We start from the raw sequence: 105,982 nt of genomic DNA on the forward strand, positions 1-105,982 counted from the left end.
TGTTGTGCTGGTTCAAGTTCAAGTGATGCCACACACGTGAGTCACTCTCTTTTGGACTCTCTACAATGCTGGATTGCAGGAGTTGCTCTATGAGTAGGGAAATTGGAAAGGAGGTGCAGAATGTGATCCTCATTCTGGCAAAGGGAGCAGACAGCTCTGTTGCCAGTGCTATCTGAAAATAAGGCAAAGAGGAAGAGCAGCCCCAGCATCATTTCCATTGGTCTGCCATTGGTTATTCTCATTCAGCTTGTCATTTAGTGATGTATCTTTTAATGAAGCCTGTAATATCCAGCAAATCCAGAAGTAACATTTGGATTTTGTTTAAAGGTGGTCAGTGGGGTGGCCGCTCCCTTAGTGGGCAGCTCAGCCAAGCTCTTAAGGCAGTGCTGGACATACACTGTGGAAAGAGGTGGGTTTCCCTTATGTAGCACACTGGCATGTAGGAAATGGCTTAATGAGAACAGTGCTGAGTGAAGAAATGCACAACAGTATAAAATATTTCAGCAGCTGATAGATAAGTGGCATGCCTGGTTTTGCCTGCCAGTCTGTCCGCAGTGGTGTGCGGGCGTGAGTTAAAGTCTAACTGCATACCTGCCCTGCCCGTGGCACAGAGCTGCTGGGTATGAAAAAGTGAACAAATCCTTCATTGTTGTCACTTTCTATAACTTACAGGCAAGTTTTCATCTCCATGTGTCCCTGGTCCACACTAGCATATTTCAGCAAACTCTTTCATGCAGTTCCAGGTCTCTCCTTTGCTCAGGAGAAGCAGGGGAAAGGAGGGTAGCAAGGTCACCAGCAAATGCACACCTGCCTGCCTTATGAACTGCAGCCAAAATCAAACCAGGTTTCAAGGCTCAGTCTACTAGAATGGAGACGTGTCCTGTAACAACCAGGCAGAGCACGATGTGCCTGAGATACTGCCAGTGAGAAGGAAGGAAGGCTGCTCTGTCCAATAATTTTTTTTCTTTCATTTTTGTTTTGCTGCCTAGTTGGCAGGGTTGCTGGAATGTAATTTAAATAACTGAAACTCCAGCTGTTGCAATGAAATTCTTTGAATTATGTGCCCAAAAAGAGAAAGATGGTATCTTGAGTTCAGATCAAGTGATCTGGTATACTGAAATCACATAAGTGCATGTAAATTAAACTCTTGTGTTTAATACTCCCCATTGTTTTCTTCTCATTCAACCTTTCTTTGAGGTTGTTTCCAGATCAGAGCTGAAACTGTTGTAACAGCAACTGTTTCCTGTGTACTTCCAGCCTGATCTTTGTGAATGTAATTTAGATCTAAAGACTAGGTTTCAAGCTCATTATAAAGCTATTTAGGGAAGTTTGCCCTGTTGTAACATATATGTCAGAACTCAGGTATGCATTTGTCAGGGAGGATGCTCTGATGTGGTAGTAACTGCAGTTGCTGTGCATAGATTGATTTCTCAGGGTATGGATTTTTGCAGATAGTGATGTGATGTTCTTTGTCATCGCTGCAGAAACTGGCAGCGTTGCCTGTAGCTAACATGGGCTGATGTGTTATCTGCTGCAGCAAACCACCTGAATCAGACAGAATCTGCCCTATTGGAGTTTGTATTAAAGTCAGCCAAACCATCTTCTCTAACAGAGCTGGAGGAGAATCGTGTTATAACATGACCCCAGCTGTAGTTAACCAACTCGTGTGTGTGAGTATTTAGTCTCTCTGAATTGTCAGGAGTTAACCCCCAGCCAGATTGGCATCGGCTGTGCTAAATCAGAACAGCTAATGATAGCCATGTCTTCTGGAAACTGCATCATATTCTGGGCTTTCTGGAAGAGCAGGATGAGGGTGGAACTACTGCTAGATGCAGATGCTGAAATCACTGCTATTGATGCAGAAATATTCAATTCAGTGAACATCTATTTCAGTTTCAAACATCAATTTTCTATTCAGTGGACGTATTTGAAAGGCACAGGATGATTTATTCATATCAGATGAGATAGATTATGTATTTTCCAATCCATTAGTAACTATGGTAGATGTTAAATAAATTCTGCAAAACATCTTGAACTCACCAAGCTTGCAAGACTGCACCCAGCAAGAGTGTGAGAGCTCTTCTGTTACTTCTGTGCAAAAAGGGGACAAGTACGATTGCTCCAGTTACTTTACACTGGTTAGTCTGACAGCAGTGGCAAACAAAACAATGGCACTTATATAGGAGTCTGTTAATTCTTAAAAGGTAGGAATGTGCTTCATGCCCAGCAGTGCAGATTGTGGAAACAACAAAAGGTTTGTCACATGCTTTTGCTGGTAACATGTGCTTAGTTGACAAGGTAACATTTGCCCCATTCCCTTTATTTTAAACAGGAGTCCAACACAGTGTCAGCAACTCACAGACTGATGGATTAAGCAGCTGTCCTACTGAAGTAGCCATAGGGGGTGTACTGCCATTCAATGAAAATGTTATTTTTCAACAAAGATCTGTAGCTGGCACAGTTTAGCATTTTCACTGATTATCTCCACCTAGTGTTGGAAAAAGAAGTGAATGGGACACTAAAAAGGTCCCTTAATAACTAATTTCAGCAGTTCAGCACTAATCTTAGTAGACTGTAAAATGTGTTTTCTTGGAGATAAAAATAGCTTGTGGGTGAGCCAAGACATGAAATCAAAAGACAATTAAGTTTCCTGAAGTTGATTCATCATTATTGTACAAAGAGCTTAAGAGACTCTCAAAGGGCATCTCTGGATTGTGGCTTTAGTTATGGACTGGAAATTGGGCAGTAACTTCTTGAAATGAAGGTACAATGGCATTCTTTAAAGGGAACAGTCTGTTGCATTTTCCACCAGTACATATTGTTTAGAAAACTCAGATTCAGAATGTATTTTAATGGCACAAAAAAATGAAAACAGTGTTATAAAATTCTAATACCAAACTTATAGCCAAGTAACAGAGCTTTTTTGTTATGGTTTTATTTATACCAGGCAATGTGTATATGTGTTCATGGTGTTTTAGAAGAATCAAGGATAATTTGTTTGTTGTTCCTAATCCAGTTTAAAGAATCTTTATTTCACTAATTTTCTGCAGATTTCCTGCAGACACTACTGTAGAAATAATATAGGTAATTTCATCAAAATGTCAATAAGTTAATTAAGATTTACTGTAGTTCCTTTATTGAGATTTCTGAAGCTTTAGTTTGTAACATAAAAGTTAATGTGTTTCAGTGTGTAATTTAATTACTAGGGGAATAATTTATACATTAAAAATTATGGTATATAAAGGCACAACACAAAATTTACTCACATTTTTAGTCAACACCCTAGTTGAGAATCTCCATTAACAACCACGTGCTATCAATGTGTGAGATGTTGTCTGAGACCATGTTTTTGATTGATTGTGTTTCAGGGCCAGTTTTGTGACTACTGCAATGCTGCTGATCCCAGCAAAGCTCACCCGATTACCAATGCCATTGATGGCACTGAGAGCTGGTGGCAAAGTCCCCCTCTTTCCATGGGCTTGAACTACAACGAGGTCAATGTCACCTTAGATCTGGGGCAGGTGAGTGCCTGAGCTATGGGGTGAGCTGTGATCATTTCTTGCACTTGTGCATATGCTTTGCAGTTGGGAGAGATGTTTGAGCTGGTGATTTTTGCTTCCTGATGTCACTTCCAGCTTTTTTGTCTGGTTTATGTTCTGTCCAAGGTGACTGTATATTGTATGTAGTGATTGTTTTCCTTTAGGAATTTTGATGATGGAGGTTCTTCCACTGGGATCATACAGATGTAGTGACAGTGTACTTTCTTTCACAGACACTGTAACTCATTCATTTGAAGTGGCATGGGGGAACCTCTCAGTTGAAACTCGAACTCTACCTTCTGTTTAATATTCCCCTTTTCCACGAGCTTAGAGAGAGAGAGGCTTTATGATCTCTGTGCATGCATGCACTTTCAGAATAATGTTTGGAATCTGCTTTTGCCTCAGGGTTCTTTCTGGTTTCTCTGTCATCCAGCAAGATCTTCAAGATAGACAGAAGAATACTGATAAGGTGGTCTAAAAGGGAAGGGACAGCAAAACCAGTGTAATATGAATTAGTAATGAGACAGTAACAAGAACACCCATATTTCCCCTGCAAGCAATAGGCAAGTAGCTAAGAGTGAAGCCTCTGTATCTGTTTTTTAAGCCACAGAGATGGATTCTCAGCTGCCATGACTGAGTGTTGATCCGGTGAACTTAGTTACACTGTGAAGCAAATTCACACGACATGAAAACACGTGTTTATAAATATATGTGTGGGCCTGCAAAATATATGTATCCACATGCATATGTATTTTGGATTGCAGTCATTGTTTATTGACTGATTATACAGGACGGGATTTTTTGAGTAGACTTTCAGTTTAGTTGACAGCAAGGTTGGGGATAACTAAGAAAGTATCTCTCTGTGAGACTTAGCTGCCATTTTGCTGGGGATTCAGGTGCAACTTATTTTACATCTTGTCTTACATGGTGTTCTAATACTCTTGTTCCTCCCACGGGTGGAATGGTTCTCATTTTGAGGATATCCTCAGTCAGTGTTTCTGTATCCAGTGGAGCTGCAGTGCAGAAAGGCCATACTAAGCTTATTTTCCTGCTGTGCACTTTTTACCTTCCTTGGAGGACCTACTGACAGACACCTTACTTTTTTATGTGCTGGTTAAAGTTCTGAGAAACTTCTTCCCTTGAGAGGAGGGATATGAGCTAAGTGTCCTCTTTTCATGGGACTCCTTGGGCACCAGCAGCTATGTGCTAAGATTTCTGTAGTTGTTAAAGGATTTCTTAGAGTGAGATTGCGTGTTTCCCAATACTCTGGTACTACTTGGAAAGATGGCTCTGAATCCCCTTTCTTGGAAATGAAGGTCATCTAAGGCAAAGGTGAAAATCACTCCATGTCCTGTGATCAGGAATGAATCATTTTCGCTGGTGGATACATGAGGGTTTGGTAAGATTCATATGATTTTTTTCCCCCACTTCACAGACTTTCATCATTTAACTTCTTTCATCCAGTTAAACCTTAACCTCAGGATTTGTTTAAGCTTGAGATTCACTTTTGACATTTTGCTTAGTATTTTCACTCCCAAATTTATCCAGTAGCACACAATACTAATAATAATGAAGAACATTAAGTACTGTCACAGAGTAAGTCTACAAAAGTGAACAGGTAAGCACTGAGATCCCAATTCACCTTACCTTATTTCCTGGTCCTAAATATTAAGAGTTTCGTGTGTCTTAAAGATGCAGGCTTTCTTAGTAATTGACAGAGACAATTTTTCAGAGTGCAATTCCCCCTCAACTGAGCTGAGATTAAGGTTTTGGGTTTTAAGGAAAAACAAATCTTAAAGTTAGATGTGTATCTAAATACAGAACAGAAAAGATAACAGGGATTTAGTTTTCCTCACTAATTATTTGCCCTTTTTTGTTTGTTTTTTGTTTTGTTTTGGTGTGGTTTTTTTGTTTTGTTTCGTTTTAATACAAGTTACGTTTTTCTGCACACAAAAAATGGAGAAGTTTTTTGTTTCACAGAACATGACAAACATGTACAAATGCGTGCAGGGAAGCAATGACTGACTGTAAGTTGGTCATCAAGCATCCACAATTAGAGGAAGCAGGACATAGTGTGAAGTCAAAAGCTTTTATTTTCTGCATTCCTGCCATTATATCTTTATGATTGAGAGCAGAGTCCCAGTGGAGCCTCCTACCATGGTCATACGACAATATTTAATTGAATAGCTGCACCATGATGGAAGTTTTAGTGCTCACTACAGTGAAGTTGGAACAGAACACCCACCTGGTGCTGCTTCTGTTTCACAAAGGCTTGGGTGATTTTGAAAGTCAAAATGCCTTCAGGCTGTTAAATCTGTTTGCAAGAAGAATGCTCATTTTACTGTACTTCATAATATGAGAAAAAGCAAAAACCTGAAAGCAAACCCCCTGCTTTACTTCCCTTTCTGACTTTCTGTACTATAGTTACATTTCTAATCAATCACAGTCCTTCCGAATAACAATTATAATGTTGATCCCTGAGGCACTCTCTCCTTTCTGTTAACATACCTGCTTACACTGTGGCTATTCCTGACTTGTTTGAAATATTTGGATCAAATGAAATCTCAGTTATTCCTCTAATTGGTTATGGTTTTCCCAATGTAGTTTTTAACTGCTTTTAAACTTCTGAATCCAGGATGTCTGACTGAATTTCATTACCCTTCCCCTGACTCTTTGGATTGCCTAATTTCAACAGGTGTGTCCTCATCTTTGGCTTGCTTAATGCTCAGCAGATATTACAGTAACACTGCCCCAGGTATTTTTCTGAACTCCCTCTTCAGAAGAAATGAAAGTTCAGGATAGCGTGATAGCGTATGATGAAAAAGAAATGTCCAACTACAAAAAGTAGTTCAAAGAAGTATAGGTCATATATTTTATTGTTGCTTTTTGTTATGTATAATTTTTTTTGCTTTTGCTGCGTGCATTTTGGCAATAATATAGTGCCAAAAGACTCAGACTCAGTGGAATTTTGAGCACTAATATGTTGAATAGTTTTTATGTAGCGATACTATTAGTCACTGTTGTAAATTAAAAGTACACAGTGGAATGCAATGTCCAAATTAGTACTTTTATTAGGGATGGAGGGCAACTTAACCATAAATTTAAGCTAAGTGGTGTGGCCTGTGGAGGACTTTATGCTTTTATGTTTTCTACCAGTTAAGGCATATAAACATTTTGTAAATAGTGTCACAGTTTGGCAGATCTTCTGAGTTGCTTTTACATGGTGGAGGGCTAACTTTTATATTTGGTAGCAAGTCTTTGATTTACAAACAATATTTGTTGCAGTGAATATTATTCAGCTTTGGCTAAATTGTTGAGAACTAAAACTAATTGTTCTTAACTTAAAAAAGACTGACGTAGTAACTTAAAATGTTTCTGAAGTTACAGTTAATTTAAGTGTCATTCTGTAAAATACAGTGTTCTGTGCTCGCTTTTTCTGTAGGGAGAAACTCTCAAGGTGGTGGGAGATTTATAACAAACTGCATTGAACTGTGCTCCCAAAAATAGTCATTGCACTCATTGTGCTTGGCTTTTGAATACTTTGTATTGTTGCTGACCCTGAAATCAGACCCAGCTCTAGCCTGAAGTTGCATAACCTCTATAATAACAGTGGGAAGTCCTACAGATTAGGACATGAGAGCCACTGCACAAGGCTTCTGCAGTGCTGCAGAGCTGTGCCTCAGTGACACAAAGCCCTTCCTCTGGAACCCCTCCACAGCTCTGAATCCACAGCAGCTCCAAGCCCTCCTCTGCTCTCTTGGTTCACACTGGGGAGAAAAGGGACTTGTAAGACTGGGGAAGGTGCAATACTGTCCCACAATACCCAAAAATGGGGATGCTAACAGCACAGAAGTGTTCCTTTGTATTAGAGAACTCTGGTTCTGAGTATTTCAGTTTGTGCAGGAAGCTGATTTGGGATCGTGCTGCAGAACAGTATGCTTTGAACTTAGCTGTGATTTTTGGCTCATATCACAGGAAGGTGCATCTAGTTGTGAACTCTAGGGCAACACAACTTCATTTGATGAAGTAACATCTGTCTGATAGAATCATCCTAAAGTTGGATCACATATTTAATTTAATACATATTTCATTTATTCCTAGGTTACACCCCAACTCATTCAGAATTGAGCTACCAGCCTTAATAAGGGAAATACCTTAAAATATGTTCTTTCTTGATCATATGTTTTCCTTTAAGTTGTAGTCAAGGTGTTGTGTTTTTTAAAACTTTAATTAGGGACCTTTTCAATGGCTCAGCATTTTTTCTTGTGTTTGCAGTAGTTGCACGTCAGTGCTTTTAAAATGCATTTCTGATACTAATTTGATATTATTCTGAAAATATACAGGAGAAAGCCTCACAAGTCTTGTTCTCCTTTCCTTTTCTGACTCTGTCTTCCTTTGGCTTTTCTTCAGCATCCTTTTAGGAAGGTCCTGGTTCCCACTCATTGATCTCACTTCCCTCCCTTCATGTCTGTACTTCTGCTCCCCCCTTCTTCCTTTCTATGCTCATTCCTACATGTTACTTTAATTTTGTGATATGTTGTTCAACTGAACTGTTGCTCAGTTTTAACCAGTGTAGTAAAAGCAGAACCTCTGCTGGTTGCCTCTAATCCTTTGCACTTCCCTGGGTTTCTTCCCAGTGTTGACAGTCCTACTGTGTTCCTTCTACTTTGGACTGCAGCCCTCATAAGGAGACATTTTTCTTCTGGACAACTGAGGGCTGAATCATACAACAAATCGTCTCCCATATCAATAGCTTGAGTGTTCTGTGAAGAAATAGGCCATATGTAAGAAATAATTATGAGCATTGAGTTTGTCTTTGTCCAAATCCTAATGGAAAAGTGGCTGCATGAAAAATTTCAGTAAAACAATCGAGACTCATTGATGTAGCAGTCTGCAGCCTTGGCAAAAAGGCCAAAGACTGGTTGAATGTGGAGGAAGGACTATCATTTTGTCTCTGTATGCAGTTCTTCCTTCTAGAGCCCATGCTATATAGGGAGAGCTTCTTCCTTCTGGTCCTGCCATCAGCTGGGTCAGAGCAAAGATCTCCAGATGTGTCTATGAGACCTTTTTAGAGGCACTGACTCACCTAACTAAAGACATTTTTCAGCATCAGTGGCTGATTAAAAGAAAGCATGATGTGAATGCAGCATGGCCAGGGATAACTGAACAGCATTGGAAATCCTGTGCTTATTCCTGGCTTCTTCACCCCAGACTAGGAGGCTGGAGCACAAGGAATGACTTCAGCATGCTGTACAGTGGGAGCCTCTGCAGGCACTGTCACTGTTTGTGCATTGCAGTCATTGCTGTGTCAATGTGCACTCAGTTAAGCTGAATGGAACACACTCAGGAGGTCTGATGCCTCTCAGGTACTACCCACACACAATTTTCTCTGCACCTCTGCTACAGCTATGTTTCCACACACCCAGAAGAGTAGCTGGAAACTCCAGAAATGCTGGCCCACCTCTCTCTCTAGTTGGGATTTTTTTGTATTGTCATTTGTGTTACAAAATACATGGCTGGGAATTGACAAATACTGACTGTCAGGAGTGCTTTATACAGTACCTGGGTCTGCCAGGGTGCCTCAAGTCCTACTGAGATGTTTGAATGAAAGGACTGCTTCCCTCTTTGCAGCATCAAGAAATCAAAGCTTTTAATTTAAGCCAGAGTTTGCAGGATTTTTATTTCATTTGAGCAGATTGATGCTTTTGTGGCTTGGTCTCTGGGAGGAAACAATGCTCAAGACTTTTTGGCTTCATTACACCAGGAGACCAGTGGGCATGCACACACCAACCCTATGCAGTCAGTGGCACTAAGGTGTGTTCTGGAGCAGGTGCTGAACACAGTTCACACTCCTTGAATCCCTCCCCTGCATCAGCCTCCCTTTGAAAAGTTTAATTTTTGTACTGAGCTATATTGGATTTCTGTCTCTTCTGAGCAATCCGGAACACCAACCACATGATTCAAGGTAATGAAAAAACCTACAATGACAACCAAACCATGCTGAGGGAAGTTTTGGTGGTGCAGCTGTATCTGCCAATAACAGTCTGAGGAAATTTCACCCTGCTGGAAATACATTCAAGTTACATGAAGAAACATTGCTGTGGTATCTTTTTGAAAGGCATGTAAAGATCTACAGAATGCCTCAGATAGATGGTCTACCTGGATTTAGTTGGATTCTTGCTACTGCCACAGGCCAGGACTTTTTATTCTTCATGAGCCAAAAAGGAAGAACAGTATTTTCCTACAGAAGCAACACACACAACATCATGATTGTTTGGAACATGGTGTGGTTTTTTTCTTTTGTGCAAGTTTATGTCCAGCACTCATCTGACAAGTCATTTCAGTGTTTTAGTATCCTGGTTTGAGTTTATGGTGTCAGGAATGGAGTAAAATGTGCTATATCTTTTATATATTCATATCTAACTTTTATCCATTTTTAATCCTTTCTAGGATTTAAAAAAATCTTGGAAATTTCTCTTTGTGAAGAGTTGTTTAAACTTTTAAGGAGAAAATAGAGAAAACATTTTAAACTAATATTATTGAGAATTTCAGCATTCTCTTGAAAATGCAGTGGGTAATAGGAAGTTTTCTTCCTGTTTGTGGTTTAAAATAAGTAGTGAGCATGCTGTTAGAGATCATGAATGTTATATCATTAATGATAATGGTACAATGTAGCTCTCAATCAATTTAAATGATCGCTTTTAATATCATCTTAAGATCACCTGAAAGAGCTTTTATAGAAATCTTTCTCTTTATAGTGTAATACAGTTAATGCATAATACTGAATTTTAATTTTCATTCTCAGAGGAGGAGGGAATTTTGTTCATTCTACTTGATGACTTTTAAAAAATTTTTCTGGGTTTTTGTGATTCTTTAAGGCCATCGACTGCTAGAACATTTTAAATCTGAACAAACCTGAGTGAACAGGAAAAAGATCACATCAATGTGGAATTGATTAAATTCCAGCAGTTGATAATCCATCATGTTTGACCTATGGTGCTGGATTACAGCAGGATATGATGTTTGACTCTACAGTAATACATCCTCATTTAAACAAGCATTTCCAGAGTGGATTGTTTCCATTACTGGAAATAAAATGCCATTTCCACTTTTAAATCCAGGTCTTTATTCAAATAAGAAAATGGTCAGAATTTTGCTTAAGTCATACTTCTGGGATTTTTTGTGAAAATTTTTACTATTATATAATTATACCAAAATGGTGACTTACAGTTTTAACTGTCCTTTTGAGAGATTGTTGTTTTTTTATGAAACAAATTTGGCTTAAAAGCAACCAAATAAACTTTTTTTCCAAAAATTAAGGCACTTTCTTTTTTTTTTCTCAGAACTAAATGGCTGAAGGAAAACATTGCTTTGAGTTTAGTTTGCCTTTTTCTCAGGGTAGGTCTTAGGTCAGGATCAAGATTCAAAGTATTGAAATGCCAGCTTAGAATATGTGATTAAAATTGGCTTTAATGGTTGCTTTTCTAGGTCTTATGTCAGCAAGGTTACTCTTTTATCTTTAGATAGGATTTATTTGCTAACCCAAGGATTATTTTTCTTTTGCTGTTGTCTCATCAGATCTGGAGAGAGACCATCCATCAATTTGGTCAGTATTTAATCTTAGTGGAAGTTTAGATGTTCAAGTGCCCTTCTACATCCTTGATCCAGGCCAAACCAGATCATAGGCACTCATGTGAAGTCAGAAGCAGGACAGATGATAGGCATGGTGACTATGTTTTGGTGACATGTTGTCATTAACTGGCACTAATTTAATTTTTATCTGACCTGTCCCTTTTCCATTTCTGAATGTGCCTGTGCAGACCTGAGCAGTGTTTCAAAATCAGAGGTGGAAGGAGAGCATTATGCAAATGAACACAAGGTTTTCATGTACAACAGAACTGTGAAGTTGCCATACTTCTTTTTTTCCCCTCCGGTTTTATTTGCATGGAAATATGCAAGGAGTGGTGCTGGGTGGCAGTTCTTTAAGCGTTGGCTGACTTGCAGAGCTCCTGATACAATACACGTTTTTGAAGAGTAGGTATTAGGTCCCTATTGTAAATGCTCCACAATGTGACTACAAGCTGTGGAGCCCTGGAAAAGGCAGGACCTTGTCTATATGCTTCCTTTATTTCCTCTTGAGCTTTCTAAACCACTTGTGTTGGTTAAATCTGTATCAGTGAACACACAGAGTGTTATCAGCACTTGCTAACGTGCATGTCAAATGGGACTCCCAAGAATCTTAAGACATAGGGGAAGAAAGACAATGTATTAATGTTGCCTGCCAGTGAAAACCTGGTTTGAACAGACCCCTTGAGAGATTCAGCTGACCAAAAGTGAGAACATGAAGCACATTTTTTTTAGGAGTTTCAGAACTATTATGCTTTCCTAGAATAATACCAATCTTTGCACTGGGTGGCTGTACCAGATGACATGTAATGTCTGTGTGGCTGATACATCTACTCTGAAACTTAACAGTGGAGTGGCTGAAGTTACTCCAAGGGTATCAGAAACTCAGTAAGAGCAAATCTTGCCACCGTCCCCAGAGTATTCACCTATTTCTCACAATGGCTAAAATCAGGCTTTCCATCAGCATTTTGAGGGCATTGCTCCACCTGTGCAGTCATAGGTCTAGGTTTTGCCATGGCTCTGTCAACTGAATGGCTGCCACTTACTCTGCTCAGTGTTGTTGTCTAGTAAGTAATTTCTCCTATGGAGATAATGTCTCTTTGCTAATTTAATATCTCTGGAGGTAAAGCTGGTGCTTTTCAGACTGTGTTAAGTAGCAGGTTAAATTTCAGCACTGACAGAAAAGTTGAGTTATTTTCCTCCTGGTTCTCTCTAAGTTAGCATCATTCAGCAAAGCAAAAGTTTCTGAAGTGGGTTGCAAGGGGCAATACCTGCTGCAGTGATGCCTTGGTGTGTGTGTATAAAAGGGGCTTGCCCTGGAAAGTAGTTGTAAATACTACATAAATGAATGCACAACAAAAAAAAATTCACTTTTTTTCTTCTGAGATGTGAGTTATTATCATGAGAAGATGCTCCATGAAGTGCCTGAATTCCTCCTATTTCTCCTCGAAGTTTTACTTTCTACTGTGAATACAGTATACAGGTATTCAGAAGCTGATGTCTGAAATAGGTGTGTGGGGATGGAGGCTGCATGTAGCCATGGGATTGTCATGTGCAGAGCTGGTTAGGGACAAGTATTTCCAGGTGTCTGTTGCACTGCATTATTTGCCATTTGCCTCTGCCTCTTGGTGGTCCCAGTTGGTGTGACAGCTATTGAATTGTTCCTGCCTGACAGCTGAATGGGCCAGGCATGCCAAAAGATGCTGTTCCTAGTTCATGGTTGAGAGCTTGTATGCACTTGTGGTTTGGAGTCTAATAAACTTTGTAAAGTCTTAGCTTCAGGGTTATGACATTTATGAGGTATGAGCAAAGATAAACTGCTTGGGTGTATTTGATGTGGGGGCTCTGGGAGCAGTTACTTGACAAACTGCTGACTGCAGTCTCCCCCATCAAAGTGAGAATCTCCTGCCAGCAGATGGTTCTCAGTTGAGGTTGTTGAGGGGGAAATCCCAGTGCAGCTTCACTTTAATATTGAGTGTACTTCAGTATTGGTTCACTTTTATTGACAGCTCCATCCATGTCATAGTTTAATTTTTAAATTACCCTTAGAATCAATCTGTGTTTAGCTTTTTCTGTAAAGGTAACTTTTATTGATGTCCTGGTTTTTAGATAGACTGTGGACTATCTCAAGATGCTTACTGTAAGACTTCCTGTCTTGTAAGACCCACTTCTTCTCTAGTGTTTGGGAGCCCTCTGTGTGATACACAATGAGCTCTTAAGGAAGCCAGATGAAACTCTTGGCCTTGGGAACCTTGAGCTGGTGGAGCTCTTTGAACTGTTTCAGACACTGAATGAGCTACCACTTAGAAAATCTCTCCTGTGTTATTTGATCCCCACAAACTCTGGGGTGGCTTGATTCCATGGCTTGGAAGGTCTGTCAAGGAGCAAATTCATCTGGAAATAATCTTAACATGAGGGAGTGGGTGGCTGGGATTATTATCAACCAAAGGAATCCCAATGTAAAGGGTATCTGCATTTTCTCTTCCATGATTTTGATATGCTTTAGCTACAAGCACAATTACGTGCTCGGAATGCATCACAAATATCCCAGGGTGCTGCAAAAGCAGCTTAGTTGAGTGAAACAACTTTTCCAGGTTGAGTACTGTATCCTTAACACACCCAAGCAATCAGTGAGCTGCACAACAGGCCTGTTCTGAAATGTCAGAGATGGCATTTGACACAGTCCTCTTGCACATGTCTTAATGTTCTTGAGCACATTGCCGGGTGAAGTAGCCAGCTGAGAATCTGGCCTCTGATTTTAGTGAGAATGAAACTGCAGAGAATAACCTTCTCCCTGTGCACTACAGAAAAAGTGTTTATTTGCATTAGCTTTATTATTGCTGTACTTTTATAGAGTTAAAAAAAAGCTCCTGACAAGATCTATGTATATTCTGTCACCAGCTCTTCCATGTTGCCTATATCCTTATCAAGTTTGCAAATTCTCCTCGTCCAGATCTCTGGGTCTTGGAAAGATCGGTGGACTTCGGAAAAACTTACACTCCCTGGCAATATTTTGCTTGTAAGTATCAATCCTTGTGTCACTGGTCTTTTGGGGACAGATTTCTTTAATAATTTCCTCAGTAGCAGCAAAATCAAACCATGGGGCTTGCTGAAGATTTCACCTGCAGAGAAGACAGTGAATGTTAAATATGTCTATCTTTTCTTATTTAGCCACAATAAATTAGTGGTAGGAGTGTATGGGTATGGTATTTTGAAAGTGCAACTCAGCACATGAATATTTTTCACTTTTTTAGAAGTTTCTGATTTGTTTTGTTTCTCTTGTTTTTTGGGAATGTCAGAACTTCGGTGTCTTTCATCCCTTGGGACCCTGGAGTTTCTTGCAAAAATCAAAGTGAAATACAAATGCAGTATTTGTTAAGTAGTAGCTATATAGATTTTTTTTTTCTGGTGATGATATGAGAAATACTGTGCCATGTCTTGTCAGGCACCACTGAATTGCTTAGGAAGAGAGATTATTGTTTTGAGGACTGTCTGTTACTCTGCTGTGTGACACAATCACCATTATTACTCTATTATTGGGAGAATTTACCTGAGAGCACAGGGGGTACCTGTCTGCTATTTTAAATTAGAACAATAGGGCCTATTTTATATAAAATTAATTTTATTCTTGCTTGACTAGACTCGAGAGCAGATTGCTTGGAGCGCTTTGGAAAGGAGGCAAATCTTCCTGTGAGGAGGGACAGTGATGTCCTGTGCACCACCGAGTACTCCCGCATTCTGCCTCTTGAAAATGGAGAGGTAGGTGCTTTCAGGAAAGCATGTGTGATGCTGGAAGCAAACATCACTGGTTTCAGAAGTTTGTTGGAAGTAATTTTTTAGTTATGACTGCTTGAATCTCTATCAGGAAGTCCATAACCTAAACCTCAGTGAGATTTTGGGAGCATGACCTGACTCCTCCTAATTTTCACCACTCCCTATGGGGGTAGGAGCTGCTCAGGGAAACCTTGTATTTGATATTTATCATCATTTATGTACCTCACTATAGCCATGTGCATTTGAAGGTGTTGACTGCATTTTCTGAGTTCTTCCAATAAGCATGGCAATACTTGGTACAGAATTGCTCATGTTAGTGAAGGCTGTTGAAACAGATATTTATCATTCAAGAAATAGTAGCTGTAAAAAAATGTTTATATATATATTTATATGATATATGAAAACTACATTTTTATAATAAAAGTATTTGGAAAACATTTCTTTGATTTTAGCCATTTTTCCTTGCTGGCAGAACTGCGACTTGTATTCTTGTATTACTTGGATGAATGTTAAACTCCTGGATGTGCTGATGGCTCCTCCTGGCATTCTGCTCTTATGCCTGATGTTGTTAGACTCCAGATCTGAGCTCCTCAACAGTTATTAAGAGTTTTGAGCAGATGGATCTAGGGTTTCATAGTAAAATAGAATTTATTTGTTTAAGTATCTGTAAAATTTTCCTAATCAGATATTGTAAAAAATAATTTCCACAGAAGAGCACTGCTGGTGCCAATCCCTATTACATGCTCAATGATTTTTCTTGAAGGAATTGTGCTGCAATTGGAACAATCATCATACCCCTGTTACATGCTTCAGAATACAGGAGCCATTCGAAAATAGACATTTGTTATCTGGATGGTTATAAATAAATGCAAGTCTTTTACTGAGCCCTGTACTTACAAACTAGGTTGTTCATTCAATACAGATTCATGATTGCTGAGCTGCTGGCAGCTGTTTCTTTAAAAAATAAAAATTATTGGATCCCTTGTTTTGGAAGTCAGAGAAACCTGCTTTCATGTGAGGGGATTTTCTAAAGCAACACTGTGTACTTTCTTCCAGAAGACCATTAATACGCTCACAGGCACTGGACCTGCTAACAATAATATTTTCCAGGAATGTTTATGCCTTGACCCAAAAATAAATGTGCTTTGGGAAAGAGCCAAAATCTGATGTTTTTAATCAGAGTAAACTTCCATTGACACTGTCAAGTGTTCAAACAACTACTTGCAACTATTCCTATTGTTTTTTCCTATTAAAAATGTACTTTTTGCATGCTATACCTGCTGTTTCCAAAACAGATAGAGGTACTTGTTTTTTTTGTTTTTTTTTTTTTATTATTTGTTATATGGATAATAAGAATACAGGAGGCTCCAATGCCAACAACACTATTTTTCCCAATATCCTGACTTCAGTATGAAATTCCTAATTGTTACTGCAAATATGTTCAGAAACAATAATAAGTTTTTGGACTCTTTTGTTGCTGCTGCTTTATGCTGCTCTTGGCACTTGGAGTTGATGTATTTTAACAAGAGTGTGCTTATTTCTGTTTTAGATTGTAGTATCTTTGGTAAATGGCCGCCCAGGAGCAAAAAACTTCACTTATTCCCCTGGCCTTCAAGAATTCACAAAGGCAACAAACATCCGCCTCCGCTTTCTCAGAACTAATACTCTGCTTGGACACTTGATATCCAAAGCTCAGCGGGACCCCACTGTAACTCGCAGAGTAAGTGCTGTTGTCACTGAGGTGTAAATACCCAACCTTCATACCCAGCGTACTAGAGACCAAAAAATGGTCTGAGTGCTTCAAGTTTTCTGCATCCTGACAATGAGATTTGCATTGACCCACTTTGAAATCCCCATATTTTTCTCCAGGTTTGTTTGAGACAAGAAAGTAACTGGGCCAGCGTGGATTTATGGAGGGGCAGTAATGATTAATGATTTTGTAACAGACCATTTTCATTCCCTTCCTTCTACTATGCAAGGAAGCTGAGTGCATCATGGGAGCTATAAAGAGCCAAAGCAAAATTACGCTAAACTATCTTACGTAGAACAGAAGAACTAAATATCTTCAACTTTATTTGGCACTATTTTCTGATATTTATTCAGAAAAGGTTTTCAGAAAACAGTACATGAGTTCATGAAGGAGCAGAAATCAAAGCCTGTACTTGGAAGTTGCTCTCTTTCCACAAATCTTTTGAGATCCCTAGGTGTTTTCAGTGCATTTTGGGCTATCCAAGAGCTTGAAGGCCAGAGTTCCACTCCCATTCAGTGGGTAAATATAAGGAAATACAGGGAACACCACACAGAAGTTCATATACTCACAGAGATTTCAGACTTCATATTGTATTTCTATTTTTAACCTTTTCATTTAAAATGAAGATTTGGTAACAATTGGAGGAAACCCTGGGGTGAGGCACCACACAAATGTCTGCACTGAAAAAAATAAGGCTATTCCTATTATTTAACAGCACTCCCATTAAATGTCCTTGCTGCCTTAAGTAAATTGTAAGACATTGCTCACAGGCAGGGGTAAATGCAGAATGCAGTTTACTTGGCAAGCAGCACAGCTTTACTGTGAGGAACTTCTGGTGTTACTCAGAAGTCTATGGGTTGTAGGATAGATGAATGAAATCTCAAGTGTTTTATTAAATTCCCAAAGGAGAGTAAAAATTTTTGTTGTAGAGACCTTCCAAATCTAGCAAACCTGATGTTGATATTTCTGACACAATACAAGTGAGGAAAGATCTGTACATACTTCTTGTGCTTGTTCCACAGTATTACTACAGCATAAAGGACATCAGTATTGGTGGTCGGTGTGTTTGCCATGGCCATGCTGAAGTCTGTAATCCAAAGAGTGGTGAAAACCAATACCAGTAAGTAAATGGAGCCTGATATTTATCTGAGAAAAACAATACATGAGTGCTTTTAAATGACCTTTTCTTATTATAGAATTATGTAGTTTTACAGGGATTTTTTTTCTTTACATTTAAAAAAAAATAGAACCTGCTAATGATTGGCAAGAAAACATGTCAAGACTGATTGTATGTGAAAAATAATAATAGAAAATCTTTAGGGTTTTTTTTAGGTCAGGTTTTTAATTTTAATTGAAATACAAGTTTGGCAGATTGAATAATTTCTTAGAAACCTGTAGTTCTTTAAGCTGAACATCACCTTCTGAAGATGATATCATCAGACATGAGTTGATAGCACCTTCTTGCATGAGGAATTAGGAGTCTAACTCAGGAACAAAACTGGGGGAGGATAGAATGTAAGAGAGTAGAAATAATGCAGAAGGTAATCTCACCCCTGAGGAGCTGCAGCTGTACTAATTACCAAAGAGGAGGAACAGGCCTGCCCTTAAAAGGCCACAGCTGTGTCCAGTTAGGATGAGTGCTATAAAAGAGGGGTTTAGCTGGTTGAGAAGGGAGCTGGAGTTTGTTGGCTGGGCTGTAAGGAAGAAGATGTCAGTGCTGTGAGGAGGTGCCCATGAGAAATCACCAAGAAGATATGGAAGTTTTATGATAACAACACAAAATCAGCCAACTTTGTGGAGATATTGAGCACTGTAACTGAGCTTATGCAAGATCTCATGGCTTTAGATCATTGCTATAAAAACAGAATGAATGGAGTATTCCCTTTCCCTGTCAAGTTTGTGACCTGTATGTTGATTTCACAAGGAGTTAGGTCGTGCTTCTTGGCTTGCCTGCTGCAGGGAAGTAACTATGAATAATCAGCCTGTCTCAAACATATTTTTAAAACCTGCTTTAAACCAGCTCTTGCTTTTATCCTTACTGACATTAAAACAAACTTTTATCAGGATGATGTAATATTTTCAGTTATGTTTTAATGAAGAGTAAGGGGAGGGGAGATGTGTGCCTCCATTCCATGTGTCTGTGCTTCAGAAAAATAAGTAAATAAGTTGAGACGTCTATGTGAATAGGATGATTATACTGTAAAGTTCTATTGCCCTTGTGTTATTAGACTTCATACATAAGGAAGAATGTTGTAAAAAGCCTCCTGAGTCCCAAGGCCTTTGTTCCTCCTGGTATTCAGTTACTATGCAGGATGGTAAGACCTAGCTCATAATTAGACCCTGTCCATTAAGTAGGCTATTCAGCTAAATAAATCAAAAACCTTCTTACGTTTTGTTGGTGAATAGTGTGCACTGTCTTAAACATAACCGGATCAAGTTATGATCTTGGTTTATGAAAAACACTGATAATATTATTGTAAACAAAGCATAATGGAAAAATTATGAAGGCATGCATTTAAAGGTGATAAATATTTTGATTACTGTAGGCCAACCAGCTTGAGCCTTGGAACGAAGTTAAAACAAGATACATTCTAAACTACTGTGTATCAGCTTGATTTAATAATCTACAATAGTTTCATAATCTAGTCTATGGAAACCAATTATAAACATTTTCTGTAAGTAATGTGTTCTAATAAATGCATAATCACATGATTGATCAATCTTGAAGGATTTTAGGAAAGTTCCAAAATGTTCTATTCTACTGATTGACTTCTCTACATGTGAGGTTTATGACGTCCTGTCTTTTTCATACTATATGTAAGTCTTAGACTGCAGTAAAATGAAGAAAGAACCAGTTATTTTCTATTTAAAAACTGAAGAGAGAAATTTTAAGCCCAGCTTCATTAAGAGGCTTTTATTTCCGTAGGTTTCAGTGTGAATGTCAGCATAACACTTGTGGGGAAACTTGTGATCGCTGCTGCCCTGGGTATAATCAGAAACAGTGGCAACCTGCAACAGCTGGGAGCACAAACATATGTGAACGTGAGTAGCCAAAAAGATGGTGGGTTAAAAGAGGTAGTGACAAGAGGATGGGAATTAGCTGTAGCACACATGATCATGGAACATAACCCCCTTTTTTTCTGTATAGGGAAAATGCTTCCCATGCAGGAATAAAGAATCAAAACTGCGGTGAATATTATTTATGGTCTTCTTTCTTATTAAACAGTGGGAGTAATAATTTGTGTGAGAATATGACATGAGAAAAGCAGAAGACTTTTTATAGAGCAATGAGTCAACATTTCTACCCAGTCATAACTGCTCTGCTTGGACACCCACAGTCTGTCCTCAGACAGAGACTGTAGGCACCTTGTTCAGCTCCAAAATGTTCCTTTCCATCACCTGGCCTCTTGGTGTTTGGATTGCAGAGAGGTTGCACAAGGCTGACACTGGTTATGAGTGCTTGAGCTGCCCTCCCTTCCCAGGCTGAGAGCTGCCCCTCTCTGGCTGTTTGCCAGTGGCACAAAGGTGTTTGTGGTGGGGAATCCTGGTGATTCCACACTTGTACCTCTTCCCATCCTTGTGTTTGGAGGACGTTACCCCTACAGACTGAATCATCAAGCTGGAGAAACCCATTTATTTGCCTTTCTCCCACTCTCCGTGTTTCATTCTTAAATAAAGTGACAGCACGAACTCTCTTTTGGTGATGGGTTTGTACTGTCACACCTGGGCGTTTGCATCCCCTGGGTAGAAGCCAGATGGGGTGATGCAGAGCATTGCAGTCTCTATGCACAACCATTTCCTCTGTGTCTGGCCTGATCTATTTTTCTCCTCTGCTTTTCCTGAGAGTAGCATAGCCAGTGGGTACAAACTCTTTAACAGGAGAACCTTATTTGAAAGCCAGAGATATACCTATATAATTACTCTGAGGAATAAAGAGATGACTTGTTTAATTAAAACTGCAGTATGAAGACTTGGGAGGGGGGAAGGAGGTTTTGTGTGATTAAAATGTTTGATAGGAGGTAGGCATGTTGGGACACAGTTTTTGAACAATATTTGAAACCTCATTCAAGTCCCCCTCTTTAAAAGGAAAAGTTTTTTTGCCAGAAAAGAGACAAAGAGCATAAATAACGTCATGGTTTTTGAAGAATGAGTGTATAGAAGATCACCTACAAGATTCTGAGCCAAAACCACTTCATTTCTAACTATCTAAAAAAAATCCTTTTTAGTATGGATTGCTCCTAGCAGTTTGAGGTGATTTGTTGAGAGCATTTGCCAGGTGCAGGCCTCTTTAGCTGGCAGCCAGTAGTGAAGGAATTAAAACAACCTTATTCAACTTTCCAGAAACCTGAAGTTCCTTGAGAGAAACTGATTGAAAGAGGTTGGTGGAGCTTGTAGGGATCAGCCCAATATTTTGCTGGGAGTTTTCCAGTATGTATGGATCAGCAAATGGCCCAAAGTGGTGAAAAGGTGCTTGATGAGATAGAAGGGGTTTCTGTTCCCCTACAAGTGAAACTGCTGCTACTATAAATTTCCCATTGCTGTTGGAAGACATAGCTGAGCTGTAGCTCACAGGTGGTTTGACCCTAGAGGCAAGGGTGGTTTTATTTACATTGTAATTATACCTACATATATAATATTCTCCTTTTTTTTTCCTTTTCTGACTTAATATCTTGAGCCAGCATCTCATTTGTGTAATATTTTATTTTCTTGAAGAATTTTATGAGTAAGAAAACCCTAAGATATTCATAGGGTGTTACTTTCTGGCTAGGGAAGCCAGTCTTGAACCCTGTCCAGTTCTTGTCAGCAGACCATAAGGGAGCCTGATGGCACCTCCTCAGCTGTGTGGTTGGTAATTTCTAGGAAAAGTCTTCCTAATCCACAACTCTTCCGATAAAAAGACATAGAGAGAATGCAGAGAATGATCCAGTTTCTCTTCTCTTGTCTGTATGATTATGTAGTAAGACACAGAAAATCTGTTGTCCCTGAGTTATGCTCCCAGTTGTGCCAGGAACTTGGAATAGAGTTTGGAAGGATTGCCTCCCATACGCTTCCCTCATCCTGAAGAAGGGGCAGAGCCTTTAGCTTCTGTAACCCATTGTCTTCCAGGGTATTGTGTCCCCTGGTCCCAATGAAGGGAGGGTTTCCCTGAACATGAAGTAATAGCTTTATCAAGTCATAACTTCAGGAATTTCCTGGGAAAGTAAGTTCCTCTAATTAAAAGATCAGTTAGCACCCAGATGCTTAGGGAAGCCTGTTTTTGCTACCTGCATTCTTTCAAAAATATTCCCATTTGCCTCTCTAGCCAAGAAGGAAGATCAAATCAGAAAATGAGGACATTGAATGAATTTATGGCCCTTTGATTTATTCTGTTTGTTGTTACAGTTGGTTTCTACACAGAATTATAGCCAAGTTTGCAGATACATCTGTAGCTACAGCTGAATATGAGAGTTCTTTGGTGTAGGTATTTTTATTTGAATGTATCTTATCTATAATTGTTAATTTTAAATAAAGGTTTAGTGCACATAGCATCAGTCCAGATGTGTTTTTGAGACATGCCAAAATAAACATTTGAGTATGTTTTTGATAATTTAAAAAAAACTGCTGTGGTCATTCTTCTGGAGCTTCCTAGTTCTGCATTTATGCATAACTATATAGTTTTGAGATGGTACAACTGTTGCCTTCTCTGGTAAGACTAGCTGCACGTTTTCTTCATGTCCACATTATTGTACTATGTTTCTGGTATGAAAATCCAGCATGCCTCAGTGTATTTAAAAAAAATCTAATCTACTTTTACACCTCTACTGGAGGTAAGTGCTGGGGATTGCTAAATTCCAGCATTACAAAGAAAGCTGACTTGGAACATTACTTTTTCAGCCTGCAATTGCCATGGTCATGCCACTGATTGCTACTATGATGCTGACGTTGATCGGCATCGAGCAAGCTTAAACATCCATGGGCGTTATGAAGGTGGAGGAGTCTGCATTAACTGCCAGGTAAAAAAGTCATTTTGATCAGTTTAAAAAAAATGTTCACACCAGTAGTTTTGGGTCTGACCAGTCCAGATAGGCCCATTTGCCTGATGGTGTTTCTACTTGTACTCCAAGTGTGGAAAAAGGTGCATGAAAATAATCTACCTTGTTCAACATTGCTTGGTAATGTGTGAAAGACACATAAAAATTGTATTTATGCTCTATCCTGTGGCATCAAAATAAAACCACACAATCAAAGCAAACAATTTGGTCAGCTATAAAAATTTCCTTTCCTTTTGTTACAAAGTCTACCATTTCCCTCCTTAACAGAAGGAAGTGAAATTAACCAAATAAAATGCCAGCTCAAGCCAGCTGGTTCCTTACTTCAGCAAAACACAGAGGACTCTCTCATCAGCAGAAATAAAGGAGGATCTATACTATACCAAGATGGAAAGTTACAGATATTGGGAAAGCACAGAAGCGTGGAAGAGCCCTCTGGAGTCCTTTTGGATAGTGCTCCACGCAAACCAAGGCTGAATGCAAAATGATATCCAGTTGCACTGGGAAACATGCAGTTGAAGTCTGCAAATTTCTGAGGGTACACTTTACACACACTCCAGCACTTAATCACACTCCTGTTCAGCAGGAATTTCCCCAACTGCAGCTTGTGATAGTTGGCTTTTGAGCTTGTGCTGTGGTAACATGAGAAGAGTTGGTTCTGTCTTTTGTACTGAGGACAGATGCCTTAGGCAGGGGAAAATGGCCATCAGGCACCTTCTGCTTTGACACCAACCAAGTTCATTCCGTCAGTTTCCCCTGCAAACTGAGTGGGTGAGCTCCATAACTGTCTCAGAGGCTCCATTGGATTGAATCAAAAATTGTAAATTTGGAATCGGAGCCTTTACACCGTGTCTGTCATAAATAGATAACACATTCTTGGAAAGAACAAGAATTTCTTTCGTTCTGACTTTGTTCTGCTCTGGTAATGACTATGAGGAAAGATCAAATAAGACTGATAAAGATCTAATCTTGGTCTTATCTCTGTGGGACTGAGTGAACTACTTGACCTCCTGAGGTCCCTTACAACCTGAGTCATTCATTGGTTCAGTGATCTTGGGGGTTAAATAAATCTTGGAAACTTACTTGGAAATCTGTCTTCCTTTTGTTGTCAAGTCATCTGATGTATGACAAGCAGCTGACCAGAATTTTGCATTGCAGGAAAATTATAATCAGTTCTGTTTCCTGTGAAATCTATGCGTTGTGATTCATGTATTACCATGTTGTGCATTTTAAAATATAGCTGTATTCAAGCAACAAAAAAGGCAAATATCCAGTATAGATTATATTTTCCATATTCTTCCCACAATATAATCAGATATTGTCCAAAAGGCAGTCAGAAGAGAGTAGCATTATTTTTACCAGCATGAGTAGAAGAAATGTTCTTTGTCTTCCTATTGACATTTCTGTGCAGAACTTTGTTCATACAGTCTAGTAAGATTTACCATGTTGGTCCTTTCTATCAGCTCTTTGTTCATGAAAGAACATTTCTTTTAATACTACTTCAAATATAGAAAATAGCAAAATTAGTCTAAATCTACAAATCCTAGCTATGTGACTGATATGAATTGTTTGTAATTAATTTTGTAGAAATGAAGTTGGAGTAAATGAGTTTAAATCCAATTATAGCTTTCTTTATTTTTCCTTTAATTTTCATTGACAAAAGGCATGAAATTTAGTTTACTTTTTCTGTTTGTGTCAGGGGAAAGCAAAGTTTTAGGAATGGATGCCTGAATGCAGAAGTGATATAAATGAAGTGTTGCACAAAAAGATAAAATCAGTTTCTTTAGAGTATGATGACAGGAGCTCTGGAAACCACACAATCCTACTCAGAGTAGGTCTGATTAGATCAGGTTGCTCAGGAACTCGTTCTTCCAAGCTTTGAACACTTCCAAAGATTGGAATGCCACAGCTACTCATGGCAGCCTGTTTCAGTGTTTGACTGCCTGCATGACCTATTTTGTCCCTAACATCTAATTGAAATTTTCCTCGTTCCAATCTATGCCTGTTGCCTCTCATCCTTTTTCTGTGCACCTCTGACAGGAGTCTGGGTCCATCTCTGTATTCTCTGATCTGGTAGTTGTAGGTAGCAATAAATTCACCTGTCTCTTCTTAATGCTGAAGAAACCCAACCATCTTCTTGGATGTCATGTGCTTCAGTCCCTCACTATCTGCATGGGTCTGCCCACAGCATCTGTTGTTGTATCACAGAGGTCCATGAGGTTGATTTGGGGATATTTGGCCTGGGTAAATTATGCTGGATATGTCCCATCACCTTCCTGTCCTTTGTGTGTTCTAAATTTGTTAACTGGATCTCCTTTGCCACTGAGCAATGAGCCCCTATCCCCGTTAGCTTTTCTTTTGCTGCTCCTCTACTCTTGGAATCTTTCTTTTTGCACTTCACCTTCCTTGCTAGTTTTAACTCCGCTGAGTTTTGGCTTTCTGAATTCTACTATTATATATTTGGGCAATATCTTTGTGTTGCCACCAAGTAGCCTGCCCTGCTTCTACCTTCCTTGCACTTTCTTTTTGAGTTTGAGATCACTCAGGAACTCTATGTTTATCTGTGCTGGCCTTCTGCCATGCTTGCATGTTGGAAAAAACTCTTCTGGTTCTAAGGTGGCTGTCCATGAGAGTCAACTCATGGGTTCCCTTTCCCATCCAGGACACTTTCACACAGGATCTTGTCAAGCAGCTCTCTGAGCAAGGACAAATCTGCTTTTCAGAAGCCCAGGACTGTAATTCTGCTATTTGTCTTGTTCGCTTGTCTCTCATACATTCAAAACAACTTCTGGATTACTTGCACCCTGCTGCATTGTCCTTCTGGCATCTTCCTGAGCTCTCTGGGCTGGGGCCACTGATTTGCCACTGGAGTGAGCAGAGGTGAAGAACATGCAGAGTCCTGAGTGCCCTGCTCATGAACTGCTCACCAGTCCAGCCAGGAAATGCTGTGTGCCTGCTCAGCCCTGAGTTGCAACACTCCCTAAGGAGGAACTAAACAGGGAGTGGGAGCTGGGAGAAAAACTTTGGTTGCTCCAGGGCAGAGCTTCCTGCTCTGGTTCGCTGGCGCTCGTGTCTGTGAGCTCATCAGGGTGCCTCATGACCCTGATTTACTCAACTTGTACTTGCCATCACTGCTCTAGTTCAAATTGCTTAGGATTTCTTTTTTCTGGTGTGCCTAAACCATGTATTTATAGAGACAAACACATTTCTAGTGGAAAATCTATTTTTCACTGGCTGCACTGTTCAGGTTTTGGTTTCTTCTGGTATTGCTGATCTTCAGGAATATTCAGAAAATTAATATGTAGTATAAGAAAAAGTTAGTGTTGCAGTTTCTTGAACAATATATACATGGCAATAAGAAAGTAACCTAAAAAGAGATATTTTGTGATATAAAGAGATGTTTTCCCAAAGGTTTTCTTTTTAATGGGATGAGGTGCTTAAAGTGCTTTAAAGAAAAAGTACAGCTGCTTTATGTGAGCCTACCATGATTCAGAACCTGTAGAGAACAGGCGGTTTAAGAACACCACATGATTGACTCTTTATTGCAGTCGTGTTCAGTTTTTTCCACTTCTTAGCTGTGTACAGAAACAGTGTAAAGGATGTTATTGTTTCCAGGTTCCTCTCTTTATCTTGTACTATCCTTTGGTTTTATTTTGTGCAGCATAATACGGCTGGGATTAACTGTGAGAAGTGTGCAAAAGGTTACTATCGTCCTTACGGCGTTCCAGTGTGGGCTCCTGATGGTTGCATACGTGAGTCCTTCTCTATGGAGTTGTTTCTCCTGGTGGCTTCAGGGGTTTGGGCTGTAATCAAGGCAAAGGATGTGTCTTTGTGGAAGAAGAAATGAAAGGGTGGGCAAAAGGTATTGGAGAAGAGCTACAAATGAATTTCTGTATTGCTTTAAGCCTTTTAAATTATATTCTTCTCAACTTGTGTGTCATATGAGCATATTGAGAACAGCAGAAAGATAGAAAATAGGCCATAAAAGGGTATGGAAGAGATAGGATCATGGAAAAATGGGATGCTGCTACACACCCCACAGTGAGGAGGATCTCAGGACCCCTGGGAAGCCATTCTCATCTCGTGTTCTCGTGATCTTGTTTCTCTTTGCCCTCCGATGTACATGTGAGCTGTCCTTTGACCCTTGGTCACTTGGAAATGTTATTCTATAGCTCTAAAGGTCATAAGGATCACTACTCTGATCTTGTGCAGTGCTGAGCCCATCAACTAATAAGTGATGCAATTGGGTAATTACTAATACAACATTTGAAAAAGAATTGAGTATAGGTAAAAAGGAAGGTGTTTGATTACACAAAGGCTGAAGGAGCCATATGACAGGCAGGAGGAAACTACAGTTAAGTTGTGCTTGGGGATTGAAAGGAGTGGGAAGTCAGCAGAGCTGTGGTCATAGTGTTGCATGTAGTGTGTAAATGAAAGTGAATAGAGTTGTGCTTAGCCTAGACCATGGAGAGAGATGAGTGGTTGCTGCAGAAAAATTGCTGTGGAGGAGCAACATGCATCTTTTGAAATTAAAAACTCCTAAACGGTCTAAGAAAATAACACGAGCTTTGCTTTTAAGGGATGTATTGGTGGTATGTAAGTACTTGGGAAACGTTAACTCTTTAAATAATGAGTCATTCACATCGGCAGATTTGTTGTTACAATGCCATTGTGCACTACTGTAAGAGGCAAATTGATTATTTTCCGAAGAGTGCCTAATTGCTGGTACTTTTACTTAGCCTGCAGTTGTAACTTGGAGCATGCAGATGGCTGTGAGGAAGGGTCTGGCCGCTGCTTCTGTAAGCAGAATTTCCAGGGAGACCACTGTGAACGCTGTGCTGATGGATTCTATGGTTATCCATTTTGTGTCTGTAAGTATACAAGTAAAATTGCCTCTTTTTCTGTATTTTAAATGTGAATTAAAGAATTAATGGTTTTCATTGCTCTTGACTTGGTTTATAAACATCTGGTATTTCAGCTTCTTATGTTTATGTGTTCTGATAAATCAGTTATTACAATACTGAAAAGAGTTGGGTTATTTAACAAAATGATAGTGACTTGAAAAACAGAGAATGTGCTGTGTTCTCACAATTCTGAAATAATTTGAGACATCAGGTTTACAGCCTGATGAGTGAGCTGTGAATCAGTGAATTGTGAACTCCAGTCCTAAAGCCCTGGACAAATTGTTTAAACATGTGTCAAGATTTTTAGGGATAAAGACCACCTGCACAGAGAAGTAGAACATGACTGTAATGACTGAGAGGGGAGAAAAAGGGTATATGTTCTCCTTGACACCTCCTAGGATTTGGAACTTCCGCCTCTGATGAACAGTGCATTTCCCATAAATACAAAATAAATAAATATTTCCCATAAAAACAAAATAACTGAGCAGAAAACACAGCGTCAGGATTGCTGCATAAAGGCTTCCAACTCCATGAAAGGATTGCAGAAATGCATCAGTGGGGTGTTTTGTGCCTTCAGGAAAAAGACATGTGTTTGATAGCTGATAAAAACAAAAGGTTGAGGTGGGACAAGATCTGAGGTCTCACTAGAAGAGAGGTACCAAATAGAAACACAAGAGTAGGGAAAACAATACAAAACAAGGGAAAAAAGAAACCCTGTGAAAATTGAATGTTGTTTGAATTCAATGGCTATGATAGAATATTGTCTGTACACTGCATTCTAGATTATCACATCTCATAAATGTTCTTGATTGAAATCTGGCATTTTTAAATTAGTTAAGCTCAGGTGGACATTGATCTGAGTCCCACTGATGTGTGTAGCTCACTGAGTTTGGATCCTATCTCAATGCCAGAAAATTTAAGAATGGAAAAGACAATCTGGAGGACTCTCAAATAAAAGCTCATAAGATGTACATGTCATAAATTATGACAGTTCATGTAGCAGGTGGTAATGCCATATAGGAGGAGATGGACCTTCAGCTGGAAGCAGGAAATATGAAATAAATACAAAAAATCCTTAGGTAATTTTCCCGATGCTGTCTTGTGTAAGAAAGCTTTCTGCACAAAAGGATAAGGAGCATGAAAGCAACCTGGTGTCATTTCCAAATGATGTCTGGCCTTTCCTACTACTTTTTTGGGAAGGGAACCTTGTATCTGAATTGGAAATCAAAAGTGCAATGTCTCTTACCTCTTTTCTAAGAAAACTAAAGAAAAGTAAGTTGAAGTTGGTTACTAGAGTCATGTGAATATCATGCTCTCTGTATTGATGGTAGATAACTTCATTGTTTGTCATGATTTTTAATGAATTTAATGTGTTTGTTTCCAATGATCCTTGCTGTTTCTTTTGTTTTAAAGATACTCCTGTATATCCTTCTACTTCTTCAGTTCCAAGTGATGCTGTGGCTGGTGACATAATAGGCAAGTTCTCAGTGGTTTTTCCCTATTTCACTGTTTTTCCCCATGTTGCTGTTTTTTACTGTTTCAGTGGTGCTTGCTCTTTTGTAGAATAATAGAATGATTAAGTTGATTTTTAGGTAATAATTTTGCCTCTGTTTGTATTTATCTTTCAAGAGAACCTTTGTTCTTGCCAGAAGTTCATCATACTGTCATGTTTATACCAAACAGTTAGGTGGGCTGACTCCAGAGGAATTATGGATCCAAATAACTTTGGTGACCCTCTGGCAAACATCTGCAGGAGGAGCTGACCATCTTGTTTGGTGCACTTAAGAACAGATCCATCAAGAGTTTCTGACATGTACAACTTCCTGACATGACAACCACTGCTTTGTGGTGTAAATCTCTTTCTTGAGGCTAGCTGGCCTCTGCCTCTGGACTGTCCTCTGTCACCGGGCAAATGTGACATTGCCCTTAGCAGCGAAGGACTTTGATTTCTAAGAAAGCTTCGTATTTCTTGTTTAGCCCTCTGAAAAGCTGCCTGAAATCCATACAATGATTCCCTTGGTGGGCTTATGTTTTTTAGCCTATATTATCATTTTGTGCAATGTAGACCATCACAACTAGCACTTAATCACTTGCATACATATAATGCACTTCACCTTGGTATGGCATCCAAAATAATTGCCCTGGTTGGCCTCTGGGCATTCTCTGTTGTGTATCCCCTTTTCTCATGAATTTGTAAAAGGAAGAAGAAAAAAAAAATCCAAAGGAAAGTGAATAAATATAACAGGAGAAAACAGATCTTGAGCTCTTTACCATTTCAGCGAGCAGCATCTGAATTTGAAGACATAAGAAAGGCAGCTGCTTCTAAGTGGAAGTTTTAGTAGAAGTTGTAAATTTTTGCTGTCAGACTGAACACAATTACAAATTGTGGTTTTTTGAATGAGGTCTTGCATGTAAGACTGAGACAAATCGGGTATTTTTGTTCAAGAGTAATATTTACTAAGTACTGATCTATTTTTCTCTGCAAAATTACAAGGAATTCTGGAATTATATGCACTCACTTTGGTTTTTTTCTTTTCCTTTCCTGTTTTAACTAGAAGGAGGCTGCAGACCAGGATATTTTGGCCCTCAGTGTCTGCGTAAGTGGCGTAGTTTCTTTGACACTTGGAGCCTGTGCTCCAGGATAAATGCCAACCTTTGCCTTCCAAGGGAAATAAGAACTTTAAGATCATAATACTGTAAATGTTTTCTTTACAAATGTGCTCTTCAGCGTGCCAGTGCCATGGTGCAGGAGTGCTGGGCAGTGACTGCGATGGAAGTACTGGGCAGTGCAGATGTCGAACGGGATTTGGGGGTTTTTCCTGTGATACCTGTGCAGCTGGCTATTTTCAGTACCCCTTCTGCCAGGGTAAGCCAAGCATTCCCTTTTGGCAAGCATATCCAAAACACCAAGTTTTATACTGAAGGATGAAGTTGTTTTGCCATGGAGATGTATTCATAACAGGCTCTCCCACAACTCACAAAAGTCAAAGAAGAGTAATGTGATGAGGGGAGATTTTGATCTAAAAATTTCCCGGTTTCCTTGGTTGCTGTCTGCTGTTTGATGCAGCTGCCAGACTCTAGTTTGTGCTTGGATTTAGTAACATTGATTAAACTTAGAATAAATTTGGAAATATTTCTGTTACATATCCTTGGAGGTTTTTTTTAAAAAAACGTACTTAATATGAGTTTGCAACCTCACTTTGATGCACAAAGCTACCCTATCTAATCAATACTATAAAACTGACTGGTTTTGAACTTTAATAGCTGTCTCTATACTGTCTTTTTAGGCTATTTATTGACCACTCCCACCTGAGACTATAAATCTAAACCATTAATTTTTTGCTTCAGTCCCAGAAGTGATGAAACTACTCTCAATAGTTGGCAAACCACTTGGAATTGATAAATCAGACTCTCAGTGGGGCCAGGCCAAGTGTAGTGCTTTGACACTGATAATTGAACTTTGAGCCAGCTTCCTTGCTCTTTCATTAATGTTTTCCTTGTTCCTGAATTGTTACAGACGTGAGCAATCCATAAAAGCTGTTATGAATCCATATAAATCTGATGGGAAAATTGTCATACTGTTGAGCATCAGGGAGCAGGGAGTTGCTTTTACTGCTGTTTTTCTTCAAATGTATTATTTCAAGAAAGATAAAAGAAGAGAGCCTGTACAGAGGCTGCCTCTGAAATATCTTTTCTCATTGGCAGTGTGTGAATGTAACTTGATGGGTACCCAGCCCGAAGTCTGCGATTTTCTCGGGAGGTGTCTTTGCCGCTCAGGGGTGGCTGGACTTCACTGTGACAGCTGCCAGCCTGGCCACCACTCATTCCCTGCCTGTCAAGGTAAGGCTGCTGATTGCACGTACAGCATCAAACAGGGCCCTGAAAAGAAAGACAGCAGTGCTTTCCAGGACAGCAGCCAGAGTTGCCCATTTACTGTTCACAGCAATAAATCGGAAACTCCCTCTTGTGCTCTACAGTGAAATCCTCATATATTTTAATTCTCCAATTTCAGGCCTTTTTTTACCCTCATAGTCAGACTGTTTGATGTACTCTCAGTCAGCACAACTGTGTTACTAATAACCAAAGCATTTGAGAGCTGTTTTCACATGGAGGCCCACAGCAACAGGGCACGCTTGACTGCTGAGGAACAAGCACAGCAGAACTGTGAAGCACTGGTCTGCTTTTGCAGAGAGTCTTTGGGACCTTGTTTGGTACCAAAGTTTGTTCTGAAAATCTGAAGCTCTTATTTTGCCCTTCATGGTGGTTTCTCACTCGTTTTAAGATCATCTGACAGGAGCTAACCCAACCTATGTCCATGTAGGCGTGAAACATGAAAGATCTCTATGGAGTTTCCCACCAAGGACTAGCCTGCTTTTTTACAAGACAAGGAAATTAATGGAGTATAACTTTTGAGTATCATAAGGGTCTTGTGTGTGTACGAAGACTCCCATCACATCCTACTTGGCCCTAAGTTTTGTCTGCCTTTAAAGTGAATGAGAGAGAGGGCCCTTAATCCTTAGTGATTTTTCCATTGAGAAGGAATATAGAATATTGCAGAGTTCTGGTATGTGCTTTCCTGTGCTGATTAACAAGGTTTATGTATAAAATTATGATTTGCTTTCTTCTCTCTTGTTATTTTTGGCTGTTGACTATGTCAGTCTTCTTCCTTTGGGCTTATACAGTTGTTTATCTCCTATAAAGAGACAGTAGAATTCTTTATGCCCTTGTGCCCTGGTTTCAGCTGGGGTAGAGTTAATTTTATTCCTAGGACTGTGTACAGTGCTATGTTTTACCTTTCTTCCCCATCTTCTCCCTATCCCATGGATGGTGTGTAAGTGGCTGTGTGTACCTATTTGCCAGCTGGAGTTAAACTGTGGCACCTTGCAAAGATGGGCTGTGTTGTGTTACCAAGCACAATGGGTGGAATATGGAAACACCATTTGATTGTGGGTTTTATGGTCTGGAATAGATGAACATTTTTAATGAAAAACATAAAATCAGGATTCTGCATTGGTACACACTGTTCAGTGGTTTTAAAATAACCTTTTTTTTCCTAGAGCAAAATCAACTAGCGACCTTAAAGCAAATCAAACCTGTATTGAATATGTTTGATCTTTGAACACCAAAAGCTGAAAAGAGACATAAAAGCTTAAAAGAGCATGCAAAAACAAATTGTGAAAGACAGATAAAAATAGTTGAAAACACAGTCAGTCAGATTACTCAGAACTGCTGCAGTTCACAGTTTGTTCAGTTAAAGTGAGCTGCCATGGGTTTAAACATAAATTAACACAGCATGCTGCAAGCTGTGGGGGAAAGTGAGCAGCCCAGCCTGCTATTCCTGTAAGGAATTGTCATCTTCAAAAAAAAGAGAGATTTATATTTTTTGGGCTGCTGTGACTAGAACTAATCTCTCTGGTCGTGACTTGTAGAACTCAATAGAAGCTTTATTCAAATAAAGTGATATCAAAACAAAGCCTTTAAACAAAACACTAATACTTAAAATTAGGAGAGAATGCTATATGGTAGTCAAATGGTGAAGCTCTCTAGTGTAGGTATTGTCCTTGGAAGCTTCAGTGTTTATATTTCTCTTACACTGACTTCCTAGCAAGCCCTGTGTCTTTCCAAGCATCTTTAAAGTAAACACAGCAAAGTCGGATGTCTTTGACTGCAGCAGAAAGAGGAACCAAAAGGGGGAACCAGAAACATGAACATGTAGCAGAAGACAATGTTTGCCTTGTATTTCTGTCAGCCAGCCATTTCTGGCAGGCATAACATCCAAGTGGTTAACTGCAGCACTTCATCTTGTACCTGGGACAGCTGGGATGCCCAGATGGGGTCCCATTCCTGTACCTGTGAGGTGTGACCCTGTGGAACATTGCAGCATCGTCTCAAGGAAATAGCAGGTCTTGTCTTTAGTTGTTAGCCCAAAATAGTGATAACTCCATGAGAAGTTCGCTGTTACAGTTGTCAACATGCTCTGAATATATTTTTTAAAGATTTTTTTCCAGTGTTTCTGTCATGTGACATTCCTCCCAAATGTAAGATGGATTTATGTCCCTTACATGTGTTTTGCAAGGCATCAAACCAGATCTCTCAGCTGTGAGTTACAGAACTGCAAGAACCAAGATTATCAGTGGTTGAGGACACAATTGCAGAATAACTGTTCTGGGATATTTATTTTTGCTGGTGAAATTATGGTTTGTCTGGTTTTCTGAACATAAATGAATAAACATTTACATTCAAAGGTAAGTTTTTTGGCAAATTCTAGATTTAGACATGCATCTGGTTTTTTTCCCCTCTGTGCAGCATGCAGTTGTGATGGTATTGGCTCACTGGGGAATACCTGTGGTCCTGGAGGGCAGTGTCCATGCCGTAGTAACTATGCTGGGCTGAGGTGTGACCAGTGTGCTCCGGGATATCACAGCTATCCCAACTGCTTGCGTGAGTAAAAGCCTTCCCTACTTCTGCTGGGGGTTTCCTTCCTATTTCTGCAACACCAAAGAAAATAAATCTTCTCAAATATATTTCCAGTTGAAAGATTTCCATTTTGATGGCACAGGAACTTTAAGAAAATATCTGTCAGTTCCATAGGTTAATGCTCTATTTTTCTAAGTGAATGCTTTGCATACAAACCCAAAATCAGGCTAAATAGACGTTTAAAAATCATTGTTAAAAGCTTCTGCTGTCTTGGAGTTTAAAGTATTTGAGTCTCTCCAAGGTAACTGTATTAAAAAGCCCTTTCAAGCTCACACCGGCTACATTGTGCTTCTGCACTACTACATTCCACAGCCTCTGTTTTCAAAAGATCTTTCAATGTGTTTGTTTTATAAAGGTGTCAACAGCGAGTGTGACCCTGCAGGTAGCATTGGTTCTCACTTTGTAAGTATTCTGCCCCAGCTGCTAACAGTGTATGTTAATCATTCATTGTCTTTGCTGAACACATCCAGCTCATTACTCAAGCCCTGAGGTCTGCTCTTAGGCTCTAAAAGAATTGCAGGAGCTTGTTTGAAGAGTAGGAGTAGAAATAAACTTTGTGTTTTGCTTTTTGATCATACCAGCGCGAAACCTTGTCAAGGATGGGGTTTTTTTATCTTTTATATATAGGATATGCAATCTGTTTATGTCTTTTTGGTATACTCTTAACACTAACATATGCATGAAGATATAAGCCTGTGCATGTCTCAAAGACCTTCTGGGTCTGGGTTGCAACAGGCCTTTCAGCATCAAATTATTCTTGAAAAATCATTGCATCTTTGTTGCCATTCCACTATTGTTGTTATTAATGCGATGGTGGTTATTATTGGTGTCTTAATAGTGTCTTGAGATGGTGTCTTCCACCAATAAAGAAAAGATTAAACATGAAAATGAATTAGTGTTTTTAAGGAAATACTGGGGTTTATTCTTTGTACAAACCAGTTAATATTTTAGAGCACTTCTAATAAGGCTATAAAAGAATTGGAAAGTACGTCCTTTGGGACCCTTAGAATAAATTAGATACATAAAAAATATGCAGGGTGAAACAATCCTTTGCTGATAGTACCAGACAGAAAAATCTAAGATGTCTGAATCAGCCTGAGATCCATGGAGCTGTAAAAGTCAGTAAACTGCATGAGCTCTTAACAATGTTAGTTTTTTCTTAGTACTAAAGATCAGTAAGTTATTTTATGGAGCAGCCAAACCCTTATTAGCTCCTTTCTGTTGTTAGGGATATTGTGAATGTCTCCAGCATGTTGAAGGTCCTACCTGCAGTAAATGCAAACCCTTGTACTGGAACCTGGCCAAAGAAAACCCTGAGGGATGTACAGGTATGGCTTCATGGCATATCTCTTTGGCTTATGAAATGTAGTCATCTTTGTTCTCTGACACTGTCTGTGATGCTCTTTGTGACTTCCACAACTCTTGTTAACAGCATGTTTCTCATACAGCTTAATTGTAAACCCATGATACCAGCAGTTATTTTCAGAAACCAGGCCATAATTTCCTGGGTGTTTTCCTAGTGCTGAAGCAGGGTGTACTCTGAAGTTCCAATGATGTTTACTTCATGGGGCCCTATGGCAGATCTACTGGGGCAAGACAGGATTTTTACCTGTAATCCTGAAACCAGAATTTGGCTCATTGTTTTGAGGGGAAAAAAGTGCTTTTTCACTTTGTTATATCCTAGCTTGGAGTGTAAAGCCTTCTTGTGGCCTCAGGGTGTGACAGATCTGTTATTGTTTTTTATCTGTATAATAAGCTGTGATTGTCCATTTTTCCAACAGGGAGAGTGTGTTTTTAAGGCAGATAATAATAATTAATGAAGATTAAAAAGGGTAAAGATAAAAAAAAATCTTTAAAAATCTTTAAAAATCTTTAAAGTACTCTCCTACTGTTTCCTTTGGAACAGATTCCACCACAATAGCCACTTAGGATGAGTAGCTTTAGACTGATAATAGTATCATTACATTTTTTACTTTAGATCTCTAAATACTTAGCAACTCCTCAAATATTATGAACTGCGTTTTCCATGTAATTCTCTACTTTCAGTCACAGAGTCGATGCTGGGTTTCTCCAAACTTCTGGCTCAGCATAGTTCCTCCCTGCACTATTTTCTCCATTTCTGTTTCATATGGAGAGTTGATTTGGTCCCAGAGTGGCATTGCAGAAAAGAAGGTTGCCAGTCAGACTGGAAGACACTGTTTTGTATTAACTGTCTGAATGTTTCTAAGAAAGAAAACAATTGTAAATTCAAAATCAATACTGTTTTTTGTCAAATACAAGTTAAATCACTTTAAAACGTACCAGTAAACCACACATACTAAGAAGTCTTCATTCTTTCTCCTTCTTTCTTCTCACCTCATACCAGTCTGCTGTTCTGAACCTTTAATTGCAGAATAAAATCAACTTTGTGGCACATTGACTCAAAATTGCAGTTTCTGGGTGGTGGGGTTTTTCCCTGTAAAGTATCATGAAAAGATGAAATGCAGGTGTCTTTTTTTTTTTTCATCTGTGCAGAATGTCAGTGTGATGTCAGTGGAACACTAAGTGGAGTTGCAGAATGTCAGCAGGTAAAGAGAAATTAAAAGAAAGATATTAATTAAATTGATTATTGTTAAGCTATATTATTGTAATATTTGCTGAGGTGGAAATCTTAGCACTCTTTATTGCTTTTGAACATAAAATACCTATCTTTATATATGAAAGGATCAATTTTATGCATCCTAGGGGTGTATAAAGTTTGAAAAAATTTTTTCATCTTGAGTTTATGTATTTTCTAGTCTGTCTCTGAAGATGATAAATGACAGAGATAATGTCCAGATAATGGGGATTTTTTGTGTTTGGTTGAGGTTGGGTTTTTTTGTTGTTTTTTTTTTTTGAGATTAAAAATTTTTTCCTCTTTAGAATTAGAGGGAATTCAAAGTATTGAGAGATTGAAGTTCTGGCAAGGTACTGAAACAATTTTGATGAAATTTATTTTCTTCACAGGAAAATGGACAATGCTACTGCAAACCTAATGTTTGTGGAGATTCCTGTGACACTTGTGAAGCTGGTTATTACGCTCTTGAAAAAAAGAATTATTTTGGCTGCCAAGGTAAAATGAATAAAGAACATCTATAGTGGAACATTTGCACTTAGCACAGAAGTCTTTAGAATTCCTTAGGCAGTACTTTTAGAATGGGGATGTTTGAATTACTCATGTGCACAGCATTTTGCACTGGTGGTGTAACCTTGCTTGTGACTCCTCTTTTGCCTTTCAGCAGGAGAAGGAACAAGGCAGATGTTACCACTGTGCTTCCTAGTCCTTTTGTGCATGTCTTAGAAAACAGGCTGCTTTTAGACTAGGACATAAATCTTATTTAGGAACACTCAGACTTTAAATACAGCTTCAAAGTTTTAGTCTTGACATACTTGTTCCTTAGTACAGCATATTATACCTCATTACAGACCTCATTAGAGATGTCCTTTAATTTGTGCCACAAGTGCTGTCTCCTGTAGAAAGTCATTCAGTGTTGTTGTCCAGGGTCAGTTGAAAATATGTGTATTATATGAACCCATACATTGCAGTTTTGTCAGATTAAATACTGAGGTACCAGGCTTTGAATTAACATCTTTTCAATTTTTGTAATTTAGGTTTTAGATTTTGTTGTTAGTGGGTTTTTTTTTAATATAATTTTTCTTTATGATATTGCTGCAGAAATTCTGACTTGCTGGGAACACATCTGAGTAGCAGTTCTGCAAAACTGCAGCCCTGCATTTAACAATGTAGCAGGGTGTATTATTTGAGGTTGTTTTTTAAAGTGACTTTCGTCACATTCTAAGGAGAAATTATAAAGGAAACAGCCACAAACACGGGAAGCTCAAAATAATTGCAGCTTATGCATGTGTATTAAGTTGTGCTTGAGAGAGTCTAAAGGGCTCTGGGAGGAGGAAGCGAGTCATTAATGGTGTTTAATCAGGTGAAGCCATGGTGTGTTTGCTGATAACTTCCTCCTCTCCTTTTCTGGTTGGCTTCTGCTGCTGGCGTGCCAGGCTGCAGGTGTGATGTTGGAGGATCCCTCAGCCCAGCCTGCTCCCAGCCCTGGGGCAGCTGCCAGTGCAGGGCACACGTCGTGGGCGCCACTTGTCGCGAGTGAGTCCGGCTGGGCTCCTGGCACAGCTTCAGCACAGTCGCTTGTTATGCTTTCATGTGACATTCTGGGTTTGTTGATTATTAACTTGGTAAATTGCACTGGCTATTGATATTAATTTTCCTGGGGGGGAGGGTTTCTTCCTATATTTTAGTAAGATTTTCTGACTTGTTTCCTTAAATAACCAATACCAGTTTTGCAATATGTATCTGTGTATCTATCAAGAGTTGCATAGGAAAATACATGAAAGCTGTAAAAGCTTCTGGAAAGAAAATTCTCATTGCATCCCTCTTACCAGCTGTCTTGAATCTATGAACTGGTGTCAGAATTCCTCAGTCCTCACCTCCCTTCCACTGCTTTTTGCCCTTAGATGTAGATCATAAATGACTGCTAATTCTTTGCTGAATTTGTTGTGGGTTTTTTTTCCTTCTTCAAAGGCCTGAAAAAAACTATTTTTTTCCTGATCTGCACCACATGAAGTTTGAGATTGAAGATGGTACTACTGTCCAAGGAGAGAAAATTCGGTTTGGCTATGATCCTCAGGAATTTCCTGGCTTCAGTTGGAGAGGATATGCACAGATGTCCTCTATACAAGTAAGCTGGTATTTCACTCAAGACTTCAGGGTGAAAATGAAAACAAAAGTGCATTGCACATATGTCTTTATAATACTGCTATGTGTGTGGAAGGTCATGGAAAAAAGAGAAAAGGACGGGATCTGACTAATCCAAGCCCTTTGGCGCTATGTTGCTGTTGGGATTAGTGAGTGTGGGTATTTTTGTCAGGTCATTTGCATGTTGCTTGTGCAAATATGCCTTCTTTAGAAATGTTCCTTGAGGTTGGCTTTTTTGTGAGACAGCTGTAAAGAGGACACTTAAAACTTTAAAGTCTATAATACTAAGTGCAGAAATTCTTATCAAGCCAAGAACAGTGGGAACAGCAGAAGGTTAATGCTTGGCTAAATAGTTTGAATTGCACAGGTCCATGACAGTCTGTATCCACAAAATTTTCAGGTAAATTCCAACTGCTGTCACTGAAGTCATCTTACACTTGGACTTATATTGGGTAGAGAAGAGAGAGGTCCTGGCTTTCATTATGAATGATACCTTCACATTACAGCAAACAGGAAAATGTGTGGTTCAGTAAAAGAGGCTGTGAGCAGGAGCATATTGGCTGCAATTATTTTAGTTTCATGACTGACTATGAATAAACTAAACAATAGCTGAGGGAATAAGTAAATCACAGGTAGAAAGTCACTGTAATTTCTCTGAGAAGGGCTCTTTGGACTTTGGATTTAACTGCTCATCAAATGAAGCAGAATTTTAAAACAGTAGATTTAAGTATTAAATGGGATTTGTTCACTCACCTTGAAAGTAGAGCTTTGGTATAGTTGTCTCCAGCCTCCATTCGTCCAGGGACTAATGAATTACTATAGCTATTATTTGAATTACTATACTATTACTATATGGGACAAAAGAACATAACCATTGCACAATGGTTTTCTTTAGGTTCTTCATTTTTCAGTCTTTCTTTTGTTGTTTTGCTCTTGTTTTTTTTATCCCAGATAAGTTTTGAATTCTCAGTATTATTCCACATTTGTAAATGAAGGCGGCTCTTCGGTATCTGTGATTTCTTAATGCCTGCATTCTAATTCAGCTGCTTTTTGCATTTCTTTTCCATGGGCATTTTGTTCTGTACTGGCTTTTTGTTCTGTTCTCAGATGTGGGAAACAGAGAAAATGTTTGTGTTTGGGGAAGCGGAGTGGAGCACAGTGGTGAGGACGTCACCATGCCATAAATAGCTTGGAAAGGGACAGCAGGTGGATTGTGATGGATGAACTGGTGGGAACTGGATAGCGAGGGGGAGCTTTAGGATTTTGGATGGAAAGAAAGAAACCAAACCCATGAGATTGCACCAATGCTGTCTTTTCCTAATCCACCACTGATCCTTAACATGTCTCTTAGTTTTTCTGAAAACTAAATAATGGGGCTGTGTGAATGCAGATAATTTTGTGGGTCTGGAGGTGTCAGTTCAGCCCCAAGACAAGGACAGCATTCCTGGTATTGCAACTCTAAGCAACTGTAGGATCTGGTAGAGGATCAGCAGCTTCAGTGATAGTCTGAGGTGACTGCATGCTGTGGGATCTCAGACTGGGATCAGTGACTGTGGCCTGTTCCTTGGAAAGGCAGGAATATCAACAGCCATATGCCTCCTTTATGGCATCAGTGGGGAGAATAACAGTAAAATACTGTTGCTGAATCACACTAACACACATGTTAGTTGAGCCATTCTGTCCTTCTGGATCAGCTGGTAATCAGCAAGAGTTTTATTTCACAGGAGATTTTGTTCTACGCTCTTTTGTAAGCTGCCCATGCCTTTTTGTCTTTACCAAGTGGTTTTTCTTTCTCTGGGTGATAGTAACAAGTAATGTACTTTCCATTCCTCCTTTTTCCCTTTCTTTTTTATTTTTCCCAGCCAGAGGTGGTTATGCCTATCACTGTGGCTTCCCCTAAGCTCTTCCACCTAGTCCTCCACTATGTCAGCCTGGGCTCAAAAAGCTCTAAAGGGAAGATCTCAGTTGCTGAGGGAAAACAAATTGGCACTAATTATACTTGTAAGTGAAATAATTTTCTCACTAGGCTTCCCTGTCTTCTTCTGTCATTCACTAGCATTGCCATTCCAGTATATACTCTTGTGCATGTGCCTTTTTCTTGTAGGACTTTAGTCTGGTGCTTGCATGGCTTCTGACTGTTCCTCAATTCAGCACTTTATGGCTGTTTTTGTTTATTAACTTCCATTTTTCAGAATGAAGTGAGGATAACTTTGAATGTGGAAAAATCAAACCTCTACTTATTTCGCATTATCCTGAGGTATATTAACCCTGGAGGGGAAACATTATCTGGTCGTATATCTGCTTGTCAATCTCAGCCTGGAGCAGGTAGGTGTAACTCAGCAGTGCAACAGCTCAGGTGAATGTTAGATCAGAGAAGGCTTTCCAAGGTGCACCTAAGTCAAGTCTTTAATGTTGCTTAAAAGGCATCACTTTTAACAGTGTCAGTGCTTTTGGGCTTCTCCTTGTATATTTTTGCTGTGTGGTTGATGTGGCTGTGTTTGCATGAAACTCTTGCTTGCAGTAGTAATCAGCATTTGTTTCTTTAAATGTTTGCCACACTTAGTACTTTCAGTCCTGTACTTGGAAGCTCTGAACTGTAGGTTTTATGAAGCTTTTAAAGAAGGGGTAGCAACACTTTGTTTTACTTGCCTTTAATATTCAAGTTTTAAATGTGGTTTTTGCCTTCATTCAATGAGTAGGGCTTGTTTAGAATGATGAGCCCAGTCTACCAAGTTCTGATTACAGACCTCAGAGACATATTATGCCTTTCAGACCTTGATAAAAGATAAGTACTCCATATCTTATGAATGGTAGGGGCATACCAGGCCTATGTGTCTTACTATTCCTGCCTTATTGAGAGGAATGAAGTTATAGATCCTTTTAGAAATTCAAGTAAGACAAAACTGAAGACTTCACAGACACCATTCAGCAGTGTGGCAGAAATCTGTGGCCATCACTGGCTTCCAATGTCTGGGACACAGGGAACCAGATTTGGTCTGTGTTCAGGGTCTTCAACGAGGAAACCTTTAATATTCATAACAGTTGATCCTCATGATTTCTATTTGACAAAACATACCACAGCTTTCTTTCTGTAGTACATAGAGTCACAGAATTATCTGGGTAGAAGGGGGCTTAAAAATTATCCGGTTCTACCCCCCTACCATGGGCAGGGATACCTTCCACTAGACCAGGCTGCTCAGAGCCCCATCCAACTTGGCATTGAACACTGCCAGGGATGGGGCATCCACAACTGGCCCATCATCTCTGCCTAGAAGTTATCTGTCTGTAAGTAAGCATTTTAGATGGTGCTGAGAACCTCCAACACCTGAAGTATTTGACTTAAAGTCACACGAGAATGTGTCAGTTGACTATCTTGAGTGTCAGTGCAGTGAGAGGTTGAATGGAAAATTATGGAAGGGGAAAGTGACCTTTTCAGATATTGCAAAATTGGCCATTGCAGGGGCAGAACTCTGCTTTTCTGTACCAGTTTGCTCAAGAGTAATAAGAATGCAAACAACAACCACTGCATAGCTCTGTGTCTGGTTGAGTGCATTGCTAATGCATGTTGACTGAAAATTATTGATCAACTCCTGTCAAACAAAGTTTAATAGACCAAATTATCAGTCCAGCCCACTAAGCAAGTAGAGACATTTTACACAGTCACTTAATTTTTTTTACTTGATTTTTTTTTCTGGCAGGGGCTGCTCAGAGCAAAGACTTTGTCTTCCCACCCAGCAAGGAGCCAGCTTTTATCACAATCCCAGGAAAAAGCTCCACAGAGCCTTTCTCACTGGCTCCAGGCACGTGGACTGTCAGTATAATGGCAGAGGAAGTCCTCTTGGTAAGAAAACAATTGAGGAAAACAACTGCTTGAAGGTTGTCATGAAGTTACTGCTCTGGAGTTATTTGCTGGGAAGAACCCTGCAAGCAAGTGAAATTCAGCGCTAGTGAAAGGAACAGAATACAATTATGAAAATTTACAGTTCTGCCTCTTATTTCTTCTGACTTTCTCCTGCTCTGATTTTTCTTCTCCTTAAAGACTTTAAGTCTTATATGGAATCTGTACCTTCAAATTATAAGATATTACTGTCATACAGCACAAAGCATAAGTGCTCACAAAAATTAGTAATTTTTACGTATCCAATCTTGTGTCTAGAGCTTAGCTCAGCCAAGGCCTTAGTTTGTTGACAAAAAAAATCTTCATAAGAGTATTGTAAAATGGGCTGCATTATGAGCAGGTCAATTTCTGACTGCTTTTATCCTCCTGTTTTTCTCTGCTTTCATTCACTGAAAAACTGAAAAATTTTCAGTTTTTCAGTGAATGAAAAATTTCAGGAAATTGCTAGAGAAAGAGAAATTGTTTGAGATGATAATTTATGAAAAACCTTAAATATGATCACAAAGACAGCATACTGAAACTCTTACATATTTCATACAGGGATAAAAAGCAGTGTCTCCAGTCATTAAGCCTGGGGCTGTGTTAAATTTATGGAATACTACATGAAGTGCTAGTAAAGAGCTTGCAAACATATTTCTTGCTGAAAGTGAGAAATATTATTGTGCTGGATTTTTTCACTAATATCTTTGAAAAGGTATATATTGATAATCTTAGCCCATCATGTTCTCACATTAACAGTTGTTATATTTAAGCTCTAATATATTAATTTAAGTAAGCAAGGCAGAACAAAAACTCACCCAGAGTTGAGATGTGTGCTTGTGACCCAGAGTTGAGATGTGTGCCTGTGGATTGCACTCATGGATGAAAACTGCAGGCATCTGGCTGTGTGTTACAGAGCTGCAGGGAAGCTCCCTTCACTGCACTGTCTTGTACAACACATGATGGGAGAGTGGCTTCAGAGTTTCCCTGACCACAGGGCAGCTGCCTTCAGGCCATCTTTCTGAAATTACAGAGTCAGGGAAACACATTCTGATGTTATTGGCTCAAGTAGTAACAGAAAAAGCCCCACTCGGATTTTGGAGATACCCTCTGCACAAATTATTTCTGTGATTGGTTTTATTCATTGTTACATTGTGAAAGCCTGGAGATGTTTTTTTTGTCATTATTTGAGTGCTTTAGCATTTGTTGTATTCTTTGTTCTTAGGATTATCTGGTGCTGTTACCTAGTGATTACTACGAGGCGTCCCTGTTGCAGATCCCAGTTACGGAGCCTTGCGCCCGTCCCGGGCCTGATTCAGCAGAACAGTCAGTAGATGTGCTACAGCCCAAACCACTGCCTTGGTTTATTTTGTTATCATCCTGCCGCACTTGAAAACAATAATAATCCTGTGTTTTGTTTTTTGTTTTTGTTTGGTGTAAGCTGCTTGCTGTATCAGCATCTGCCCCTGGACAGATTTTCCTGTGTCCTTGGCTCAGAGGCAGTGCATTTCAGACACGGGGGAGAATCCAGAAGAATACCTGTGCGACAGCCAGCTCCCAATCAGCCAGTGATGGCCCACATCACTGGAAGAGAGGTCAGGTTCCTGCCTGCTAATTGCAGTCCCATCTGTGCTGTTGAGCATAAACCTACCAGACTAAAATGCTTGCAGATTTACGGCTCAGGATTTTCAGATCTTAGCACATCCCTAAAACTGACTCGGCACCAAGCTCTGCATTTTACACAAAACTATGTAAAAGTATCAGTGTAGGCAGATTTATAACTGTGACTGGAGTGGACATTCCACTCTGGCAAAAGCATTTCCTTAAATAAAAATCCTTCTCCTTTAGGCATACTGGCTTTTTCAGAAGAAATGACACAATGATTTGTCAGCAGAAATTGTATACATGCATCACTCTAAATTAATCTTTTTTTTTCTTAGATAGCTACACTTAGGTAAAATGTTTGCTTTACTGAAAAACAAGCAGAAGCAATTATGCAACTGCTGTAGGTCCTTTGAAAGCAAAACATGTTCTATGAAATGAGAAGATCTGCTGTGTGTTTGGCAAAAACTAAGGTATTTTACCAAGTATGTGATAGTGATGTAAAATGATTACGGCCTCTATTACTGTGCTTGGATAGTTATTTCAAAAATATCAAGTACAACAAGAATATTCATATGCCACAGGCTCTGGTGCTTCATCACTGATGCATGTGCAAAATTTACTGGTATGAATAATTGCAGTGAAGTCAAGGGGGCTGTTGACAGAATTATTTACCTGTTTAAGTGTTTGTAGCCTAAGGAAATACTGAGAAAAATTTTAAAATAATTATGTAGTCAACTGAAGCAAAACCTTTGTAACCACAGCACTTAACTACTTAGAAGTATTTTGCATCAAATATTGTGTTAACCACTTTGTGCAAGAAACCTAAAAGAAAAGCTTGATGCTTTTCAAGTGTTATTGTTTGCTGGAGAAGATGCTTTCGCTCTTCAGGGAGTAGGGAATCAAAATACAGCATTGCTATAGTAGGAATTTTGTGTTCCTGGAAATATTTTTTCAGTGGAGAAGTGAACTCAGTTTTTGTATGTTGTTAAGGATAGCTTAGAGATGATGGTGACAATTTTTTAGCATCATAACATTTCTTCCCTTTCTGCTGGGGAGAAGAGAAATAATAGTATAGCAATTTCCCGGGGTTATTTTACAGCTTTCCTAGAACAGTTATAATGGCAGCTGTTTCTTGAACTTGTTTGACTCTTGTTAGAGGACAAAGTGATATTTATAAGCATTGTTTGCATTCTGCTGGGTGTCTTTTGTTGAGACACTGCAGGACTGGCTCTGGACTAATGCTGACCAGTTCAAAGAACAGGAAATGGGAGCTTCCTGCAAGAAAAGGGAGTGACAAATTTAACTCCTTTTTTGTTTTTCAATTATTTTGACCCAGGTCAATTTGGAGCTGACCATAAATGTTCCTCAAGTGGGTCGCTATGTTCTGGTTTTTGAGTATGCCAATGAAGAGGATCAGATAAACACTGCAGAGGTAACAGTGCATAGCCCTGGACCTGTCACTGAAGGCAGAGTAAGAATATACAGTTGTAAATACAGGTAAGAATTTCTGAAGTAATCACTAAATTGATAAATAAGCATTTGGAATGTAATTATACTGTTTTTATATATTTGAATCCATTTTACTATGTAGATTGTTCAAATTCTAGGGTGATTTAAAAGCAAGTGCAGGATTCTGTGGATTTTGTAGAGGTTTTTAATTCTCTTTGTGCAGTCAGCTCGTTAAATATTGCTACTGCTTCAATGAATTGTTTTCCTATTCAAAGGGTTAAATTTTTTTTATTTACATTTTTAAATCCTTATAAACTACTAATCTCCAAGTCCAGTGGAAGAGCATCACTGTTGGCTGCAGATTCCTGCACTGGTTTTCTTGAGTTAAAATTATGTCCAAGGGCTTTGGCTATAAAAAATGTAGCAGCTGGTGTTACAAGAGTATTCCCACCGTTTCTAACAAGATTTGCTGAAGCAGAAGTATAAAGGTCTCTGAAATTCTGCCTGTAGTCATCCTCTGGTTCTTAGGCTGTAGGCAAGGTCTTCAGCCAAATGCTTCTTTATCCTTGTTGACTTATGAGGTTACTGCAGATGTTTCTGCACAAGAGATTTTGCCTGTCCTGAGTGAGATTATCTTTGACACTTGAGCACCTCAGCTTATTTTGAGCCCTTGGGAGAGCCTGCCCAGTGCCAGGGGACTACAGACATGCAGCCTTTACTCCCATGAGCCAACTGCTGAATGGAGGCTTAGGGATATTCAGGATGAAATTGCTCAGTAAGAAAAATCATTTTCATCGGCATGTTTGTGATACAGGGCACAGCCATGTGGAGCAGTGACCTTGTCAGGTTATTGCTGGGGAAAGCTCTTATTTTTAGCCTGTTACATAACACTTTGAGCCCCAAACTTCTCGCTATAAATCTTCCATTTTATTGGGGTTTTGGTGGTTTTTTCCCCACATGTTATGGGCTGATTTTGAACATACTTGTTTGTTTATTTGATACATTGGAAATGTGTTCATGGAAATACAAAGGAAGCTCTTGCTGCTTTAATGTAGCAATGCAGCAAATCCCTTCTGCAGACATTCTGCATGAACTGAGTGGTCATGTGGTGAGCGAGGTGCTGTGTCATCTTTCCCAAACAGGAAGGTGCAAGTCTCTTCTGATAAAAAATAAATCAAGCAATGACATAGTGAGGTACATGTAGATAACAGTAACTTGTAGAATTTGTAATATATTGTGCCAGACTTTCTTACAGCTCAGTGAGCTTGAATATTCCAAATAAAACATGGTAAGAGAATAAAACGTCACAGGCTTTGAGCAAATCATGAGTAAGTGACCTATATTTCTCTAGTTGTACATGTCCCTAGCCCTGAGCTGATCTTGTTTAAAACATATATCAGAAAAAAGAGTGAAACTTCCACATTCTCTGATTTGTAGAGGAGGCAAACCTTTTTTTCACTTGCATTGAGGAGTATCTCAGCAGAATAGCTTCCTAAGATCAGGCCTTGCCCAGCTGCCACTATATGTGCAAGAGCTGCTGATTCACATCCTCAGAGGCACATGGCAGTGATGGAAAGGAGCAACTGCTGTGTGCTGACACCCCAAGGAGCATGGCCTAGGCAGGAGAATATTAGTTACACACCATGTTACACAGTGTGAAAACATCTGCTGGTAGCATCTATGTGTGGCTGTCTGTCTGTCTACGTTCTGCTTAAGCCAGGAGCTCAGGTGGGAGTCTGATCTGAGATCTGGAGGCTTCAGCTCTAACCCCCCCAGGATAAGCAGTGTTTTGTACATGGTAGATCCTGTGTCTCACGGGCGAGGACAGTGCATGTGCTGCAGTGGCCACAGGCAGGTTAGTTATGGTCCAGCAGGAGGGCCAGGTGCTGTGGCTGGCCAGCAGCCAGGCAGTGAAGCTAGGTGACAGCCTAAACAACGTGGCAGTGCCAGCAGGCTCATCCTTAATCCTGCCTTCTGTCTCAGTTTCCTTTGTCGCAGCGTTGCAGTTGATGACAGGAACCGCGTTGCAGCCTATGACCTTCTAGCGGACACAAAGATACATCTGAAGGCGTCATCAAGTAATTTTCTTCTGGTAAGTTCACATTTCCTTTTCCCTTTGGTCATACTTGTTCCTTGATGGGGTAAACAAAGATATTTGTCTCCCTGTGTTCACATTCTGTAAGGTAACATGTGAAGTTATGTATGTTAGATGCTTGACTAGACATGCTTTATATACATCCCAGAATGCTGATATATATATATATATATTGGCAAGGTTTTTTCCAGCTTTCTTGTGCTTTATTTCAGTTCTCCTCTCACTTCTCCAAGTAAACTTTAGAGGAAACATATTCTGGTAGCTTTTATACGTAATCTTTATTGTATTTTTTTATTTTTCTTTTTTTCTAAATCTTCAAAACCCATGTAGGAGTTTCCCATGTCTCTCACAAAATTCAGGTAATAAATGCATTTGTTTCAGGTAATAAATGCATTCATTAATCGTATGGCTTTTAGGTATTTTAAATAAAAAGCCTTCACTGACCTCTTTTGGCCACACCAGGAATATACTTTCTGGTGACTAAATTTTCTTACGTGTTGTTTCTGCTTTCTATTTTAGAAACACAAGGTTTGTTAAAATCTTGAGCTCCAACCCAGCTAGTAACAACTAGTAGAACTAACAGCTGATACATGCTTTCTTCACTTCATGAGTCAGTGTAAACTAATACCATTTACAATTTCTGTTAGCTTCCTGCAGCAACTGCTGTGCTAACAGGATTCGACCTTCACAGTCTTTAATTGTAAAGCCTGCACTTAGCAAAAGATGGGAAAAGAGGTGCTTCTGGTATGTAGACACTGACCATGAAGTCATTGGCAGCAGTTTTGGGCTTAAAGACACTCATGTGTTCCCTTCATACAGAGCAGAGAGGCAAATGGGAGCCACCTCCAATGCTTTCCCTCATGTCCTTACCACCATGGGTACAGCAGGACTACCACAGATTCATTTGTTCAGATCCACTTTTAGTTAAAATAAAAAACCCCATATGAGGTCTTGCTTCTTTTGAAATGAGTTCTGAATACTGGGTTGGAAATCCTGGTGTCACTGAAACTCACTCCCATGGACTTTGTACTAGCAAGTGTTTGTGCCTTTATTTGAGAAAGTCTGGGAGTTCCCCCAGGGTCCAAAAGTCTCAAAGAGCTTTTCCCTCCTACTTCTCTACATTCCTTGCCTTGCTTCTCAGCCTTTGAGCTGGTCTTCTGTCTTTGCCTTTACCACACATATATGCTTACCTTTTAGTTTTGTCTCTCCTGAGCAGCCAATATTCCCTTGACAAGGACAGAAAAATGCTATTTAACCCTGAGGCATTGAGGTGCAGGGAGGTAAAGGGATCCAAAATCTTGTGGGAGGTCTATGACAGAACATGGCTTTGGGCTCATATCTCCCTATGCTAAAATTAGGCTTCATCCTTCCTGTTCTGGCCTGGCCCTGTTATTTATGATATTAATTGTTAATTGTGCCTTGTGCTTGTTTTTCAGCACAAGGTTTGCATTATATCAGCTGAAGAATTTACTCCAGAATACGTGGATCCTAAAGTACAGTGCATAGCTGCTTACAGGAGTAACAGTGATGGAAGGTAACTTGCTTGGTTTTATCCTTCCTATTATCTGAGGACAACCTTGAAAGGTAGAATAAATGGTGGTTTAATTTTTTTGAGTGAAGCTTTACTCAGTGACTCACAGGTGGTTTGTAGGCCATTTCTGTAAAGTCAAGAAGCTAAAATGTTAGTGTTAATCTAGACAGTCTTTGCACAGAATTTTGTTGATAAGAGCCTTTTCCTGCCCCATCTGAACTTCCCAGCGCTGATGTGTGAGAAAACACTCATCTTTCACATGCCATCCAGTAGGACAGGTGTCCAAGCTGGAAAATTGTTCCTACTTTAGTGGCCTGAAATGCTTACTGTTCCATCTGAAGTTTTCTTCTGCGTGTTACTGCTTCAGCTGTCCCAAAATGGCTTTAATTTGTCACTATGTGTGGGATGTGACTGCCCTTTTAGGCACAATTTAGCAGCCTCAAATTACTCAACATGAAAACCCCTGCTTCCCAAACAAGCTATTCCCTTTTTCCTGTCATCGTGGGGCCCTAAGGTGGGTGTGCCCTCATTATTCACCTCACACAGTAATGCCAGCTGATCCTTCTTCTCCATCATACTTTATGGGACCAGTAATTAGGGGAGTCATGTACTGCTTGGTTGATCCAGGCTGACAGCTCTTCTCTTGCTGTGAAGATCTGAACCCGAACCTTGCCTTCCCCAGTGGTCAGGTTTGGGTTCTGCAGAGCATCTCCTCTGTCCTATTGAAACTCTTCCCCTCCCCACCTTTTGTTCTTTGGGACAGAGAGGAATTGTCACTGCAGCTTCCAAATTAGGGACCTCCACATTTCAGCGCCTGTTGCAATCCCCAGGATGTGCCTCGTGATGCCTACTCCTAAAGCTTTCTTCCTACTGATCTAGCAGTGGGAAGGGTCTCAAAATAAAAGTAAATGTCATTTGCAGGACTTAAGAGGCAAAAAGAGTTAGTGATTTGGTCTGATAGTTTTCCAAATGGTAGCTTGTAATATAATGGTTGAATTGAAACAGAAAGCAGAAAAACCAGGGTAGTAAATTGGATAAAAACATGTGACTGTGCTTGGTTTCCAAACATGCATAGTGTTGAATCACAGCTTTAATTCTCCTGCTCAGTGTTACCATTGAGAGCAGCTTTGTAAGACTGAATATACTTGTCCTTCACCAAATTTATTTTGCAAATACAGGCATTTATATTTTGAGTAAACAGGGAAAGGTGAGTGAAAAACATGATTCAAAATAAAATTAATATAGAAACTTACATATTTGACTTTGGTTTTGTGTTGGGTATTTTTTTAAACTCTTGTTACATTTGCATTGTTTACTGTCGGTTTTTGTTTTGTTTTTATTGTTATCTGCCAGCATTTTTGCTTACCTGAAAGTGTTTTAAGTCCATCAAGTTGAAAGATGCAGAGGCTTGGCTCAGTTTAACAGTATTGTAAGTGGATGCTGCACATGATTTCCCACAGTTGTGGCCCTGAAACATACTTGCCATTCCAGTTCTGGGTCTGTCTTGAGCAAAGATTAATCATTGTCTGTTGAGTACTTACTAGAAGGGATTAAATACAGCCAGGAAACCCCCCAAAATATTTTTATCCTGAAGTCTTGGAAAATTCTTCCCTCAATCCCAGAATTAAATATGCCAAGGAAGAAATAGTTAAACACAGCAGTGAATGCATAAGGATGCTTTCCAGGAGTACTGTTCTTTATTTTGGCTCCAGTTCTACAAATATTTGAGTATACACTTAACTTCTAAATACCTAAGTAGTCCCATTGACTTCAGTGGGAAAACTTGCATGTTTAAAGGATACACCTATGTAAATATTTGTAGAACTGAGAATTCAATATTAGTACAGATTCTGGTGAATGTAACTAACTAGATTAACTGAAATGTATTTAATTTTTAGTGCTCCTGATTCTTTTAAGTTTCCTCTTCCTCAACAAATTCTTTCCACTGAAACTTTATGTGAATTTTGTGTGAATAAAATCAGTTAATACATTAAAAGCGTACACACTTTCCCGTTCTTATGGAAGTTAGGTCCATACCTCTTGTTTTCATTTACTTTCTGATTATTCATAAAGAATCCAAATAGGTACAAGGGTTATTATTGCATTATCAATTACAATGCAGTCTAATACACTGACTTTTTAAAGTCAGCAGCCTTTCCTGTTATGATTAAAACTTTCTCCTGGCCCTAAGGATGATTACTATGGTTCTGTTTTTAGTGCAGCATGCATTCCCTCAGATTTTGAGACTCCACCAGGAGCTTTGGTTTTGGATGCATTCAAAGATGGGAAGATTTCTGAAGTACAGGAGAATATACTTCATGATCCATTGAGTGCCACTTTTCCTGCTGGTTCAGTTCAAGGAGTCACCTTGACACCATTCCAGGTACCTCATATTTTGAAAACTTTGTTTTGCAAGTCACAAGGTATGTTCTTAGTAAAGTTAAATAGATTGAATTCTGTAAGATGATCAAAACGGATGATGTGATGTGATGAAAATATTGCAAACTGAGTAAGCCACAGAGACAATAAAAAGAATGGGGGAGGAAAACCCCCAAATACCAGTTTCTTTCTGGACTACACAACAAGTCTTACATACTGCAGAGGAATGTCAAATGTTCTTGGCAGGCAAACAGAGCATGCAGTTGTAATGCCATTTTCCTTGAAGAAATTGAACTTGCTGAGAGATGCTAAGCCCCCTCTCTTTCACTGCAGGTAGAGGGCACTGAGCACAGCTGGTAAGCCCAAGAACGTTTCACAAAACAAATCTATTCTGTGATTTAATACCAGAGCTGTTCTTGTTTCTCCAGAACCAGATCACCTTGAGTGGCAGAGTGCCCCACTTGGGCAGATATGTATTTGTGGTACATTTTTATCAGCCAGCACACCCAGTGTTCTCTGTGCAAGTCCATGTGAATGCAGGACATGTGTGGTCAGGTAGGCACCTGAATTTGACCTAACCCCTTTCCTTTCTTAGCATTTTGGGATATGGAGCTGTGTTGGCTTGACCCTGGATAGGCATCAGGTGCCCAAAGTTTCAAACACTTTGCTTCCACCTTTCCCTTTTTCCTGGGCTCAGCTTTACTCCCAGATTTCTCCAACTCCTCCCACCGAGTGGCACATGGGTACAGAGAACGTGGGCTGTACTCAGCTCATGCCAGGTTGCCTGTGTTCCTTCCTCCTCAGTGAGGGACTGCTCACACTCTTCTCATGCTTTAGTGTAGGATCTCTCACATGGGAGATAATCCTCCACCAACTTCTCCAACATGAGTCATTCTCCTGGGCTGCAATTCTTCGCTAACTTCTCCAGTGTGGGTGCCTTCCATGGGGTCACAAGGCCTGCTAGGAGACTGCTCCAGTGTGGAATTTCCAGAGGTTCACAGACCCTATTGGGCATCCACCTGCTCTTGAGGGGGTCTCCTCCACAGCCTGCAGGTGGATCTCTGGTCCAGCACCTGGAGCTCTCATCCTCCACTGGCCTTGGTGACTGCAGAGTTGTTTCTCTTGTATGTTCTCACTCTTCTCTCTGGCTGTACCTGCTGTTGAGCTGGAGTTTTCCCCCTTTCTTAAATATGGTATTCCAGAGGCACAACCATGGTCAGGCGCAGCCTTGGCCAGTGCTGGGTCTGTCTTGGAGCCGACTGGGATTGGCTCTGTGGGACATGGAAGAATATTCTTACAGATTTTCATAGAACCCACCCCTATAGCCCTCTGCAATCAAAACCTTCTCACATAAACCCAATATATTTTTTCTTCTAGGTACTTTTAATGCTTCATTCTGCCCTCATACTTCTGGCTGTCGGGTTCAGGTGGTTGCAGCAAACCAAATTGAGCTTGACATTTCTGAAGCCATGGTCTCTGTTACAGTGATGATACCAGATGGAAGAACACTGGTTCTGGTATGTGTATTACGTAAATGTGCTTGAAAATGTTATTCTCAGTTCCACCATTCATTTACAGATAGATGCAAAGACAGAATCCAAAAAGAATAATTTTTTTAATGTTGTGTTTCAGATTTTTAGGATCTTTTGCACTGATTTTATTTTAAATTTTCAAGATATTCTGCACTGTTTTTGTTGTACACTGCTTGTAGCATCACAACTTTCAGGGCAGTATGCAAAGTTTATTCTCTTATTTTGGTTAAAATCTTAAAGGTTTTGAAAAAATCCAGAATGTATAATGAAGCAACATTTAAATATGTAAATGCCTTAGCTTGTATCTTTTTGTTTTTCTCTGAAATGTACAATTTAGCTTTCTTATTGTTTTAAGGAAAATATCTTAGTTGTTCCAGCAGACACCTACAGTTACACAATTCTTGACAAAAAGACAGTGGACAAGTCATTTGATTTTATCAGCCAATGTGGAGGAAACAGTTTTTATATTGAGTAAGCATCACTTTCTAAAACACAGAACATTGACAGCAAACTAGGAATAATAATACTTTTACTCTGCATTAAAGAGCTGCCTTAAATCCCTATAATTGTGCTACATTAAAATGCTTTTCACAGCTTATGCTAGCCCATTGAATTTCCATGAGTCACTTTTCCATGACTTTCTATTGCAAATGCAATGTAAAGGTAGAGCTTTATTGCTCACAGTACAAAAGAGGAAAATCTATGTCATCTTCCTGTCTTTGGTATTTCCATCTTTGGTATTTGGTATTTTGCTTGGCGTGTCTGAACTGATGCAACTAATCCACACTTGCTCTGATAAAACCTCTTACCTGCATGTTCAAAGCTATTCACCCCAATTTAATTCAGTTATATCCTTGCATGTGTGCTGATGCCATCCTTACGTCAAACTGCTTGAAAGACAGAACCCTAATTTACTGAACCACTGCAAAGCACTCTCATAGCAATCCTGGCAGCACTGACATGGTTTATATTTCAATTTAAACAGCCCAGAACGATCATCGGCCTTCTGCAAGGACTCTGTGAGGTCGCTGGTGGCTTTCTACAACAACGGAGCCCTGCCATGTGACTGCCACAGCGCAGGTGCCACCAGCCCTACGTGCAGCCCCCTGGGAGGGCAGTGTGCTTGCAGACCCAACGTTGTCGGTCGCCAGTGCAGCCAGTGCCAAACCGGCTACTATGGATTCCCCTTTTGCAAGTGTGAGTGTGTGCTTGCACTCCTTCAGCTCCTGGCCCGGCCTGGCCACCTGCTGAATCCTCTGAGTTTGCTGCAGGTGGTACTGCAACCTGACTTTTCTTTGTAGAGCCTGATCCTGTGAGAGGCTGGTCAGGCTGTTTTAGCTTTAACATAGCATAGCTTCCAGTTTAAGGCAGGAGAAATCCCATTCCCCTAAAGCACACCTAGCTTGTGGAGAAATGACTCTTTGCATGTGTTGTCTCATCAGGTGTAGTAGGCTTACAGCTGAACTGGTTAAAATCCATATTGCCACTATTCCAGTGAAATGGGTTTTTTCTGCACTGACTGCTAAATCATTTCCAAGTTGTTAATGTTTAATCTCATTTTACACCTTCAAGCTTTTCCATAGATAACCAGAGACACAGCATTCCTAATTCCTCGAATTCTGATGTTAATAACAACAGATCTATAGAGTACACCAACAGCTCAGCTGCTTTCATAGACACTTGATGTTTATAAACATTGCTTTATAAAAGTGTGCCCTTGACACCAAAACTAATCCTTGGCAGTTTTGGCAAGTGATAAACAATGTCTGTGGTGAAGTTAAGCAACCAATCCATGGAAAAGAGCAAAGCATTAAACTTGCTCTTTGAAACAATTATTGCAGTCACATAGTTGGTGTCTATGACCCTGAACTTTAAACTAGTGAGAGAAAAGAGTCATATTTTCTATACATAAAGGTTCTTCGTATTTGTTACATACTCAGTAAGAAATGATTGTTGTAAGATGAGATGTGATTGATTTGTAGAACAATTTCTTTGATCTAGTATGCAACTGTGGGCAGCGTCTTTGTGATGATGTGACTGGTAAATGCATTTGCCCTCCACGAACTGTGAAGCCAAAATGTGAAGTGTGTGAGAAATATTACTTCAGCTATCATCCCCTTGCTGGCTGCAAGAGCTGCAACTGCTCAGAAAAAGGAATTGTTGATGTGACAAGCCCAGAATGTGATAAAACCAGTGGGCAATGCAGGTAGGTTTGGGTTGTGTGTATTATAAACAATGGTTTGCTCTTTTCAGGTGTTTGGAGAGAGAAGGGGAAATTTAAGATTTTCACACTTCAGTGTGAGCAAAATGGATTCTATCCACTGAGAACAGTTGTAAACTAACCCAAGCTTTGTGGGTGATTGAGGCCCCTGTAATTATTCATATGCTCACAATTCTCCATTTCTCTGTTACCAGATGCATGTCTTGAGTAATGCCCAGGCACATTTTCCAGCTATAAATCTTCTTCCAGCTCTGCTTACCTTTATTCCATGTCCATGTTTTACACCTTGATGTACAGAGAGTAGTTCTGCACTGTGAGCCCTGAATAGCTGCAGAAATCTTAATTCTATTGTGAGCATTTTTATCCTTCAAAGTCAAATCCATTCCAACTCAGTTCTGTGGCCATTAAAAATGTCACGCTATTAAAAATCTGAGAACAGTACTAACCTGCTGCTTTTTCTCTGTGGAAGTCATACAGCTGTCTCCCAGCCATGCAATCCCTTTGAATATCCACCTACCTGTGGTGTTATTTTCCCTTCCCTGCTCCATTCCTGCCTCCCTTATTGACTCACTCCTCTGTGTTTTTTGATAAAGATGCAAACCAGGAATAAAAGGACGTCGGTGTGATCAGTGTGCTCCTGGAACTTATGGTTTCCCTGACTGTGTGCCATGTAGATGTAACAGAGATGGAACAGAGCCAGATGTTTGTGATCCCCAGACAGGAACTTGTCTTTGCAAGGTCAGATAAATCAAATTACTTCTGCATTCACAAGCATCATTTGCTTACCAGTGACTGTTTCTTATATAATGGGGTGGACAAAGTGAGTTTATCAGTAAATTTTCGGTAAAAATTAAATGCAGCTGTACAAAGCCATCGCACTTTGCAGTATGTGCACAGATTATCATGGTCACGTTAAATACCATTTTTAATAGCTTCAATATCTGTCAGTTGTACAGGTGGTCTTAGTTTTTGCAGGATGTTAGAGAACTGCAGAGTGGATGCCCATTGAATCACTGAAGCAGTCTGTACTCTGCACAGATCCACTTTATCCATCTGCATCTTGCCTCCTGGATGTTAACCAAGTCCCATGCTTTTTTTAGCCATATTATGTCAGTTGACATTTTACCACATCATTATAGCTAGGAAATCTTCTTTTGTTCTGATCTGCATAATTAAATGTGAACTTTCACAAGTGACCTTTTATATTGTGGGTTTGCAAAAGCCAGCAGGAGGGTTTTGGCAAGGAAGTTACCAGCTGTCTCTGACTAATAAATATTACTCAGTGGTTCACATTTCAGATTATAAACTGCAAAGAAAGCTTATGAGATAGCCTCCAAGACAGTATTATTGGCATTAGTAATGTGGCCTATCCAGACAGCCACGTATTTTCATTCATTTGTTTCTATACATTTAAATATACATTCTTTCAGAAGATTTGTTTCAGGTGCAGTAAATTTTGGAAACCTCAGCAAAGCAAAAAGAAAAGCACTGAAATTTCTTTGAACTCTGTCCTAACAGGAGAATGTTGAAGGTGCAGCATGTGACACTTGCAGACCAGGATCCTTTTATCTGAACCCTTCTAACCCCAGGGGATGCACACCTTGCTTTTGTTTTGGGGCAACCAGCAGCTGTCGCAGCACGGATCGTCGTAGAACCAAGGTGTACCAAAGATCTTTTTCTTTTCTGTCATGAACTTACACTTGTTCCATTAAGGAAATTCCAGATTTCTTCCAAAGTTGAAAATATATTTTATTAGTTTCTAAGGATGAGAAATCTTCTCCAAACAATTCTCCAAGTGAAGATTTAGTACAGCTTTCTCAAGATTAGGAGTAGTCTGAAAGTGCTGTTCAGCAGAAATGGTGCTTTTCACCTGTTTGTTTACAAGTCATTAGTTGGACTGAAGTTGAGCTGGCCTTTATCTTCAAACTCTATGTCATCGTTGAAGTCAATGATCTCCTTCAAGATGCTTTGATAAGCACATATCATTTTACATGTCTATATTAGAGATGCATTAAGAATTGTGTGACACATTCTACAGAGATTGTGAAAATTGTCTTTCTTACCTCCCTGTAAAAGAGACATGACATCAAGTGTGAGAAACAAAGATTTTAGTAGCATAAATGGCTGTAGACTGAAAAATAATGTGACTGAAAAAAAAAAGGCAACAGCTGCTTGAAAAAAAGGCAAGAGAAAGGAAAAAAGAGGAGAGCTAGAGTGGTGGATGAGGAGTTTAGTTAAGGTTTAGACATAGACTAGATACAATCCAGATTGTGCCCTTTACTGTTTACAAGCAAAAGGTGAAAATGTGGCCTAAGTGAAATCAGTAAAAAACTTCCTCTAGTCATTACTTATCCTCACCAACAACTGTTTATGAAAACATGTCTGTTTTTTTGGGTTTTTGCTCTGGCCAGTCAAGTGCAATCCACCAGAACCCAGAACTGTTCTGGTACATCATACACATTATGCTCTCTTTCCTCCAGCATAATGATAAAAAAGAGGCATGGTCTTTCATGAAACAGCAGCCATAAACATAAAATGTGCATTAAAGAGGCAGGATGTTAGGCTACATTGCCTGCCTCTCTAAATTGTCGTGCAATGTCCCCTCCCTCACAGTTAGCCTGTTCAAACTCTGTCTTTGAGAGACAAAAATTTGATTTTTGAATGGACTTTAGAAAGCATCTCCAGCTTATATCCTCGAGTTTGTGTGCACAATTCCTAGTCACTCCCAGAAGGCTATGTCTTCCTGTTGCTGAAGACAGAATTTAGTTTCCAGGTGACAAACCAAATTCCTGCATATCAAGTAGCTTTGACACTTCTTCATATTTTCACACTCTTTTGAGGTCCATGGAATATCCATTGTTCAAAGACTTTAGGCTGGATCTGAAGGGGTTAGATCTCATGCTGAGGAAATTACAGAGGCTAAACAATTTCTTCTCATTACTTGGTGATGGTAGAGTTTTACCAAAGGATGAGGCGAACTTTTGTTTGCTTTATGTTTTTCATTAGTTTGTGGATATGAGGAACTGGCGCTTGGAGGCAGTAGATGAACATATGGACATTCCAGTCACTTTCAATCCAGTCAGTAACAGTGTGGTGGCTGATGTTCAAGAATTGCCAGCTTCTGTGCAAAATTTGTACTGGAGAGCACCACCAACCTACCTGGGAGAGAAGGTAAATGCCACTTAGCTCTTCTGGTTTAGTAACATGTAATCATTTCTTTACCAGTGTCATTGGTAAAGAGTCTCATTGTTTTTCTTAGATAAGTTTGTCTCTCTTCACTCGTCTCTCTTACCTGTCATGCCAGGAATCACGTTTTACTTCTGAATATGCTTTTGAAATTAACAGGTAACACAGAATTAATCATATTGCTTGGTGCCAGAGAGGTATTAATGTGAATAGCATGACCAAGAACTCAATGGCTCCAATGGCTTAAGCAGGTAGTACCTTGAGCTGCTTTTCTGAAGCCCACAACATGTAGAACTTGGCAATGTGGCTGCTCTGAAACCCACAACACGTAGGGCTTGTCACTTCTTTAGATTCTGTAGAGTATGTCCTGGGCAGATTTCCAAAAGAGTAAAAGCTGATTATGTGCTCAGTGGCACACAAAAGCCCCCAGCCTTTTGCTTTGGATATGCTACTTGGGAAGAGCATCAACTGGTTTTCTACCCTTTGTGTTCCTTGGGCTGGTGGCTGCTCTGTTAGCCCATGCATGGGAGCAGCCTTCTGCTCATGGTTAGTGCCATCAGCATCTCAGCCTGAGGATCGCACCAACCAGGGGTCTCTGCTAATGGTGACTTGCAGGCCCAGAGCCCCCCTCCTTGGAGCTCTGACAGTGCCAATCCTTACCAGCCCATTGCAGGACACACAGGCTTCTCAGATGTGATCCTGCTGACACACAAGAGAAAACAAATGGTGTAGACACCAAGACATGAAAGATGGTTCAATTTTTGAAGTTTCTCCTAGTCCTTATTTTAGAGACTAGAGCAGTATTTTTCTTCCTGCTCTCCTATGCTCAGAGCTGTATATATATATATCTCAGGTGAGCAGCACATTTAGTTTGAGTGCTTTTTCTTGACGTTATAAAGGTTCTTATTTCAGTGCCCACAAATTATTTTTGAAAGGAATTTCATATTGAAGCACACATTATCACCTGCAGTGTTAAACCAAAAGTACTTTTGTTGTTCAGTAACAAGATATAAAGCAGGCAGTAACTCTTTTTAAACACGGCTGATGTGTTGTGAGATCAGTGCTGACTTACGTTGCATGTCCCAGTACCTGCCTAGGTCCTAGGCCTGCCCATTACTTGCTCTTATTTACAATGACAGCACTGCAAATAAAATAGTTATAATTTGGGTTCTGCTTTTGCTGTATGCTGTGTATGAGTGTATATTTTAACGCAGGCAACACTGCAGTAATGAAAGTCCCACTAAAATGCTATCTAGCTGTGAGTTTACTAGTTCATAAATTTACCAGTTATTCATGTTATTGTGTTTTGAAAATATCAGGGTTTGGTCTGCTTCCAGTGATAGCATCTCTTTTGGAAAATATGAATAAGATCATTTCAGCTATTTTTCTTTATGATGAGGGTATAAATACTGTTTTCCATTATCTGAACCTTTAAACTGGTTCCACTGGAACATTTATATTTAGCAGAGTATATTTTCTTTCCTCTCTCTGTCTTTTGTTTACAAAGTTAAAAGGAAATAAAATATAAAATGTGTAGCAGTACAGAAACTAAGAGTAATTGAGAAATTCAGATCACGTTCTTCCCATTTTCTTTTGTGTTTTATCATTCTATATAACAGACCATTTGTGACATTAGAAAATAAATACTACAGAATACAGAGGTTAGTTTGTAACATCAATATTGTCCTATAAAAAAATTGAAAAAGTAATTTAACAGCCTCTCAAATGGTGCAGTTCTGAAACATGTTAAATAGGAAATCAACTCTAATTTGAATTTTCTTATGTTTTTTTTAAAGAATTCATTTATACAGGGTGATTTGATTGTGTTGGCAAACTATAGCCAGTGTTCCAAATGATGCTTTTGAAAATGTAGTTGTGTGAGGAGAATAGCATTAATTATGGACCTATGATCCACAGAACAAATTTAGTGTTGAGATGTCAGTATTTTGTTTGTAATTCATCAGTGATATGCAGAGGAGTGTAGATCAAAGGCTGGTGCTTCCCTGTAGTAGAGCAGGACCTGACAAAGCAATTCTTCCATGGCAAAACCAAGGATAAGATGTAAGGGCAAATGAGAAAGGTAAACCAAAATAGGACATCCATGGCATAATGCCTGGTTTCACATGGTGCCCACAGATCTTCCTTTGAGGCTCTTCTTGGAACAGAAGCTATCTAGGCTGTGCCTGGAGCTTCCTGTGCTCCCAGGGTGTTTTGTACTGAGTCCCTGACACAGCACCAGGGACGTGCTGTGTTTGTTGGGTAATTCAGCCATGCTTGCCTGTGTCTGTTCTGGGCAGCAGCCCCGTGTTCAGTTGGGTCAGAGGCCACCTATGGTCGCCTGTAGCTGGTTTCAACTCAGCCTACAGGCATAGTCTCCTTGCCACAGAACTAATACCAGTAGAAATCCTGTCCTGAAGGTAGGGCAGAGGAATCCTGATTGCATTCATGTTTGCAGTAAGTTTAGAAAATGCTGGCTTTAAACATGCTTAGTCTGCCTTCTTTTCATCCATGGCTGTTCATGAGGTTCACCACCACTTTCACTGTCAGTCTGATGTCTGTTCTTGATGCACCAAATCTGCTCTGTACAGTCAGGGGAAGAGCAATATTTATGTAACCATGGGATTTCTCTATGACACAGGTGGTGTGAACCGAAATATGAAAAAAAAAAACCCCATGACACAGGTAACCTTTCAGAAAACAGTATCTGCTCATATGTCAGATACACACAGTAAACAAAATAGAAAGTAACTTCTTCCAAACAGCAATATTTTCATATTTTTTCTAAAGAACGAGGAGTAAATGTGTTATTTATAGTGCTGGAAGATGAGATAAACTGGAATAAAAATTTACATTAATATCAACCAATAGTGCAGTAAAGTATATCTGGTCTTGTGCATTTTGTTACAGCTTTCTTCATATGGTGGCTTCCTAAGTTACCAAGTGAAATCTTTTGGCTTACCTAGCGAGGGCATGGTTCTTCTGGATAAGAAACCTGATATACGACTAACAGTAAGCTTTAAAATACTATTTTTTTCCTATAAGCAATACGTGATTTTCATCTTACTTAACAACTATGGCAAATAGTGGACTTAACTATTAAAACATTAATTTAACTGTTAAAACCATTAACTATTTCTATGAAAGTGATTTTACTTAATTTTGCTCAAAACTATCAACACATCTGTCTCTGTTGCCAAAGTAACATATTATTAAGCATAACTGATTTGCAGAGCAAGTAAACAGATAAACTGGGATTTTCTCTGTAGAATATGCCTGTGGAAAAAAAATAATCAATGCATTGCACACTTGTCAACAAGTATGGTTCATCTCTGCAAAAGATGCCCTGGATTTCATGTGTAATTAATCTCATGTTCTCTGAGATTTTTTTTTTCAGCATAAAACTAAGCATAATTATAAGAGTTCAAGGGACGGAAACAAATATGCAATTTAGGTTCACAGTTTTTTAATTTAACCACTTTAGAGCCAAAATCTGTTTGTTGAGATTCTCAAGGGGATGTTTTGTTTCCTCACCCCATCAGAAATACAAATTGAATGCTCCAGGATTCTTATTGGGAAATGTACCTCATAAACTGCTACCATAATACCCAAAGTTGCTGGTGCACTGGGATGCAAAAAAGTGTTTCAAAATGCAAAACCATTTATATTCTAAGGTAATAACTAGTTCCTTTGAAAGGTGATCAGCATTAATTTGATTCTCTTGATGTTTTACAAGGTTGTTAATAGGCAAAAGCAGTGAAAACCTTGCTGGCACCAGAACACAGTGCTCACTATTCCACTTTCCTGAAAAAAAGGTGTACAGTTTTCCTAATATTACTCAGTTTTGATCCCCCAAACAACAGGATTAATGTGCTTCACCAAATTTTATTGTATCTGAACACTTTCCCATAACAAGTAGTGAAACAGCAATGTTATATCCTCATTCTCACATAGGGCCAACAAATGGAAGTTGTTTATATAGATCCCAACAACCCACTGCCTGATCGTCAATATTATGGCCGAGTGCAGCTGGTTGAGGTAAGAACTGAAAAAGGAATGGCCTTCTTTTCTTTCCAGAGTCACAGAAAAATGCACACATGCAGAATAGGTGCAGAAATACCAAATACTTGGTAATGGTGAGGAATATAAACTTAAACACTGTAGACCGTAAATATAAAGAACATTTTTTATCTCTCTTTACTGCCACAATGAACCTGGGTCCTGGTTCAGGACACCTAATTTTAACACCTCTGGGCTGGGCATCTTGTCCAATATAGCCCATAGCATTCCCTCCAGGGCCAATGGAGTAATGGTGAATCAGTCCTCAATAGAAGGTGATTCACTGCAGCCACAGACTTTACTTAATAGGGATGGAATGAATTGTTATCTGTTTTCCTTGGTGTCTAGGTACTAGTTTAGAATGGGGTGTCCCAACATTCAGGTAGGTGAATTCAGCAGGGATTATTCCTACCTTAAAACTGTGCTCAGAAGGTTGAACTGGGTAATTTATATCATATGCAGGCAAAGGAGATGTTTCTTCAAGCCAAATTCCATTTTCAGCAATGCTGTGTTTATTAACAGCAAGAAAGCCTTGAAAGATTGGGTTTCTAGGATTTCATTTACTCTTAAAAATAAAAGCATTTTTCTTCACGTTTTTATGGTTTGATGGGTGATATCTCAACGAAATGTGGATGACTGAAGAGCCTACAGGCTTCTTCAGTTTTTAATACCTCAAAGCCATACTTACCTTGCACAGTCAAAGCTACATCCTTTCTTCATGCGCATTATTCTTTTTTCCACCCATTGTGTGTCTGCGCTCCTGGACACTATTACCCCACACCAGCTGGCACTAGACAAGTCTACTCCAGCGTGTTTTCTCCCTTTCTGTGTCCTCTGGTCTTCTCTGAAGCTACTCTTTCAAGCAGCTGCAGCGCTGTGCTCGTTTTGTGCCCCTTGATGTGCAGGGCAGCGCTGTGCTCACTTTGTGCCCCTTGATGTGCAGGGCAGCGCTGTGCTCACTTTGTGCCCCTTGATGTGCAGGGCAGCTTCAGGCACGCCAGCAGCGGCCAGCTGGTGTCCCGGGAAGAGCTGCTGACCCTCCTGTCCCGGCTGGATGGCCTGCACATCCGGGCCCTGTACTTCACGGAGACGCAGCGGCTGGCGCTCGGGGAGGTCGGGCTGGAGGCGGCCAGCAGCGAGGGCAGCGGCAGCGTCGCGCACAGCGTGGAGACGTGTGACTGCCCGCCCGGGTACGCCGGTGACTCCTGCCAGGTAGGAAACACCCTGCGCCTCCACACTGTGCCATTACCTTGTGTGTTTGCCTGCAGCTATGTGTGCTGGGCTGGTTAGAGGAGCAGGATGGTGCTTGTAGTAATTAAGTGTGCTTCCTGTAAGCCTGTGCACTTTCAATGGCTTGAGTGCTTTCACCGTCTGAGAAGCACTGTGGTTCTACTGTGATTGTGGTTCTACTTGTGAGTGTTTTTATGGAGCTGCAAGCATAATTTTGCATATGTAAGGCACTATGGTGAGGGATTCTTTTATGACACCCTCTGAGAGGCTGAATAATCTCTTACTTTACTGGAGAGCAGGTCAGAATTGACTTAATGGAAGTCTGTGAGACCACACATGGTAGAGAAAGTTCCCGGTGTTTCTTATTTTAGCGGGGTCCAAGGGAAGTAGCCCGAATCCAGACAATTCAGGATACTATGTGTGTAGAAAAACATGTGAAAACTGAAGTTAACGTATTTGCAAAAAATATTTGGAGATGTGTTTATGAAAGATAGTGTAGGCTTTGCAAAATAATGCTATTAGCTGAAGACTGGCACTACAGCTGTATATCCTGTCCTTGATGCAGTTCCTGTAGCTGTAATTCTTTTGCTTGTTACTTTGCTTAGCTTAGAGCTTGGCTGTTGCCATGTGTAAGCACCCAATGCAGCAGAATAAAGTACCAGAGAGATAAGCAGTGCACAAAATATGAGGAATTACTCTCTGAAAATGGTTGAGTATTACCATAAAGTGGCAATTGCTGGACTAACCTTGCAAAAGCTTTTTGAATTGAAAATGAATGAATAGTATCTAGGCTGGAGCAGCTGCAGGGAGACTGAACAAAATCATGTATGGCTGGCTTACATTCTGTGTATGCATCCACTGCTCAGGACAGCTAATTCATCATCTACAGAGTAACCATTTGATGAATATTTTTGATTTTTTCACACTTCCGTTGCTCTGTGCCACACACAAATTGATGAGCATTGACTGAAAATTCTACTGCCATCCCATTGTTTTCAACATACTGCCTTGGTTAAATTAAGCTTTTGGTTTTTTTTTAATGTAACCTGGTGAAAATACAAAGCTAAGGGAAGTGATCAAGACATTCACTGGGAAGTTCGTAATCCCTGTATATTTATGCAGCATTACTCAGGCAGTGATTTACTGCTCTAATCACCAGGCTGTGTCTGGCTGCCTTAGGTGGGGAGGAGGTGATGCCTGCCACACCCTGGCTTAGGTATATATTGAGCTACAGGAACTGCAGGGTTACTTGTTAACCTCAGGAGCGGTGCTGTGTGCCGAGCGACTTGACTCACGGATAAAGTTTAAAGGTGGGGCCCATCCTGGCCCAAAACCTCATTAATCTGAGTCAGAAGCTGGAGAAGAAGGGGGAGTAATAAGAGAAAGAACAGTGAGCACCGAAGGGAGAGCAGCGAATGGTCACAGGGGAGCCAAAGTAAAATGATGGCCCGAGCACAGAGGCCAACAAATGCAGGATGGCTGGTTGTCACTTTAGTGTCCCTTGGGCATTGCCTAGCACAAGATATACAGCAGAGGCTCTCCTATCCCCACCTTCAGGAGAGGAGTCAGTGGCAACAAGTTCAAATGGATTTTTATCCAAGAGAGGTAATTTGCTCATTTTTTCTTCCTCGCTTCCTTCCTTCTTTCACTTTGTTTTTAAATGAACTGATTTGGTAACAAGTCCTATATTACTTAATATAGTTTAAACTTCTATATTACTTAATATAGAAGTAATGAGAAGATTAACCTTTTGTCTCAAAGTACTTTGCTAACAAAACTGTGTACAAGAGATTTGTTTTAAATTGCTGTTTACTTGAAAACAATGATCCTAAAAAGCACTTGAAAGTGCCTGGAGCTTTATCTTCATGTGGAATCAGTTTATCATTTGTGTGGAATCACAAATGCTGCTTCAAAAACAATGTGCCCACGTACTCCAAATGTGTCACTTTAAAGACAGCATAAATAGAAAAACAAAAGGCTGTACAGATTTTTTCCCAAATGCAATTAGATGTATTTTTAAAATGTCTGATTTATTTTTCTCTCCAAAAAGAGACTTTAAGTAAATAAAATCTATATGCATTAGAGCATGTATTTAGTCATGCTGTTTAATGTATTTTAGGCCCTGGTTTCTTCTGAAGCTGTGTATACTGGCTCCCTGTTGTTCAGGGAAAATATTCACTCTTTAATAAATGTGTCTGAAAAACTTCAGCTGTCTATTCTAAATTTAGTCCTTGCTCACACTGAAGTCAGTATTCAAAGCTGTTGATGGTATTAGTATTCTGCATACTTCTTTTTTTCCACAATTATCCTGCATGTAGAAAAGGCAAAGATGGCAGTAGTGATTGCTGTTTCAACAGCAGCAATTCAATATTCTTTTTGGGATTGCTTTGTGAGAGATGAGTATTTTTTTTCCCTGTGGTAGTTCTGTCATTGAAAAATTCTCTGGTTAATCCTGCCTCTGCATAAATACTTATGCCTCCAACCACTGGAATATGATTTGTGACACAATCCCACAGACCCTTTGCTCTTCAGATTGTTTCCATCAGTCTTGGTGGTGCACTTACTACGAGGAAAGATTTATGGCTTTAGAGTTCATCTGTCACTTGTTCTCTGCGTGTTGCTGGGGCCAGCCCCTGCCCGTGAGGCAGAGGCAAGGCAGAGGTGCAGCTCACAAGAACGTTGCTGGAGGCAGGAACCTGGGAGGTGCTGCCTTCGTGGGGAGCACGGCTTTCTCCCCGCTTCTGTGAGCTTTTGATCCTCCTTGCACCACGCCAGCTTAGTTCCTGGAGAAAAGAGCTACAGAATAGGAAGTACAGACTGATGTCTGGTAGTTTTTAGTGTGGTTGGTGTGCCCAGAATATCCAGGAGAAGATGGGCATGAATTTTTGATCTATATGCAGCAGGACTTCATGCCCGTGAGGAATTCCTTGTGATTTCCCTGCTCATGCCAAGCAAGAGCCTGGTTTTAACATATTAGTTACTACCTCCCTGCTGTAGGTAAACAAACTCGATGTTTCTTCCTTCATTCAGAACGTCCCTCTGGATTAGCTCCCTGTTTAAATCCAGCTCTGATCTGACAGGCTGTGCTCCTGCTCCTGTGCCCTCAATAGTTGGAACATTCTTGTCATGCTTTCCCTGTCTCCAGGGCAAGCCTGTACTTAGAAACTAGACCACTGTATGTTTTGTTACATCACCTAGCTATGTCTAGGTGTGGCTTTAGCTCTTGGTAGACTAAATTGTGGAAGTCATGATGAATGTATGTAAAAGGTATCCAGAACTGTTTCCAAGGAATACACTGTAGGGAAATTATTATCAAGATATAGCCACTAATTAGTGTGTGAGATTTCCAGGTGCTCTTCTTTAGATTCACACTACAATGTTCTCATACTCAAATACTTTCTGTGGTTTAGAAATCATATTCTATACCTTTGTACGTAGCCACAGGAAATGTATTTTTCTCAGGGGTTAGAGTCAAAATGATTAAACCATCACTGCCATAGTGTCTAAAGCACAGGGTTCAGACTAAACTTCATCTCCATTAATTGTTATTTACTGCATTAAAAAAATTAAGCAACATTATGAGCTTAGGAGAGCTTGAGAGGAAATTCATGCCTTCACTACTCCTTAGAAATAGAAAACACTTTCAAAATGCACTTCCTGTAACATATAAAACTTTCTACCAATGCTCACCATTTTTTTTTTCTTGCTTCTTGATGTCTAGGAGTGTGGCATTGGATTTTATCGTGAGAATAAAGGAATATTTGCTGGACGCTGTGTGCCCTGCAACTGCAATGGAAATTCAAATAGATGTCAAGATGGTAGTGGAAAATGTATTGTAAGTAATTAGTGACAGTCAGTAAATTACTGGGAAGAAAAGGAGTAAACAACATTTCTCTTACCGCAGTATGGACCATAGAGTATTGTTAAATTCCAAGGAACTAAGAGTAATCCTTGTATGTCTTATTCTCTTAATTTTATACTGTTAATGAGCATAAGATGGGTACACTTAAATGTACATTTAATGTAACTGTGATTGATTGGAAGAATTTGTGTCCTTGTCTTAATTTCTTTCTTTCACCTGTAATTTCTGTTAGCTCCTGGTTACAAAAAAGTCACCAAACTTTTACATAAGGAAACATTTGTAATTTATAGTAATCCTGGGTCTTATCCTGAGTTATGCAGTCCTGAACTTTATACAGATATACAGATATATGTCTGTATGACGATGACAAACAGCACATTCATGTATAGCATAGGGCTTTGCAGAACCTCGTTTAATCAGCTTCAGTGCATCTTCACTAATCATAGTCTACAGCTGGATGAGTTAAAAATATTGAATTAAATAAGATGAAACGAAAGTAATAGAAGTTAGATTAACTAGAAGATTTCAGCTCTTACTGAAGGTGTGGTGGGGTAGATTTTGCTCCCTGGCACTCTGTATTAAACCCAAAGCAGCCCCATGGGAGTGGATCAGCCCTCAGCAATGGAAGTGTGACACTTGGCTGACTGTGCTTCTCCAGTGTGTATCCATGATGCTTCTTTGAATAGCTTATCCTGAAAAATTCCTCCTTAAAAAGCTTTTACTAATTTTTCATTTACTGTGCAAACAAGAACCTTGCCAACATCTTTCATGGTCTGTCTTTTCTGTTACTTCTTCCTCATTCGCAGAGCATCCATTCTGCCTGCAGTGCATTCCTGCGTGTTATGTCATTCTCCCTGACTTTGTTTCAACCAACCCTGTTGCTTTAATGGAAACTATAAACCAATTCAGCACATTCTGGGAGATGACTTACAGGCTGCTGCTTTGGAGGGGCAGGGCAGGCTGTGACAAGAAAGTGCTGCGGCACAGCAAGAAAGATCAAGATGTTTCACTTCAGATTAAAATTATGAAGGCAAATTTTACTTTCACCTCATGAAGTATGTGATCTAAGTTTTTCTTTATCTCATCCTTCTCATAGCTGGATTAACTTTCAGATAGGTAGAGCTAAATCAGCCCTTAGTCCTGGGCAGGCAAAGTCATCCAGAATAATGTGGTGAAAAATGAAAGCCCTGAGGGCCTTTATTTCCGTCATGAGCTTCCGCCCAACCAAGAACAAGTTTGTCTCTCAGTAGAGGAGCCATGGGACAAAAACCTGACATGGTGCAGAGAAGACAAGGAGGCTTCCCACTGTGGAGCCATCAAGTTCCACATCCAAAGTGCAAAGCTTGTTCACTTGGCTTCCTGCTCCTCACCTGAAGCCCCAGACCTGAGTACCTACATTTGTCAGTGTCCCTCCAGTGACAGCCTCCAGAGGAGGCTTTGTGAGGGAGGCTAAGCCCAGGCTGGCTCCTTTCCCTGTGCAGGAGCAGCACAGCAGTCGCTCTCCTGCTGCTACATGCTGCTGGAGGGAGAGGAGTGCACTGCCATGCTGCTGGAAGAGGGGAACAATGGAGAGCAGGGGGAGGTGGAGAAGAATGAAGACCTTGGTTCTCATGTGAAGGGAAAAAGCATTTCTCTGCCATTAATCAGGCTTTGTGTCCTCGTGGTCCCTGCCCTTCCTCCTGGAAGGCACATTCCCTCAGCAGCAGCATGGTGCTGAGACTTGCTGATCCCATGGCATGTTGCTTCATGTCACGGAGCCCCGCGTGTTTGACGTAACCTCGGCAGCTCTGCTGTGGCCCTGACACTGCTCTGACTCCCTGGTACCATATGGGGGCATATGCAGTCAGCTGGAAGTTTTCCTTTAGGGTTTGGAGATGCTGTGACTCTAGAGCTGTCTCTGACCCTGTAAAACCTGAAGGAAGACCCATGAGGGAGTTGCTGCTCTGGCTTCATTGCACTGTGCCTAGGGAATTCCAACCTTTATATGCCATGTATCTAGAGGAGCAGCATGGCACATTTAGGGTGGCTTATATGTGAAATAGCTGAAATTTGCTTTGCAATTGCAGAATTGCTTCAGTTTCTATAGACAGAGTGAGCAAAACAAAAAGCCAGGGGATAACATTTTGGGAGGAGGTTGCTCTAAGAAGAAACCAGCACAGATATTTTAAATACATCTCTTTTACTCTTTCTGCAGTTGAGTTTATTATTCAAGATTATGAAAATTGACAGTAATTTTTTAGAAACGTTCTGAATTTTCCGTTAGGCTTTTGCAGGAACATATGCACCAGATTTTATAGAGGCTACGTTTTAAAATGGTTTCTTTCGCAAACATAGTGCCTTTGTGATATTTGATGTTTAACTTCATGTCAAATGGCTCATATGGGAACTGGAGCTTCTCCTGTTCTTTCCCAGAATCAGAACCTTTTATCAGTGAACCACAGATATAGTTCTTTAACCAAAATGGAAACAAATTAGGGGTTACCACCTGAGGGAGGAGCTTGTGGTTGGAGGGAGGAGCTTGTGGTTGGAGGGAGGAGCTTGTGGTTGGAGGGAGGAGCTTGTGGTTGAGGGAATCTGGTGTGGAGAAATGGGAAGGAGAATGGAGTTTTAGAGGAGATGGGAGAGACAGAGCTGTTTCTCATTTGTAGGGAAAAACACCCCTCTTCTGCCAGTCATGGTAGTAGGGTCTTCAAATATAGCCCTGAGCCACTGAGGTCCCTGAAATGGAAGCACAGTTTGCTCAGTGACTGCTTCCAGCTGATTTCCTGCTTCCTTTTTGCCATCTTTTGCTCTGTTAGTAAGCCTTCAGCTCTGTGGTACATTTGATCAGTCTGTTGCACAGAAGACAATCAGTTGCAGAACTTGGGAGTGTGAATGCCTCTGAACTGTTAGTCATTTGATATTTTTCTTATGGCTGCTTATGTATTTTTATGCTGCTTGTGTATTTGAACAACTTCTATTTTAAATTAGCAACGCTTTAGGTAATGCAAAGGCAACTTCCTTATTCTGTAGCCATAAGATATAAATGTATGACAATTAGACAGCACTAGAATGAAGAATATTTCTAAACCAAGATACAATTCCCAACAATTTTATCATGGGAAAAGGGGTCAGCTGCATCAGTTTCAATAGTATTCTTAGCTTTTGCTTTCTATTATTTATTCCAGTTACTACAGAAAAATACAAGTAACACATACACTGGAGAAACTACTTGAAATTCAATTCTGGTCTGAATCTACTACATGAAACAATTTTTGCGTTTATTCAATGAGATTTTTAAAGGAATGTACTTGGGCTCAATTGCATGCTTTTAGATGGTATCTGCCTTCTTAGTAGTGTTAAGATGCAAAATTTAAAGTTTTATATAAATGTAGTGACTTTTAATTGTAATATGAAGACAGCATTAATGAAATGCTCCTTTACTAACTGTGAATCTGGCTGAGTTTCTTTAAAAATATGATTAATTCAACTTATTTATCTGTTGCTTTTCCACAAGAGGAAGGAAATTGTGCTTTGTTAGCACAATTAGAAAATGGACTGAAATTGTTCTATCCTGGCTGTGAAGGCAGTTTGGCAATAAATGCTTGCTTATATGGAAGAAAAAGAACATATTCTCTAAGTAAATAGGCTGTATTTCTTTAAATAATAGTAAAGCCATATTGAGTGTTGAAGTACTGCTAAATGTCTTGCTCATTTCCTTTCCAAGGACTGTCAGTACAATACTGCTGGGGAGAAATGTGAGCACTGTAAACATGGTTATTTTGGAGATGCCACTCAAGGTTCCTGCCGGGAATGCCCTTGCCCATATACAAACAGGTACAGTAAAAGCTTGTAAGAAGAGTCAAGCAGGGGAGGGAAGAAAAAAGAAAAGAGGGAGAGAGGAAAAAAAACTCCCAAAGCCCAAACTCTGCTACCACAGGAATATAATGATCTTCTCTGTTCTCTTATTGAGACCTTGGTGGTCTGTCTTGCAGCATTGCCTTTTTTAGTAAGCTGAGTATGCCAATTCTCATTCAGATCCTGAACTTCAGAGGCACACTGTGCAATACCTTGGGGAGACCCAGACAGTAGAAGTGGGCTTTTTTCCAAAACCACCAGTACTTCTTCTCCTTATAATGAGAAATCTACCATGAGGTCTTTTCCCTTACTGGGCATATCCAGAATCCTTTTTTTTTTTTACTGGAATGGAAGGTGTTTAGCACCATTACTCTGGCTAGGAGATAAGAGAAAACAGTGAAACAGTTAACCTTTTACAGGAATTCAGAAAAAATATTAAGATGCAAAAGTAATATAAAAACATTTAAGGTCTTAAGCACATATCTAGAACTCTTTTAGAGTATGATTGCTTTTCCTGTGAAAGTTCTGTTTGAAAGGGTAAACATACTGAGATGAAAAGTGAAAAAATGAAACGTACTTGTATCTAATAAGGTTGCCAGGCTTTCAAAGCTGAGCAGTTAATGGCATTTTAAATGCATGGTATGTTTAGCCAGATTATCATCATTGGTCACTTCTAAACCATGGTAAATAAAATCAAATTTAAAACAAACCAAACAAACCCTAAGCTATAAATTGCTAAAGGCACCACATGGTATTTGCCAGGTGCATTAGCACACACCATGTAACCTTAAGTAGGAGATTTACACCGCCAGACAATAGACAGGTTTATAATTTATCAGAGAGCTCTCTGATAGATCTGGTTTTGACAGCCTCTTCTGCAGGTGCTTGCCTGAGGCTGACTGAACATGTTTTTAGTCATCATTTGCCTTCAGAGCTCTGAAATATCTAGGGAGACCATAAACCTGTGCAGTTTCATAACTGCAGATAAGGGTGGTAAATATCATTCTGGACATAGGAAATGCACTCCACCTGGCATTACTGGAGTTGACAATTTTCCATCCAGTCAAATTCGAGTAATTCTTAGTGCAGACCTCTCTTTTGATACACAGACTTGCTTTATCTAACTGTTCATAGATTAAAAAATTAAAATAGCAAACACAGCCCTGCTTCACATCCTGCCTTCTCCTTCACAAACATTGAACTTTGAATCTAGATACCTGCTTGAAAGAGCAGAGAAAAAAGTTCATTGTGTTTACCAGATCCTTGGGATTCCAAAAATTGTGCACAACTCTACTTTGCCTTGGTTAAAAAAACCCTAAATAACATTAGCTGCATAAAAATATCCTTTAGTGTTCTCATCCATTGAAAAGGAAAGGTGTATAAACATGAGGAAACGTATGTCTAGCACAGGCTGTTGGTTCTTGCCTACTAAGATAAAATAGCTACCCAGACTTGTTTTATGACATCACTATTAAGGTTTATTTTAGGAATTCCTTTGGGTAGTGAACTATTACACTCAGGCCACAGGGCCAGGAAATTATAATTTTTTGAGTCTAAGGAAGTGATTTGCACAAAAAAAAAAATAAACTTCAAAGAATTAGTCACAATAAATTATCTAGAGGCAATTAAATTAGCTGAGAAGTAATAATTTGGTGGTGTAAAACCTTTTTAATCTGAAAGTCATTAAACTGAACCTCTAGAGTGTCAAACCTATTTGATCATGTGCTCCCAATAATATTTTTGCTTCTTCTCAAAGATTTGCAGTTGGCTGTGTGGCAAATGGTGAAGAAATCCAGTGTCTCTGCAGAGAAGGCTACACTGGGGCTCGCTGTGAGCAGTGAGTAACCTGTTTCTCAAAACAGAGTTTTGAGAGGTGATAAAAGGAGGAATGTCTGTATTGGGACAGACACATGTGGACATATGGACATGCACCTGTGCACAGTATGTATGTCCATAAGGAGCAACTATTTATATGAATAGCTGCTGAAGAGTGGTGCTGTGGTGTAATTCCACTCAAAAACCCAATACTCCCTGGGGAAATGTAAGCAATTCTCCGCAGACTACTGACTGCACCATTTTTACTGAGAAGAGGTGTCTGCCCCTTTGCTGAAATGCCCTATGCCTTGCCTCGTCCTGCACTCTGGTAATAATGACTCCCTCTTATTTCACCCCTTTTCAAGCTAAAAACATTTTCCCCTTTCCTCCAGTGTGTACAATGGTGCTTCCATGGTCTTATCCAACAGCAACCATGGAATATTTAGCACCATGTCCTTCATCCCAAATCATTCTGGCGTGCTCCTCAGTTGGAGCTTACACACACCAGGCTGAAGCCATCTCTTTTGCTGGAACATTGCAGCAGTCTAGCAAAGCAAGAGAGGAACAACAGGGCAGTTTCAAGCAGCCAGAGGACCCAATTTCACTGAGTTTCAAATGCAGAGAGAACTGAACTGTAATGGAGTGATGTTGTCTGGTTTGCAAATTTGAAGCTAATAGGTCATGATGTCATATCTGAAGACAGGACCTGCAGTAGGACCTGGTCTTATCCTCCAAGACTGGTGCCTTTGACCCTGTCTAATCTGCAGTTTGTAGGTATTTTCTGTTCCAGGTGTAGCTGTACCTCAGCTGCTCATCATGGCCCTTTGATCCTGCATTATCCCCCTTACAGATCTTACCACAGAGTGACTTCTAGGAATGGTAGCTATCCGGTGTGAACAATGTATTTTACCTTTAAAATATTTAGAGCTCAGTCACACAGACTGCTTTGCTGGCAGGAGGCAAGAGGGGGTATCACACAGCAGAAGGGTGATGATGTCATTCAGTGCTGTTGCTGTTGGAAATCTCAGCTGTGCTTGCAGCGTGATCCCCCTCAGTACATGTTTTGTGCTGGGATCACAGACCAGAATGGTATGGTTTGCTTGGTTAAGCCTTGTCAAATTCTTGTCAGATTAAGTGAATTATTCCTGCAAGAGCACTGTGGGAGTTTTATTTTTAGAAAAAAATCCTGCAGCATTCACAAAGATATTTTTAGCATAGTGCAGAGGATACTGTAAACCAAAAATATATTATTTCTGTCTAAGTCAAGACATGAAATCAAAAGTTCTTGAAAGTTTCCTCAGGCGAATAACTGGGTTTTTATCTCAAGGGAAAGTATATTCCACAGAATTAGTTTCAACTATGTAATAAATATTACTTGTATCTCTTTATCTAGCTGTGCTCCTGGATATTTTGGAAATCCACAAAAATATGAAGGCTTCTGTCAGAAATGTAACTGTAATAATAATGGACAGCTGGCTAGCTGTGACCACCTGACTGGAGGTATGTGAGGGCCTGTGAATGGAGCATTGTTCTGAATGGAAGGGGGAGCATTGTTTTCTCCTTGGGGAGCAAAGAAGGAAAAGGAGGAAGGTACTTGGATAAGCTGAACTGAAAGAAAGATCTAGGCTTACAAGACATGTAGATAATTTTTTTACAAAATGTAAAATTTCCTAAAACACAACACCACAGTAATAGAAGGGCTGTCCATGAGTCATCAAGTTTACCCTTCTAAATGGTTTTGTCTTGTATTTCCCTCCATAAATACTGCCAAGTTTTTGTTTTTGTTTCATGGCAGTGTTTTTAATATATCATGGTTCCTTTGTTGACAGGGTTAAATCATATCCTGCCAGTCTGTCTTACGGATTTAGGAAACTGAGCATCCTCAAAATGTCTTTTTAAATGTCTTTTTAAAATGTATTTGGCACAGTTTAATGAAATCTCCAGATTCTGCTTCAGGCACTGCCGTCTTAGGTATCCAAGCTTCCTGCATTTGCAATGGAAGTTAGAACCTGACTCAGGAGGCTCTTTTATAAATCCTGCTACGCTGCTCTTCTAGCTAAAACAGTAATGATTTCCCACATGTACTTCACTACTAGTAAGCTCTTACATAATGCCATGAGCATAGGTTTGCTTTATCTATTAGAATTCTGAAATAAAGAGCCTGATCTTACATTCCTCAGAATGTCTTTACCTTGATTCACCTCAGTCCCTTAGGATAATCTTTTATATTCAGAAATACAGAGGCCACTGCTCCTGAAATGTCCTTGATTCTCCTATATTTTCCTTCACCAATAACATTTCACTTTTCCTTCCCTGTAGACAGATTTTCTTCCTCATATGTTAGCAAAGTTTCCAACTAATAACTCCAAATATTTTTGTACTCTTAATTTCTCTGCACTGCTGTTCATCCTGCAGTCTAGTAACTGCAAGGAACCCATTGTCTGTTCTTGGCCACAGAAATCAGAAACAGCAGGTGATGTGAACTGCTGTTGGCAGCTGGTGCAATTTTTCAATAGCTTGTTCTCATTTCATATTTAATCATTGAAGTAATACATCTCTATTATACCTTGTATGGAACAAATCCAAGCAGTGTTTGATGTTTTATCATTCCTTTCTTTTTTGAAGCAGCAGTTTGCCAGGACAACTAATCCATAGGGCAATATTCAACAAGCCAGTTTGTTTTCCTCCAACTACACCTCCTGATCAGCATTAGTCCCTTTCTCTGCATTAGGAATAAGCCCCTCTGTGATCATTGGCACAGCATGTTGTAGCAGGTTCCCTTTGCATGATGTTTGGCGCTTGGCCAGCACTTCACCATTTCTTGGCTGATGTTGTTGGTGCGCAAGCTGTAACGATAGTTTTATTTAATTAATACTTCATGGTGACAGCTAAAATGTGCTTGCTGTTAGCTGAACTACACAACAGCAGAACTGCAGGGATGTCTGAATTTTGGAGGAATTTCCTTCATGCTCTTAAAAACACATCCTTTATGATTTGTCTCCTTCTGGCAGCGGTAATCACTACTAACCTCGTTTAACTTCCCAATGACTTAATGTGCAAGTGCCAAAGGAAATGGCACAGCTAGGCGGTTTGTTCCAGGCTGTTTCATGCTGCTGGTAAAGTTCAGGTCCAATTTTATCACTGTATCCTCTCACAAGCTGCAGGCTGTTGATGACTCTTGACAGTGGCAGCCTATACTGAGTGCATTCTTTCCCCTTAGAGTAAAAGGCATAGAATCATTAAGGTTGGAAAAAGACTTTCAAGATTATCAGGTTCAATCTTTGACCAAGATGCATTGCCCTTTTCATTTTCAAGAGGAGATGACAGCTTAGCAGTGGGACCAAGCCTGTAAAAGGAACTTGGGCATCAAGATGGGGAGATTCCTGTCCTATATGATGACATTTTTAGGAGCCAGTTCCTCTCCTGCATCCTACAAGTTAGTATCCTAGGATGTTACTCCACATGCACCTGGAGACTGTTAAGCTTCTTATAACAAGGTTTGTAAAAACCAAACAAAAGAGTCCATTGGACCGGAAATCACCTGTGCTGGCTTGTTGGAAAGTCTGAAGGCAATGTTTGTTATATGTGACCTGCATCTGTGGTCCAAGCTGCATGCCTTGTCCTACATACAATGCCTCCATCCATGCACACACGCTGTGGATTTTTCTCAAGCTTGATTAATACCTTAATCTTGCAAGCTGTGGCAGGCATGAAGGAAGGCCATAAATATTTCCCAGCTCCTTCTGGGTAAGACATTCTTTGGGGAATCAGAACCTGTGGTGTGAACCTGGATACTGAAGTAGACAAAGGGGTTTGAACCTATGTCCTGGATAAAGTGCTTTAACAATATAATCTTTTCTCAAATCCTGGTGGTGTTATTCTAGGCAAATTCTAGCAATATATTTGAGAGGGTCTCCTGCTCCTATCCAAATAGCATATATTGTGGGGTTACAATAGGTTTCCTTTGAGGGATGGAAAAAGTGTTGCTTTCATCAAGGCATTGGTGGGAGTTGAATGTTCTAGCATGCTCAAGCCTTCTGAGCATTTCAGCTCATTCACAGTGGATATGGATTTATGAAAGGGCAGCATTAAAAGGTGTTTTAATGGCTGCCAAACATGAAAAGTGAGGGGAAAAATACAATAGTATTTCCATAAGGAGACTTGGGTTACTAATGACCTTCTTGTGATTTCAGAATGTTTCAATAATGAACCAAAAGATGTGGATCCCAATGAAGATTGTGACGGTAAGTGATAAAATAGAATTGCAGTTGGATCACTTTCAACTGGCTCTGAATACATACTGCTGACTCTTTTAAGGGTGACATAGTTTTAAAAGGACTGAGATATCCTGTAATGAATGTTTTAAAAGCAAATATTCACCCAGGTACTTGGAAAAATGATTAAAGAGATGCACATCTAGTCAGGTGTAAATGGAATCTCCTCCTTACTTTTGACTTAAGTCACTTTCCTTAATGCTGTAGGCTTTGTTTTGCCTTTGTTCTTCTGACTACACCAGGTGACAAACTTCAGAGCTTTTCCATCATTACTAATGTGTTCTGTGAAATGTTCTCTGTGTAAAATATCAAGGATATGTATTGATTTCCACTGCTCCCTCCAGCCTGTGACAGCTGTGTGATTACACTGCTGAAGGATTTGAGCACAATAGGTGACGAGCTTCAGCTCATCAAGTCTCAGCTGCAAAATGTCCATGCAAGTACCCACACTCTGGAGCAGATGAGAGACCTGGAAACACGCATCAAGGACTTAAAGGTAGGCACACAGAAACACAGAAAAGTAAGTTTCAGATTAAGTGGATAGGCAATGAACCCAGGAACCTTTGCCATAGTTTTGTCATATGCATCAACCCTGGATTCCAGATACCAGATGCTGGCAGCACTGGGCTTCACCTCTTAGAAGGTAGCAGTGGTTTCCATGTCATGCTGTGAAACAGAATCAGTATCTCTGCTTTTTCTGAGTCCTGCTCCCCTTGGAAGTTACGCCTCTGAGGTGTCCCTCTAGTTATGTCTATTTCAAGCACTTCATGTCACTGCATTATCGAAAACCCCCAACATTCCTCTTACTGTTACCAAAATTCATTCTAAAAAAAGATTCTTTGGTTGGAATAGCAGTTGCTATACTCCCAGATAAAACCCTCAGGTTTTGGGAAGGAATTGTTTGGTTTTCATATCAGTAATTCTTTTATTTACCTTGGGTAAAGATTTAATCCAGTGACATTTTTGCTTTTTGTCTAGTGTGCAGTGGGTGACTTATTGGATTAATTTCTTCCTTTCTTTTCAGGTCTTATTGAACAATTACCGTTCTGTTGTTCATAATCAAGGCTCTAAGGTGGATGAGTTGGAGACAGAATTCGTTAAACTAAATCGTGATGTAAATGCTCTCCAGGAAAAGGTGACTTACCAAATCAATTTAAAAGTACATGTCTCCTGACTATGTGTTAGCATGCTGTATCCAGATACTTTAATAGTTTTTTTCCTTGCTAGGCTGAAATGAACTACAAAGAAGCTGAGAGATTATTTGACAATTTTGGCCAAACTCATCAGAAAGGAAAGGATTTGGTTTCACAAATACAAGTAGTGGTCAACAATATACGAGGTAAAAAATAATTTCTAACTCATGTTTTGTTTTATAGCGTCTTTTCAGCTTATTTACAATATTCTTAATTCCGCAGAAGTTTTCTTAGAAAACAACTTTGTAAATCAGAATTTAGTCACAGCTGTAATATTTACTCGTCCTGTTAGAAATCTAATATATAAGGTTAGTTTAGAACCCTACCTTCCCTATGAAGGGAAAAGGGACAGAGAAGCTTCACTACAGAGACATTTCAAGCAACAAATTGGACTATCCTAGGCTTGAAGAGTATTTCAAGTCTAACTTTGGTTTGGGTTGTTATCACGGGCTCTTTAAAGTCAGAAGCTTAAAATTATTGCTGTGAACTTGGTTGGTTGGGACGAATTTCAAGGCCAATGCCATCTTACTCTCTCTGATTGTGAGTCATGGGATACTTTTAATCTTAATAGAATTAATGGAAAATGGATCAGTTTCATTAAGGAAAAAAAAAGACATGCCTATTCCTGAATTCATTAACAAAGCAGATCCATCTCAGAGAAGATGTTGGCCCTGTCATTTGGGAATCTTGAATAGGCTGAAGCACATCCTGTTTTTAACTTTGGCCGTGCTTTTTTTCAGTGCTCCTGGAACAGGTAGCTGGCACAAACGCAGGAGGGAACAGCCTGCCCCTGGGAGATGCCTCTGAGGAGCTGGCCGAAGCCCAGCGCATGATGGCCGAGATGCGGAGCCGCAGCTTCGGCCAGCTTCAGGCTGAGGCAGAGAAGGAGAGGACGGAAGCTCAGCGCTGTGAGTGCTGCTTCTCTCAGCTTCTGACTTTCTGGAAAGATCAGTCTTAAGTCTGAAGAATTATTGATTGGGTTGGAGTAGAGGGAGGGGCCTTTTGCAGCGTATGCCTGAGATTTGAAGCTGTTGTTAGTCAACAGGAAAGTGGTGGTTCTGGAGGGGATTTAAGGGCATTTTTAGTGTGTTATGGAAGAAAATGGGTTGAGCTGGGGAAGAAACCCAGTGGATCCTTCTTTTGTAACTAGATCAATCTCAGTGAAATAAAGAGGTAGCCAATCCTAACACACCTATGCAATACTTCCGTGTATCGTAAGAGATAGGCAGTGGTACACAGAGTTATTTTAGAGGAATTGCATGTGTAATTTAACAACAGATTTTGAGAAGCTGCTAGAGTAGTCTAAGGGCCAGGTCATACAAGGACAAAGAAGTTCAAGAGTTCTAGTTGCACTAGTTGTACTCCCTGTCATGTTCTCTGCAACTGTTTGACTGGGACATTCAGAAACTTGATTCCAGACAGTGAAGACATAAAGAAAAGTTGCAGGCTTATCTCCAAGGAGCATAGTGGAGGAATGTGGAATGTGAATGTTACCCATATGAGTGACAGTTAATTTCCATCAACCTTGAGCATGGATACCTACCTTTGAGTGACTCTTCTGTATCCTGTTTTGTCAGCAGTGTAATGGGTGTGCTAAAGAGTGTGATTAATTTGACATCTTTTGTGTTCCTAAATTCTCTGAAATTAAATGTGCTCATATCTCTCTGTTGATTACAGAGGAGGCTTTGATAACTAGTGCAGTTGTAGATGTGTACATTGTAGATGAAATTGTTGATGAAATGATGTTATTTTTATATAAAAAAGAAAATTAGTATTTTCCTTACTTAAGAGAACATTTATCTGTGTTCTGTGTCTGCAGCAGCAAACTAGTGAGCAGATTTGATCCAGTGAGATACTGAATAGTATTTTTGCTATAGCAGCACTGAAATTAGCATTGCAGAAGATGCTCAGTTCACACAAGTATAGCTTTATAATCCCAAATGCCAAGGCATTTTTAACAAAGTTGGTTCTGTTCCCTTTCTTCTCTGAACAAAACTTTTCTTTCTGGTCCTGGTCCTGATACTGCAGTACTGGCACGTATTAAGAATGAACTACAGAAGCACCAGCAAGAGAATCGTGGGCTTATTAAAGTTGTGAGGGATGCACTGAATGAATATGAGTCCAAAATCACTGACCTTCGTGAAGCTCTGAACGATGCGACAGCTCAAGTCAAGCAGGCTGAAGGCTTAAACAGAGACAACACAGTTCTGTTAGAAGACATTAAGGTAATGTTGGGCATCAGGAGAAAAAAATTAAACCTCAGAAGATAAGAAGTGGTTTTGGTTGCTGCTTTTGACCTCACAAAGCCAAGCAGCACTAATTCTTTATAGACTTTCTTCAGGATCTCTTTCCATGTTCTAATGGGTGTGTGGACAGGTGTAAATGTGTGTACTGCTTCTTATGGTCTCTTTGTGTGACCAAGACATGGCCCTGATGAGAGCAGGGAAGGACAGTCTCTGCCCAGCACTTCTTTCCAGCTGCCACTAGTGCTTTTGTTTCCTTTTCTAGACCAAATTCCTGATGCTGATGTACTTTTCATAGTAAGTTCTTGAAAGTGTTTAGCTTTAACAGCCATGAAAGATGGGAGCAAAAATGGGTGGAATACTGTTAAATTACTTGGGATTAGTGTTCCACATAACAGCTTCTGAGGTCTCATCAGGACAAGGAACAGCTGTTATTACTGAGCAGTATTTGAATTTTAGAGCTGGTAAAATACTACAAGAAATAAGTGCATGCTGCACTTATTTCTTGTACTATTCTCTTAATTGTGGCCTTGTTGAAATATATCACTGGTTTAGCACACTCATCTGATGAAAAGATGAGTGTGCTAAACTCATGAGGGTACATGAATTTAGCACACTCATGTAAACCCTTGGTAAATCGTACTGCCAGCTAGATTAGGTTTGGGTTTGTTGTTTTGGTTTGGTTTTTTTAATTTCGGTTTCAAGATATGGCTTTTCCTGCCCCTTTTCATAACTCCATAACTTCATAACGTGTTGTTCAACTTCTCATTTTTCCTCAGAAACGGATTGAGGAGACAAATGTGCAACAGGATGGTGTCCTGGATATTCTGAGCTCAGCCCGGTCTTCCCTGACACAAGCTAAGAGTGTACTTGGATTATGGCAAAAGAGCAAAGAGGTAAAGTTTAAGAGAAGGTAAAAAAACCCAATATCTTCATGGAGATGAGGCTTATCTGAGCCAGTCAAGAAAGGAAGGATCCCACAGCCCATGCTGGATGCATAAGGAGTCTGCCTGCCTGCACAGGTTTCTGTAAGAGAAGCTTGTTGAGGGCTGTGATTTGTCTGAGGAAGACACTGAGCTGCAGATACCAGAATTTGGGAGAACATCTGTGAGAAGTGCCATAAGCAATTGTGTTATTCTTGTCTTTCTTTCTGGTTAATTGCTTTTAGCCACTGTCAGAGGGGCAAGATAGAAGGCTAGAAGGGTCTTTGCTCTGACTCAGCTTTTATGTAATGGGTCTGGAAGCATAATGTAATGACTCCAGTAACCTGCAGAACAAGTTGGAAGGGAATGTTTTTCCCTTTGGTCTCCTCAGGTGCAAGGTATCTGTAACATTGAAGTATACACAAACAAAATGAAACATGTACAAATAAAATCCTATCTTTTAAAAAACATAGGAATATGAAAGCCTGGCTGCTCAGCTGGATGGAGCAAGGAAGGACATGAATGAAAAAGTGGCAAATATCTCATCAGCAAGCAAAGAACCACTGGTGGTGAGGGCCGAGGAACATGCCAAATCTTTGCAAGATTTGGCAAAACAACTGGAAGAGTATGTTGCCATTCCTGTAAATGAGTAATTCTTGTAGAGAACAAAAAAGTGGTTGTAATAATCTGTAATTTCACTTGCTTTTCTAACTGTTTGCAAAACTAGAGAGAAATTAAGTTGGTCTCTTTCTGCTTCTTCATGATGTACAGAAGTTTTCTTTTTCTCCAAAAACCACATCTTCCTGGTTTTTTCCTGGTTGTATCCCCCTAGAAGTGTGAACTCACATAATACTGTTTTATACTACTGTACTAACACTTCATTAATATCTTACTAGCAAGAGAAAATCCTCAAGTACAGAGTGGGAAGATGTTTAGCATATTTTTTGTTGAGTTATTTCAGGTACTCATACTGAGGGATGCTTATATGGTATCAAAGAATTGAGGCAAATAATTTGAATAAATGGCTGTCTTGGAAGTCTTCAGACATGCCTGCTCAGCACTGTGGAGAAAAAGACCTCCATTGGTTTTCTCATCCTTCAAGGAATCTTCTAGAAAGGCAAAAATATTATAAACTTGATAGGAATCAAATTTGTCTCTCCATTATTTGTACTTTGCACTGGAATTATGAAAGGGCTTTTGGAGGCCTTCTGTGATCCATCAGAGCAAAATGAAAAAAGTTAAATCCTGGTTTACTTTTCTCTGTACAAATTGTTTGCATTTTGTCATTGCACCAACTGCAAAGTCTCAGAAAGTTAAATTCCAAATTACCTAATAGCTGGAAAATTCTTGGGTAAAAAAACACATTTTCATTACTATTTTTGTTAGTTTTCAGTGTGATTTTTTTTCAATTAAGAAGGTACTGTTCTCACAAATACAAGGCAGCTAGTACTAGAGAGTTGTATAGTTCATAGGGAGTGGGTAGAAGAGATTTTTGTCTGTTGTTTCTGATTCCAGAGCTGCTGTGCTAGCTCTTGGGGAAAACACAGAAGGTCTTGCTCGATGATCTGACATCTACAGTTCTCTGAATTCCTCTTAACTGAATGGTATTTGGAGGGCTGGTATTGAGGTGCCTTACTATTGCCCATATGCTTTGGTGAATTCTCTCCATCTTAATCATTTGAAGGCTGCTTTGGAGTCTCACAGCTGTGCTTTTCCATATGCCTGAACTTATCCTGTCTTCTGAAGAGTCTTTCCATGTTGATCTATCTCCAAATTTGACATTTTTTGTAGAATGAAGTCACAGATCTAATTGAAAATAATTTTCTGTGTTGGTGTTACTTAGAAAATACCGAGTTCAGATCTGATTGGAATCCATCTCACAGCCTTGGAAGAAGGCTGCATTTTTCACCCTGTTTCCCACAGGATAAAGAACAGTGCCAGGAGGGACGAGTTGGTAGGCTGTGCTGTGGAAGCTTCTAGTGCTTATGACAATATTGTTGGTGCCATCAAGGCAGCAGAGGAGGCAGCCAACCAAGCTGGGAAAGCAGCTGACTCGGCTTTATCGGTAAGTATCAGTAAGTGGCCAAATCACAGTAAACTTGTTACTACCAGGGGTCTATTTTCTTTAACTATCTCAGAGGCCCCAAAATCAAACGCCTGTGTGTCTTGGCATGCTTTATTTTTCTGTGACCTTTTGTATGAGTTGCAGTTCTGCATGTTGATTAATTAGTCTTAGCTCAGCACTAACCAGGCCAATTACAGCCTTTCTGATGGGACTGCCCATATGAGTACTGGCTGTTGCTTTCAGTGCAAAATAAAGAGATCTTACAAGGCAAGCCTGGTAATCACTGCAGGTGATTTCTGGCATTCTTTTACTCTGTATTACTAATACCCACAAGCTTTTCAGCAGAGATATAACATCCAAAAGCTGTATGCTGGTAATTTCCTCCTAATGCCTTAAAATCTGTCTGAAGATTGCTAAAGACCAAGGTTGTAGTATGCTTGAATTAACCTGGGTAGTTGTTGCTAAAGGTTATGTTCTTCAGATGCGATCTCAGTGGAGTTCTTTAAATTGGATAGGGCTCTCTCTTTTACTCTTTAAATTTTAATGCAATTATCAAGTTATCTTACAGTACCATGGTTCTGTTGTCAGGCTGTGAAGAGAGAAGACCTATCAGGAAAAGCTGCAAGGTTAAAAACTGAGAGCAGTGCACTCATGGATCAAGCACAGGAGACTAAAAGGACATTGCAAGGTACTAAGAAAGAAGGTGTTACTAGAAATATTGGCACAGCGTGACAAACTTTCCTTGAACCACAAATTCACATCTCAGCAAAGCCCTTCAGCACTTGTTCAATGAAAAAATGCGAGTTCCATTACAGTGGGACTTTTTGTCATAGTTATTTCCCATGGCAAAAGGGCAAGAAAGTAGATTTCTGACTTCTGTTATGCTACACACCTTTGCAGTCCTCCTGTCCAGCAAATTCTTTGCCTTGTGCTTGTTTTGCAGTGGACTCAATGCTCAGTGGCAGCATGAGCTGTGTAAGAGTATAGACGAGTGCTGCAACACCATCTGTCCAACAGAAAATTGATATTTTGCTTTGGAATTCTCACAGGGCTTTCACTGTTTTGCAGCTATTGGTCCTAACCTGGAAGACCTAAAACAAAGACTTGATGTTGCTGATGGAAAGACAAATACACTGAAAGTTGATCTTGTCACTGCTCAAAACAATCTCGATGGGATAAACAGAGGTTTGTTACGTATGGATCACTTCTGGCCTGCCCCTTTTATCTGTTACTGTAAGAATTTGCATGTTCATTTCTGTCTGTTTCAGATGACATTGACAGCATCATCACCAGTGCAAGAAGCATGGCAGAAGATGCCAACTCTGTCACCAACAGTGTGTTGGGTGAACTGGTCCCAATTGAAGCAGAAGTAGAAAGAATTAAGAGTAACTATGGAAGCACACAGAGTGCCAGCTTCAATAAAGCACTGATGGAGGCAAACAATTCAGGTATTGCAGGTGCTGTGAGGGACCTGCCAAATCACTGTAAGGGTGAACATGGCCAGTTTGCAGCAGGAGGTGTAATAACTCAAGTGTTAGGCACGTACCCTAAGCTGGTATTCTGAACTTCTTTTATGGCCAGTAGAAAGGGACAGGCACAGCAGGAAGTGACTCAGGCCGTTCTGTGGTATGTGTTGAAAGCTAGTGCCATGACTGGTCTCTAAAGATTTGGAGGCCAGTGACTAATGGGGGACCTCAGGGGTCAATACTGGGTCTGATCCAGTTCAACATCTTTATTAATGATCTGGATGATGAGGCAGAGTGTGCCTCAGCACATTTGCTCCTGACACTGAACTGGAAGGAGTGGCTGATAGACCAGAGGGTCATGCTGCCATCCAGACAAACCTCAACAGGCTGTGGAAATAAACTGCCAGGAACCTCTTGAACCTCCTCCAGCAAGGAGAAGTCCTGGACCTGAGGAGAAATAAACCCATGTACCATTATAGGCTGAGCAGGTGGCCAAGCTGGAAAAAAGCTTTGTAGGAAAAGACCTCAGGGTCTTGGTGGCATGAAGTTGAAGGTGAGCCTGCAATGTGCCCCTGGGGTAAAAGGTTTAAACGCAGGAGATTCCCTCTGAACGAGACAAAACAGTGCTTTTACTGTGAGGGTGACTGAGTGCTGGCACGGGTTGTCCAGAGAGGTTGTGTAGTCTCATCCTCAGGAATATTCAGAAGCCTGCCGAGACAAGTTCTGGGCTACTGGACCTAGGTGGCCCTGCTTGAACACAGAGGTTGGACACTGACCTCCAGAGGTTTCTTCCAACCTCAGCTACTCTGTTATTATGTGATTTTCTGCTGCATTGGCTAGAGAAGGGCCCTAGACTATTACCTTAGGCTACATGTCTGTTAACTGAAATTAATGAAAAGGATTGCACAGTGCGAGTGCTGAATACAAAATAAGGGACAATCACATGCCCAAACAACTTCATTTGACTTCTTTTCAGCAGCTTTATCTGATAAAATCCAGTAAGAGGAAAACATTTTAAATAATATAAATACAAGAGCTAGTCCTGCATGGTATTACAGGATTGTAAGTCATCTCTGCAGTTACAAAACTAGTTTATAAGTCATATTTAGAAAAACAAAAGGTCTGGATTTCATTTTATTTGCCTTCTGCATCATTGGGTTGGAGATGAGAAATTGTTTCCTATTATAATGAAAGTTGAAATACTCATCATATTTTCTTTTCTCTAAAATAAACCTGGCCAGATAGTGTAAGACACTACTAAACTGTGCTGATTAGCAACCTTGACACAAGAATGAAATTCATGCCTACTCAGTCAGGCCAGCAGTCTGCCTACCTCATTATTCACTCTGACAGTAGGAGATGCTGCGAGCCTGAGTCCTATCTGTTCTCCTTTATTCTCATTCTCCCCTAGCATCCACAGCCACTGGGTAATGATGTCAGCAACCACATCATTGTTCTATTCAATACTTTTTTCTGGACCTTTACCTGAAACATTTTTGGAAGTGCTGATTCTGACTGCTTCTGCAAATACCTTTGGCCAAAAATTTCAGGAGTACAATACCTCTGTATAAACTGCTACTTTTAGTGAGAGCTTCCTAATATTGTAGGACCAGTCCACAATTTTCTGATAATTGTGTAGTGATTCCATATTTTTGCATCTTGTTTTCCTCCTCCTTTTTAATATCAACTATTTGCTTTCTTTCATTGCAGTAAAAAATTTGACAAACCAGCTGCCAGATCTGTTCAGCAAGATCAAGAGTATCAACCAACAGCTGATGCCAATCAGCAACATCTCTGAGAACATAAATCGCATAAGAGAGCTGATTCAGCAGGCAAGAGATGCTGCAAATAAGGTCTGTCCTGAGCATTGCAATCGTGCTTGACCTCAGTGGTTTGGGTACACAACACTACTTTCATTCCTCTTTCTAAATAATTTTATTTCAATGTGTGTGAAAGACCAGACATAAGTTTAATTCAACAGCACTACCCAGCAACTGAAGTAACTGTGGTGATGAGAAGCATAATAATTCATACATAAAAATCACAGGATGCAGTAGCATCCTGCTACATCTTTCTCCCATTAGTTTGTTTTTCCCCAGGGCATCTCCATAATACTTAATTGTACAGAGCAGCCTCTTGCCTTGCAAGGTACATTGTGGTGGCTTTGGCAGAGGGACAGAGTTGGCTCTGCTGCTTAGAGACCGGGCTCTCCACCCGTGCATGGTCAACTGAAAGCTGATGCTGCCAAAGAAGTTGTGCAGCCCTGTGCTCTCATTGCCAGCTGCTCCAAAATGTTAGAAACTGGCTACTGGCACTTTATTAGACTGCCCTTTCTCATTTAAGGAACTGCTGTCGTTGCTGAAGTGATAGTGTGGTCTCAGGTATACTAAGAACCATCCCTGAGATCATCACAAATAGCCTAGAGCTACAGTGAATAAGAGGAATCAGTGATCATGGTGTATTTAGCTGGAATAGGATGTGTCTTTATGATAGACAACAGACAGTCAAGTCCAGCTAAGTGAAGCACCAGGATGTGTTTGTAGACATCTGAATAATTCATAGACTTGCTCTTCAGAGCTGCAGGGCACATCCTTCCCTGTCTGTGTATTGAAGGTAACAGTTACTTGACAGAGGCACAGTAAGGGTTGATTAACTGATGCCTGGAACAAAAAAGTGCTGTGTTAAGTATTGATAATACAGACTACTGCATTATCCCCTCTGCTTCCTAATTATTTTGTTTGGTAGGATCAGAGTCCAAATCTGTGGTAATTAATTGTTGAGACATGACTAGGATGTGTAATGGGTTACTTTGCAATTAAACTCACCAGTGAAACAGGAGTGGTAGCAACAGTCAATTGTAACATACTTAACTTTGGTTTTCTTAACAGGTTGCTATTCCCATGAGGTTCAATGGCAGCTCTGGGGTAGAGGTTCGACCTCCAAGCAACCTTGAAGATCTAAAGGGCTATACTTCACTTTCCTTGTTCATCCAAATACCTAAGAAAAGATCAGACACCCAGCAGAGGGCAAATAGGTTTGTCCTGTACCTGGGTAATAAAAATGTAGGTATATTTTGATATTTAATCTGATTTTAAGACCAGATATCATATTTTGAGAGAAGGATGGGAAGTGATCTGTTCTGATTGAAGATTGTAGCTACTCTTGGCATTTAAAATTGCTTTTAAGTTATGGTAGAAGTGTTATTTTCATTCCTTCCCTAGCAAAGTAACTAACAAGTGGCTGAGCCTTGTCCTTTGATGCTTTGCTCTTTTGCTCCTTTGGAAGTTACTTCTCCATCATGGATGCCATCACACATTCTTATCAGAGCTGTCAGTTTCTGCAGCAGTCAGCACAAACTCAGCCCAACTCCTGCCTCAGAGCTTTGCCTCTTTTCACAGTATAAGTCACTGAGTTTCTCTTTTGGATAAAAAAGTGATCATTCCAGTTTTAAAATTCAACCCCTCAGCTCTTAATTTTTTGTCTTCTGAATATGCAGAATAAGGCAGACCTGCTTGTGCATTCAGGTTTGCTCAATCACCATCAAACATTTTAAAAAATTCCTGCATGTGATTTCTAGTCCTGTTATTTGACAGCAGCTGTATCTGTAGTAGGCCTTGTGCTTACACAGAAAGCTGTTTAGAGGTACTTGTTCTGCACTAGATTTCATCTTTTTATCCTCTGAATAACTAGCCAGGATATCTGTTGCAAGCATTTTAATGGTTACTTCTGAAATACAGTCTCTTGAACAAATAAAATGTGACTTTTTGGGGAAAATGCTCCCAGTCACCTCAGCAGGAACCATGGTCCTTCCCTGAGTGTTGTTCTGAATGCCTTTTTTATGTCACAGGTGTTGAGTCTAATTCTTAGTAAAGGTGTCATGTTTTCATAGCTTTAGCTGGGAGATGTTACAAGTGAGAAAAATATTTTAGATACTGTTGTTACAAAAGTAAAAAGTCACACATGACTTTTCAGTTAATTTATGAATGTATTCATTGAATTAGTGCAACATATAGGATTACAGTTTTTTCTTCCCAGAACTGATAAACTTAATTCTCATCGTTAGGTGGGTGGATTTCTTATGACTCATGCTCAGCATGATGATGTCTCTGAGGAAGTGCTGCTGTATTTTACCTTAATTATGATTAATCATTTATTAATTATTATTTACTTGCTATTTTTAGGCTTCCAAGGACTACATTGGTATGGCTGTGAAAGATGGTTACCTTACTTGTGTCTATAACCTGGGAGGTGGTGATGGAGAAGTGAGAGTGCAGTCACTGGTGACTGAAAGCAGCACTGAGGAAGCTGTCATGGATCAAGTTACATTTGAAAGGTATAAGACCCACAGTGTATAACAATCTTCTTGAAAACCTGCTAATGACATCTTTTATCAGTGTGATGTGATATTCTGCCTGTTTTGGTTTTAGGATTTACCAGTATGCAAAGCTGAAGTACATCAAAGCAGCAACATCAATTTCTCCAGATGATGAAAGCCTTAGGAGTGCAAGCAGCGGAGACAGTGACATGCTCCTCAATCTTGATCCCAGAAGTGTTGTCTTTTATGTTGGAGGATACCCACCAGATTTTAGGGTACAGAGTTTCTTAGTGTTTTAAAGAGATTTTGTGTTAATCATTCCATTGTTCCTACAAGTAAACATGGGACCTAGCAGTCATTCAAAAGCATGTGTAAAAGTTTACCTTTGTCAGTAGGAATAGATGAATTGCAAGGAGATGCTACTTCCTACAGAATCTGCCTGGCTTGTACTATACTAGAGCTCAAAGAAGGGAGCGTGATGATATTTCATTGCCAAGGAAAGCATGAAACCTGTCCAGCCCTGCTAAATACTGCTCCCAGTCCATGTGACTCTACTTTAAATTGTGCTGCAGTACACCTAGGGTTGTATCAGATTATTTGGATATTAGTTACAAGCATGTAGTATCTTTTTTTACATATTTAGAATGTCATATTCTGTGTCTTAATATTTGAAATAAGTCTTAGCAGTTAGATAGCAATGTAAAATTTTGTTAGCTGATGTTGATGAAGTGGTTTTAATGGCACTGTTTTGCAGCCTCCAGATAATCTCAACTATCCTCGCTATGAAGGCTGCATTGAGCTAAACAGCCTAAATGAGCGTATTATCAGCCTTTACAACTTCAAGAGGACTTTTAATCTCAACACCACTGAAGTGCAACCCTGCAGAAGGTGTGATATGAACACAGAAGTGTTTCACAGTTCTGTGATTTTATCATTATGAATTCTTGTCTTTCATATCCAGAAGAATAACCACTGTAGCTAAATTGGTGATTTTTTTCCTAACTCTAGGTCATTATTACATTTCTTAGAAAAAATCCTCAGTAATGACATGGTTCACATCTATGGCAGTCTCAATCTGTTTAAATTTAAGTGTTAAAAAATCCAGACCCAATTTGTAGACTAAGGTGTTCATTTGCTTTTTAAAGTAAATATTACATTAAGTTAAAAAAATACAGTCATTAATGATTTCCTCTCTAAAGACCATTTATGAATCTGATAGAATCCGGTGGAAGGTTTTCTCTCTACTTGGGCTAGATCAGAATTTGGCCCTAAACCAAATTCTTTAACTTAAGCTTTTTTAAAATTATAATGGCAGTAAGTCCAAGTGGTAGAAGTTTGTGCTGACATACATTCACTCCTCTGACATTGAATTATTACAGGTATAAAGAGGAGACTGACCAAAGCTATTTTGAGGGCACTGGTTATGCCAGTATCACAATAGGAGAAAGAGTTGCCGAACGAGTACGGTACGAGCAGGCAATTGAGACAACTGCAGATGAAGGCATCGTGTTCTTTGCAGCAAATGGGGTAATGTGTGGAATGCTTCTGTCTGTTCTGTAGTGCAAGAACATCTCAAAAATCATGCTTATTAAAGAACATGTTAGATATAGTAATAACTGTAAGGAAATGCCCTAGAAGTGTTATTTTCGTCTGTGTGGGAAATTAGTAAATATTGCTGTATGTTTAATGTCATATGGTTTAGTCTTAGGTAGCTTTGCAAGAAACAGGGAGTTGGACTTATGGGTCCCTTCCAGCTTGAGGTATTCAATGATTCTACCATGGTTGCCAAATACTCACTTTGTCAAGGCTGAGTAAAAAATCATTCCAAGCTCCTCCAGTAGGTCATGCAGAGAATTCAGAACCGGGGGCAGGAAGGGAGGAATGTAATATGGATCAAACCAACGTTGGAATATTGAAATCCTTCAAAATTGGAAGTGCACTCTTCCCAAATCTAGAGATGTGTGGAAACAGAGTAAGAAGGAATATAGAAGGGACATGATGACTTACACCTGTAAAGATGCTCAAAACCACAGTGCTGCTACTTATCTAATAATCTTGTGGGTGTATTTGCAATCACTGGGACATATTCTGGATAATTTTTCAATGCTGTAAAAAGTCAGTAGACATTTGAAATTACACAAACTCCTTCAGAGATTTGGAGCTGATAGCAGATCTGTTTATAATGGTTTAAAGTAATGATGATAGATTAGTATAAGTTTTAGGCTTTGTTTTATCCTTTCCCCAAAAAGCTTTCTAGAAGCAACTAGATAGCTTCATTAAATTATTCATATGACAGTGAAATATATATCTGAAATTATGGCAGTTTAATTATGTTGATGTTTTTTTATTTATTGCAGGATCAGTTCATCAGTGTGCTTATTAGAAATGGTCATATAGTTTTTAGATACAAGCTTGACTCTGAAACTCCAGGAGAAGTAGAAGCCAGAAAAGCTGTAAATGATGGAACATATCAACAAGTATGTAATTTTAAAGAATCAAGGAATCATTATTTGTAAAAATACACTTTATCTGAAACTGTCCCGTTGTAAAGTTTAGTTGTGGAGTTTTCCTTTTGTGTGAGGAAATCAAGTCACTGGGCACTAGTTTGGATATGTGAAAATGAATCTTTCTCTTGACCTACTTTAATATGAATAGTTAAGTTTTAACAGTGAAACCACCAAAGGAAAATTTTTCAGAGCAGTGCTTTACATAACGATAGTTGTGTTCAATGCAATTGTTTGCATTAGTTTTATACTTAGATTAGTGTTTTCACCACCTAAGGGTTTATTTCTTCAGGATGGGCTGATATTTTTAGAGATTACTGTTTTGCAGTCTTTGTTGTTGCTTGTCTCCTTAGCTTCAGTCCAGCTCTTTTGTAGCACTACCAGAGTGAAATCATAAAGACATCATTAAAAACCTTTGATTTCCTTGTTGATTAGTTCTCCCTTTCCCCTTAATATATTTCCAACTAGATAGTGTAAACTGAAGGGTCTGCTGCAAGAAATCTGTATGCTTTACTGGGTTAAGTTACCTTGGGCCAGCTGGCTGACTTAACTTTTGTTTCAGGCACCAGCTTCTGAATCTTGAGCTATAAAGACAAGACAGGATCTGAATCTTAGGGGAGGTGTGTTTTTAGGGCAGTCTTTCAGACGAAAATAAAACCTCACCTTGTATTGGAGAGTTGAACGTTTTCCTTGCTTTGACTAAATGCCCGAAGCTTGCAAAGTACCTTTGAACTACTGCAGTTATCCTTGATTTAAGTCACTAGTAAAAAAGAGGGGGAAAAAAACATCACTGTGTCCTAATCTGTGGGCATTCTTTTAACCAGGTAAATGATTTTTGTTTCTGCCAAGTGAAGTGGGTCTCATTATTCGTGTATTTCAGATTAATTTGGTGTTTGACCGAAAAAACAAAGTTGTGTATGTCAGTACTGGTATTAGAGCCACCATACAAGTCTTCAATTTCACTGAGTACTACCTAGGTGGAGTTCCATCTCTTCTACGGGAACGGTGAGTAACTATAAAAGAACTGTAATATACAGGCTTTGTAGGGAAACACTATCTAAACTCTTTCCTTACACAATATCTTTCATGCTTTGTATAGACTATCTAATGTGATAGATGAAAAACAAAGTGTATAATACATGATCATAATCTGTGAATTTTGGCTAATTTTTGGTGAGATCTTAGTTGTAGTTCCTCCTAAAATTGGACTTCATTAGCATGAGAATGTATACACAAGAAAGTTTGCTCTTGTTCTCTTTTTGTATTTCTTATATTGTCAGCATTTCTAGGTTACTATAGTGGTGTGTGCTTTGAAATGCCAGGCTACTGAACTCTTTTTCCTTCTCCTCTCTGAAACCAGCTTTAATATATCCACACCTCCATTTCGGGGCTGCATGAAGAATGTGAAAAACCCAAGCACTGCGTCTGTTGTTTTTGATAAGACTTTTGGTGTCAGCAAGAAATGTTCAGATGACTGGAAGGTAACTAATAAATCTCCTCAAAAACTTCTGCTGGAGTTCACAGACTGGTTTGTCTATAAATCCTGGCCCATTATGTTTTGCTAAGATCAAAAATTATATTTGGTTAATATGTGATGGCAGTGAAAAAACCTGGATTGGGTGTGAAGATGCAGAAATAAAAGAGACATCAGCCCTATTGTGATAGCTTCTTACAGCACATAGTCCACCCTCTTATTTAATACTGTTTACAATTAAGTATTCATATTTACCATGTAAGCTTGTTGACTTCCAGTTGCTGTTATTGATTAGGCTGGAATTCTTGTCTTTCACATCTACTCTGCATCTTTCCTCCTGCCATGGTGTTTATGCTTCCTAATTAAATGACCTCTCAGCCTTTTTTTCTTGAAAGATCTTAACAGGCTCTTCCATCAAATTCTCACGTTCTAAGGCTCCACTCATCTGATTGTTTTGTAATTATTTTCTGTGCAGCCTTGAGTTTTGCCATGTTCTTTTTAAAATGGGACAACATGACATTTTGGTGCTGGCTTAACTAGTGCTGCATGGAGAGATTAAAACTATCTTTCTGTTTCTACTTACTGCTGCTTACATGGTGCATGATCTCATTTGCCTGTTTTACTACAGTATTGCACAGAAAGTTTGTGCTTATTTTCTTTTACTTGTGGCATCTAAATCTTTCACAAAGCGATTTCTTCACAGACTATCTTTGCAGAGAATCTAATCTTCATTCTCTGTATCTGCAAAACTTTTCATGTATTAAAAAGTGTCCAGTGACTCACACAGTTTCAATTATGTAGCTCATCTGCACAGCTTCATAGTTGTGAACTATTCCTCCAGCTACTCAGTTTTGTGTCCTCAAACGTGCAAACTTTCAAAGCCACCATAGCTAGAGATGAGCAGCTCATTATTCTCAGCAAGCCTTCTCTCTCTTTTTGGAGAGTTTCTCAGATCATAGTTAATGCTGGTGAAGCCAACTCTGACAGTCTGTTCTGTACTGAAATAATGGTTTTTGAGGTTTGCCTTGTGCTTGGTTTTGACTGGAGCTGATCACAATTATGTTGAGTGGGGCAGCTGTTGTCTCATATTGACATTTCTTCTGATTAAAAGGAAAAATCACTGAAATCATTATTTTCTCTCTTTCAGCTTGTCAGATCTGCAGCTTTCTCCAAGGATGGAACACTGAGCCTGAGTGCAGCAAATTTCCCATTTCCAGAGGATTTCCAAGTTGGCTTTGGCTTTCAGACAACAGCTTCTACTGGAACACTCTTAAATTACAATCTACGGGTATGAAACACATTCAACTTAGCATATGTGATGGGTTTTATCTCTGAATCAGTCATTTCAGTTTGGGTCATAAGTCTCATGTAAATTCCTGTATTTTAAGGTAAGAAATGCCTTTGTTGAGTGTGGCATTGTTCATGTCATAGGTCAGAGAAATGCATTCTGGCAATTTCTTCACATGGCTAGCAAGCAGTTTGATGAGTAACAGAGCTTTGAACTAGAGCCTTCTGCAGAGTTGCTCACACACCTGACACCAACATCCCAGCAAGAAAATTGTTGCTTAATTGGCTGTAAATTTTCTCAAGGAAAAATGGCACTCTGCCCACACAGAAATGTTTCCATGTCCAAATAGGCAGAGGAGAGGGATTGGTTCTGACTATGATCCCTCAGAAAGCAGGGAGGTTTAAGTAGAACTCGTTCTGGCTGGCTGAAGGAGCTAAGAAGTGAGTGTACACCAGGTATTTGAGAAGTGGATAACTGGCTCCTCTGCTTTTTGTAAACATAAAAAAGTATTTTAAATAAATGTTTGCTACTCAGAGTGCAGAGGTATTTTGTAATGGAAGCTATGCTCATCATGCAGAACTTGGTACGCATCTGGTACTAGATGACTGAGAAATGCAGGTCTAGTGTAAGAAAATGTGTTGTCTACTGGCACCCACTGAGAGCTGTATTAATGGCAGTAGCAAGAACTAAAGGCTTTTGCATTTATTTAGCTGATCATTTTGTGGGGTTCTTTTGTAGCCTGATGTTCTTTCTATCTTTCTGAGTCCTGGCTCTGTAACTGCAAAGATACGAGATAAGGAAATTAAACTGGAAAAGAAATATGAAGATGGCTCAATGCATTATGTGACAGTAATGAAAACAGGCAACAGGTGAGTCCAGTTCTTCATCTAGATCTTATGTAGTGGTTGGAGAAAAGAAATTCAAATTTTGGGAGATTAATTCTTTGGATAAACAACTTAAAATGACAGAAACACGTCTGTCAAATGGTTCTTTTATATATATATATATATTTAATTTTGTTTCCTAATTATTTCTTTATATATCATGCTTATTTTCTTTCACTTTTTTCAGAGTACATTTGATGGTTGATGATGAGTCAAAAGCAGTTGACTCTCCCAGGTCATCAAACTCACAGGAATCAAACAGACCTATAAAATTTGGTGGAAATAATTTTGAAGGTTGCATCTCAAACATCTTTATTGAAAGGTATTTGGCCTAGAAAGAATTACTTTTCATGTATTGTGGCCTGTTCTTCTTCTTAAATCATATTAAAATTATATTTTGCTAAAATGCTTTTCTTCTACATGTGTGAAGCCTTCATGAATGCATAACTTTTCTGCCCTCAAATACTCTTTCATTCAGGTATATTATACATGGGATCCAGTTACAATTAAATCTGCTGTTCAGATGTAAAGGAATTTTAGTTTCAGTCATACCTGTTTAGCAGTCTTTTAGCCAAAGAATGAACTCTGCAGAGTGAATTGGATATGTCCCAATAAGGCATCCAAAAAGATTTGCTAAATTGTCTTGTTATAGCTCCCCAGGGAACCAGGTGGTGAAAGGAGCAAAGCTACTGACAGAATCAAAACAGTTACACAAACAAGTGAGACCATATGTGTAGAAATCATCTGCCTTATTTAAGCTGTCTCTTCTTTCATGTGTTTGTCTGATTATTAGAGACACCTTACAGCCAAAATTTAGGAGAAAAAATATCCATTAATGTATTTCTGGAAGACAAGCATTCTATGAGCCATAACTCACATCCCAGTGGTGCTTTGTGTTAGCTAAGTTTTGATGAGTATTTTTACATGTGTAGAGTTTTCACAAATAGTGTATTTTGATTCAATTGTCATACCACCACAGAATGAGAAGGGCTGGAAGGCACCTTTAAAGATCCTCTAGTTTTAGCCCTCTGCAATGGGCAGGGACACCTTCCACAAGATCAGGCTGCTCAAATTATGGCTTCATTTAAAGCACTACGAGGCAATCAAGTGATGTCAAGATGATTTTTCCCCTTTTCTTTTATATACCTTTTATGTATTCTCAGTACTTCTAGCATGCATACTTGTAATTCCTTAATTCTGATAACTCAGCATAGCCCTGGTAGTCTGTTAAGCCAGGAGACCAAACATCCTAAAGGCCTCATAGGAGGCTGGAAAGCCCTACACTGTCTTGAGGAACCAAGGCCCCCTCTAGAACATATCCTGTCAATTAAGATTCTGCCCATCCAGGGGGAATTCCTTGGATGGGGGACTATCACACTATTCACCAAGCCTCCCATTGGGGGTATCCTTGTTAGATATCCCAATTTGTAAGGTCTGTGAATTGTATATGTGATTTTATCATGTGTGTGCATTGTCGTTCCACGTTGGTGAAGTGGTGCACCATAAGGGTCCTTATTAAAATACCGAGGTAAAAAAACCCTTATCCCTTAACCTTGTTTGGCTCTCAATTTTTTTAAGACCAGGAAAAGGCATCAGAAGTAACCTATATATTAAATTTCCCGTCAGAAAACAAAGTGGGAAAGTTTTTGTGCCAAAATAGATGAAGAATAAATACTATAGCTAGTCTGGTGGAGTGAATGGAGAATGACCAGCATTCAAGAAGTTCAGGTTCACTCTTCTATAGAAAGTGGACTCTTCTACCACTCTTCTCGTAGAAAACCACAAACAAGGAGCTTTGTAGCTTCTTTGTAGCTGTAAAGATTTTGTAATTTACTGATTAGAGATGCTTTGTACAACTTAGAAATCATAGTATTGCTTTAATATTATTCCTTATACACAGGGTAAATTAGCTTTGAAAGTCTTCCTGATAATTTGGTTAATACTAGAGTTACATGTGAAATTGTGACCGGCTTTGTCCCTTGACAAAACTCATCAGAACATCTTATTTAAGGAGAGAGTGAAGCAGAACCTGATGATGTTATATTTTCTTGATTTGGAACTGTTTATGTATAATTACCAATCAAAGTTTTATAGTCGTTATAGATTCAGAAATCTTAATCAAGGCTGCTGTCATTTTTTCCTCTGTTTTCAAGGACCCCATATGTTTGTGGTTTTTAAATTGCTTTTAGCAAAGATTATTTTGTTTAGAAAAGATGAGACCAGAAATCAGAGTTTTTCTATAGCCAAAAATAAATGAGCAGAGCCAGGGAAAATATGATTTACAGCATTGAATGTACATTTTTCGTTGAAAAATAAAAATTGGTACTTTGCTATCATGTCACTGGGAAATATATATTGTGCAGAACACATTTTTACAATATGCTTGTTGTTGATTACACTAAAGAAAAGGAATGCTGAGTCACAGTACTTTACTGCTTTCATCATGACAGGGTAGGTCAGCTCCCTGAGGTTCAAAATCTTGTCACTAATACTGGGAAGACTGGTGTGTCCCTTGGAGCTTGCCAGGAATATGAAAACCTTGAACCAATGCTGCTGCAGGAATTTAAAAATCCTCTCAGGCTTAAGATGCTCAAGGTATGCTTATTATTACTGTCTTCTTTGCTCCATTTGATGCCTAGGCTTTCCATCATTTCTGGAACTGAGATTCAGATGTTCTGTCTTTCCTTCCATCTCACATCTGAAGCAAGTTCTCACCATGCTGGAGTTTCATGCTAAACCCACGCCTGTCTAGAATGACAACAGCTTTTCTGTCTTTTAGGGAGGGCTGTTGACTGCCTTGGGAGCTCTTAAATGTGTTGATTAAAATGTTTCTATTTATGTGCACATATAGTAAATGTTTCAATTCTATCTTATGTGCACAGAATGAAAAATACCTTGATTATTTGAAAGCTGCTAACGTGCAACACCACCCTATACCAGCTCCGTTACATGACAGCAGTGAAGCTTATCTCCTTGGAAGCATCCCAAACAGTTTCATATCCTACATGTTTTCTCCATTGTTATCTACAGACAGGTAATAAAAACATTCTCTGTTCTCCTTCTCCTACTTGAACTGTTGGAGCTGCTTGACTCTTAGGGTGCTGATTGTAAGGATTTTCTTCTTGTCTATATCTTGGGCCATAACAAAAGGTGGTTCTAAAAGTTCAGGCTTTTTTTTTCGGTGCAAACATTTACGTAAACTGAGTAGATTGAATGGGATGTGGTGAACAATTACAGTGCATGTTAATGTCAGTTCCTAAGCCTGAATATATCAAGTTTCATTCACATTCAGAAATGTAGTGTATAATGCCATGATTCCACCCAAATGCTATTTCAAAAATGGAGTTTCACAGAAAACAGAAGAGAACAGAAAAGATAAAACAACCAACCAAACAGACCCATACTGGAATGTGCTTACTTTCCACTACAGGTTACATTTCTCTGTAGATGTACGGACTCGATCATCAAGAGGATTAATAGTTTTCATGGAGGAAAGCTCTGAGGACTCTTACATGGCTCTCCACATTTCAAAAGGACGTTTTGTCTTTTCACTTGGCTCTGGAGAAAAACAAGTCAAAGTCAGAACCAGTACTAAATACAATGATGGGCAATGGCACACTGTAAGTAGCATGGAACCACAGTGTTAGCATAACTAGCATTCAGCAGGCACAGCCTAATGCATTTTTAAGAGAATAGAAAGTCAGTTTTGGTCATTGGAAAAATTGGAAATTAATTCCTATGCCTGAAAGTTCATGTGGTTGACAGGTCTCTGAGAGACCTTACTGAGACTGATGGTCCCAGGATGTTACTTTCAGATTAAATATTTCATCAACCTGGTATTTAATTTAAAGACAAAGAAAATCTGCAGTGGCTTTTGTTGGCTTTTGGGTTTTTTATTCTGTTATCCTTGCCTCCTGGAAAGGTGGTCTTCAGCACAGATGGGAAGAACGCCCGCCTTGTTGTTGATGGTCTAAGGGCCCAGCACAGAAAACTGGCAACAAATTCTGCCATCAACATTAAGCCACCAGTCTATGTGGGAGGGCTGCCACCACTGAAGAGACAGGTAAATAATTGACAAATCCACCCACACACACTCCCCATGCTGCACTAATTATATGGGAAAGTCTTTAATACGCAGGATTTCCATGCTGAAAAGCTTTGGTGAGGATTTCCAAGGACCACGTGAGCACCATCTGTGGCTGATGTTTGCGTGGCTCATTACAGATCTTTTTCCTCACCTGTTCACACAGCCTTCACCTGGACCTGTATTTTCAATATGTTGCTGAGTCACTGAGGGCAACCGTATACTCTTTTCATTTTTATTCCTTAAAAATAGAGAAGACCAAAGTCAAATTTTTAATTCCAGAAATACCATCTTTCTGAAGAACATTTACCTCAGTAGACTAAGCAATAATCAGTAGAAAAGCAAAAGAATCATTCTCATTAAGAAATTATGGATGTAGAACTGGATTTGAATCTGAAATACATGTGATTTCTGTTTAGAAAAGAGGCCAGGTAATGAGCCAGGGTATTTTATAAAATCAGAATTAAATAAACAGTCTTAGGAAGGGAAGGGCTGCTTCAGGGATTTCACAATTCCTCTTGCATTGTCTTTTTGACATGTCATTGGGAAGTATCTGTTTTACAAGCAGGAATCATGTTAATTCAAAATCAACTCTTACTGGGTTTCAAGCACGTTTTTAGAACTTTGGAATACCTTTTCACTGCAGCAAAGATGGCTGCTAGGTGCCTTTAGTGCCAGTTGCCTTTCTATAGCTCAACAGTCCAAAAGAACTAATGTTTGGGTTTTTTTAGCAATAATACTAAACATAATGCTTCAGTATTCATGTTTTGAAATATGCTTTCAGAATATGCCAATGAAGAGTTTCAAGGGTTGCCTGAGGAATTTTAAGATGAATGGAAAAGCCATTAATGCACCTCAGCAAAAACATGGCGTACTTCCATGTCTGGATGTTCCCATGGACACAGGGATTTACTTCTTTAATGAAGGAGGATATATCACCATTGGTAAGCTGTGTGAGGATTATGGTATATGGAATTGTGTGAAGCACAGAGGTGTATGGGTTACTTGTTTTTACATGGTTTTCCAATTATCTCCACCTATGATCATCCGTCTCCCCACTGTTTAATTCTCCACAGGTAATTTGCTGATGGGTTTGGATTTCAGGATTGTGTTTACCATTCGACCAAGGAGCTCCACAGGTGTGCTCCTCCATGCTGGAAGCAAGCAAGACAAGTACTTGACTGTTTACATGAAGGGAGGGAAGGTGGGTACAGACTGCGTCCATTCCAGCTGTATTGCCCTCATTCAGCAGGGGGAATTCTGACCTCCCCCTGTTGCTCCTGTTCTTTGTCACAGTAACTTAACAGGTAACTTCTCTACAGGTGATTGCTGCTGGAAATAGTGATGCTGGAGAATTCCAGGCATCGGTCACACCTAAGAAACGTCTGTCTGATGGGCAGTGGCATACCATTGCAGGTACATGGTACATACCATTTCTTCTGAAGCTTTGAAGGGATGGTGGGCACAGAGCACTGCAGCTCCAAATTTTTATTAATCATTTCCCTTCTGTTTAGTCTGAGAATACTCTTGTATTCTGTCTTGTGTTAATTAAAGGCTTTACATAAGGATTTTTTAGTAGGCTCTGTTAAGCCCTGGATGACCTAGGCTTGTCAGTCTGACTCTGAATTAAAATAAAATCTGTTTTTTTCTGTGCCTTAAATTTCAAGAAAGATGCTATTTAAAAATAGTGCCATATCTAGCTGATTCTTTAATAGGTTTGAGAAGGAGTTCTTATTTACCTGCTTCTTTGCAGTCTCTCAGAAGGAGAAGACAGTGCAGCTAGAGGTGGGCACACAGAGTAACTATACCACTGCACTTCAACCCTCTCCTCCTAGACGTGTGTATCAGCCACTCTACTTTGGCAAAATTCCAGGTAATATTATTGCTGCTTATTTTTTTCATGTGGTTTTCCTTTCCAAAACAAAGGTCCCATCCATTCATGTTCTTCTATATCATTTCCCCTCTTTTGAATTCCCTGCCATAATTAACGTTCTTTAAAATAATTCTTATTAACTTGGTCTTTCCACCTTGGTTTTGTAGGAAATTTGGACACCCCATGGCTTCCAGTTGAAGACCCATTTTTTGGCTGTCTTCGGAATATTACCATCAATGACAAGCATGTCTCCACCAGGAGGATTTCAGAGGTTCATGGTGCAGTGAATTTGCAAGGGTGCCCAGAGAAGTAACTCTGCTGTTACAGTCGTTGTGCACACATTGGGCTGCTTGGATTCCCCTTTGGTGACCCGCTTCAGGCTGCTCCTTCTGAACAGCCGGTGAGCAAATGCATCCTCTGGATGTGGACTGTGCCAAAGCAAACAAAAACTATTTGCTTTGACAAACTCCCTTTTAAATGTTATTGATTTCTGAGGTAATCTGTTGTGCCTTTGGAGATATATGCAGAAAATGTAATTGCATATACGCTACTGGGCCAAATTCTGCTCTCATCCACGACAGCAGAGACTTGAGCAACTCCAGTGTCTTAATTTTGGAAATTTTCCTTAATGTTGGCCATCTTGAGAGCAAATTTGATCCATTAATATATATAATTTTATAAAAAATAGAAATCTCTTTGGTTTGTTGCTTATACAGAAATGTACATTGATGTTCAAAGTAATAATAATAATAATAATATAAATGGAGTTTGAAGCACTTTAAGGAGTGAAACTCTGGGGGTTTGTTACAAAGTTAGGAATTGTGGGACCAAATAAATGCAGTATGTTCCTAAAACCCTTTTTTCTTGTTTAGTTGTTTTAACCTGGTGGGATTTTAATGTACTTTTTAGAAGCTGCTAAATCCTGCTTGCTTTGTGCAAATATTTCTGTAGGTTTAAGATGCTGATTTGCCTGAATAAGCAGATATCCATCATCTCTCCATCTCTGCTCATCTCAATTTGATTATCTAAAAATCTCAAAAAGAGGGTCATTTTTTTGCCATCTTCAGAGACAGAGAGTCTCTTCAATAGGCAATTTTTTTTGTTGAAATGAAATGAAATGAAGAAAAGTTTTATCAACAATAGCAGAGCTGCATTTTCTACAATTATGTAGTACAAATTACAGGACTAACCCAGAAAAAATTGTTTTCTTCAACATTCAAATTTTTGTTTTGTACCTGATTGTGACCCACAGTGGAGGGCAGGGAACCCACTTCGCTCTACTCTTCTGAGAAAAGGGCTGGACTGTATAGACTCGACATGGCTTCTTTTTCCACTGTCATTCAGAATCAGCATTTTGGTAATGGTTTTTTTATCCCAAATCCCTGGTGCCAACCCTCTTTTGCAAAATGAAAAAATAAAAAAGAAGAAAGTATTTTCTAAGGCAGATCCTTGATGTAGGAAGGCAGGCAGACAAATTCTCCTTCACTCCTAATGTTCCTGTTTTCCCCTGCCTTCTTCTCAAAGTACAGCAGCATGTCTTCAGTGTGTTTGAAATGAGGTGCAAGCTGGCCTAACAGAAGCAGATGCCAGATCAATAGTCCTTATGGCTTTGGTCATTAATCCCTTTGCAGCTTTGCAGGGTAGCAAAAGTGTCAGAAAGCTGTTCACACCAAATCTTGTGTTGCTTTCTCTTTTATGGCAACTCTTTTACTGGCAAATCTGTGTCCATGCAGAGGTTTCTGAAGTGTAAAGCCAGTTTTGGTGGGAATGGGATGCATGCTGGGGTTGAGGGCTCAGAGGGAGCAAAGGATTGACATGTAATGGCAGAGCCCTCTCCTTATATTATACATATTCTCCTGTACAGCAGCCTGCCATGTGGGATAGCAGCACCCATCAGGCTGGAGGTGATGGGTTCAGAAATAATCTCTTTTGATAGCAACAACTGAATCCTTTCTATTTATAAAAGCTCAAAAACTGCTCAAATACTTAGTTGACCAAAACTGTGAAAATACTCAATTCATTTACTGGCTTAATCGACACTAAAAGTTTCCAGAAGGAGAAAGGAGGAACAATAAAATTTTATCATGCAATTCTCTGGTAACCTTCCCTATCTCATGCTCATCAGACAGCTCTGTGAGGCAGATTTTCCCAAACCACAAAGAAAAGCCTTTTCATTCTTCTCTTACTGCTGTCAGTCAAACAAAGACAAAAAAACATGGCAAATATTTTTGCATCACAACCTGGAGCCAGTCCTGGATTTCATTCCCTTCCATTTGACTTATCATAAGTAGTTTTAATCCTGACAAAAAGAAATGAAAAATGCATAAGGACTTGAGTAAATACAAGATATATTGATCAGGAAGTATTAATTCCAATGCAATACTACTTTTGCACAACAAAAAAAAAAATAGAAAAGTCTCTTTGGTTTTAAGGTTCTTTGTGATTGTTTGGTTTTTTCCCCCTCCCCCCAATTTTTTTCAGTTGTATTGCTTCCACAGAGTCAGGCTGTCATACATTGTTGGGACAATGAATAAAGCCAACTAGAGTTTCGGGTTCTGTACTTTCAGAGGTAAATCTATATCAGGCTCATACCCTCAAGGATCATCAATCCAGTGGATGATCTTAACATGAGGGAAGAAGTTGTTCTGTTTCAATCTATGAAGAATTTTTATTATTGAAGAAATCAGTGTTATGAGTTTTTTAATTTTTAGGAGTAGTAGTTCCAAGACTTTCATCACACTGTTGCCATTTGACAATAACTTGCATGAATTATTTGCCTTTTTTGGCTGTAGCATTTCAGGTGTGCCCCTAAAACTAGCAATTCCCATGTTAGAATAAAATACACAGCAGAGGCTTTCCCTATATTATTTTATTCTGTAGTCATTTTGCTAATCAAATACCATGTTCAGTACACTGAGAGCACATGGCTAAAAGATGCACACTCTTTAACAGTGTGTTAGAATTCTTCTGAATCCCAAATCAATTACAGAAGGAGAGCAGATTTCCACTCTACACTAAACCACATTGGTATTGTTAGCATCAAATCCCTCTCTTGTCCATATAAGTATCAAGGGCAAAGGGTTCTCATCCAGTTAATTTGGATTAGATTTAATAGGATCATGTTATCTGAGGTGGATGACACCAAGGTCTGTGAGTTTCCATTTATTATAACTACAAACCACAGCTAGATTATTGGTAGCTGAAAGACAGAAAGCCTAACACTGGGAACTGAGAGCAAGTAAAATGAAATAGATCACAGGGCACTGTAGAAGGAAATGCACATTCATTGTAGAAAAAAAAGCGGGTATGAATATAAAAAAGGAAAACATACTGCCTTTTCAATGCTTATAAATGACTGTAACTTAAGCTTCTAATGACAAAAACTTCCAACTAAAACTTTTAGCATTCTTTCTGTACCTTAGCCTTTAAAACACAGAACCACTGACCTTTCTTGCTGTCACCAGCAAAATTAATTGTGCAAGCTAACTTTCTGTGGTTTTGTAACCACTTCTTTGAGTCACTTGTGAGCCAGTTCATTTTAGCTTTCCATCCTCTTTGCCTCTTCATAAGTCCTCCATGGATATTTTAATATAAAGTTTTTTTATTATTACTATTTGGGGCATTTTCTCCTTTCTCCTTCCTTTCTGCCCTTCATAAAATAGCCTTGAAAATGCAGACATAGTGAAAACAGTATAAATGTGTTATGGTTTTGTAATGGACTCTTCCCATGCTCTTTGCCTATTACCATTCTCTTTGTGGTTTCCTCATTTAAAAAAAACCAAAAACCTCCTGCATCTTTCTCTAATGATGTAAGGAGGTTTAGGACACAACCTTCTGTAAATCTGTCTGCATTTTCTAAAAATACATTAAATGGACATCCCTGG

General features: G+C 39.5%; 1 protein-coding gene across 1 annotated transcript; it reads left to right on the forward strand.

The window, feature by feature from the left end:
- Positions 1 to 3,447: 3,447 nt before the first annotated feature.
- Positions 3,448 to 103,038, forward strand: LAMA3 (laminin subunit alpha 3). The gene is made up of 76 exons (XM_058029938.1): positions 3,448 to 3,521; positions 14,067 to 14,184; positions 14,806 to 14,924; positions 16,489 to 16,659; positions 17,712 to 17,809; positions 19,616 to 19,731; positions 22,564 to 22,682; positions 26,380 to 26,470; positions 27,458 to 27,589; positions 29,036 to 29,098; positions 30,178 to 30,219; positions 30,351 to 30,488; positions 31,328 to 31,462; positions 33,929 to 34,063; positions 34,455 to 34,501; positions 35,328 to 35,427; positions 36,614 to 36,666; positions 37,085 to 37,190; positions 38,129 to 38,228; positions 38,664 to 38,820; positions 40,700 to 40,838; positions 42,536 to 42,678; positions 43,940 to 44,040; positions 44,156 to 44,309; positions 45,656 to 45,816; positions 47,752 to 47,860; positions 49,300 to 49,397; positions 51,612 to 51,777; positions 52,202 to 52,328; positions 53,151 to 53,290; positions 53,661 to 53,776; positions 54,291 to 54,502; positions 55,307 to 55,511; positions 56,120 to 56,264; positions 57,045 to 57,185; positions 58,533 to 58,697; positions 61,620 to 61,721; positions 62,664 to 62,747; positions 63,750 to 63,980; positions 67,720 to 67,833; positions 71,567 to 71,676; positions 73,454 to 73,534; positions 74,906 to 75,012; positions 77,706 to 77,756; positions 78,131 to 78,282; positions 78,811 to 78,921; positions 79,014 to 79,125; positions 79,720 to 79,887; positions 81,008 to 81,204; positions 82,002 to 82,118; positions 82,619 to 82,770; positions 84,069 to 84,210; positions 84,799 to 84,898; positions 85,279 to 85,395; positions 85,479 to 85,658; positions 87,387 to 87,529; positions 88,565 to 88,738; positions 89,858 to 90,009; positions 90,104 to 90,266; positions 90,746 to 90,879; positions 91,371 to 91,518; positions 92,349 to 92,468; positions 93,376 to 93,500; positions 93,856 to 93,976; positions 95,117 to 95,257; positions 95,996 to 96,126; positions 96,329 to 96,463; positions 98,592 to 98,736; positions 99,024 to 99,175; positions 99,572 to 99,761; positions 100,064 to 100,204; positions 101,010 to 101,169; positions 101,302 to 101,429; positions 101,548 to 101,641; positions 101,979 to 102,098; positions 102,266 to 103,038. Exons 1-76 carry the CDS (start codon positions 3,474 to 3,476, stop codon positions 102,409 to 102,411), a joined length of 9,801 nt encoding a protein of 3,266 aa, XP_057885921.1. The 5' UTR covers positions 3,448 to 3,473; the 3' UTR covers positions 102,412 to 103,038.
- The last annotated feature ends 2,944 nt before the right edge of the window (positions 103,039 to 105,982 follow it).

This window comes from Melospiza georgiana, chromosome 1 (genome assembly GCF_028018845.1).
Source record: "Melospiza georgiana isolate bMelGeo1 chromosome 1, bMelGeo1.pri, whole genome shotgun sequence".
In the NCBI taxonomy this organism is placed as follows: Eukaryota; Metazoa; Chordata; class Aves; order Passeriformes; family Passerellidae; genus Melospiza; species Melospiza georgiana.

Excerpts from the sequence above, each read along its gene's own strand:
- LAMA3 (XM_058029938.1), top strand. The coding sequence starts at position 3,474 with ATGGGCTTGAACTACAACGAGGTCAATGTCACCTTAGATCTGGGGCAG. Across the intron at positions 36,667-37,084 it reads GAGTTGCAGAATGTCAGCAG|GAAAATGGACAATGCTACTG; the intron begins GTAAAGAGAAAT and ends TTTTCTTCACAG. Across the intron at positions 100,205-101,009 it reads TGCCACCACTGAAGAGACAG|AATATGCCAATGAAGAGTTT; the intron begins GTAAATAATTGA and ends ATATGCTTTCAG.